Below are 144,179 nucleotides of genomic sequence, written 5' to 3' on the forward strand. Positions count from 1 at the left end.
CTCAGAAATGTCACTTGTTCCAGAGGGAGATTGAGTATCTGGGGCACACCGTCTCCAGTGCTGGAGTCTTACCCACTCCTGAAAAAGTGTCAGCTGTACAGAAGTGGCCTGTTCCAACTAATATAAGAGAGCTAAGAGTGTTCCTATGCCTGGCAGGTTACTATCAAAGATTTATTAAAGATTTTGCCAAAATAGTGACCCCGCTCCACGAGCTTCTGAGAGGATCAGCTGGGGGACCTAAACAACGGGCCATTCAGTGGGGACCCCGACAGGAAGAAGCCTTTTGTGCCCTGAAGATGGCATTAACCAACGCCCCCATATTGGCCTATGCTGACTTCTCCCAACCCTTCTTACTATACACTGATGGAAGTCTGTACGGCCTAGAAGCACTATTAGCGCAAATTCAGGAAGGCAAAGAATGTGTGATTGCATATGCTAGTTGGTCACTGAGAGAAACCGAGGGAATCCTGATAACTACAGTTCATTCAAGTTAGAGATGCTGGCGCCAGTGTGGGCCATGACTGAAAAGTTTGCTGAGTATCTGTCGGGGTCGGAGGTTCAGGTGCGAACCGATAACAATCTTCTTGCTCATCTCGAAAATGCAAAGTTCGGCGCGCTGGAACAAAGGTGAGTTGCCAGAATGTCCAAGTACCGGTACAGAATTGCATATCAGTCAAAAGCTCAGAACTCCCATGCCAATGCACTGTCTCGAGTCACTCCAATAAGTCCAAAGGGAGACATGACGCTCCCCCTGGGCCGTGGGGTACTCTATGCCGGGCCGGTCGGTGCTGGGGATGTCACAGTGGCAGTGACCCGGTCCGTGACCCAGGGCGGTCAATAAAAGGGGAATGAAGTTTTTAGATAATGTTCGTGACGCCACCTGTGGTATACGGCTATATGGGGCCGCCGCTGCGGTGCAGATCCTCTGGAGCTGATGATGACGCAGCAGAGTTGGTTCAGCTCTCCACAGGCAGAGCTTAGCTCCAGGGCAGTGAGTGATGGTTAATGAGGTAGATGTTGCTGTGCAGGTGATGGCGCAGATAATAATTCTAGGACACAGTGGGGTGCAGTCTCCAAGGTTTACTCAATTGTTGCACACCAGGACCAGGGTAACCTCCTACGCCGTCCTGTGTTTACCAAGGCAGGGGTTCAGCAAACTCCCAGGTGTTTCAAGAGTACATAACGGGACCCCATTCTGTGTGCCTTCCTCGGTCGTCTTCCTGCGTTGGCTCTCACCCTCCTGCCCTGCACCTCGCAACCAGTGTCCCAAGCCTGTAACCTCGGATTTTGGCGGGCAACCTGCAGTCCCCTGAATCCTATGTGGCTACCTTTTTAGCGATGTAGTTGCGGTTGTGAGCAGCTGCACCCTGAAAGTACAGAAGCCTCCGGTTTCTAGCTGAACCTTGTAGTTCTCCACTAGTTAGGGGCTGGTACCCTTTGCGACCTGATCCCTCCACGTTCCTGTAGATTCGGGCGCACGGGTGGCTTCCGCACTCGCCGTGCCCCTGGGATCCCCTCCCTCCTGGAGCCTTCCTCTGCTCCCTTCCTCTTCAGCCAGTCCTCCTGGGCCTCTCTGTCTAGGCCCTCTTCTCTGAGCAGAGCTCCTACAGAGCTCCTGCTCCCACACTCTCTCCTCAGACTGAACTCTCTGACTGGACTCTCTCTCCCAAGATGGCTCCCCTTTTTATACTCCTACTGAAGTGCTCCCCTGTCCTGCTTCCTCCACCCACACCCACTACATGGTTCCTCCTCACTCGGTTCCCCCCCACTTCCAACCAGGGACATGGCTCAGCATAAGGCAGTGCATCTTGTCCCGCCTGCTGGTCTGGAAGGGTGTAGTGTTGGATGCAGGTGGGTGGGTCCCGGGCAGTACTCCATCCTTATCTGAGAGTGAGATACCACACCTCTGGGTGAGATGCAGTACCTCTTTGGCAACTGAACCCGCAGGGGAGCCACAGACATAGACGAAGATCTAGAAGGCGACTAGATGCTGGATTTCACCCATTTCGCAGCAGCCGTGGTAGCTGCCCAAGATAAAGAGGGAGAGCATAAATCCGCAGAGGTCCTGGGATGCCCAAGGGATGAGTGCATTTATCTCCAACAGTCCAATCCTGAACTTGCTGGAGCTAAGTAAGTGGGCTACCTTGGGACAGAAACCTGATCAGTAATTAAGAGCGTCTCTATGAGCTCGTGCGGTGCAGATCTTGGGCCAATGGGAACGACTTATCATGAAGAATGGTCTGCTGTGCCAAAGGATTCAGCTGCCTCGGGAAATGGACATTACCTGGCAAGTGGTGATCTTTGGAGAAATGGCGGTGAGTCTGGCAAAGGAAGCTCATGAACAGGAGGCCAATTTTCAGCACTGAAAAGACTTTCTGATGACTGCAACGATTAATGTACTGGCCTTAGCTGCGCCAGACGGTGGAAGAAGCCTGTCGAAGGAGCCATTAGTGTGAGTTAACCAAGCCTCCAGAACAAAGGACACCAGTCCAAACTATACAGACGTCTGCCCCGTTGGAAATATTGATGGTGGATTACTTGATGATCGCAACATTCTACAACGGTTATGAACATTGTTTGGTAATGACCGACCACTTCACAAAGTTCGCTGTGGTCACTCCGACTAGAGATCAGACGGCAGAAATGGTGGCCAAAGCAATTTACCGAGATTTCATCCGTGTGTATGGGTGGCTGAAGAGAATTCATACAAATCAAGGCGCCTGCTTCCAAGGGAAGATAATGGAGGAAGTGCACCATCTCTACAGTATAGACAAATCCCGGACCACGCCATAACACCCACAGGGAAATGGCGCTTGCGAATGCTTCAATAGGATTCCCTTACAAATGCTACATACACTGGAAGAAGATCAGAAAATGAGGTGGCCTGAGTTCATCTCCGAGCTGGTGTGGGTGTATAACAATCAGGTTCATGCGACCACTGGATACACACCCTACACATTGCTGTTTGGGTGAGGTGGTCGAGAAATTACCGAATTAGAACTAGAGTTAGAGAATGAACATCTGGGAAGTCACCTAACTACCTGGGTTCAGGGCCATGGTCATCAACTTCAAATGATGAGATGCTTGGTGGAACAGAAACTTAAGGAGATAAAATACCCCGTCAAAAGTCTGACACTGGAAGAATCCATTCGGGCAGAAGAGCGGGTATTAATATGAGCCAAGCAATTTAGGAATAAGTTAGATTACCAGTGGGAAGAAGTGCCCTATGGAATTGTGAGGAGAGTCCACCCAAATCGCCCGGTTTATGAAGTTTGACCTTGCCCTGACACGAGTGTTGCACAGAAATATGGTTCACCCATGCCTTTCTGAGGCGGAAAAACGGAAGATGGTGCTCCCCCTGAAGACTTCACTAAAAACAGTTACTGAACCGGTGGCCGATCATGATTAAGGATGGATCAATGTGCCGACGGAACTACTGGAGCTGACGCCCAATGAACTGACTGGAACCTCAAATCTCTTGGAAGAACCTCTATCGGGAGAATCACGCAGGACTAAACAAGCCAATGCAGATATTCCTCCTAGGCGGTACACACAAGATGAGTTGATCTGGACGCAATTCCAACAACAGAAGACTCAGGAATGTGTGCGGCTCTTGGCAGAAGTAGGACTACCTTTAAAAAAGCAACACACTTGTAAACTTCCCTCGCCCAGGGACTTGCGAGATAAAAGAAGGGAGGAATGTAAGGAGACAAGACACTGGAAGCAGAACAATGAGGAGGTGTGTCAGAGGGGAGGAGTTTGCTCAGGACTCCGGGTACAGTGTTGACAGGGAATCCAGCTCAGGAGAAAAACAGCCCGTGTGCATGTTCTGAGGTGATTCTGGCGCCAAGGAGAGAGATGGGAGGAGCAACAGCAGCATCCGGAGCTCCTGTCAGCAAGAAAAGTGCCGGGCATCAGCCCAGACGTCGACGGTCAGGGCCCCGAAGACCCGAGCGACACCAGTCAAGGTTCCTCACCCAGGTGATGTCTGTCGACATGATGGGAGCAGGTTGCGGCATGGTTCTCAGACATGTGCGCCAGCGACAGGACGTCGCTGAAGCTACAGAGGTGTCAGATCGGAGATTCACGGTTGGGTCAGCGACCCAAGAAGGACACGTGAGACAGGCCGTTACCTCTAACAGGGACATATGGTACCGGGCACGGATAGAGGGAAAGACAGTAGTGAGACGGGGACCAGCAGACGACAGAGCGGCACCATGAAAGTAGATAGAGAGTGATGGGGGAAATGGGCAGCGAGTTGTGATAGGAACAGAGTATTGCCAAGGCTTTAAAAGCCTGCCCCTTGCCCGGTATAGTTAATGACAATCTAGTTCCCCTTCCCTCCAGTAGATCATTTTAAACTGCCAGCCCCTGAATTCTAGTATATTCTGATAATTTATTCTGTTATGTGATTTCCTGCTTATTTTACTGTCAAACGTTGTAAAGAAATTATCATATAATGCATCTTTTATAATTAATATTAGTTGTTAAATAAAAGAAATCTACTGTTGTTCCGTCTGTGTCTCCGCTGTTGCATTCTGGTACCTGCTTATATGTGAAAATTCCCCAGGGTCTCATTTAGACATGTGATTTATTTTACTTACGGAGTGATTTCTATCAGGTACGTATTTTTGTTGAAATGCCAATGTAGAAAACAGACCACACACGGCCAGCACATGGACCAATGTTTCTACAGTTTGTATATAATAAATCTCAGCATGAGCTCAAACACACAGAGGGCCAAAATGAAAAACGTTGCGGGCCAACCAGTACACAGTATAATGGGCCCCATACAGAATAATGGGTCCCACATAGACCTCGATACAGAATAATGGCCCCACATAGTCCTCCATACAGTATAATGGGCCCCACACAGTCCTCCATACAGTATAATGGGCCCCATACAGTCCTCCATACAGTATAATGGGCCCCACACAGTCCTCCATACAGTATAATGGGCCCCACATACTCCTCCATACAGAATAATGGCCCCACATACTCCTCCATACAGAATAATGGCCCCACATACTCCATACAGAATAATGGCCCTACATACTCCTCCATACAGAATAATGGCCCTACATACTCCTCCATACAGAATAATGGCCCCACATCCTCCTCCATACAGAATAATGGCCCCACATAGTCCTCCATACAGAATAATGGCCCCACATAGGGGTGGTGGTTTTGGTGTCGAGGGCCAAATAAAACCACACTGCAGACCAGATTTGGCCCATGGGCCGGAGTTTGACACGTGTGCCATAGAGGGACAGAGCCAACCCAAACTTCTTAGCTCCTGGGATATGTATGAGATTCTTTGCCTTTCCTGTGTCCCTCTTATACAATGTATGTTTAGGGATCTGCAGGAGTGGGATTCCTCAAAACCTTGTATCTCAGTCCCTTCCTTTTCTAAATCCTTCTCTTTGTAGACCCAGGTGGCAGTTTGCAATCTGGCTAAGGTGCATATGCCTGGTCTGCCAACAGGTCTGTATGCATTCGATCCACACACTATGAATACACCTTTAGGCAGAATACTGCCTGGGTACCTAAGCAATTGGCTTATTAAAGTAACAAGATTTGTAACATTTATACGAGCACAGAAGGCCCGTGGGCGCGTGCACAGAAGGCCCGTGGGCGCGTCCAAATAGAGCGGCACGTTCTGTTGTCTGAAATTAAGTCAACAAAGTTACTACAATTGGAACCATGTCACCACCTTGAGGCAGACAACCGTCTTGTTCCACCCTTTATCAGATTGCATAGTATAATTTACCAGGTCACTAGCACAAGTTTGGGTGAGCAATTCCTCAGTAGTCAAAGGCACCGCGCTATATGGCATTGTTTTAGATGATAGTGGGGCATGAGTGTAAAGCCAACAGCTAGTCAGTCCAGCACTTTTGGCAGTAGACTCATGCATTTTTATAAATGTATTGTCTAGAGGGGCTTTAGATTCTTGTTCATCCCCATGGTCCTGTGGTTGCTTTTTCCTGCTCACAAAACAAAAAATATTCAATGAGAACACAGAGAAGTCCTCCCCTAATCATTCTTGGTCAGGTCCAGGATGACTTTTTTTGAATGATTGGTGTGTATCCAAATCGATCTTCCTTAGAGCTTGACTGCCGTAGGTGTGGTCAACTGGACTTGAAAGGGCCTGTAAAACCTTGGTTCGAATGATCTCCTTACGTGTCTCTTTACGACTACCCAGTCTCCAGTTTCCCATACTAGTGTAGGAGAAAAAACACGTGAATGCACTTTTGACAAATGATCATGCAATTCTGTAACATATTCAGTCAATGAAGAATAGTCTGCTTGGAGTTATGGGAAGTGCAAGTCTGTTTTGGAAGCTGCAAGAGAACAAGTCAACCGCGACAAGGACATACTCATATGTGCATACCTTGGGGAGCTGTATGTAATCCACCTGCAGTCTCTGAAACGGGTACAAAGATTTGGGTTTGTGTCTACTTGGGGTCTTAACAACATTACCTGGATTGTATTTGGCACAAGTGAGACATCTCTGGAAATATTTGGCAAAGAGTATCTGAATCCCTGGAGCAAACCAATGGCTCAGGACTAGGGAGGACATAGCTCCCTTTGACAAGTGTGTGTGGCCATGTGCTAATTTGGCCATCATGGGGTACAAGTTTCTGGGTAAACATACCCTGGTTCCCATCATCCAGAGCCAATCCCCTTCCATGTCACCCACCTCCAACCATACCTTTTTGTCTTGAGGTGTTATCTATACCTGCAATTACTTTAAGAGCGATAAGTCTGGAGCTACAGGTGGAACCGGAGAAGATCGGACCATTAAAGGTAAAGCAGCAGCTACTTGGTCAGCTAGGGTGTCAGCTCGTGTGTGCAGGCACCTTGACTATGGCTACTTCTATTGGCAGCTCCAAGGCTTCCAACAATTTCTGAACAGCGTCCGAGTTCTTAACTGGTTTGCCCAAAGAGGTCAGAAAAAGCCTAGTTTTCCATATTACCTCAAAATCATGTGCTACTCTGAATGCATAGATACTGTCTGTAACAGGTAATTATCATCCCTTTACCCAATGTACATGCATCAGTGAGTGCTTTCAGCTCCACCTCCTGTGCAGATTCACTGGGGGTGAAGTGGTTTTTGTATGAGTACATTACTGTCTTAGATTACTGCATATCCAGTGACAAAGTGTCCTTGTTTCACCACTTGGAGCCATGTACATAATACTCAACATCAGGGTTAGTTAAAGGACCATCAGTAACAGTTGACAGACCTTGCGTTTCAGCAAGCATTAATTCCTTACCGTCATGTAAAGCAGCATGGTGAATAGGACAAACTTTGTGGCACATGCTACAAGTTTTGCAATCCTCACAACCTTGTATCTCAGTCCCTTCCTTTTCTAAATCCACAGGTAAGAGCGTTGCTGGATTTAGAACCGTACAACGTTGGATTGTGATGTGGAAGCTGAGGAGTGTAATCTCGTACTTGGTGATGCGAGATTGGAAGAGATGTTCAAGTTTTATGGAATGAAGCAATTCTGAAACTGAGTGCTGGACCTGGAGTGTAAGAGGATGATGGAGAATGAGGTCCTCAGTTTTCTGTATGAGTTCAGATGCTGCAGCCACATATCTATAGCACATAGGCAGGGCCCTGGCTACGCTGTCAAGCCTGGTAGAGAGGTATGCGACTGGATGCTGCTTACCACAATGAAGTTGTGTAAGCACCAGGGCTGTGGAGTCGGTAAGCCAAACCTCCGACTCCTCAATTCTATGACACCGACTCTGACTCCCTTATACATGGCTCATGTTTAAGTGATAAATTTACTGTAGCACAGATTCATCTCAGCTAAAAGTCTAGACCCTTAGATCAGGAATAGGACAGACATTTATAGGACATTTCATAACTTTTCCAAATTCTTATGAAAAAAATATTCCCCACAAACTGCATTGAACTACTGTACCCAATTTATTATATATTTTAGGAGTTGTAGTCGGTCCATTTTCATAGAATCATAGAATGGTAGAGTTGGAGGGGACCTCCTGGGTCATCTGGTCCAACCCCCTGCTGAAAGCAGGATTCACTAAATCATCTCAGACAGATATCTGTCCAGCCTCTGTTTGAAGACGTCCATTAAAGGGGAACTCACCACCCCTCGTGGCAGCCTGTTCCACTCATTGATCGCCCTCATTGTCAAAAAGTTTTTTATAATATCTAATCTGTGTCTCCTCCCATTCAGTTTCATCCCATTGCTTCTAGTCTTTCCTTGTGCAAATGAGAATAAAGATGATCCTTCTACAATGTGACAGCCCTTGACATATTTGTAGACAGCTATTAAGTCTCCTCTCAGTCTTCTTTTTTGCAAGCTAAACATTCCCAAATCCTGCAACCGTTCCTCATAGGACATGGTTTGCAGACCAGTCACCATTCTGGTCGCTCATCTCTAAACTTGCTCCAGTTTGTCGATGTCTTTTTTAAAATGTGGTGCCCAAAACTGTACACAGTATTCCAGATGAGGTCTGACCAAGGAGGAGTAAAGTCTGATAATGACTTCACGTGATCTAGACTGTATGCTTCTGTTAATACATCCCAGAATTGTATTTGCCTTTTTTGCTGCTGCATCACACTGTTGACTCATGTTCAGTCTATGATCTATTAGTATACCTAAGTCTTTTTCACATGTACTGTTGCTTAGCTCTATTCCTCCCATTTTGTAAATGCTTTTTTCATTTTTATTGCCCAGATGTAGTACTTTGCATTTTTCCCTGTTAAAAACCATTCTGTTAGTTACTGCCCACTGCTCCAGTTTATTTAGGTCTGTTTGAATCCTCTCTCTCTCTTCTCTAGTATTAGCTATCCCTCCTAGCTTTGTGTCATCAGCAAATTTAATCAGTTTACCCTCAATTCCTTCATCTAAATCATTGATAAAGATGTTGAACAATACAGGTCCCAGGACAGAGCCCTGTGGTACCCCACTTGAGACATTCATCCAACTGGATGTGAAGCCATTTACAACCACTCTTTGAGTCCGATCACTAAGCCAGTTATGAATCCACTTAACAGTTGCCTTGTCCATTCCATACTTGGTCATTTTTTCAATAAGGATGGTGTGAGATACTTTGTCAAATGCTTTGCTGAAGTCAAGATATACTATATCTACAGCATTTCCCTGATCCACCCAGTCAGTGATTCTGTCATAGAAGGAAATTAAGTTAGTCTGACATGACTTGTTAGTTACAAACCCATGCACACTCTGGTTAATCACTTCATTCTTATCCAGGTACTTACATACATGTTGTTTAATAATTTGTTCAAAGATCTTTCCTGGTATAGAAGTCAGACTCACCGACCTATAGTTTCCTGGGTCCACCTTCTTCCCCTTTTTGAAGATAGGAACAACATTTGTTCTTCTCCAGTCTTCTGGGACTTCTCCTGTTCTCCAAGAATTTTCAAAGATTATGGAGAGTGGCTCTAAAATTTCTTCTACGATCTCCTTCAGTACTCTGGGGTGTAATTCATCTGGACCTGGAAACTTGAACTCCTTTATGTTAGCTAAATATTCCCTAACAATCTCTCTGTTTACAGATAACTTAGATTCTTCTATTCCTTTAATAGGACAGTGAAGATCAGTTGATGTTACATTTTCTTTCTGAGAGAAAACAGATGCAAAATAGGAATTAAAAAGTTCAGCCTTCTCAACATCCTTTCTTACCATTTCACCATTTTCATCCTGTAAAAATCCTATAGCATCTTTGACTTTTCTTTTACTTTTGACATACCCCCAAAATCCTTTTTTATTGCTTTTGACATCTCTTGCAAGCCTTAATTCATTGTCAGCTTTAGCTAACCTGATACGTGCCCTGCAGGATCTGCAGACTGCATTATAATCTTCTTTAGATATGCCTCCCTCTTTTCATTTGATAAACATTTCTTTCTTTCTTTTTAGCATGTGTTTAAGTTCTGTGTTCATCCATCTTGGTTTCCTTAAATGCTTCCCATTCTTCCTACTTTTCGGGATTGTTAACGATTTTATACCGACTCCGATTCCAACTCCACCAAAATGGACACCGACTCCAATTCCACAGCCCTGGTAAGCACCCCAGTAGCAAAGCCATCACACTCGTGACAAAACAAGGTGAATAGTTTGTTATAATCCTGGATTCCTAATGTGGGTGACTTAGTCAGGATTGCCTTGACGTCATGTAATGATGCCAAGGCTTCGGAAGTAAGACAAACGGGGTCAATGGTCAAGCAATCATACAATGGTTGCATGAGTTTGGGAACAATTGATGATACATGGGCAGCAATAACTGACAAGCCCAATGAATGCCCTCAGGGTTCAGCAGAGTGTGAGGATTGGGCACCTGTGGGGTATTAATAACAGTGATAGCATTCACCGCTCTTAGGTCATGGACCATACGATAAGTAGGGGGTTAGCCCTTTTGCACTTTCTTCTTAACAGGAAACAGAGGTGTATTGTAGGGGATTTTGACGAGCATCACCAAATGCTTATCCAAAAGCTCCCGCAATTGCTTACATATAGCCTGCTCTTGAGCAGAGTTCAAAGAGTACTAGGGTACACAAACTGGTTTGGCATCAGGTTTTAATTAGATTTGGACAGGCTGAACTGGTAATCTGCCAACATCAATTTTTGACTGTACCCACAGGTGGGAGGGGACCCGAGACAACCACTTAGGCTCCTCTCTCCCTTTGGCCTCCAGGAGCTGAACAAGATCACTCCAAGTGGCTTTGTAAACTGTCTGGACTCCTCACACCTTTCTTAGGAACAGTTTTCTTGGGGTTCGGTAAGGTATTACACATGGCCAGAAGTTCACTTTGTGTCCATGGTTTGTAGACACTGTAAGAGGTGAAGTTCAAAGGGGCTGCAGCGGCCTGTGAGGCATCCGCTACGGCTTCTGGAACTTGCAGCGGGGTAGGGGTAGACACATGCACCCTAGGGACCATGGGGTACAGCCCCACCGTGGTATGGGCTTGTGGCTTTGGACCTTCACATGCACTACAACAATTCCTCCAATTAGGGTTCTGCTGTCTGCACCTTGGGCAGGTCCACCCACCTGGCCCAGCATAAAGTGTAGGGGCTGTGGGATCACTAGGTCCCGTGTGTGGGATATGCCTTTTTGTCTGTTCTACCAATTCTGGGACGCCCTTGTATAATATATACAGGGGTTCATCTAGTGTCTCTATGTCTCTAATTCCTCTGTCATATCGCGTGCACAAGTGTGCCATGTCAGTAGTCAGTTTTCTTCCAACCATCCTTTTTGGTTGGCTAGAAATATTTTCTAGATCCCAACATTTAACGTACCATGTCTTCCTCTCCCACTCTCTTAAGCAATAACTTGCTAACTTTAGTAGCAAAACGTCCCTTCATGCTTCAGTCTAGGGCAGTGACCCATGCCATGGTTCATGGTCACTCCCGGAGGTCCACTTGCTTTGTTTAGCCCCTATCCAATAGGCGGCTAGGCACCCATCCAACTATATAAACACCGTTCTTTATATGTTATGGAGGGTCAGGGTCCCTACACTGGAGACCCAGGATCCCTACGCTGGAGATCCAAGGGTAGACACCTCTAACTGTATTGCACGGCAAGGCAGTGTCAAAGCTACTTGGTCCTCCTCAGGAGATTTCTTCGCTGGAAACCCCTAAACCCGTCTACATTCTTTCTATTACAAAGGAAGCAACAGAAAATTGCCACTACCACACAGATGGTTATGACCAGGTCTATGTCAAAACCTGAAGTTAAAGGAGCACTTCACACTAGACCTTCAGTACTTGCTAGAAATCTTTGCACAGGACTACAACTACTCACGCACAACCTTCCGTATCAATTTACATAACAGATTGAACTTAGAGGACAGACCCTACGACTTCAAGTACGTCTGAAGAACTGCAGGGGTCCTATTATTCATTCGGGGCGACTTATATACCGCCACTTCATTCAGAGTTCTCGGAGTCTGATAAACCCCTCACCGCACCGCTCCCAGGGGCGCCCTCAGGAGTTGTAACAGCGGGATGATAGAATGAACCAAGTACCTCCGAGTTCCCTTATTTCAGCCACTCACACGACTACTCCCAGAATCATATACCTGGGTAGACAGTAATGCACATATAATAGCAGCAAAAAGAAAAACAATTTTGTATTCATTGTGACATGGTGCAGGCACCATGTCACGTTACCAGACTACAGAGTTATGGACAGAGCTACAGGAGGCAGGCACTAACGCAATGGGTTACTTACCGCGGTCGTTCCTGAATCAGGGTCTGCAGTTCGCTGACGCTATTGTAGTGCCCGCATTCTCCACCAAAGAAATGTTAAAGCAACTATGGGGGCCAGCCGTGTGGGGATCAGCCTCATATCACAGATGAATGCTGTCGACGGAGAGAATAACGTAACAGACCAGTTTTCTGAATGCCAAAATTCCACATTTATTAGAGCTGTTAATACATATTTATACAGTATGTTTTTGGGCGTAACAAAGAAATAAAATACAAAAATGTAAGCATCTCATTGGTTTATATTAACATCTTACTACTGATTGGATATTATTGAATCCTCTATGTAGTTGAATATTAATTTCTAATTAAAGGGAACCTGTCAGCAGGATTTTGCTAAGTAAACTACAGGCATTGTCATGTTGGCGCTGTTACGCTGATTAAAATGATACCTGCAGTGAAGAAATCCATCTTGTGGTTCTTGTGTAATCTGTGTTTGAAGTTTTCATTTAATCATATGCCTGTGCTCCAGGGCGAGACTTTGGGCAGGGTCTGATTGAAGTGCCGTAGGCCAGAGAAAGCAAGATAACACCTGCCCACAGGCTGCCCCGATCCACAAGTATCTTCATCAGCATAGAGAAAGAGAGAGAGAGGGAGAGACAGAGAGAGAGGGAGACAAACAGAGAGAGAGACAGACAAACAGACAGAGAAAGAGAGACGGACAGAGAGACAGATAGAGGTCTCTGTCATTCTTTCTCTCTCACTAGCTCTCTCTCAGTCTGCATCCCTCTGCTTGTCTGCATCTCTCTGTCTCTGTATTTCTCTCTCTGTTTTACTCTATGTTGAGGGACATACTCGTGCTTCGGTGCGGTCCTGTGGGCAGGTGTTTTCTTGGTTTCTCTGGCCTAGAGCACTAAGATACCCTACTCACAGTCCCACCATGGAGCACCGGCATATAATTAACTCAAAACTGCAAACACTGATTACACAAGAACCACAAAACGGATTTCTTCACCTCAGGTATAATTTTAATCAGTGCAGAAGCCCCAACATGACAACGCCTGTAGTTTACTTAGCAAAATCCTGCTAACAGGTTGTCTTTAACTTCTTATAGTCTTACATTTCAAGCATCCAATTAACCTTATCTGCATGCTGACTCGGTGGGTGTGTGCCTCAAACCTTGTTTATGTGAGCTGGACAATGGATACAAGCTTCAAGGCTACAAAAATAGAAACTTTCAGACTAAAACATAATCTTCAGAAATAATCTGAAGGCTAGTGCATGCAGAAAATGTATCGTTTTCAGAAATTCAAACCTAAAACTATTGTGTTAGAACATTATAGAGAAAATGGATGTAATATTCATTCCTAAGCTGGATGCCATCGTTACACTATAAATCCCATCCGCTTTGCCAGAACTGTAAGACGCTGCGTTCTTGATGCAGTGAAACTACTCAGTGTCAAAAACTCACCAAAAACAGATTGTGGGCACATGGCCTTATACATCAACAATTTAAAATATAATGATATTCCAAATACAGTCTCCTATGTTTATAAAGTCAAATAATCCATAATGAGTGGATAGTGTTGTATGATGTTCATATTTTTAATACATTCATTCACTTTAATTGGGCGAGTCTGATCCCCCCAAAAAACAGATCACACTAGTGCATGGATATGTGTTCTGTCCATGGAAAACACGGATAGAACAAGTATGTGAAAAACGAATGTGTGAATGAGACCTTACATCTGACATTATACTTATCTGATTTTTCTAATAAAAGGAGATATGTGAGCCGACCTGGCAGCGCCGTTAATCCTCCCTAAAGCCTCATTCAGATGGCCGGTTTTTGTATATCGTACTTGTTCTGACTGTTTTTATGGATAGAACTGTCCATTATAGTCTGTGGGGCTGTTTGTATGTCCTTGTGTTTTGCGGATCGAGCGTCCACAATAAAAAGTGAAGACATGTCTGTTTTTGATCCGAGTCATGAATCTGTGAATTTATGGGTCTGTGGAAATCATGGGCAGCACATGTTTGCATCCTAGTGATGTCCATTTTTCATTGACCGCCAGCAGAAGCTGGAGAAACCTCCATCAGTTTTCTTTGCATAACTGATGATAAAAACGGACACACTGACCAAAGAGTGAAGAATGAAGATCTGTTTGTCCATTTTTTTTTTTATATATTTCTTAATGTGCAAGAAAAGAATGGACGTGTGAATGATCCCTTGCTATCATCGCAGCGTATTGTATTTGAAAAATGCAAATACATGAGTGCCCTCTAGTGGCTTCAACTTGCATTTCAGTAACTGTACAGTATAGGAACTGGGATCAGATAAGTATACATTTCATAACAGAATTTAAGCAAATGCCATCTACGATCACTTTGCATATATTTTGGTAGTGCTGCATCTATCTAAATCCTTTTTTTTTTCATTAGAAAGCTCAATAGACTGCTTTTACAGACTCAGTAAATCAGTAAATATCTCCACACACTCGCGCTACACTAAATCCGGATAGTGTCCAGCTGCTGGTAGTAAGGCAACCCCCTGCCAAAAGTAGAAGAAATGATGAAATAGGATATACTACCGTGCTTGCATGCCGGGGATACACTCAGTGTTGATAGGAAACCCTATGATCAATTGTGCATAAAACTGGTAGGCCATACTTCAGTTCATTCATAAAAACTGCTGCTGCAAGTCTCTATATATACACACACTGAGGCTCCTGCCAGAGAGCCTCTACTAGCACCGAATAGAGTATGTCTAGAAAACAGATAAAGCTTGCTCCTTCGGTGGTACTTAAATGCTGATAGGAAAGTCATAGGTGCAAGTATACTCTGAGGAAGAGGAACAGCGCCTCCTTCGAAACGCATCGGTGTTTGGCCTACCCAGGCTTCTGTAGCCCCTTCAGCGAAGACGTCACATTAGCCACACACTTCTCCGTGCGCGGCAAGAGCAAGCGGCGCAGCTTCCGGCCGGAGCACGCCACAAGCCGACTGCCACCTGAAGACGCAGTCTTCCTTTTGCATCAATTACTGCATCAATGCAGCGTGGCATGGAGGCGATCAGCCTGTGGCACTGCTGAGGTGTTATGGAAGCCCAGGTTGCTTTGATAGCAGCCTTCAGCTCGTCTGCATTGTTGGCTCTGGTGTCGCTCATCTTCCTCTTGACAATACCCCATAGACTCTCTATGGGGTTAAGGTCAGGCGAGTGTTCTGGCCAATTAAGCACAGTGATACTGTTGTGTGTAAACCAGGTATTGGTACTTTTGGCAGTGTGGACAGGTGCCGAGTCCTGCTGGACAATGACATTTCCATCTCCAAAAAGCTTGTCGGCAGAGGGAAGCATGAAGTGCTCTAACATTTCCTGGTAGACGGCTGCACTGACTTTGGTCTTGATAAAAAACAGTGGACCTACACCAGCAGATGACATGGCTCCCCAAACCATCACCGATTGTGGAAACTTCACACTAGACCTCCAGCAGCTTGGATTGTGGTCTCTCCACTCTTCCTCCAGACTCTGGGACCTTCATTTCCAAATGAAATACAAAATTTACTTTGCATTTACTTAGTGTCAATGACTGCCTTCTGGACATCTGTCAGCAGTCTTCCCCATGATTGTGGAGCCTACTGAAACAGACTAAGGGACCTTTATAACCGCTTATGAAGCCTTTGCAGGTGTTTTTTTGATAATTACTCTAATTTACTGAGTTAATGACTTTTGTATTTTCATTGGCTGTAATCCATAATCATTAACAGAAATAAACACTTGAAATAGATCACTCTGTTTGTAATGACTCTATATAATATATGAGTTTCACTTTTTATATTGAAGAACTGAAATAAATTAAGTTTTTGATGATATTCTAATTTAGTGAGATGCACCTGTGTATATGCGCACCTATGACTTTCCTATCAGCATTTAAGTACCACCAAAGGATCAAGCTTTATCTGTTTTCTGTGCCTCAAATACTGGGTGATGCCTCATATGCTTCCCGCAGAAAACTGTGCTTTACTGTATAGCAAAAAAAAGTGATAAATCTTCCTGGCAAATACAATAATTTGGCATCATTTGGGCTCATAGAGGTCTATGGACACAACTTGACACCCTAAGAAACCCTTCCTTGGTCTATTTGTATTGGGTTCTTCATTCAGGTACATGATGGTGTCAGGTAATGATATGTGTCTGTATCTTCTGTTACCACATTAAAATATATGGTAATAAACAGGGCAGAAAAAAAATTGCAAATCAGTACTTTTTGAAAAACCACGACCACTTTGGACCACAATGTGGCGACATTTCGCTCACATTCTTTCTTCTTGACACCACATAGAGGAACATTGAGATCAGGCAAAGAAAGTTCAATAACTCCACCAATTGATTATATATATACAGTATATATACACTGCTCAAAAAAATAAAGGGAACACTCAAATAACACATCCTAGATCTGAATGAATGAAATATTCTCATTGAATACTTTGTTCTGTACAAAGTTGAATGTGCTGACAACAAAATCACACAAAAATCATCAATGGAAATCAAATTTATTAACCAATGGAGGCCTGGATTTGGAGTCACCCCCAAAATTAAAGTGGAAAAACACACTACAGGCTGATCCAACTTTGACGTAATGTCCTTAAAACAAGTCAAAATGAGACTGAGTATTGTGTGTGGGCTCCACGTGCCTGTATGGCCTCCCTACAATGCCTGGGCATGCTCCTGATGAGGCTGCGGATGGTCTCCTGTGGGATCTCCTCCCAGACCTGGACTAAAGCATCCGCCAACTCCTGGACAGTCTGTGGTGCAACGTGACGTTGGTGGATGGAGCGAGACATGATGTCCCAGATGTGCTCAATCAGATTCAGGTCTGGGGAACGGGCGGGCCAGTCCATAGCTTCAATGCCTTCATCTTGCAGGAACTGCTGACACACTCCAGCCACATGAGGTCTGGCATTGTCCTGCATTAGGAGGAACCCAGGGCCAACCGCACCAGCATATGGTATCACAAGGGGTCTGAGGATCTCATCTCGGTACCTAATGGCAGTCAGGCTACCTCTGGCAAGCACATGGAGGGCTGTGCAGCCCTCCAAAGAAATGCCACCCCACACCATTACTGACCCACTGCCAAACCGCTCATGCTGAAGGATGTTGCAGGCAGCAGATCGCTCTCCACGGCATCTCCAGACTTTGTCACGTCTGTCACATGTGCTCAGTGTGAACCTGCTTTCATCTGTGAAGAGCACAGGGCGCCAGTGGCAACTTTGCCAATCCTGGTGTTCTGTGACAAAAGCCAAGCGTCCTGCACAGTGTTGGGCTGTGAGCACAACCCCCATCTGTGGACGTCGGACCCTCATACCACCCTCATGGAGTCGGTTTCTAACTGTTTGTGCAGACACATGCACATTTGTGGCCTGCTGGAGGTCATTTTGCAGGGCTCTGGCAGTGCTCCTCCTGTTCCTCCTTGCACAAAGGCGGAGGTAGCGGCCCTGCTGCTGGGTTGTTGCCCTCCTACAGCCCCCTCCACGTCTCCTGGGGTACTGGCCTGTCTCCTGGTAGCGCCTCCAGCCTCTGGACACTTCGCTGACAGACACAGCAAACCTTCTTGCCACAGCTCGCATTGATGTGCCATCCTGGATGAGCTGCACTACCTGAGCAACTTCTGTGGGTTGTAGAGTCCGACTCATGCTACCACGAGTGTGAAAGCACAACCAACATTCAAAAGTGACCAAAACATCAGCCAGAATGCATTGGTACTGAGATGTGGTCTGTGGTCCCCACCTGCAGAACCACTCCTTTATTGAGGGTGTCTTGATAATTGCCAATAATTTCCATCTATTGTCTATTCCATTTGCACAACAGCATGTGAAATTGATTGTCAATCAGTGTTGCTTCCTAAGTGGACAGTTTGATTTCACAGAAGTTTGATTTACTTGGAGTTATATTCTGTTGTTTAGGTGTTCCCTTTATTTTTTTGAGCAGTGTATATATATATATAAGTTTAAAAGAGAACGGAACAGCACCAAAAAATTATTAAATTGGATGCAAGACCTTCCAGACATAAATCCCATGAGTCTGACAAGTATATATTCCAAAAGAGAAAAAGGCAGCACTCCAGTTTCAATAAAGAAAAAAGGACTTTATTAGCCCATCAGATGTGACTGGCAACGTTTCGGCTGTGAACAGCCTTTGTCAAGCAATGTGCAGTAACAAGTGTCAAGTATATAAAGGCATACATATGTAAATATGCAATTACATATCAATCAATTAATTGGTATAAAATACAAATATTATACAGAAAAAATCATTAAAATCGGTGATCTTCTTACACCAATGGGAAAAAACATTATCATTTAGATAAGTCATTTCATATAGAATACAATGTGACCATAAATAAAGTGCTTTGTGCTGTAATAAGTGTAATCAACACATCTGTGCATAAAGTTGAGATGAAAGCAAGACTCACCCATATATAGATTTTAGTATAGAAAACATTAGCATATAGTTGAACGCAGTCCGGCGTCCAGAACTGCATATCTGCGCATGACAACACGAGTCTCAGTGATCGTATCGTTCCAAATCACGCGAGATCACACGGTCTCGCGCATGCGCGCTAGCGATACATGGCTGCCATGCATCGCTAGTGCAAATGCGCGACCGTGTGCGATCTCGCGTGCTTTGGAACTATACGATCACTGAAGAGAATAATGAATTTTTGTACTTACTTTAAAATCATTTTCTCGATGAATTCATTAAGGGTCACAGATTGCGCCCTATTCTCTTTCACTACCTTTCTTTTTCTTGCGGTCAGATTTTTTAGCTGATTTTTTACGTGGTTTCCTTGTGTTCGGAACATGTTGGTTCTTGTTTATTTTTATACTGGTGAGGTGGATGCTTTAAGCCAGGGGTGGACAACATTTTTTTTGGTCCAAGTGGTAATTACATGAACATCAGCAGAACCACTGTCAGTACATTAATCCATCATCAGAACCAAGTTTTGAGTATACGCGAAGGATTTTGAGAGTTTCTGCTCAGTTTCTGCTGAAAATAAATCAGTGTGTACACATCTAAACTTACACTGAGTTTTTGCAGCAGAAACTAAACCAAATCCTCCTCATAATTTCACAACTAAGTTCTGAGGATATTTCAGTTTTAACAAGAAGCAAGTTATGGATTGCTACATAATCAAAACCATTGTTATTACATAAATGGTGCCAGAACCACCATCAGTGCAGGAATACATCACCAAGCTTAGTACAGTGATCAACTGCAGTTTCAGGTCAGGCCATATACACTTGTTTCACGTGAACCTGCAACTCCCAGTATGTCCTTAACAATGGTAAGGAGATACTGGGAGTTATTGTTACCAATCATTGTCAGACTTCAGACCTTACAGGAGCCACAATACTGATGAGACGCAGGCAGTATCACAAATAAACATTTACATCCAGGTACCTTATAGGTGACATCTTCTGTGATTGGAGTCATTCCAATCTCTTTTTTCTCCAATCTTTTTGCCATAGTACAGACACCATGATGATATTTCACGCTCTCCAGACTTCCCTTTTCTACGTCTTCAGAAGCACTTCCCAACATAGTGTGTGGCACCCCAGGGGTCTGGTTGCCACAGTGGTAGAAATACCATGTCTGAGAGCGAGCATGGGTTTTCCTGGTCAGGAGCATTATTGCATGCCACACCTCCTGCCCCAGTCCAGGGAGGGGAGGAACCTGCCCTTTATAAACTGGATCTGGGGCGGGTTTAGCAGAGAAGTCTAGTTCCAGAGGAAGGGACAGAGCAGCAGCAAGGAGCTCTGTAGGAGCCAGGAGCTGAAGACCAGGGACTCGAGCAGCAGAGCTCGTCCTGGCAGAAAGACGCAGAGAACCGGACACAGGAGTCCGAGGCTGTGGGACCCTTCAAGCCCAGCAGCAGAAACCACCTGGCAGGGGATTTCAGGTCCTCTGGCCATAGAAAGCCCGGAGGCTCAGTCACACACAAGGGACCGGCACCGCCATCGAGGAGCGGAAGGCACCAAAGGCCCCAAGTCACCAGCCATACGGGTGAGCACCACACGGTACACTCAGGGACGTGGGCTACTACACGACTACAGCAGGGTAGCCAGGAAGAGTGCAGTCAAACGGGAAGGCCTATATCTCCACCTGGCCAGGGGAACTCTTGTTCGCTCACAGACTGACCAGGCCTCTAACGTTAGCCAGTACTCCCGGCAGGGCCTTCTTCATTACCAACAGTAAAGACCCTGAACTGCACTGCACGGACTCTGAGTCATTTCTGCTGCGCCCACGCACCATAACCCTCACCATCTATAGGCGCTGCCCTGAGGCTATACTCCTCCCGTGGGGAGTTATACTACCCTCTGCTGCGCACACAACATCAGCCTCAGCGGTCTGCCCCGCAGCGGCGGTTCTCAGTGACCGCAATCCACGGGTGGCGTAGTCGGACATTTAAACATTAAAAACCAAATAAACAGATCCGCCACTGGTTTGACCACCCTGAGCCACGGGACCGGGTCGCCGCCACGGAGACTACAAACCCCCAGCATTACACAGAGACACGGCTCCGGGTATTCCCTCACACACGGCCCAGGGGGCGCGTTAAGTGCAATTAAAAATAAAACTATCATTATGCTGCCTCATAAATAAAAATATCTCCCATGCTGTGCCCCTGAATGAATAATAGCCCGTCACTTCACTACCTGCACAAAATTACCCTCCATGCTGCCCCTATCCATAATGTTTACCACACAATGCCCTTTTCCATAATATTCCATCACACTGCCCCACACCATAATATCCCCCCACACAGCCCCTCTCTGTAATGTCACCCCACACTGCCCCTCTCCATAATGTCCTGCCCCCACACAACCCCTCTCCGTAAGGTTCCCCTCACACTGCCCCTCTCCGAAATTTCCCCCGAACACAGCCCCTCTCCGTACAGTACCACCTACACTGCCCCTCTCTGTAATGTCTCCCATACACTGCTCCTCTCCAAAATATCTCCATCATTGCCCCTGTGCATACTTTGCCCCCTTCACAATGCCCCCCGTTGCCCCATAAGGTGCCCTCAAAGTAACACCAACCCTCATACTCCCTCCTATAATAGTATATTTAATCTTCGGCTCCTCCTGGAGTGCTTACTGTCTTCGGCCGCATGCTTGCCCCCTCTGCACTGCAGCGCTGGTCACATCAGCATGATGTCTGCCCCGTCCCGGCGCCAAAGTGTTCAACTGTATTCACATCTGAAAGATATCATCAATGTAAACAATAACACAAATACCCAAAGGATCACGGAAAATATAATTTACAAGTGTCTGAAAGACAGCTGCAGCGTTGCATAGCCCAAAGGGCATGACACAATGCTCATAATGACCCTCGGGGGTATTGAAGGCCATTTTCCACTCATCCCCCTCCTTGATGCAGACAAGATTGTAAGCCCCCCGGAGATCCATCTTAGTAAACCAACTTGTCCCCACCAGTTGGTTAAAGAGGTCAGGGATGAGTGGGAGAGGATACTGATTATGTACAGTTATGCGATTGAGCTCACGATAGTCAATACATGGTCTCAAACCGCCATCCTTTTTAGCCACAAAAAAGAACCCTGCTCCAACTGGGGATTTGGAAGGGCGGATAAACCCATTCTTCAAATTGTGATAACAATAGATAAAAGTAATTTCTGTGCTAGGGGCACCTGAGCTCCTAACTCAGGATCCCCGAACCCAGTTAGGCATGGTCGTTTCCCGCCAGCTCCAGACGTGGACATTCCCGAACCAGATGGCGCTAGGAACCATATAAAAGACACTGTCGCCAATGCCATCTTGGCTGCCTTGACTCCCAAGAGGTACCAACTCCACAAAGCTGCATAGGTTCTCCCTCAGCCTCAGGACCGGCAGAGGGTATGGATGAACTCCGCCTGAGGATTAATCTTTCCCGACATCTCTTCCGTCTTCTCCGATCGAGTCTCACAACTAAAGTAATGGCAGCCTCCAATGACCAGGGAGGAGAGTGGTGCACTAGCATATCTTTTGTAACGGGTCTGGGAGGCGGAACCTCTGAGCTACTATACAAGGGGGCAGTCCTTGTAAGGGAGCGGGTGGCGACCAGGGAAGACGGGCAGGAGGTCACAGCAGGTGACCGGGACAGTCTCTGAGTGAACGGGCTGGAGGTCACGGCAAGTGACCGGGGCAGTCTCTGGATGAACGGGCTGATGGTCACGGCAAGTGACCGGGGCAGTCTCTGAATGAACGGGCAGATGGTCACGGCAAGTGACCAGGGCAGTCTCTGGAAGAACGGGCAGATGGTCACGGCAAGTGACCGGGGCAGTCTCTAGGTAAAGGGTTGGTACGACCTGTGGCGGCTGATGATAGACGTGAGCTCCCAGGTGAGCAGGCGAGAGTCTCTGGATGAACGGGTGGTCACAGCACGTGACGGCGGAGCCTCCAGGAAGACCAACAGACAGGCGGCAGATGAGCGCTCCCAGGTGAGCGGGCAGAAGTCTCTGGACAGGCGGGTGGTCACAGCACGTGACGGCAGAGCCTCCAGGTAGGCTAGCAGACAGGCAGCAGATGAGCGCTCCCAGGTGAGCGAGCAGGAGTCACTGGACAGGCAGGTGGTCACAGCACGTGACGGCGGAGCCTCCAGGTAGACTAGCAGGCAGGTAGCAGGTGTGTGCTCCCAGGTGAGCGGGCAAGCTGGTCCATAGACAGACTGACAGGAGTTGGAAGGCAGACCGTCGGACCTCGGGCAAGCAGGCAGGTGGCTGATGTGCGCTCCCAGGTGAGCGGGCAGACTGGTCCTTAGACAGACTGACAGGAGTAGTAAGGCAGACCGTCGGACCTCAGACTAGCAGTCAGGTAGCGGATAATCAGGCAGGAATCTGGCAGGTAACTGGCAACGGGACCTGAGGGCTGAAGCAGAGTAGTAAACAGTGCAACAACATTGCTCGGGCACCTCCATTTTGGAGGAGGTGCCTTATATATGGTGAAGTCCTCCGGCCATTGGCCGGGGACTCCTTAGGACAGCGCGCGCGGCCCCTTTAAGAGGGAGGGAGAGCGCGCGCGCGCGCCCTAAGCACAGTGGACGGGAAGGAGCGCGCGCTGCCAGCAGAGCGGGAGGAGGACGCCGGGCACGGAGCAGGGAGGTGAGGGGAACAGCGTCCCTGCCTAGCAGAGGGCAGGGACGCCGGCGCTACAGTACCCCCCCCTTTAGGCCCCCCCTTTTTTAGGCCAGACAGAAATTTAGCTAGGATAAGAGGGGCATGGATGTTCTCCCGGGGCTCCCACGTTCTCTCCTCAGGACCAAACCCCCTCCAATCTACTAGAAAAAAGGTCTTTCCTTTTACCCTTTTGGTGGCAAGAATGTTCTCTACCTCAAACTCGTCCTCAGCAGAAACCGGAGCAGGAGGCGTACCTGTAGACTTGGAAAAAGAGTTAAGTACCACAGGTTTGAGGAGAGATACATGGAAGGAGTTAGGGATCCGTAAGTTGGCCGGGAGTTTTAATTTATAGGCCACCGGGTTGATCTGACTGATGACCTCCAGAGGACCGATGAACCGAGGCCCTAACTTGTAAGAAGGTATCTTGAGTCGGACATATTTAGACGAGAGCCAGACTTTATCTCCAGGACGAAATTGTGGAGGATCCAGGCGTTTTTTGTCAGCGTGTCTTTTCATCCGTTCGGACGACTGGAGGAGTGCGGATCGGGTACTCTCCCAAATGGAGGAAAATTTGCTAACGAGAGATTCCGCAGCCGGGTTGTCCACAGAGGTGGATACAGGAAAAGGAATCCGAGGATGCTGACCGAAGACTACAAAAAACGGGGATTTGGAGGAGGATTCGCTCTCGTGATTGTTATAGGAGAACTCGGCCCATGGTAGGAGATCCACCCAGTCTGAATGATGGGCATTAACGAAGTGCCGGAGGTAACTGGTCAGGTTCTGATTGATCCGCTCCACTTGACCATTGGACTGTGGGTGGTAAGCGGAAGAGAAGTCCAGGGTGACGTCTAGCAGTTTACAAGTGGCTCTCCAGAAACGTGAGGTGAACTGTACCCCACGATCCGACACGATGTGGAGGGGCAGGCCATGAAGACGGAAGATGTGGCGGATAAAGTCTTTAGCCAGCTCGGGTGCAGACGGAAGGCCAGGCAGGGGAATAAAGTGAGCCATCTTGGAAAAGCGGTCAGCGACCACCCAAATGACCATACAACCGGCAGAGACGGGGAGATCAGTTATGAAGTCCATAGCAATATGCTGCCAGGGGGCAGCAGGCACAGGAAGCGGAAGAAGGCGTCCGGCTGGCAGGTGTCTCGGGACTTTGTTGCGGGCGCAGGACACACAGGCAGAAACAAAGTCTATTACGTCCTTGTGCAGGGTAGGCCACCAGTAGTGCCGGGCAATAAGCTGGAGGGTCTTTTTCTGACCGGCGTGGCCAGCTAGTTTAGACGAGTGACCCCAGTGTAAGATCTTCTCCCGATCAGGTACTGATACGAACGTCTTACCGGGAGGGAGACGATTTAGGCTCACGGGAGCCACCTGCATTACTCTGGCGGGATCGATGATATGTTTAGGTTCTTCCTCGAGATCGGACACCAGAAAGGATCGGGACAAGGCATCTGCTTTGACGTTTTTGTCAGCCGGGCGAAAATGAAGAACAAAATCAAAGCGAGCAAAAAACAAGGACCACCGGGCTTGGCGCGGGTTAAGTCTCTGGGCATGCTGGAGGTAAGCCAAGTTCTTGTGGTCAGTGTAAATTATTACCGGGTGAAGAGCCCCCTCGAGTAGGTAACGCCACTCCTCCAATGCCAGTTTGATGGCCAATAACTCTCGGTCTCCTATGGAATAGTTGCGCTCAGAAGAGGAGAAGAGTTTGGAGAAGAAGCCACAAGTTACCATTCTCCCGGAAGATGATTTTTGAGTAAGTACCGCTCCGGCTCCAGAGGAGGAGGCGTCAACTTCCAGGAAGAACTGCTTGTTGCCGTCCGGGCGATGCAGCACCGGGGCGGAAGAGAAGGCCTGTTTTAGGGAAAGAAAGGCCTCCTCTGCTTCGGGCGACCACTCTTTGGGATTAGTACCCTTACGGGTGAGCGCGGAAATTGGGGCAGTCCGGGAAGAGAAGTGTGGTATGAAGAGGCGGTAGTATTTGGCGAAGCCCAGGAATCGCTAAATGGCCTTCAACCCCTCCGGTCGAGGCCATTTCTCGATGGCAGACAGTTTCTCTGGATCCATTCGTAGGCCGGTCTGAGAAATAATGTAGCCAAAAAACGGAAGCGAGGTCTGCTCAAAGAGGCACTTCTCGTATTTAGCGAAGAGGTGATTCTGCCTGAGCCTGAGCAGGACCTGACGAACGTCCCTCCGGTGAGTCTGGAGATCCGGAGAGAAGACCAAGATGTCGTCCAGGTACACCACTACGCAGGAGTAGAGAAGGTCCCGGAAGATGTCATTGACCAACTCTTGAAAGACGGCAGGAGCGTTACAGAGACCAAAGGGCATTACCACATATTCATAGTGGCCGTCCCGGGTGTTGAATGCCGTCTTCCATTCATCCCCCTGACGGATACGAACCAGGTTGTACGCCCCACGGAGGTCCAGTTTGGTGAAGATTCTAGCCCCCCTCAGACGATCAAATAACTCCGGAATGAGCGGAAGGGGGTACTTATTCTTCACCGTGATCTGGTTAAGGCCTCTATAGTCTATACAGGGACGGAGAGAGCCGTCCTTCTTTTTGACGAAAAAGAAGCCTGCTCCCGCCGGGGAGGTAGATTTCCAGATGAATCCCCTGGCCAGATTCTCCTCAATATATTCGGACATCGACCGGGTCTCAGCAGCGGATAAAGGATAAATACGCCCACGGGGAGGAGTAGTACCAGGTAACAGGTCGATAGGGCAGTCGTATGGTCTATGAGGAGGTAGTGTCTCTGCTTCCTTTTTATTAAAGACATCAGCATAAGACCAATAAGGAATCGGAAGTCCAGGTAGATTAGCTGGGGTAGGAGAAGGACGGACGGGATGGACGGGAACCAGACAGGTCTTATGGCAGTCCTGTCCCCAGCGAAGGACTTCTCCGGTCTGCCAGTCAAGCACGGGTGCATGTCTCTGGAGCCAAGGTAGGCCTAGCAAGAGGGCGTGAGAGAGTCCAGGCAGAACATGAAAGGAGATACTCTCAGAATGCAGCATTCCCACCTGCAGAGTAATGGATTCGGTGATGAGTTGGATGGGGCATGGTAAGAGGCCCCCATCCACGGCAGCAACAGACAAGGGTACAGCCAGAGGTTTGGTGGGGATGCGGTATTTCTCTACCAGGGACTGTGAAATAAGATTCCCGGCTGCTCCAGAGTCAAGTTGGGCTAGTTCGAAATAACGGTTCTCCCCGCAGACGATTGAGACTGACAGCAGCAGAGATGGAGAGGATTTATTCTTGTCTAGGTTGACCTCTCTGAGCGAACCTAGACACAGGCGTTTCCCGACCTCTCCGGGCAGGCACGGATCCGGTGCTCCTTACTGCCACAGTAGAAGCAGCTCCCCTCGGCACGGCGTAAGTCCTGACGGGTTTTGACCATCTTGGTCTGGTCGACCTGCATAGACTCAGGAGAGTGTACCTGGGTAGAGACGGAGGGAGTGACGGGTTTCTGAAAAGTAGGAGCTAGACATGGTAACCTCCTCTCACGGGTGACCTCTTTGGCACGCTCCTGGAACCGTAGGTCAATCCGGGTGGCAAGAGTTATTAGGTCATCGAGAGTGGTAGGAATGTCCCGACCGGCAAGTTCATCTTTAATACGGCCGGACAGACCCTCCCAGAAGACGGATACCAGAGCGTCGTTATCCCAGGCCAGCTCCGAGGCAAGGGTACGGAACCGTATGGCATATTGGCCCACGGTGAGACTTCCCTGACGGAGGCGTAGCAGTGATGATGCGGATGAGGTCTTCCGTCCGGGTTCGTCGAAGACTTTCCGGAAAGCCGTGAGAAAAGCAGGCAAGTTGGACACCAGGGGGTCTCCTCTCTCCCATAGAGGATTTAGCCAGGCCAGGGCCTCCCCGGTGAGATGGGACATGATGAATGCAATTTTGGCCCGGTCGGAGTTAAACTGGTGGGACAATAGTTCAAAGTGCAGGGTGCACTGATTTATGAAGCCCCGAGCCTGGGCGGAGTCGCCTCCGAAGCGAGGAGGTGCAGAAAGCCGGGGTCCGGGGTAGGATACCATGGTATTAGTGGGCAGCGGAGCTGCCGGATTGCGAGACATGGCACTGGCGGAGGTTGCTGGTGGAGCAGTCAGAGTGTCCAGGCGAGTATTGACATTCCGCAGGTGACCCAGGATGGACTCCTGTTGGGACCTTTGACGGGACAGTTCATGACACAGGTCCGAGAGCGAGGGAGCTTGGGTGCCACCGGGTTCCATGGCCCGAGCAAACTGTAACGGGTCTGGGAGGCGGAACCTCTGAGCTACTATACAAGGGGGCAGTCCTTGTAAGGGAGCGGGTGGCGACCAGGGAAGACGGGCAGGAGGTCACAGCAGGTGACCGGGACAGTCTCTGAGTGAACGGGCTGGAGGTCACGGCAAGTGACCGGGGCAGTCTCTGGATGAACGGGCTGATGGTCACGGCAAGTGACCGGGGCAGTCTCTGAATGAACGGGCAGATGGTCACGGCAAGTGACCGGGGCAGTCTCTGGAAGAACGGGCAGATGGTCACGGCAAGTGACCGGGGCAGTCTCTAGGTAAAGGGTTGGTACGACCTGTGGCGGCTGATGATAGACGTGAGCTCCCAGGTGAGCAGGCGAGAGTCTCTGGATGAACGGGTGGTCACAGCACGTGACGGCGGAGCCTCCAGGAAGACCAACAGACAGGCGGCAGATGAGCGCTCCCAGGTGAGCGGGCAGAAGTCTCTGGACAGGCGGGTGGTCACAGCACGTGACGGCAGAGCCTCCAGGTAGGCTAGCAGACAGGCAGCAGATGAGCGCTCCCAGGTGAGCGAGCAGGAGTCACTGGACAGGCAGGTGGTCACAGCACGTGACGGCGGAGCCTCCAGGTAGACTAGCAGGCAGGTAGCAGGTGTGTGCTCCCAGGTGAGCGGGCAAGCTGGTCCATAGACAGACTGACAGGAGTTGGAAGGCAGACCGTCGGACCTCGGGCAAGCAGGCAGGTGGCTGATGTGCGCTCCCAGGTGAGCGGGCAGACTGGTCCTTAGACAGACTGACAGGAGTAGTAAGGCAGACCGTCGGACCTCAGACTAGCAGTCAGGTAGCGGATAATCAGGCAGGAATCTGGCAGGTAACTGGCAGGTAACTGGCAGGTAACTGGCAACGGGACCTGAGGGCTGAAGCAGAGTAGTAAACAGTGCAACAACATTGCTCGGGCACCTCCATTTTGGAGGAGGTGCCTTATATATGGTGAAGTCCTCCGGCCATTGGCCGGGGACTCCTTAGGACGGCGCGCGCGGCCCCTTTAAGAGGGAGGGAGAGCGCGCGCGCCCTAAGCACAGTGGACGGGAAGGAGCGCGCGCTGCCAGCAGAGCGGGAGGAGGACGCCGGGCACGGAGCAGGGAGGTGAGGGGAACAGCGTCCCTGCCTAGCAGAGGGCAGGGACGCCGGCGCTACATCTTTAATGTGTTCATAAAGCCCAGACAGGAAAGTAATACAAAGAGCGGTATTGTTCCATCCAATCTCTATGGCCCACCTACAAAACTGGGAGCAGTAGTTCTCCACTGCGAGATCCTGCTGACACAATGCCTTAAGATGGGATTCAGCTAAGGCCACCCGGTCCAATTCATCATAAATCTGCCCCATAGCCTTAAAAAATTCATCCACTGACGAGAATATGGGTGAACCTGAGGGTAATGAAAATGCCCAAAACTGGGGATCTCCTCTAAGAAGGGAAATAACAAGACCCAACCGAGTACCTTAATTCTCGGAGGAAACAGGGCGAAGTTGGAAATATAATTTGCACCCCTCCTTAAAATTCTTAAATAGTTTCCGATCTCCCTGAAAAAAATCAGGAAAGGGCACCTTAAGTTCTATGGGAATTACCCCTGCTGCAAAACTGGGGTTAGAACTTGCCTGTGTCAGGGGGACCCCCTGAGTCAGGGTCTGGCTGTGCTGGTTCACGGTGCCCGCCAAATCCTGGAACATTCCCAGAAGACTCTGCATCTGATCATTAAACTGCTTGACCAGATCCATTTATATATATATATATATATATATATATATATATATCTATCGCTGTTTATTCTGTTATGTGCTTTGCAGAGGGATCCAGCAAGACTGGCACCAAACCAGCAAAGGTGCAGCCACAGACGCACTTGGTACAAGCTGCCCAGCTAGGCGAGCCCTTGAGGGTCGGGAATACTCTTCACTCAGCTCCCAGTAAATGGAAGGGGGACTTTGGTAGAGCACTTCCCAGGCCCACTGTCGCCGGACAGCTGGCGTCTGGTGACACAGCTGGTGCCCAGTCAAGAACCAGGTGAGTACTTCGGCAAGAACCCCAGAAAGAGTAACCAGAAGAGAAAACCCCTGAAAAGATAGCAACACTACTGCTAGCACCACTAACCACCAAGCACGTAGGAACTGCAATAAAGAGCAAAGCACTGAGTAGGGAGGAGGATTAAATAGCCTGCCTAATGATCAGGTGTTGAATACCTCCCAATCATCCCCAGACAGCCACACTCTGCTAGATTGCACAGCAGAATGAACATAATTCCACCACTGCTTAGTGCCAGACACAGCAGCGTCCTGTGTTGCCTGGCAACTAATGAAATCAGTGGGAGGAACGGTGTCCCACGTCCTCACACATCCTACAACACCAGAAGCTCCAGGCGCTGCCTCCAGGGTCAGGACAATGGCGGCACCTGCGACCTGAGTAGCATATCACCGGACCTGCTCCATTTCATGGAGGGTGCATGGACTCATGATTCTTAACAATAGGGAATACAATACCTCCAGCTTTCTGTAACCCTCAGCAGCACTTACAGCCACATGTGTACATGGCTGGCCTTACCTATGTGAGACCAGTGCGGTCACACAAAGCGCCGGCTGCCAAACACCCTGAGAGAAGAAAAAGGCATACCCATAGGTCATGATTGGATAAGGGTTGCCGACCTTTGACATATGGGAACGCCATGGCGATCATACGGGGCACGGAAGCTTTGCCCGCACAATCGCACCCGGGCGCTTGGCTTAAATTAAAGGCGAGATCCAGCTGTCACTGCCAGGAGCGGTGAACCGCCCTGGGGCATTCCAACCCCAAAAATGCCGTGATCAGCACCCCAGCGACGTCATCGCGTGTGCCTGATCGTTGCCATGGTAACTTGCGGTTGTCATGACGACCTCCTGGTCAGACCGCTGCGGCAAGTCTGTTAGACCATGCAAGGAGCATGATCTAAGAGGCTTCTGTCATTGCACAACTGTATGATGCATTGAAGTGCTCGTGCATTGCAATGCATTATACCAGCGATCGGAGTAAAAGAAAGTTTAGAGGGACTAAGTGAAAAAGTAAAAACAAAATTGTAAAAGTATTTACAAAAAAATCACAAAATAAAGAACAAAAAAATGAAAAAAATATTATACCAATAAATACACATATTTATGAAAAAAAAAAAAATTTTGATATCGCTGCTTACGGAACGACCCAACCTATAAAACTGTCACACTAGTTAACCCCTTCAGTGAACACCGTAAAAACAAACAAAAAAAAACATGACAAAAAACTATGCTTTTTCATCATGCCACCGAACAAAAAGTAGAATAAAACTGATATAGCTGAAAATGTCATTGTATCCTGAAAAAAAACAAGCCAACAAACAGCTCTGTCAGCTGAGAAATAAAAAAGTTATAGCTCTCAGAATAAAGCGATGAAAAAACAATTATTTTTTCTATAAAGTTATTTTTATTGTGTAAATCAGCAAAACATAAAAAAATTATATAAATGTGATATTGCTGTAATCGTACTGATATAAATGTGATATCGCTGTAGTCGTACTGACCCGAAGAATAAAACTGCCTTATCAATTTTACTATATGGTGGATGGCAAAAAGAAAAGAAGAAAAAACAATTCCTGAATTGCTGGAAATTGTTCATTCGGTGATGGGCTCTGATGGTGATCTAGCTTCATATTTTATTTGTCCTAGTGACCAGAAGATGAATATTTTATATCATTTACATTTATACTAACATTTTAGATCAACAAAAATGAAGACTCACTTACTTACAAAAAAATGGGTTTAGAGAGGTTGAAATCAGTACACTTTCTGCAATGATATGGTGCAGGTACAGAATGGTTGCTCAAGTGATTGGGAAATCAAGTGTTGGGTCACGGACAGCGGAAGACCCTGGTGAGAAGAAATGCTGGTCACTGCTTCTGTGTTCTCTATTCTCTGATGCATAGTGCGACTGGCCACATAATTGCTGGGATATCGGTAGTAATAGTACGTTTAGGCCACGTTCACACGTTCAGTATTTTACATCAGTATTTATAAGCCAAAAATTAAGAGAGGAACAATCAGAGGAAAAGTATAATAGAAACAAGTCACCACTTCTGTATTTATCACCCACTCCTGGTTTTGGCTTACAAATACTGATGTAAAATACTGACCAAATACTCAGCATGTGAACATGGCCTAACTGTGAATACAGTCAATGCAAGCAGACAGACACATGACCAAAAAATGGATGAAAATAGCATCCAGTATGACGCGCCCCCTGGGCCATGTGTGGGGGAGTACCCAGAGCCGGGTCTCTGTGTAATGCTGGGGGTTTGTAGTCTCCGTGGCGGCGACCCGGTCCCGTGGCTCAGGGTGGTCAAACCAGTGGCGGATCTGTTTATTTGGTTTTTAATGTTTAAATGGCCGACTATGCCACCCGTGGATTGCTGTCACTGAGAACCGCCACTGCAGGGCAGACCGCTGAGGCTGATGTTGTGTGCGCAACAGAGGGTAGTATAGCTTCAGGGCAGTGAGTGCAGATGGTGGGGGTGATGGTGCACAGGAGCAACAGTAATGACTCAGAGTCCAGTGATGCAGTCCAGGGTCTTTACTCACAGTTTTACACTCCAAGCCACTTCTGCAGGTAATGGCTGCCCACGTTGTACTGTGCTCACCAGGTGAGGGGCTTGGCCAACTCCCAGGTACCTTTGGAATGCTTTTCAGGACCCCCATCGTGCGTCCTTTCTCTGGCCCGTCGTACCCCACAATTGACCATGTTTCTCTCCAGCTTCTTCGGGCCTTGGCGGGCAAACGTATGTTCCGTTTCCCTGGGCCCTATATGGTGCCTTCCAAACGGGTGTAGTGAGGGGCCGTAACACGTGCAATGCCACGGCCTCCGGTTACTAGCTGAGGGTAGTTGCTCTCCTCCACTAGATGAGGGATCCGGTTCCCTTTCTTGGCCTGACCCCCCTACTCTGGTAGCGGCGGGTGTGCGGTGGCGACTGGCCGGTCCGCACCCCTGGGGTCCCTTCACTCCACTCCCGAAGCCTCGTCCGTTCCTCTCCTCTCCTTTCTTCTCCTCCAGGCCCAGGCCTTGTGACTTGGCCTGCCCGCGGAGCAGAGCTCGTACAGAGCCCCTGCTCACTGTCTTCTTCTCTCTCTGCTCTCTCACCTCTCTCTCTAAACTCCAAGATGGTGCCCACCTTATATACTCCTCTTTTCCAGTGCACCCTGGATCTACTCTCCCCACCCACACACTAACGGGTCCCCCCTTTCTAGGTGTTCCCTCCCCCCACTCCAGCCAGGGACAGGGGCAGTTATGCTCACTCTTGGGAGCATTGTCGCCCTGCCCCCCCCCCCGGAAATGTGGTGTAGTGCATGTGGGTGTTAGAGTCCTGAGCCTTACCTGGAAGTGAGATATCACACCTCTGAGTGAGATGCAATACCTCTGTAGCGACCGAACCCTCTGGGCGCCACATTCCCCCCTGGTAAATCACAGCATGTCCGCAGGCTGGAACAGAGCAAAAGACATTGGATTTCAAGACATGCAGAATTAAAGGTTTTTGTTTTTTTTTACGTTACTTGTCATAAAACTTTTCTCTTTTTATCAACATACAGTTATATGAAAAAGTTTGGGCAACCCTATTAATCTTAAGCTTAATGTTTTATAAAAAATTGTGTTTTTGCAACAGCTATTTCAGTTTGATATATGTAATAACTGTTGGACACAGTAATGTTTCTGCCTTGAAATGAGGTTTATTGTACTAACAGAAAATGTGCAATCTGCATTCAAACAAAATTTGACAGGTGCATAAGTATGGACACCCTTATCATTTTCTTGTTTTAAATACTCCTACCTACTTTTTAATGACTTACTAAAGCACTTTTTTTGGTTTTGTAACCTCATTGAGCTTTGAACTTCATAGCCAGGTGTATGCAATCATGAGAAAAGCTACTTAAAGTGGCCACTTGCAAGTTGTTCTCCTGTTTGAATCTCCTCTGAAGAGTGGCATCATGGGCTCCTCAAAACAACTGTCAGATGATCTGAAAACAAAGATTATTCAACATAGTTGTTCAGGGGAAGGATACAAAAAGCTGTCTCAGAGATTTAACCTGTCAGTTTCCACTGTGAGGAACATAGTAAGGAAATGGAAGAACACAGGGACAGTTCTTGTTAAGGCCAGAAGTGGCAGGCCAAGAAAAACATCAGAAAGGCAGAGAGGAAGAATGGTGAGATCAGTCAAGGACAATCCTCAGACCTCCTCCAGAGAGCTGCAGTATCAACTTGCTGCAGATGGTGTCACTGTGCATCGGTCAACTATACAACGCACTTTGCACAAGGAGAAGCTGTATGGGAGAGTGATGCGAAAGAAGCCATTTCTGCAAGCACACCACAAACAGAGTTGGTTGAGGTATGCAAAAGCACATTTGGAGAAGCCAATTTCTTTTTGGAAGAAGGTCCTGTGGACTGATGAAACCAAGATTGAGTTGCTTGGTCATACAAGAAGGCGTTATGCATGGCGGCAAAAAAACACAGCATTCCAAGAAAAACACTTGCTACCCACAGTAAAATTTGGTGGAGGTTCCATCATGCTTTGGGGCTGTGTGGCCAATGCCGGCACCGGGAATCTTGTTAAAGTTGAGGGACGCATGGATTCCACTCAGTATCAGCAGATTCTTGACAATAATGTTCAAGAATCAGTGACAAAGTTGAAGTTACGCAGGGGATGGATCTTTCAGCAAGACAATGATCCAAAACACCGCTCCAAATCTACTCAGGCATTCATGCAGAGGAACAATTAGAATGTTCTGGAATGGCCATCCCAGTCCCCAGACCTGAATATCATTGAACATCTGTGGGATCATTTGAAGAGGGCTGTCCATGCTCGGCGACCATCAAACTTAACTGAACTGGAATTGTTTTGTAAAGAGGAATGGTCAAAAATACCTTCGTCCAGGATCCAGGAAATCATTAAAAGCTACAGGAAGCGACTAGAGGCTGTTATTTTTGCAAAAGGAGGATCTACTAAATATTAATGTCACTTTTCTGGTGAGGTGCCCATACTTATGCACCTGTCAAATTTTGTTTGAATGCAGATTGCACATTTTCTGTTAGTACAATAAACCTCATTTCAAGGCAGAAACATTACTGTGTCCAACAGTTATTACATATATCAAACTGAAATAGCTGTTGCAAAAACACCAATTTTTATAAAACATTAAGCTTAAGATTAATAGGGGTGCCCAAACTTTTTCATATAACTGTATATAACATTCCTTTCATTTACGGTTACTCTTTCCTTGATATAACTTTCAATATACACATATAAAACATTCATTTAAGTAGAAAATATGAAACATTATCGACAACATTTCAATGGCGAAGTCTCTTTAACAGGCCACAGTCCTTGCCGCGACCAAGTGTCCATGTCACCCAACAAGGTGCAATTTTACTAAGTGCAAACTTTCAAACACCTTCAGGTATCTATTGAGGTAGGAGTTTATAAAACCAATAGGGGGCACTTTAAGAAGTGCAACTATTTACAAGGGTTGGCTGCTCCCAGTCCTCAGCCGGATTTGTAAGGGTTGGCTGCTCCCAGTCCTCAGCCAGATAGAAAGGGTTGGCTGCTCCCAGTCCTCAGCCGGTTAGTTCACGGACCCTTTTCGGGTAACTTTAACAAATAAACGGACAACAATCCCGAACCGGGTGAACTTTTTATAATCCCCAAACGGGCATAACTCTTTTTCTTCCACCCTGACGGGTAACTATATACAGTTCGTGCTGCTGCTCTCTAGTAGCGGTGTCCCCCTTGTGGACGTTCCTGCTCCTCATATTCTTCAGACCCGTCCGGGTCCTTCGTGTAGCAGGGTTCAGGACAGTGCGGTTCTTCTACCTGCTGAACGTTGAGGGCGTACCACCCCCGCAGGCCTCGGTGTCGGGTGTATGACACCTGATTCCCCGGGAACAGATCCTGTTTCGGGTGACCCGCGGGCAGGCGACTCTCCACATCCCTCCGGTTGACGAAGAGGTCTGTGTTCATCGTCGGGTCCCGAATGAACCCCCACCCCTTCTCCTGGTGGAACCTGACCACAATCCCGGTGACTTTGGGACCACGTGCAGCCTGGGAGTCTCGGTGGGTCCGGGTCTTTTCCTCCGCACCTGTAGCTGCTCCTGCTTTTGGCGCCGCGCCTGCTTCTCCTTTTCCTGTTGCGCCATCTCCCGGCGGCAGAATTCTCGCCTGCGGGCTGCGTCCGCCCGCGTCTCTTGCGAGAACCCCATAAGGTCCTCCCCGGTCTGATTCCACTCAATTTGGACCTCTTCATGCGGGAGCTGGGGAATGGTGATTGGCTGCAGAGCGGGCAGGAGCGGAGGAAGCGGGGCTTTGGCCTCCGTGGACGGGCCCCTCCGGTGGCAAGGGTGAACCCATCCGCGTAGTAGGGGGACCGGCTCTCCATCAGGACCAGTAATTTGGCTGTACAAGTCCGTGCCCAGGGGTGGTAATGTTGGGACCGGGGGCGCTAGTTGGTGGAAGGTGCCTGGGGGCATCCGGCCTTGCGACCAGGCTTGGAGCGGGCCGCTTCCAGCCGCACCCGGGATCAAGAGGCACGGCGTGGTTTTGGCCCTGAAGCTGCGCTCGGGGCTTGGGGCCTAGGTGTAGGTGGCGGGAGCGGAGGAGGTGCAGCGACTCCCGGGGCGATTGACTCCGCGGCGGGGTCCAGGGGCAGGCTAGTGGCGTCAGGGCTTGTAGCAGAGGCGTCCCCCTTACCTGCTCCCGTTGCAGCGCTGCTCTCGGCCGCCGGTGGTCTCTCTCTGCCTCAGTGGCAGGCACGCTGTCGGGTGCTGGCAGCGCCACTTGCTGCCGGGTCGCGATCCGCCGGTCCATTTCCTCTTTCTACCCCGCGATGGCCTCCCGCTGCGCCTGGACCATCCTCCAGTCCAAATCCTTCAGCCCAGCCCGGAGGAATTCAGGGTCCTCTCCGGGGAGCTGGGCCATCAGCTCCGCGAGGCTGCACGGAGCCGCTTCGGCCTGCAGCAGGCCACTGGTAAGGATACTGGGGCTGGCGCTCCCCGCCATCTCCGGGTGTGGTCTGCCAAGACTGATCCAAACCACACCCTGCCCTTGGGTTTTCTTTCCCTTCCGCCCCTGTTGGGGGTGGTCCCGGGGCAACCTGCTGACAATCACTCTCAGGGGCAGCCCCCCCACGTTGATGGACATCTCCACAGCCGCACTCATGGCCGTTGGGGGTGGGCTCCGTCTTTGGCGCCATTCTGGGACCTGGCCCACGATGGGAGGTGGCTTCTCGTCGTCTTTTGGCGCGCAGATAATGGCGTCCGTTCTTCTGGGGCGGGCGCCACATTCAATACAGTGAAACAGTCTCTAGGTACACAATACCCGATGATAACGGGTTGGTTTCGAATCCTGCCGACTACGCCAAAGTTCATGCGCCCCCTGGGCCGTGTGTGGGGGAGTACCCGGAGCCGGGTCTCTGTGTAATGCTGGGGGTTTGTAGTCTCCGTGGCGGCGACCCGGTCCCGTGGCTCAGGGTGGTCAAACCAGTGGCGGATCTGTTTATTTGGTTTTTAATGTTTAAATGTCCGAATACGCCACCCGTGGATTACGGTCACTGAGAACCGCCGCTGCAGGGCAGACCGCTGAGGCTGATGTTGTGTGCGCAGCAGAGGGAAGTATAACTCCCCACGGGAGGAGTATAGCCTCAGGGCAGTTAGTGCACATGGTGGGGGTGATGGTGCGCGGGAGCAACAGTAATGACTCAGAGTCCAGTGATGCAGTCCAGGGTCTTTACTCACAGTTTTACACTCCAAGCCACTTCTGCAGGTAATGGTTGCCCACGTTGTACTGTGCTCACCAGGTGAGGGGCTCGGCCAACTCCCAGGTACCTTTGGAATGCTTTTCAGGACCCCCATCGTGTGTCCTTTCTCTGGCCCGTCGTACCCCACAATTGACCACGTTTCTGTCCAGCTGCCTCGGGCCTTGGCGGGCAAACGTATGTTCCGTTTCCCTGGGCCTATATGGTGCCTTCCTAACGGGTGTAGTGAGGGGCCGTAACACATGCAATGCCACGGCCTCCGGTTACTAGCTGAGGGTAGTTGCTCTCCTCCACTAGATGAGGGATCCGGTTCCCTTTCTTGGCCTGACCCCCCTACTCTGGTAGCGGCGGGCGTGCGGTGGCGACTGGCCGGTCCGCACCCCTGGGGTCCCTTCACTCCACTCCCGAAGCCTCCTCCGTTCCTCTCCTCTCCTTTCTTCTCCTCCAGGCCCAGGCCTTGTGACTTGGCCTGCCCGCGGAGCAGAGCTCGTACAGAGCCCCTGCTCCCTGTCTTCTTCTCTCTCTGCTCTCTCACCTCTCTCTCTAAACTCCAAGATGGTGCCCACCTTATATACTCCTCTTTTCCAGTGCACCCTGGATCTACTCTCCCCACCCCACACTACTGGGTTCCCCCTTTCTAGGTGTTCCCTCCCCCCACTCCAGCCAGGGACAGGGGCAGTTATGCTCACTCTTGGGAGCATTGTCGCCCTGCCCCCACCCCCCGGAAATGTGGCGTAGTTCATGTGGGTGTTAGGGTCCTGAGCCACACTCCATCCTTACCTGGAAGTGAGATATCACACCTCTGGGTGAGATGCAATACCTCTGTGGCGACCGAACCCTCAGGGCGCCACACAGTACACTGAAGAAAAAAGGCCAAAAACTCTTAATGAGGTGTAACTAGTTTATTTTTTTCATTTTTTCCTAACCAAAAAGAACTCAAACCTGCGCTATAACTACGGACAAAACCCAAGAAAAAAAGCACAAAAACCAATAATCACCATATACCCTACAGCAAGTAAATAAGAAAATAGAAATAGTACATGTAAATAACATAGGGTGCTTAGTTTACGCTATTTTGATTTAAAAAAAAAGCATAAAAGCCATCCCACCACGACAAGGTGTACCCATTGGGACGGTCCTAATCATAGCTCCGAACCATCCCGGATTCGGCAGGACTGTCCCGTATCAGCTGTTCTCCTGGCTTCTTTTTCTACTCACCTCTCCGACATTTTTATCACTCCCGTAGCTCCTCCTTCTCGGGGGCTGGGCCGCTTCTCCTTGCGAAGTGCATAAATTAGATTATATATTCACTTCCTGTCCCCCCTGTTATCATGTCTCAAGCTCCCATCTCTTTGTTTGCAGGCTGGTGCTCTACCAATGAGCCATAGCCTACAATGCTGGAGATAGGAGAATTTAGTTGTCTTGACCTTGCAGGCAATGAATACAGAAACATTATTAGTAATAAATTGTATATATTTTTATGGTGCCTGTATACTGAGGTGAAGAAAAATATTTTTTTTGTTTCTATAAAAGTATTAAAAATAATAAGCAATTACATAAAATAAATTTCAGTGAGACTCCTGGTCTTGAACCCACAATTTTTTCATTACACACAAGGCAGTTAAGCTGCTGAGCCACAAGCTCAGGTGATGTGATAAGGAGCATTTTGTGTTATTGATCTGTATACTACTAGAAATACACTGCTGTCTACAATATATATATTTTTATTCTAGAGGGAGAATAAGAGATTTTTTCATTCTATAAAATTACCCAAAAATAATAATGATGAAAAAATATTTTAATTTTTAATGCTTTTTAAAAACAAATAATAAACACCACAAATTAGCAAATCACATGGACATATTTGGTGTCCCTGTAATCGTAACGACCTGCACAACACAGCGATCAGATTATTGACGAGGTTCGGTAAATGACGTAAAAAAACATGACGTGAATGATATTTTTTCTCTATTAAGCCCATAAAAAAAGTAATAAAACACGTAGTGTAAATGCTGCGTTCTTTCTGCTGTTTTTCTGCAGGTGTTCGCACCACACGACGCAATAACCATCTTCTCTGATTATTGTGTGTTGCTGCATTTCTTTTATGTGTTTTCCCCTTATTTGATGCCTTTTGGGGCAGATATGAAGCAGCGTTTTTAATGCTTTTTAATATTACAGAAAAGCTTTGATTCTGCGCTTAAAAATGCAACGTTTTTTTTTTCTTCATGCGTTTTTGTTTCAGAAGAAGCCTATAGAGAGAAAATGCTCCAAAACTGCAGAGTTCAGCAGCGTCTTCAGACCACAGGTGGCGGAGATTTCATGGAATCACATCCACTTTGCTTCGAAATTTAGACGGTGTTCACATGTAGCGTAAATGCTGCGTATTTTCTGCTGCTTGTTTTATATAAAGATTCTGCTGTGTTTAACCAACCAAAGTGGATGTGATTTCATGAGACCTGCGCCCGCTATTAGAATTCAAAAAACAGTATTTTACAATATTTAAAAGTTAGTATTTCTCTATTTGCTTGTCTCCCCACCTGTTTTTACAGGTGTTCCTCCTTTCCCTTTTCTTTCCTTGCCTTTCCCATTCCTTTTCTTCCCCTACTATCTCTTAAATGTTTTATATATAAGGTATCGTATCTGTGTATTGTAACCCCTTTCCCTTGCCTATTCTGTACATACCAATCTTTTTCATTTACCTTCTATCCCTTTAATTTTTTATTTTTTCCCATTTTCCTTAATAAACCATATTTTTCCTTCCCCATTCTCATCCTCAACCCTTTATTTTACCTATTTCTTTCATCCCTTTCAATTTCGTTTTTTTTTGCTTTTATTTTGTTCTTGTTTGCTTCTATATTAGGCCCATTTCACATGTCCTGATTTTTCCGGTACCGGAGATATCCATGTACGTGTGTGCCAACCATGTGTTGTCCATGTGCCGCATCAGGAGCACACGTACTGGCTCCTGGGAATCAGCGGTACAGTTAGCGCTGTAACCAAGCGCCGGGTGCTGACCGTTGCCCTCATCAGTGTCTAGTTTTCGCGCTGTGATCAGCATGAGCAAGGGACAATGTTGGGAGTAATAGTAATCTGCTCCCGCAGTGTTCATGTGTAAAAATAAGAATAAAATAATAAAATCCTTACACTCACCTGTCCGGAGATGTTCCCCGCTGTAATCTTCTCATCGCTGATGCCCAGGAGCCGGGGAGAATGAGCCGCTCCAGCGAGCGGGGCCCTGCACTGAGGGACAGGATACCGCATATGAGCTCAGCGCAGCTCCGGGGTCTCTCGCTGGAGCTGTTCATTCTCCCCGGCTTCTGGGCGTCAGCGATGAGAGGATTACAGCGGGGAACATCTCCAGACAGGTGAGTGTAAGGATTTTATTATTTTATTCTTATTTTTACAAATGGACACTGCGGAAGCAAGGGACAATGATGAGGGCAGTGTTCAGCACCCGACGCTTAGGAACAGCGCTAACTGTACACTGATTCCCAGGCGCTGGTACGTGTCACACTGATGACGTGTTCAACGCGGGATGTTTTGCAGACCATGCAGCGTGTAAAAACGGACATGTCTACATGTAGAACACATGGACACACAGTCTGTGGAAACACACTGACATGTGCACAGACCCATAGATTTGGATGGGTCTATGTGTGTCAGTGTCTCCAGTACATGTGGAAACTGTCACCACGCATACCGGACACACTGATGTGTTAAAGAGGCCTTACTGTGTAATTATAATATGTCCCCCCCCTTTTTTCTTTATCCCATTTATGTAAAAAAATCCTTAATAAAAACTACTTTAACAAAAAAGGTGCCCTCTGTGCGCCCCAGGACGCTGCTGAACTGTGCGGTTTTGGTGCTTTTGTTCTCTCTTGTCTTCTATGTGGAGCCTAAAAAAAAACATGTAAAAAACTGCAGATACTTTATCAAGTGGAGAATCAAAGCTTTTCTGTACTTTAAAAAAACACATTAAAAACGCGGCTTCACATCTGCACCAAAAAGGCATCAAATAAGGGGGAGAAGATTGTTATTGTGTAGTTTGGTCCGGATCCTGCAGAAAACAGAAACCACAGTATTTCTGCAACGTGTGAACACGACCTTACAGACGCAAAAAGCCAGACGTCATGAACTGAAACTACTTCAGCGTTTGCTGAATTTCCCTCACTACCAGCGCCCCTCTGACAACTCCTCCTGCCAGGGTAGAAAGAAATGGTAAATGTGCGTGGATTGGGGTGTGGTCAGGTGCGTGACCAAAATGTGCCACGGCACTACGTGCGCCGCATGATGTGTCCCTCTATCTTTTCTTCAAAAGTTGGGAGGTATGCCTAACCTGTCTCCAGTATTAAAACCTTACCATGAGTCGAACGATGTCAATGTGAATAAGGGCAGAGAAGGACGGGGCACGACTGAGACGCCCATCCATGGGAAGCGTATGCTCACAAGAATGAACACATTCATTTCTATGTGAAAACATCTTGCTGTTCATATATTCAGTCTTTTGGGCGTCTTTTAACCACTTCAGGATTCCAAATGGTCAAAGAAGTGACCCGACCATTCATCAGGCATTTTCTGCTCTGAAGATGCATTTATATCTTAGGCCATGGCCCCACTATCAGTATGTGGTCAGTATTTGGTCAGTATTTTTTCTCAGGAGTGGGAGCTAAAACCAGGTGAGGAACAATCAGAGAAAAGGTATAATAGAAACAAGTCACCAATTCTGCATTTATCATCCACTCCTGGTTTTGGCTCCCACTCCTGAGAAAAAATACTGACCGAATACTGACCAAATACTGATAGTGGGGCCGTGGCCTTATGATACAAATCTAGGCGTCTTTTTGAGAAATTTGCTAGTCATTTTGCTTGAAGTGATTTCTTCATTTTTAGACTGAAAAATATTTGGAAAATGGCAATAAAAAAGACGCCACAAAATTGCTGGAAAAATGCTCAAAAACCTGCATGCGCTCAAAAACATTGAAAAACGGCTCAAGAAACAACAACAAAAAAACAGTTAAAAAAGACGGTTCAGGAAACAAAAAACACCGGCGTTACCTGAATCATCTTTCTATTGAAAGACTCAGCCGGTGGGCTCACTGGAAAAAAACGTCATGAGCACATACTCCAACATGTAGATCAAGATCAAAAATCTTAACTTTAACCTATAAAATGTTACAAAGGTTTCTCAACAAAAAAATTCATATGAAATATTTGACATTTCTTTCCAGTAGTTATGTATTTGCCCTCCTGCACATTTACATCAGAACAAGCAGTGAGCACATATCAAGCTGGAAACAAACTCATGTTTGTTTCCTTGTAGTCAAAAGAGAAAAAGAAAATGGGTTTCCAGCAGTGTCGGTGTGCTGCATCTGATCTTCATTTATTTTTGGTCTGTGTCCGTTTATCATTGTTATTTATCTATTTTGTTTTAAATATAAAAACTGATGGATTCCCAATCTTCTCCTATCAAACGGAAAACGGACGGCACATGGGTGGAACATGGACAGCATCTGAGCGCTGACCGTTATTATCACTGACTCAGATCAGACCAATTTAGGACGTCTTTTGTTTTTATGCAGAGACTATGTTCCCACAATGAGTTTTTGATGATGCATATTTTTGAAAAAATGAAGTCACTTATTTTACTCAATGGGTGCAGAAAATCTGCACCATCAATAACTCACCAAAAAGCTCATGGTGGGAACGAAGCCTAGACCAACAAAATATAATGTGTTTGTGTCTTGTGCTTTTCACTAACCGCACACTAACACTGACATGTGAATGAGTCCTAACCAAACAATAGTATTCCCATACATTCATGGCATATCCACACAATTTTCCAAAAAGTATGTGATAGACGTGGGTTCCAAAAACTGGAACCCGCATGTTCCTCAAGAATTGAACCCTGTAGTTTGCTATTGTCAGGGTACAGGTGTCTGTTCATGCGCAGCTTTCTCCATTAATTTTATGGGAACTCCAAAAGTTGCATCAGAACTAGACACAGTTTTAGGGCGCCTGCAGACATGCATATGAAAAATCATCCGAGTTTCATCCAGAAAACTCAGACGATTTTTTTTTTTTTAATTACCATCAGATTTTCATCCATGTGTCTATTTTTTACGCCCGTGCGACATCTGTGTGCGATCTGTTTTCATAGAACTACATTAAAACATGTACATGATCAAATACAGTTTCCAATACTTTTCCTCTAATTGTTCCCCTCCTGGTTTTGGCTCGCAAATACTGATGTAAAATACTGACCAAATACTGAACGTGCGAATGTGGTCTGATGCACAGCAATCCACAAGTGACATTGCTGTGCACATGTTCAGTCTTTTGTTACTTTTTTTAATCACTTCAGAGTTCAGAAAACCTTGAAGTGTTTAAAAGAAGTAACATGTTCATTCTTAATTATACTTTAAGGCCATATTCACACGGTCAGTATTCGGTCAGTATTTTACATCAGCATTTGTAAGTCAAAACCAGGAGTGGAACAATCAGAGGAAAAGTATAATAGAAACACGTCACCGCTCCTGTATTTATCACCCACTCCTGGTTTTGGCTTACAGATACTGATGTCAAATACTGACCAAATACTGGATGTGTGAACGTGGGCAAAAAAAGACGCGTCCACAGCCGTTGCAAAACCATTGGCAAAGCTGCCAGCTTTTTCCTGAAGCGACTTTGTCCAAGAAAGTCTTAAAGACGCCATGTGCACATATCCTTACCATAATTTTGCGATGTGGTTTTTACAGGTGAAACATATCCAATAAATGTGTTTCACCTGTAAAAACCACGACGCTAAACCCCAACAATTTACAGTACTGAGTGGGGTTTTTAAACGCATTTTTGAACATATGATCAAAAAGTCTGATGCTTATGTATCACGGTGTGGAAGAGGCCAGACCTGCCCACCTGCACAGGTGTATGTGTGATCAGCAATGTGTGCTATGTGAGGTCACAGGTGTACCGCCTCTATACAGACAGGTGACGCCCGCGCAGGGAGCTCCAGCAGTAGCAACACTGCACTACAGCAGTGAGCTTAGCTCTGCTACACCGATTATTCCTCTTTCTGATTAACCATGCATGTCTGCATCCCGGTCACAGAAAACCTTGTGGACGGCCTAGGTGGCAATTATGTGGTTAAGTATCAGTATTTCTGCTTTTTAACTTGTTTACTCTGAAAGTATTTTCATGTTTATAAATCTCTATATTACTGAGTTTTTCTTTTGGGCATCTACACCCCCATATACCTCCAATAAATTCACACAAGCAGTTTTTGATGCAGCTTTTATTTTCTGCATTAATCTGCTTTTGTGACCCTTCTTTTGAGTATGTTAACATAGTAGAGAGATGCAAGTTTACTGAACCACAAAAAGTTTTCTGTGCGTTTTTGTGGTCTTATTGTACTTGCCGGTCGCTGATTTTAACTTTCCAATGCTGCAAAAAAAAAAAAATTTGTTTTTCTTAAAGTTTTTTTTTTAATGTACTTGTGTCCATAATATACAAATATACATGACCAAAATTTTAAACTATTACGGATAATCTTTAAGTATATACAAAATACACGATGATAAAGGGGGAAAATAGTTCAAAAGAATGAAGAGTCAGCTCACCGTAAGGAAGATTCCCCCGCACGGAAACCTGTAGTGCAGCAGAGGAGATCAGAATTCAATGAAAAAAATCCAGCGTCCAGATCTTCCATAAAATATCAAAATTTATTATAAAGATTTAAAATAATTAGTGGAAAAAAGTCGCAACCTTATGCAGAGGGTTAGATACACCAATGTGCCTGTGTATCTAACCCTCTGCATAGGGTTGCAACTTTTTTTCCTCTAATTATTCTAAATCTTTATAATAAATTTTGATATTTTATGGAAGATCTGGACGCTGGATTTTTTTCATTGAATGGGGGGGAATACCACAAATTTAAAATTAAATAATGGTACTTATGTCCATGTTAAAATCTGGGAGCACAGGGACTGAGGGTCAGTGTGTAATAAATTGCAGCTTGCGCTAGTCTCTACAATTGAATGGATAAGACTCTCCTAATTCCATGGGTGCAACGCCCTGCCCCCACCACCACCACCACCACCCCAAAAAAAAGAAAAAAAAAACCCTGATCCACATTGCATCTGTTTGTTTGCAGGGTGGTGGTGGGGATCGAAGGGTTTATTTACTTTTCCTTTTTTTTTTTTTTTTTTTTTTATTGCTGTGATCCTCGGCACCATTGCTTCTGCATGGGATTGCATGATCCCGAACAGGAGTGATTTATCTAAGGCTAGATTCACACTAGTATGATTTGAGAGGGTCCTGCCAAATATTAGCCTGATGGATGAGACTGTCCTTATAGTTTTACATATATCTGTTACTGACTGCTAATGGAACCAACAATGTTCTATACTTTTTATGAACACAACTATATTGCGACTCTTTCCAGTAGTTAGGACTCTTCTGGATCCCAATTGTTCTGATTAATTGTGTAACATTTATTGGTTGGATTTATCTATTGAGATTATAACTGACTGATTTGGATCACTGCAGTAATAGAAATAGTTAAGTAGTCATAATAATGCAATCTGATTGAAGCGAATGGATCACTTTCTTATAACTGTAATCCTAGGTATCAGGACGCAGGCTCTGAGCAGCTGATAAGAAACCTAAGACTATCTGCAGGGTTGCTCACCTCTTCCAAGTGGTTGGACAGGATCCTCCTGAACCTCAGTGTTTGTTCTCTGCTGTCACATTTTTTGATAGAGACCTGGAATGAGGAAACGACCCAACAATAAGGCTGTGTGCCCACGTAGCGTTTTTCAAGCGTTTTTGATGCGGAATTTCCGCAGCGTAAACGCTTGAAAAACGCATGTATATCCGCACCCCATGGTCCCCAATGGGATTCCGCATGTTCTATGCACATGCTGCGGATTTTTCCGCAGCGTTTATGCTGCGTTCAAAAATCCGCAGCATGTCATTTAATTTTGCGTTTCCGCAAGCAGAATTGCCTTTGTCCAATGCATAAAAAACGCAAGGCAATTCCGCATGTGGAAAACGCGTGATAAACGCGCGAAAAATGCGCGATAAACGCGTGCGGAATTCCGCATGCGTTTTTCCGGGAGAGGACTTGCAGAAATGAAGCAGAAATTTTCTGCTTCATAAATGCAACGTGGGCACATAGCCTAAGATCTGGTGGTACTTTCTCTCCCGTGACCATGTTCCTCAGATCAGTAGTTGATGGGGTTTTCCAGTATGAGGTCAATGAAGCCCATTTGTTTTTTTTTCTTTTGGGGGGAGGGGGGGTGGTACAGTTAAACTCAACAGTCTGGTCACAGTTTAGCATGTTGCATTCTTAATCAGCCGCCTAATGGAGAATGTGGTGCATGTGATTTCAGAGATGCCATAAATGTTTGATAGAGTCCTCCCCCCATTGTGTTTTTAAAGGAGTATTCCCATCTCCAAGATCCTATCCGAATATGTAGTAGGTGAAATAACATTAGTAAATACTTCCAATTAGAAATGTAGTATAGTTCTTCTGATTCATTGTGTCGCTTACCCCATGTGCAGGGCATTGCAGTAGCTTAGGTATCCATGGTTATGACCACTATGAATGGTTGTAACCATTGATGCCTAAGCTACTGCAATGCCCTGCACATGGGGTAAGTGACATAGAAATATAGTATAGTGCTGTTCTCGCTTATTCAGATAGGATCTTTGTGAACGAGCATTTAAAAAGTGATATTCCCATCTCATTCTAGATGACCTGTAGTTGTAAACAATAGCCGATTGAATACAGGTTTGCCAGTTAGTGGTCGCTACGTTTTACACAGGCAGTCTGCACTTAAAATGAACACTGAGCAATCGGTAATAGATCATTCTATGCTACCAGGCTCTCATTATTCTCAGCGGCACATGCCCTGTTTTGTTTTATTTTATTTTTTTCAAGCAACCAAAATATCATTTCATCCAACAAGTGAGCTTTTCGGTCGTTCATTGGGTGATCGGCGGCCTGTTTACACTGCACGATTATAAGGAAGTGAGCGTTTTTGGGCTCTTTTTCAGTAATCATGCAGTGTAAATGCAGGCACGACTGGCCAACAAGAGAGCAGGAGAATCCCCCGGTGGGCCCCTTTTGAGCAGTACTTGGCCCAATTTGTTGAATGACTGATGAGACGTTGATTTTGTCTGTAACTAATGACAAACTACCCAGAATATTATATAGAAGCAGAGGTAAATCTGTGAATGAGGGTCAGGTAGTATTTGCATGTAGCTGAACAGTGAGCCCCCAGAGTCAATGTTTCTGGGGGGTCCCTTATCACAACAGTCTGACACTGTGTGTATCCTCCATTTACAAGGGTCTGTAACGTGAGTAATGGTAAACACTGATTCTGATCTAGGAATGTAAAATGAACCACACTGGCTTTTGGTATTATGGGGGAGAGTAGGCGGCAAGAAATTGGGCCTTGTGACTGTTACTGGCTGTCTTCTCCTGTACTGGGTATTATTACTAATGCACCTAATATTGTAACACTTTTATTTCAGCTATATTCTGTGTACCTGGAGGGTTTTATGTTTTTCAAAGTGCGATACAGAGATCTCCATTTCTGGGATGAAGAGGTAGGTCCTGATTTTGTCAGCACCATTCACACCACTGTTTCATGTATGTGTTCTATCCATCTTTTATTTTTTATGGTCAGAACAAGTACCCATTAAAGTTTATGGGCATGTTGACAAAAACATTAAAATATATGGTTAAAAAAAACTAAATTGAGTGCTAGGGGCCTATGAGGAGTGTTTTATAACCAAAAATATTGGAACATAAGATGTATCAAAACTGGTGGAAAGGAAAAGCATAGTAATTGCCATCAATGACCTTTTTTCAGAGGCCATTCAGAAAATGTAATAAGCCACCTGATGCATCAGCTAATGCACCAGTTTTAGTAGACAAGGAATTTATCTGTTCACTGTGAAGTGTCGCAATTGATGCGGCTCACGGACGGACCATTTGCCTCATGCCCAGACTGTATTAGTTGAGATCTCACTGCAGAGCTATGTGGGATTGTGAGAGCAGACTGTCAGTCATTACATGTCTCACACTAGTAACACCCCTTTCATTTATAATAATCTCTGGAGGCAGATTCTCGGGGAGATCTATGTCCGGCCCATAGATCTTAACAGTGAATTTACATGTAAGAAAAACATAAATTTTTGTAAAAATAAAACATCCGTTCACAGATATCAAGGTGTCATTTTATTCGACTTTCTATGACCTACATGTCCATTTAGATGGCTTAGCAGGGTGATCCTATTGACAGATTCCCTTTTAAAAGTCTAAACCTCCTTACTGTAGTTAACCATTATCAAGACCCTTTTGAAAAAAAAAAAGTTGTCCATCCTTTAATAACATCCAGCTTGGTAAAAAAATAATAATTATACATACATTTTAGTATGCATATACATCATGTCTGGGTGATTATTCATTCCTCCATAAATATACTGGCCTGGCTGGAGTGAGCCGGCATATCTGAGAGCCCCCTTTTGATATCTGCTTATTTCCAGGGGTCTTAATGGAGAGATGGTCATAAGGGGAATCTTACTTTTGTTCTTGTGGAAAATATAGGGAATGCTGAAATCCAACATGTTCGATTCTCAATACAGTAGGAGACATCCTCGTCAATTGGCAGTCTACTGATTTCCCCATAGAGTAGACTGGTTTGGCTAACTGGCTTCTATTGTGTCTGCGTGCCTTAAGGAGGACATGTTGTTTGCTTCAAATAATTGTATTAAATATCTTGTAAAATCCCCAAAAAAACCCTTAATTTTCCCCTTCTCCCATGACAGCACCACCTGAGAGAGGGTATCCGCCCACCAAGGACAGGAACCTACTGAATAAAAAGGCGGTACCTCTCCTCCGCATCAGTTTTTGGTTCCTGTCCCTGATGGGAGCCTCACCAGGTGGTACCGCACGTACCTGGATTATGGACTGTGCGGCCTGGAGGCCGTGGAAGCAGCAGATGGTCCCTGTTCCCAGCCCATCTGGCTGCTGCCCGTGTCTGCGTGTGGGGAGGAGGTGCTGGTTTTTTTGTTTTTTTTTGGATTCCTCCCCGCGTGCGCCGGGGCCTGCGGCCGGGTCTGCGCCTCGCAAGATGAGCCGAGCGCGCCGGCGGGCAGGTCTTCCGGGTCTGCGCTTGTGGGGGCGCGTCGCACCCTGTGACGGAGTGCGCCGGAAGTCCGGGCTGAGCACGCGCGGGGTGCTGGAGCGCCCTATCACAGAGTGCGCCGGAAGCCGGGTCTGCGCATGCGCGGGTGGAAAGTTGTTATCCCGCTGCAAGCGCGCCGGGTGCCGCTGGGCTGCGCACGCGCAGAAGGGCATACCTGCGGTGTAGCGCGCCAGCTGGCTGAATTGAAATAAAAAAAAACAAAAAAAAATTTTGGGGGGGGGAATGAGCATGCTGCCGGAAGGGGAGGAGCCTAAAGGAGGTGGAGCCCTACTGCTTTTAAGGATGGGGAGCAATCAAGATGGCGGTGTCTGCATCCCCGCCATGATGAATGAGGAGCCGCAGTCACCTGGGCAGCAGCTGTCACCGCCACAGGAGGTACAGCAGCAGCCGCAGCCATCAAAGCAGCTCAAGCAGCTTAAGCAAATGGAACATCGAGAATTTTCCTATCGACAAAGTCACAGCAGTGGAGGGCATGCGAGTTCCGGCAAGACTGGTCAGAAAAGACTTCGTCAGTCCACCTCCGCCAGATGGGAGCCCTCATGTGAACGGCAACCACCGCCTCCGGTACCCTAGTCTGAACGGCAGTGTGGTGAGTGATCTTCGTGAAAGTCTCACCCTGAATAATGTGCTCTTCTCTCTCTCTTTTCCTCCTTCTCCTTTCATTTCTTGGGCAGGAGGCGAAGAAGTGTAGTGCTAAAAGTAAAAACAGGGAGTGTGCTTTATGCAAAATCGGTCTTCCCACCTCCTATGCCAAAAACCTTTGCTCGGACTGTATTCAGAAAACCATTGCAGAGGAGTCTCCCAGGTTTTCTTTAGAATTAAAGGATCTAATCCAAACAGAGGTCAGAGAGTCTTTAAGAGGCTTAACCTCATGCAAAAAGAATAAACGAAAACTAGTTTCTTCAGAATCAGAGGAATCAGTGGAGTCCCGTTTTACAAGAGAACTGCCTTCCTCCTCTAATCTCTCCTCATCATCATCGGAGTCTTCGGATGATGATGATGAGGGGGGGGGGGGGGGGCAGACCTTGTTTTTCGGTTGATAATACTGAGAGACTAGTTAAAGCCGTCAGAGGGACTATGGGTATTACCGATACCAAGGTGCCCAGAACAGTCCAGGATGTTATGTTCGGGGGCTTAGGCCAAAGGAGGAGACGCTCATTCCCGGTCAATGACAGGATTAAATCTCTGATAGAAAGGGAATGGAAGAAACCGGAGAGGAAGGGTCAGCTGCCGTCATCCTCCAAGCGGAGGTACCCCTTTGAGGATGAGGATGCGGCTAAATGGGACAAAACCCCTAAGATTGACGTGGCCATTTCAAAATCTTCAAAAAAATCCACTCTGCCCTTTGAGGATTTAGGAGCCTTAAAAGACCCGCTGGATAAAAAAGCAGAGTCCTTCCTTAAACAAGCCTGGGAGTTGTCAGCAGGGGCCCTTAAACCGGCAGTAGCAGCGACCTGCACAGCTAGATCTATGATGATCTGGCTTCAACAATTGGAAGACCAGATCAGGGGGAATGTGTCCAGGGAGAAAATTCTATCGGACCTTCCTCTTGTGCAGGGAGCGGCTGCATTCCTGGCAGATGCATCGGCAGATTCAGTTAGGCTGGCTGCCCGGTCTGCAAACCTCTCTAATGCAGCCCGTAGGGCGCTATGGCTCAAAAGCTGGCCAGGGGATGTGCAGTCAAAGTCTAAACTGTGCTCAATCCCTTGTGAGGGGGACTTCTTGTTTGGCAAAGGTCTAGATGACATCCTAGATAAAGCCGCAGACAAAAAACATGATTTCCCACGGTGTCTGGTTCCCAGTTTAACAGCTCCTTTCGGAAGAGAAAATACAGCCGCAGTAAAGCTCCCAGAGACCAAGGAAGCTGGAAAGACAGAAAGCCGTATAACAGAGGCTTCATGTTCGGGGGTACCTCCTCCGAGAATAAGAAAGCCCCTAAGTGACAGCCCCCCCCCCCCCCAGGTGGGAGGAAGATTGTCCCACTTCCTGCCTGCCTGGAAGGAAATTTCATCCAATCCTTGGATCTTAGGGATAATCAGGAGGGGGCTCACATTAGAGTTCAAAAGCAGGCCCAAGAACACTGTCAAAATATCAGCCCCCAGGAGTTTAGCGGAACAGAGAGCCTTACAGCAGGAAGTTCTCTCTCTTCTCAGGAAAGGAGTTCTGGTGGAAACACCTGCACCCGAGCAAGGAAGAGGATTCTATTCGACTCTCTTCCTAATAAAGAAGCCGGACGGCTCCTTCAGGACCATTGCGAACTTAAAGAGGCTGAACGACCATTTAATCTACAGGCCGTTCAAGATGGAAACCATAAAATCAGCCATAAAGATGTTATTTCCGGACTGTTTTATGTGCGTCCTCGATCTGAAGGACGCCTACTACCACGTCCCAATTTTGCCACATCAACAGTTTCTAAGAGTAGCTGTACAATTCGGCAGGCACGTAAGGCATTTTCAGTTCGCAGCTCTTCCCTTTGGCATTTCCATGGTGCCAAGAGTCTTCACAAAAACTATTCTGGAGGTCACAGCGCACTTGAGGGAAAGAGATATTCTGGTCATCCCTTATCTCGACGACTTCTTAGTAGTGGGCAGATCAAGTCAACTCTGCTCTAGCCCTGGCGGACGTCATGGCCTGTCTAAGACGCCTAGGTTGGCTGTTAAATCTGGAGAAGTCAAGGCTGGAACCAAAGAGGGTTCAGTCTTTCCTGGGTCTCATTCTGGACTCAGAAAACCAAACCTGTCTTCTGCCAGAGGAAAAGAAGCTGAAGATCAGATCCCTAATCTCAGGTTATCAGCAATCAGACCATGACCCTGAGGAGTGCTATGTCTCTGTTGGGTACAATGACGTCTTGCATCCCGGCAGTTCAGTGGGCCCAGTACCATTCCAGATGTCTTCAACAGGAGATTCTGGCAGTGGACAGGCGGCTCAAAGGTCGCCTGAATGGGAAGATGTTTCTTCCAGATGTCGTGATCAACTCCCTGGACTGGTGAACATCTCCGGTCAACCTATCTTTGGGGGTTCCTTGGACCTTCCAGGTGTCTGATGCGTCTGTTGTAATTGTAAGTGCAGAAGGTTGGGGAGCTCACCTAAGGGATCGTTCTGTACAAGGCCTCTGGTCGGACAGCGAGACAAGTCTCTCTTCCAACACGAAAGAGCTGTTGGCAGCGAGAAACGCTCTAAAAGAATTCAGTTCTGCTCTTCAGGGTCCTCGCGTCAGGATAATGTCAGACAACACATCAACAGTCGCCTACATCAATCAGGGGGGTACCAGGTCTCTCCCTCTGATGTTAGTAGCGGATCAGATCTTCAGGTTTGCCGAGAGTCGGCTGGTCACGCTCTCGGCGCTGCATATAAAAGGGGAAGAGAACATAAAGGCCGATTTCTTGAGGAGTCACACCTTGAAACAAGGAGAGTGGGAGTTGAATCCAGCCGTTTTTCAGCAGATTGTGGGTCGGTGGGGACAGCCCCAGATAGACCTATTTGCAAACAGACACAATCGGAAAACCGAAACCTTTTGCTCCCTGAATCCAAAGGAGGGGGCGTTTGCGGTGGACGTGCTGCAGATTCCATGGGATTTTACTCTAGCTTATGCCTTTCCCCCTTTAGTACTGATCCCTACTATCCTGAGGAAGATCCGAGAGGAACGGGCAAGGGTTATAGTGATCGCCCCGTTCTGGCCCAAGAGACCATGGTTCACTTGGATGAAGAGAATGTCCCAAGCAGATCCATGGGTTCTTCCGGACATCCCGGATCTCCTCAGGCAGGGCCCAGTCTGTCATCCCCAAAGAGCAGGCCTGCATTTGACGGCCTGGATTTTGAGAGGTCGCTATTGACGCAAAGGGGGTTTTCTCCGGATCTTGTTACTACCCTTCTGGCAAGTAGAAAGCCGATAACAACTAGAATCTATGGTAGAACCTGGGCTAAGTTCTTGTCTACCTCGGGTCAGTCTGCCAAAGGGAGGATTCCTATTGAGGCCATACTAGAATTCCTCCAGAAGGGGTTAAATATGGGACTAGCCACCAGTACTCTTAAGGTGCAGGTATCAGCTCTGGGGGCACTGTATAATTTTGACTTGGCAGCAAATAGATGGATCATTAGATTTATTAAAGCTGGTCATAGATCCAGACCTATTCCTATTCCAAGAATGCCTCCTTGGGACCTTAATTTAGTTCTGGAAGCGTTAACCAAACCTCCCTTCGAGCCCTTAGAGAAGGTTTCAGAAAAAATCTTAACTTTAAAGACTGCTCTACTGGTAGCCCTGACATCAGCTCGTAGAGTCAGTGACTTACACGCACTATCTGTTAACCATCCATTCACTCAAGTATGTATGGATAGGCCGGGTCTGGTCTTAAGATTACTCTATCTTCCAAAGGTAGCCTCCAAGTTCCATAGGACGCAAGTAATCACTCTCCCTTCCTTCTATCCTAATCCTAGGGATTCTGAGGAACATAAGCTTCACACCTTAGATGTTAGGAGGGTGTTAGTCCAGTATTTGGAAGTGACAAAAGCCTGGAGAAAGAGTGACGCTTTATTTATATCCTTTCAGGGGGCTAGGAAAGGACTTAAGGTTACAAGGGGGACCATAGCTAGATGGGTCAGGGATACTATTATCTTAGCCTACTCTTCTAGCAATCTGCCGGTTCCAGAGAGCCTGAAGGCCCATTCCACCAGAGCGGTAGCTGCTTCCTGGGCTGAGAAGGCGGATGTGCCCATCGACATCATATGTAAGGCGGCAACTTGGTCATCCCCCGCTACATTTTACAAACATTACCGTCTTGACCTTTCCTCTTCTACTGATCTGTCCTTTGGTAGGAAGGTGTTGCAAACGGTGATCCCTCCCTCTGGTATTTGATCTCTATAAATCTCTCAGGTGGTGCTGTCATGGGAGAAGGGGAAAAGATCCTAGTTACTTACCGGTAACGGGATTTTACAGAGCCCATGACAGCACCCTATTAATTCCCTCCCCTTTATCACTGTGGTGTGCACTTTTTAAGGTGTTTAGTACAAATATTGAGGTGGTGGTTATGTATTAACCTGTCTTCGGAGGCCCTCTCATGCTCTGAAACAAAACTGATGCGGAGGAGAGGTACCGCCTTTTTATTCAGTAGGTTCCTGTCCTTGGTGGGCGGATACCCTCTCTCAGGTGGTGCTGTCATGGGCTCTGTAAAATCCCGTTACCGGTAAGTAACTAGGATCTTTCTTTGTCTTGATGCTTTTTGTTTACTGGTTTGTGCTGCTTCACTCCATTGCATTGGTTTTAGAGCACAGTTTGAGTAAGGCCACGTTCACATGTTCAGTATTTTAAATCTGCATTTGTAAGCCAAAATCAGGAGTGGATGAAAAGTGAAGAAGTGGTGATGTGTTTCTATTAAGCTGTGTGTGTCTCTTAAGCATGTCCGCAGCAGCAATTCTGCTGCAGAAACGCTTGGTAGAAGGCCTGCTATGGTACCCAATGATCCGCATGTGCTGTGCACATGCTGCGGAAATTTCCGCTGCAGATTATCATTGCGGAAAAATCCGCAGCACTACCAATTATTTTTCGGAATCGTGGCGTTTTCGCCGCCATTGACTTGCATTGGAACGCATGGAATCCACATCACTGAATCTGTACATGCGGATATCATGCGGTTCAATGTGCGGATGGTACCCGGGTTTGGAGAAGAGGAGACTCTCCTCCGGACCCGGGTACCATAGAACCTGTGTGTGTAGTGTAAAAAAAAAAAAAAAAAAATGACGTCACCACAGGTCCTTTTTAGACCATCGCGAGCTGCCGGCAATCCAGGACGAATCGCTAAGGACACCGGGGGCCATCAGAAGGTAAGTATATTTATTTTTTACCATTATTTCGGTCACACTATATAAAATCCATGCCGGTTGCATGGATTTATATAGTGTGCACAACTTGTCAAGCACTTTCCAAGTGATGCTAAAATCGCTCGGAAAGCACTTGACAACCCGCATGTGAAGAATGCTTCACTTACCCTTGTCCCTGGCAGGAAAACGCATGTACAATCCGCATGCGTTTTTTCCTGCCAGGGGAGATGCAGAAACGCTCAGAAAAAATCCGGAGCATTTCTGCATCGTGGGCACATAGCCTTACACTTTTCCTCTGATTTATTATTTTTTTTAAACTCCTTTTGGCTTACAAATACTGAACATGTGAACGTGGCCAAAGGGCCCAGTTAATCTGCAAGCAGAAGTTTCAATTTTCTTTTGGGGGTGTCTGCCAATAACAGCTCGGCAGCTGATCTGGCAGACTCTGACACCACTGAGCTGTGATTGACAGCATCTTGGAAGGTGGGATGAAAGAGCACATCCCCAGAGGGAGGCCCTTATAAAACGCCCAGTTGAACTGCAAGCAGAGATTTCACATACTGCGCTACAAAAGCAATAAATGTGATTTTCTCTGCAAAGGAGTGACGCAGTGTAAAATGGGGAAAAAACAACAAAATCGGGGGAGCTCGGGGATTTTTCCAAGATGTTTTAACTGAAATTTTTAGTAAGTGAAAGGGTCCTTTAAGTAAAAAGTCTGCTTCATGTGCAGTTGAAGTCTTGTTTTTAAGAGCTGCTTCTTGCAGCTTGATATGATCTGTCACTTGCACAGGTTTCTGTACACTATGATGAACTGATAATACAGGTTTTTGTTTATCTTACAAGCATTTTGAGACACATTTTGGAATGTAGGGCAGTATACACAAGTGTGGTGGGGGAGAGACTGATAAAGTACCCCAGGGAAAATCCCCAGACAAGCTGGTTACTATTGTTAGTAATGTTCTACCAATTGATCCAAAGCCACTAAAATGAAACCCAAATTCACTAATTTCATATTTTATTTTGACTCTGGTCAGAGCGTTATTTTTGTCATTGTGTAAAAAAAAAAAGGTACGTACCCCAAACCAGCCTTCCTATATAAAGCTAATGTGGTGTTAGGCTATGTGCCCACGATGCAGAAATGAAGCAGAAAATTTCCGCTTCATTTCTGCATGTCCTTGCCCGGAAAAATCGCGTGTGGAATTTGACACGTGGTTTTCGCACGTTTTTGAAGCATTTTGCAAATGCGGAATTGCCTTGCGTTTTTTAATGCATTGAGAAGGCAATTCCGGATGCGTAAACGCACAAATGGACATGCTGCAGAATTTTCCGCACATCAAAAACACTGCGGAAAACTCCGCAGCATGGGTATTGAATGTGTGGATTGACATTGGGACCATGGGGGACGGATTACCAAGCTTTTTACGCTGCGAAAATTCCGCAGCAAAAATGCTTGAAAAACACATCGTGGGCACGGACCCTTAGTTGAATTTTTTTGATAGTGGGATTTTTTTTTATTTTTTTTTTTAAACAGTAAAGAGGTTGTCCAGTAGTAGACAGCCCCTTATTTTTAAAAGCTAAACTGCCTCAGATGGAAAAACAAACTCTCATACTCATCTCGGACTGGCACCATTCCAGTAATGTTGGCAATCACTCGTGTCAATTAGAGGCAACTGATTAGCTGCAGCGGTCATGTGACCGAACGTTGTGACCGGTGAGAGAGAGAACTGAATTGCTGGAACGGTGCCAGTTCGGGAGAGGAGTATGTGGTGTTGCTATTGTGATGTCCTCATTCTCGAAAAAGCCTGTGTTTACCCTGGGTGATGGGGGACTCTGTGTCGGGTCCTATGATGAAGAGATGGGGTGTAGCTGTGGCCCGGACCCGACCCGTGCTCAGGGCCGTCACATTAAAAAGAGATGGTGTGGGCTCATCCGGGTTGAGTGGCTGATTAACGACTACGCCACCTGTGGTGCCTGGTGAAGGGTCACCAGCACCGCTACAGTCCGCTGAGGCCTGGTTTTACGGCGGCCAGAGTTCTTACTACTCCCCACAGGCAGAGCAAGGCCTCAGGGCAGAGGGACAGGAGGATGGGGGTAGTAGTAGAGGGAGACGGGCGCCGCGTCGTGCGGTGTGGCGCAGAATAAACAGTCCGGAGGCCATAGGGGTGAACTTCCAAGGCTTTACTCACTTTAGAGATAGCAGAAGGAAGGCGACTCCCTGCTCCTCGTGGAGTCCTGCGGTCACCAGGGACGGGGGTCCGACAACTTCCGAGTAAGTCCAGCATTCAATCGGGACCCTACACCAGAGTGTTCCTGAACTACAGACCGAATCCTTTCATGTCCGTGTGTGTGCAAATAGGCCGGGACTCCCTCTGAGCTCCTCTCAGAACAAGGGTACGGGTGGCAGCTCTGCTCCGTCCGATACCCGGTGGGATCCTCTGGGCCTACCGGGCTTTCCCAACCAGGACATAGAGTAGCAAGGTCGGGTGTCGGGGGCTGGTACCCCTCTTGCAGCCGGAGTCCCTTTGAATATATCAGCATGGCGAGGACAGGTGGCGTACACCGCTCCGTCTGCATCCTGCCTGGGATCCATTTGCTGTGGAGCCACACTCTTAAGCTCCGGGCCTTCTTGGTCCTGGTCCTTGGCCGGGTTGACATTCCTGGTCTACAACCTGCCCCTCGACCCAAGGCCAGGGTACGAGGGTTGTGTCCCTTACCGGTGCAGGCCCACACAGGATCTGCGCTCCGGGAGGGAGGTCCCATAACACACAGTATCTGACAGCACAGTACGACCACAGGAACTAACAAGGACCAAGATCAAAGATGGCTTTTTATTAAATATGAAATTTAAAGTGTAACTAACTTGTAGGTCCTCCACCCTCACCCACTAACTGGTTCCCCTAACTCTTGGTTCCCCAGTCTCCCTGTAACCAGGGGAGCAGCACCTGGTGCATAACGGCTCCCTCTGGTGGAGAAGTGTGGTGTTGGATGCAAAAGGTTAGGTCCCAATATCACACGGGCCTTAGATCAGAAGAGGAACACCACACTCCATTAGAGAAGTGCAGCATCCCTGTGGTGGTCGAACCCTCAGGGGCGCCACACTATTCCATGTAGGGCAGTTTAGCGTTTAAGTGTCTGGTTGTAGCCTCTAAATTATATGCATACCTGCCCTGAAATTGTTGGGAGCCCTCAGGTTTAGGAAACGCTGCCTTAGGCCTCCATCACACGTCCGTGTTTCCAGTACGTGTAGCATCTGGTTTTCGTTCACACAACATGTACCCATCATAGCCTATGGTGCTATGCACATGTTTTGTTTCTTCCCGACTGCACAGCTGACAAAGTCCATTACAAGTCTGAGTCTGTAGAAAAAAAAACAACTCATAAAGCATATGGATGGTAACAGTGTACAGTCTGTGCTGTCAGTGTTTAACATTACAAAGTTTAGGAGAAGATATGTAATTTACTTCTTTCTATATCCATTCCGGGAAAAATACTGATGGTAAAAAAAAAAAAAAGACACATGGATGACTCTCCTGGTCCAGGTTTTATACAGACGTGTGATGGAGACCTTGAGTTGACTTCCCACAGTGAGTTTTTGATGCTGCATATTTCTGTTGTGCAAAAACAGCATAGTATTACAGCAGGGCTGCCACCAGGAATTTCAGGACCCCATACTAGCAAAATTTTCAGGCCCCCTTGAGACTCTGCTTCCGTGCTTCGAATCTTCCACAATCCCACCGCCCACTCTTGGAAAAACTTCACTTCTGCACCATGTCCTCACAAATCATGCATTTAGGCCACGGCCCCACTATCAGTATTCGGTCAGTATTTTTTCTCGTGAGTGGGAGCCAAAGCCAGGTGAGGAACAATCAGAGAAAAGGTAGAATAGAAACAAGTCACCAATTCTGCATTCATCACCCACTCCGGGTTTTGGCTCCCACTCCTGAGAAAAAATACTGACCGAATACTGACCAAATACTGATAGTGGGGCCGTGGCCTTATGATACAATCTAGGCGTCTTTTTGTGAAATTTGCTAGTATTTGCAAATACTGATAGGCCAAGGTCCCGCTAACCGTTCCAATCAAACATCACATGCATAGCCATCAGATTTTGTTTTGGCCAAAACACTTTTTAAGTCGCCACCACGACAAGGTAGACTCTTCTAGCCGGGCCTTACTCTACAGTACTTTAACCTATTAAACATTTCTTAAAATACCCAATACACTTTTTTTTTTTTTTTTTTTTTTTAAAGTATATTTTTATTTGTTTTTCTTTAAGGGAATGAGTCGCTTACATTTTTTAAAATGACCAATAATATCACATACAAGAAACAAATACCGTCACACCATAACCAGGCTGAATAATACCACATACAGGGACAAATACCGCCACATCACATATTACCACCACATAGTGACTGAATACTACTTTACTAATCATCAATAAAAAAACACAATGCGAATATTGCCATACGTTCCATTATACACAGGAGCTCTGTACATAGTATACAATGTATAGTGCAAGTATACAGGTAACGGTGATCACCAGTGACATTATACACAGGAGCTCTGTATATAGTATATAGGTAACAGTGATCAGTGACTTTATAAACAGGAGCTCTGTACATAGTGTCAGTGTACAGCTAACATACTGACTCAACAGTGACTTCTCTAGTTGAAGTCCTTCATGTTCGCTAGAGCACCACTTCCAAAGCACATTCCCCAACTTATACATTACGCAGCTGAATACAGACGTGCACCCACCATTAATATATAATTAGTTATTATGCAACCCACCATTCCAAATATAAATTGTAATCCGCCACTTTCCCCACCTAATGTATAAATTAAACCTGTACTTTCCCCCAGTTCATTACCAGTCACACGCTGTCATACTCAATGCCCCCCCACTCTGTACCTCCCGCTCCCCCAATGCATTATATTTGCATGTCCCCTCCTCCCCAATTCTTCATTTGCTCTACCTCCCCGTCCCCCACACCCACACTCATAATTCATCTGTTGCCCCCCCCCCCCCCCCCTTCCCCAAGACCATTTAATGAATCCTATTAAAAAAAAAAAAAAAAAAATAGTTTTCATACTTACGCCAGTGGCGGCGCTCCAGCACAAGATGCTGGGCCTGCACTTGGTCCGGGCCCTTCTTTACTTCTGTTCACCGGGCCCCATACAGCCATAACGGGCAGTAATGCCCTGATAACAGCCCTGTTTTACAGTTTCAGCAAAGTAAATGGGTTTTCTATAAATCCCAATGCCCACTTCGAGTTTTCACCTCCCCTGCATAAACTGACCCGCGGTAAGTTTTGAAATCTACAACTTGGTGTTATCACAAGGTAAATTTAGGTTTTGGATGTAGACTTTTTCCGTAGAATTGCATTATATGCAGGTAAAAAAAAAAATGCATATGCGTTTCTGCTGTGTAATCAACACATAACTGTATCCCTAAAGCTTTGTCAAAGTCCAATACCAGGCAGTATCCAGAACCTAGCGGCTTTATTAAAACATGACGACAAGAGACAAAATCTTCATATGAAAATAAATGCACTTAACTGCAAGTAACTTAACTAATTGATGTTGTAGATTTTCTACACCTAATACTTATTTTGGGAAATTGGCCTTAAATGTGCACAGAGCCACTGAGAAATTAAAAACAAAAAAACAAAACACCCAGTGGAGAGGGAATATATGACACTTATTTGATGCTGCGTTTGATGGAAACCACTCCAAAGTAGTCAATGTACAATAAAAAGGCTTTAATAAAATTTAAGGGGTCGGTGGGGGACAAAACGTGCCCACAAAGTTTTCCTAAGCAAATCCTCTGCAAGAAAATGCTTAGTTGTCATTTCCTCTGTACTTTCAAGTATGGGAGCTGGTGAAGAATGAACAGGTCACTTTTAACCGCTTAAGATGTGACCTATCACTGAATTGTTGTACAACAATGTAATTTTCAAACAGTATCCTTAAAGAATTGGTCCGGCACCTAAAAAAGAATAGTCATCAGAGTGGCGATGGAAGCAGTGAGTGACACCAGTGCTGCCCCCCCCCCCCCCCCTGGTGATTACTCATTTTAGGGCGGTGCTTCAAGCTGTGGGGAAGCGCTGGTGTCACTCACTACTTCGATCTCTTCCCTCTCAGGGCTTCTTTAAGTTAGAAGCAGAGAGCCTGCGCTGCACTCTCATTTCCCACAGTATCATCCAGTATCCAGGAGCTCTTTAGGGGTGGGTGGCAATGCAAAAAAGTTTAGTAACAGCAGGTTGCCCCCTGCTGATGTCCTGTTGCAGGAGTGGGGTGATAGACACTGAAGGGAAGTGAGTGCAGCCCCAGCTTCCTGTAACATCCTGTTTGAGACTTCTCTTAAACAAAATGTCACAGGAAGTGCAGTGTGGGTGGGGGGGGGGAACCTTTCTAAGTACCCCTAATATTTTGTAAGAGAAATTGCTGTAGTTACAATCACAATAGCAAATTTAGAAAGTCCTTTGTAAGTAATTTGGTCAGACAAATGTCCAATGTGACAGTTCCTTGCAAACGTGTGTGAATTTTCATGGTATTCACTTATGTTGAAAATTTAACAGACGTGGTTGGCTTTAAATTTCAGATGCGTGGTATATTTAGAAACAGGATACCGACATTTCCCCCAAAATATTTTCTGGCAATGACTAGGAAAATGGCTGAAGAAAGGAGAGTATTGCTGAAACAGTACCTGCAAGAAGGTGAAGTCACTTGGTTCTGATTCTATGTATTTGTAGTAAAAAATACTTTATAGATGGTGCTTTGGTCACTTCTTTCTTTCTAGAATATGTATGATTTTATGAATTCATATTTAATGAAATTTGTATATTAATGTAAATGTGCCTGCTTGGTTCTCACGTATGTTTTCCCATTCTATTGGCAATCAATAGCTGACTAAAACTGTTATAGTTAAATACAATCCTCCCGACTTTTCCCTTTCAAAAAATTGAGTGACAAGGTTCTCCTTAATTGCCCCTCATTGTAATCCCCCCCCCCCTCCCGCTAACTGAGAATAAACATTATCTCACCATTTACCCCACTTTCCCTCCCCGATCTTCCCTATTGTATGTTAAACGTTCAATAAAATATATTGGAAAAACAAAAAAATTAAAGTAACAAGTATGTTAACATAATGTAAAATTATGTGATAACACAAACGTAAGGAGGGTGTATGTGACCTTCTATATGAAAAAAAATTTTTTGAATAAACGATTATTGTGGGTGTCCAAAAGAATGCTCATACCTTTTCCATTAATCAAAAATCCATCTATCTTGGATTTTACTTTCCACACCCCCAATTTTGCTCAGTGGTAAATGTGACACCCCAGGGGTCTGGTTGCCACAGTGATAGAGATATTACGTCTGAGAGCAGGTGGGAGGTCTCTTGGTCAGGAATCCTATGCATGCCACACCTCCTGCCCAGTCCTGGGAGGGGAAGAACTTCCCCTAGATAAGCCAAGGGCTGAGGCAGGGTTAGTGAGTAGAGAAGTAGTAGAGACAGAGAAAAGAAGCAAATATAGGAACAGAACATCAGGAGCTCTGTGGGAGCAGTGTTACAAGGAGTCAGGGGCTGGCAGCTGCAGAGCTCGCCCTGACTGAGAAGATTTCTTACCGGACCCGGAGTCCGAGGCTGTGGGGACTAACTCCTACCCAGCAGCAGAATCCGTCAGGCAGGGGATTCCAGGTCCTCTGGCCAAGAAACTCGAAGGCCCCGAGTCACCGGCCATACGGGTGAGCACCACACGGTACACTCAGGGACGTGGGCTACTTATACCCGCCTCTAGCAAGGTAGCCAGAAGAGTACAGTTAGTTTGGGAGGCCTACAACTCCGCCTGGCCAGGGGAGATCCCATCTGCTCAAGGACTGACCAGGCCCCAATCGCTAGCCAGTACTCCGGGAGGGTCTATCTTTGTCACCAGTAAAGACCCTGAACTACACCGTACCGTCTCCGAGTGGTTCCTGCTACCCCCATCATCCACGTCGGCTGCCCTGAGGCCATACCCCTCCCGTTGGGGGTTATACTACCACGCTGCACAATCCTACCACCGGCCTCAGCGGTCTGCCCTGCAGCAGCAGCTCCTTAGCTGTACTCAATGGGTGGCGTAGTCGTCCAACATCTACCGCTGATACATCGCCGCTCAGTTTGACTCCCTGGGCACGGACCGGGTCACCGCCACGAGACTACAACCCTCAACAGATCCGGCTCCGGGTAAGCTCCCGCGTGCGCAACGCAGCGCGACACAGGCCCAGGGGCGCGTCAACTTTTGGCGTAGTTGGCAGGATCTCGTGCCCGCAACCACCGGGTACTGCGTGCCTGAAAAAGACTGTTCAAACTTACCTGTGGTGAAGATTCCCGCCATCTTCAGCCTTCTTCCCGCCATCGGTGAAGATTCCCGCCATCCGGCGCCATTTCCAGCCTTCTTCCCGCCTTCCGTGGAGTTTTCCCGCCGTTGGACGCCATCTTGAAGACGTCGCGCGGGAAGAAGAGGGGCGTGGACTCCGAAAGCGCGCGAGAACTGAAGCCCCGCCTCACGTCCGGACGTCGCGTAAGGTCCTGGAAGGAGCCCAGCAGACGCCGACGTCACAGGAGCGCGATGGAAGGTCCTCAACCCTGACGATCTACTGCGGAGCCGCGGCCTACGGAAGAGGATCATCGCAAGGTAGGCCACGGTCCACTAGGGGGGAGGAGGATGTCGGATACGGAGGAGAGCTTCACTGCCTCAACCCCCGCCAGCGCCACCGCTGCTGCAGTCATGCCTTTCACCATGCCCTATATCCCGGGAGCGGCCTGGCTACCCCAGTACTCAGGGGAGTCACATACCCTGCATGACTTTAGAGAAAAGCTGGATAGCCTCTTCCAGGTGTACCCCCTCACAGAAGAGCAAAAAGTGAGCATCCTGGTGGCCCAATTAACTGGGGCAGCCCGAAGGGAGGTAAAGTCCTGGCCACCTGGGGGGAGGACTGTCGCAGGGATACTAACCCGGCTGAGGGACACCTTTGATACCTGCACCTCAGCCGAGATCAAGCTTAGATTCTACGGGTGCAAACAGCGGGCACATGAGAGTATAAGGGACTATGCCCTGAACCTACAAGAGGCCCTGAGAGCCATTAAGCAGACCGACCCTGACTGCGTGGGAGACGAGGACAGGCTGTTGACTGAACAATTTATAGAGGGTTTATATTGCAATGCCCACCGAACCCAGTTGCGGGCAATGGCCTTACAGGACCCTCATCTGGGATTTGCACAGTTCAAGGACAGAGCCATCCGGGTGCTTCGAGAACCGGCACCAAGTGGCGTTGTGACCCCCAGACGCCCTACTACTGCTTACCACCAGGAGGCGGCGCCCTTGTCGGCAGGGCCTGTGGGGGCTGATGCGCAGGCTTTGAACAATGACCCGGCTCCGGACCTGCACCATCAGGTCCAAGAGCTAGCTAAAAGCGTTGCTGCACTAACCCGAACTGTGCAGTCTTTACAGGTTTCCACTCCAGGGAAGATCCAGCTGGCATCCGGACCGGAGGACATCCCGTGGCGTCGACCAAGGAGGACCCCACCGGCCAGAGGAAGACCCAGCGACCGATACAACGAGGACGGACGACCCATCTGCCGCCGCTGCAATCAACCCGGACATATGGCAAGGTACTGTCCTTTAAACTGGCACAACCTGGGGTAGAGGGCCAGGCCCATCGAACTGGCGCGACAAATATGTGGGAGGACGTCCAGTCTTACCCGTGGTACTGGATGGCATTCCTATGAGTGCCCTACTGGACACTGGGTCACAGGTCACCACCATCCCGTACGTGCTCTTCAAGCAGTACTGGAATGACTCGGATATCACCCGCTACCCTGACGACGACTTGAGTATCATCGCCAGCAATGGTCAGCCCGTGCCACAGATTGGATTTAAAGAGGTGACCATTAAAATCGGTAGAGTTGAACTGGCAGCACAGGGACTGATCATTGTAGACATTGACAAACACGAGAGTCACCCAAAGATAACTCTAGGAACTAATGTAATTGAAAATTGTCTTGCAGAGGTGATTTTCCTTTTACAGCAGGTTGCCAAGAACGCCAGCTCCGGCGAGCAGCGAGTGCTCCAAAAAGAGATCCGGGCACTGATGCGACGGCAACAGGTGGAACTCTCCGGCGGTGAGATTGGTAGCGTGAGAATGTGTGACCCTTTCCCTATTGCCATGCCCCCAAAAAGTGAAATGATGATTTGGTGCCGGGCAGCTATTGGTCTGAGAGGTAGAGATTACCAGGCAATGGTAGAACCAGTTTACTCAGACAGTAGGCCCACCATCTTGACAGCACGGGGGGTGGTTAATGTACGCCATGGGAGGGTGCCCGTTCGCATAATCAATATCGGGAAGAGGGAATTGTACCTGCCCCGGTATGCCACGCTAGCCAAATTATATACCATTAACCAAAATGCTATACAATCTGTGGAACCCTTGCCTCCATCTCACCCGGAGGAAGGTAACGGCTCTAAGAAAACAATGGAGGACTGGTGTCAGCAACTACATTTGGGTACTGACTCCACTCCCTCACACCAGAAACAGGGAGTCTATCGGGTGGTTCAAGAGTACGAGAGAGTGTTTAGTAAACACCCGTTAGACTTCGGGCGAGTCAAGGGGGTAGAACACCACATCCCCACGGGAGACCATCCTCCCATAAAAGAGAGGTATCGACCCGTACCCCCTGCACACTACCAACACGCCAAGGGGATGCTTAGAGACATGAAGGAGGCTGGGGTGATCAGGGATAGCTGTAGCCCCTGGGCAGCTCCACTAGTCTTAGTCAAAAAGAAAGACAACACCATGAGGATGTGTGTAGATTACCGGAAAATCAACCGTATCACACACAAGGATGCGTACCCCTTACCAAGGATAGAGGAGTCTTTGGCTGCTTTAAGATCTGCTAACTTCTTCTCTACCTTGGATCTCACTAGTGGGTACTGGCAGGTTCCTGTAGCAGAGGCGGACCGGGAGAAGACCGCATTCACCACCCCGATGGGACTTAGCGAGTTTACCTGTATGCCGTTCGGACTCTGCAACGCACCAGGAACCTTCCAACGATTAATGGAGTGCTGTCTGGGCCACAGAAACTTCGAGACGGTCCTGTTGTACCTGGACGATGTCATCGTATATTCTAAGACTTATGAGGACCACCTGAAACACCTGGCGGAAGTGTTCGAAGCTCTGGCAAGCTACGGCCTAAAGGTGAAACCCTCCAAGTGTCACCTCCTGAAACCAAAGGTGCAGTACCTGGGACATGTGGTGAGCGCTGACGGAGTGGCTCCCGACCCTGATAAGATCACCGCAATTAAGGAATGGCCAAGTCCCTCCAGTGTAAAGGAAGTGCGGCAGTTCCTCGGGTTGGTAGGCTACTACCGCAGGTTCATCCCCGGTTTCACCAAAAAGGCAGCTCCTATGCAGGACCTCCTGATAGGCCAGTCCCGGAAGGCCAAGAACCAGAAGCCGCCCTTCAGATGGGAGAAGTTGGAAGAAGAGTCCTTCCGCCAGCTGAAGATGGCCCTCACGGGGGATGAAATCCTGGCGTACCCGGATTACAGCCAGCCCTTTATCCTCTACACCGACGCAAGTAACATCGGGCTAGGAGCCGTGCTGTCCCAGATCCAGCAGGGGAAAGAGCGAGTAATCGCTTACGCCAGCCGAAAACTGCGACCCACCGAAAGAAGCCCTGAGAATTACAGCTCATTTAAGCTAGAGTTCCTGGCAGTGGTGTGGGCAGTCACCGAACGCTTTAAGCACTACCTCGCTTCTTCCCGGTTCGTCGTGTACACGGATAACAACCCGTTGACACACCTGGACACGGCAAGACTCGGTGCCCTAGAGCAGAGATGGATGGCCCGTCTGTCCAACTACGAGTTCACCATCAAATACCGGGCAGGACGCTCCAATACCAACGCGGACGCCCTGTCCAGGATGCCAAACCTACCGGACGTAGGAGAAGATCCAGAGGGACTGGAAGAAGTCGAACTCCCCGCGTTTCACCGTCATGGGACTATCCAGTATTCCCATCGGGTAAGGAGTAAGCAAGGCGCTACGCTTAACCCCTTACCTCACTACAACTGGGCGGAAACGCAAGACAGTGACCCTGCCGTCCGGCTGGTGAAGGAGATGCTGACTCTGCCAGAGGCTCGCCTTGACCCAGACGCTCCGGAGGAAGCCAAGCAACTGTGGGCAGAAAAGAGTAGACTGTTCCTTTACAAGGGGAAGTTGTGCCGCAGGATGGTTAACTCCCGGACGCATGAACTAATCTGGCAAGTAGTGGTGCCACGACGAGACGCAGCCATGGTGATGGAGGCATACCACGATGGAGCTGGGCATTTCGGATGGAAGAAGCTGGAGTTCCTGCTGCGCGGGCGGTTCCATTGGGTAGGCATGAGGGGAACCATCGAGAGGTGGTGCAGAGACTGTGGCCCGTGCAACCTGAGGAGGAAGGACCGTGCCAGCCAGAAGACTCCCCTGCAGTCCATCGTCACCCGGCAGCCGTTGGAACTGGTAGCCTTGGATCATGTAAAACTGACCCCAAGCAGAAGTGGCTACGTCTACGCGTTAACCATCGTGGATCATTACTCCCGGTTCTTGGTTGTCGTCCCCGTCAAGGACTTAACGGCTCAAACAGCAGCTAGAGCCTTCCAGCAGCACTTCTGCCGTCCACACGGGTACCCGGACCAAGTGCTGACGGACCAGGGACCTGCCTTTGAAGCGGAGGTCTTCCACGAATTCTGCACTCTGTATGGCTGCCGGAAGATAAGGACGACACCCTATCATCCGCAAACTAATGGACTTTGTGAGAAAATGAACCAGGTGGTAATGGATCTTCTGAAAACGTTGCCCCTGGAAGAACGCAGTCTGTGGCCTGAGAAGCTGCCCAGTCTGGTGGACCTATACAACCACATCCCGGTAGGTTCCACCAACTGTACCCCGGCTTACCTAATGAGGGCGAGACCTGGTAAGTTACCTGTTGACCTGGAAATGGGAGTCCTGACACCCGAGGACACTTCACCAGAAGCAGACTGGGACACAGAGAGGCAGCAGCAGTACCGGAAAGTACAGGAGAGCGTGGAGCGAAGTCTCTGTCAGGCTAGGGAGAGACAAGAGAAAACTTACAACCAGTATGCTCCCGCTGTTCCCCTGGTGCCCGGAGAGCAGGTCTTGAAGAGGAAAAGACGGCTCCACAAGTTGGACGACCAGTGGGAGAAGGACCCGTACACCGTACTGCCCTCAAGCCACGAGAACCCGAAGGTCTGTACCATCAGTAAAGACGGAGGGGAGACCACAGCCATTGTATCCCGGGATCACCTGAAGAAGTGTCCTGAACAGCTACGGAACCCTGAAGAGGAACAAGAAGACCATCGACCCGTAGAGGAAAGGGAAGATATGGTTAGTACTGTGCTCGGAGACTTCCCTCGGTCTTGGACTCAAGTCAATGGTGCAGTTGTGGTACCCGTACTCGCCTTCCTCCAACCAGCATCCCAAGCACCTACGGAGCAACAGGTAGAGCTGGAAGAACAGCCGGTCCAGGAGGCAGAAGACCCCACACCAGCAGATCAGGAGGATCAACCCTCTGCTTGCAGTGAGCCTGCCATATCCCTAGTGAGCCAAAGGGCCCGTAGACAGCTGCCCAATTTACCCTTGACAGCTCCTACACCCTGTAGTTCAGGGCCAGACAGTCAGCTCCGTAGGTCCACTAGGGCCACTAGAGGCCAGTTACCCGCACTTTGGAGGATTTGAAGTGTATAAATTGTTTTATTTGTGGTTACCTGTTTTTCTTGTTGCTTGTGTATAATTGTGTTTCTAGTTGTTTATAGGAGTCTTTGGTGGATTTACCGGGAATCCTGTGTACATAGTTGGAGCGTGACCACCTTTATGTGTTTCTTTATTGTATTGTTATTGTTATATCTTGTTATGTTTTTCTAAAATATGTTTAGTCCCGGAGTACTAAATTTCACAAGGGGGGAATGTGACACCCCAGGGGTCTGGTTGCCACAGTGATAGAGATATTACGTCTGAGAGCAGGTGGGAGGTCTCTTGGTCAGGAATCCTATGCATGCCACACCTCCTGCCCAGTCCTGGGAGGGGAAGAACTTCCCCTAGATAAGCCAAGGGCTGAGGCAGGGTTAGTGAGTAGAGAAGAAGTAGAGACAGAGAAAAGAAGCAAATATAGGAACAGAACATCAGGAGCTCTGTGGGAGCAGTGTTACAAGGAGTCAGGGGCTGGCAGCTGCAGAGCTCGCCCTGACTGAGAAGATTTCTTACCGGACCCGGAGTCCGAGGCTGTGGGGACTAACTCCTACCCAGCAGCAGAATCCGTCAGGCAGGGGATTCCAGGTCCTCGGGGCCTTCGAGTTTCTTGGCCAGAGTCACCGGCCATACGGGTGAGCACCACACGGTACACTCAGGGACGTGGGCTACTTATACCCGCCTCTAGCAAGGTAGCCAGAAGAGTACAGTTAGTTTGGGAGGCCTACAACTCCGCCTGGCCAGGGGAGATCCCATCTGCTCAAGGACTGACCAGGCCCCAATCGCTAGCCAGTACTCCGGGAGAGTCTATCTTTGTCACCAGTAAAGACCCTTAACTACACCGTACCGTCTCCGAGTGGTTCCTGCTACCCCCATCATCCACGTCGGCTGCCCTGAGGCCATACCCCTCCCGTTGGGGGTTATGCTATCACGCTGCACAATCCTACCACCGGCCTCAGCGGTCTGCCCTGCAGCAGCAGCTCCTTAGCTGTACTCAACGGGTGGCGTTGTCGTCCAACATCTACCGCTGATACATCGCCGCTCAGTTTGACTCCCTGGGCACGGACCGGGTCACCGCCACGAGACTACAACCCTCAACAGATCCGGCTCCGGGTAAGCACCCGCGTGCGCAACGCAGCGCGACACAGGCCCAGGGGCGCGTCATAAACAACTTACAAATTTTTCCATTTTCCCCTATCATTTGCTTAGAATTCTGTACTATGATGGTCTCTGGTCTCACGGCACTGTCAGTTTTAGATTGGTTTTCAGATTTCTATGGACAGTAAAAAAATGCAGAACGGACCACCCACAATCTGCATGGATTGAATATTAAATACACTAATTGACCATGTTCTGTAATGTTTTTCAGTTTTCTCCGATCCCGTTGTTTCCAGCAGTGACGTTTTCATCACAGGTGTCCAGAAATTACAGATGGTGAGAAATGAAGGATTGTTCTTGGTCCCCATAGGTGGCCATGCACTTGTGTGTGTGTGTGTGTGTGTGTGTGGCTAAATACTCATGCAACCATCAGGTAATCCTCCTGAGGGAAAGCGGAATAGGCTGCTGCCAAATGCCCACGCTGGCGGCTTATCTAGTGTGACAACAGAGGATCATGCAAGTGAGGTCCAACCTATCCAATCCCTTGTATACTCTATCTGCCTCATGTGGGTTGGGAATTATACTAGATGCATTTTTTTTTCTCCCCCCTTACCAATGATTGTTCAAACCAAATGCAGGAAGTTGCTGCACCCTTGGCTTTGCCAACACTTCAGTGCACCTTCCACCTACTTGTTTTGCATCTATATCCACCCTCCTGTTCCTTGATTGACAGCTCTGGGTTTACAGGAGTCTGAGAAGCTCAGAAGTAGGTGGAAAGTGCAGTGAACTGTTTGGCCAAGGATGCACCAAACGCCTGTGTTTAATTAGAACAGTTATTTTGTTCTGACTTTAATTAAAAAAAAAAAAAAAAAAAAAAAAAGGTCCAAACCCAAAAATGAAGCCGAGTATCCTGGAAGTAACACTAGAGATTTATTAATACTGTCTAATTCTTAGAATAAAATCTTTCAAAGCACCAGATTTCATAGTGGTTCATTCTGTTTAATAAATCTATCTAATTTTGAGACTGTCTAGCCTAAGTTTGCACCAATTTTTAGTTCTCATTTGCACTGAAAGATAATCGTGACAAAGAATTGTTAAAATTGCTTGTTTCACGATAATCTTGCGGTGTAAACAGGCTGCTGATGAACCAGCTTGTTCATCAGGTGTAAAAGTCTTTTATGCAGCATAATATATCCTCGTTTTCGGTGGTATATCATCCTTTGTAACCAGGACTCAAACTGGTGAGGACTGGGTGATCATCGGAGTGCGCATAGTTTTCTTTTATCTGCTTGTGTAAACAGGCGTTCACACAACCACAGATTGGTAAATTTTTACCCGTTGGCAGTCGTATCGTGCTGTTTGTAAACCAAAATCAGGAGTGGAACAGTCAGAGGAAAAGTATAATAGAAACACGTCACCACTTCTGTATTTGGTCTAAGGGGTAATGTTTCTCCTTGTGGAGAGTCATATACCGGCTTTGCACTTCTGTATTTATCACCCACTCCTGGTTTCGACTTACAAATACTGATATAAAATACTGACCAAATACTGAATGTTGCCTAAGTATCAGTATGTATGGACTCTTTCAGTGATCTGAACTTGATCCTTCCCCCCCCCCCCCCCCCTCCCAAGGAAACCTTTCAGATGCCATCTACAGATGTGATCCTCAAAGTTTACCTGCCAAGTGAAAGGCTAATTAATGTGGAGTCCAAGACTTCTGACATTGCAGAGCGAGTGCTAGAGGTAATTTAATCCTTTTTTTTTTTTTTTTTTTTTTTTTTTTTTTTTTTTTTTGTATTCCGTACACCTCACTTTTGTCTCCAATTTGACTATGCCTTGTATGTTGTACCATCTTTCACATTAAGGGCATATCCACATCCATACAATGAGTGCAGCCAACTCTCCGCTAACAGTGGTGCACTCCAAGGCCCCCAAGCTGTACAATGGGTGAGCTTCAGGTTGGGAATACGCCTTTAAAGGGGTTGTCCACTACTAGGACAAAATAAATGTTTGGCCCCGATTAAAATAAAAGCCTATACTCAACTTCTGTTCCAGCGGTGTCTGCACATGTGGTCCCAGAGCTGTGATGCAGTGGAATGACATGTGGTGCTTGGCGCTCAATCAGTGCTGGCGGTACTGTCTGCGTTCGGACAAACTGAACATGAAGAGGAAGTCTGGGATCAGCTGCAGCCCTGGCTTCCACTTAATGTTCAGTTTGTCCGAAGGCAGAGACAGTGCCGCCAGCACTGATTGGGCATGGGGCACCACGTGTCATTCAGCCGCATCACAGCCCTGGGACCATGCATGCCGACACTGCTGGAATAGAAGGGGAGTATAGACTTTATTTTACTGGGGCCAAACATTTACTTTAAGAAGGGGATGTTCTAGAAGTGGACAACCCCTTTTGACTTATTTCTATAACCTATAGGTGTCATCTGACCTGTCAGTGAATAAGTGTGCCAATCCCTAGGGCACGGAGGGTGGACATTGCCCCATCCAGGTTTCTCAAGGGCTTGGCATATAAGCAGTCCACTGTAATAGTTAACCACTTTTGTGGTGTGATTTGTAGATGCAGTGGGTGACATTTATCATTACATTTGCACCCAAAACTGCGCAATTTGTGACGTTTACTCTGATTGCCAAATTTATCAGTGGCTCTTACCATTTACTACAACACTTGAAATTGATAAAAAGGAGCATGGTAAAAAAAAATTTTTGATACATGTATATTCAAAGTTTGCATTTACTTGCACCATTAGACATTTATTCTTATCTAAAATTGGTACATTTAATACTTTGCTATCTTTAACACAAATTATGTCTCTCAACTTTATCATTAAGGTGCAAAACTATTTAAATATGGAGTGGTGTAATTTGCACCAAATCTTTGTTCTGCCCCCACTCTCCCCTCTAAAATCTGTCATTCTTGATAAATATGGGCCAGTATATAAATGAGATGTGTAATTTGTGCCGTGTACTTTCTCACAGGCTGCGTTGTATAAGATAAGTTTATCTAGAGAACTTGTGGAGTACTTTGGCTTGTTCATTACACATAAAGACCCTAATGGCATTTACTCGGGTAGGTTCTTCGGTTTGTGTTTTGAAATCATGTGTTGCTAAAATGGACGATTCCTATTAAAAATTATTATAGTGAGATTTATTATTATATACAGTGCATTACAATGTAAATCATTCCAAAATGTGTCTAAGGTCACGTTCACACTATCAGTATTTGGTCAGTTTTCTACATCAGTATTTCGAAGCCAAAACCAGGAGTGGGTGATAAATACAGAAGTGGTGACTAGTGTTGAGCATTCCGATACTGAAATATCGGGTATCGGCCGATATTCGCGGTATCGGAATTCCGATACTTAATTCCGATACTATTGCAATATCGTATACCGGAATCGGAAGTTCCCATAATGCAATGAGACATTTTCATTTTATTCAGCCAATGAGGATCCTAAGAAGTGTGGGCACATCCTGTTAGGCATGTAGGCATCTTAACTAATGGCATGGCTGTGATTGGCTGCTGAAATGATGTCATGATGCACTATAAAAGCCACCGCCGCCATTTTGAGCTCACTCTGCTGTGAATTCAGTTAGGGATAGGACGCTGTTGTTCTGAGGGACAGTTTTAGCTACCTATTTGCTCTATACTGCTTTACCCAAGCTACTTTCTAAATCACTGTGCCTTGCAGTGCTAGTGCACAGTTCCCTGTGCTGTTCACCGCTGTCTGCAAGGTCTGTGTGTGTGAGTGCAGCTCACCCTGTAGTGTGTGCTTCAGCCAAGTCTGGTTGTAGTGCACTCAGTGTGTGTCACTGCCTCATACATTGTCCTTTATTGCCAATTCATAATTTTTCCTGATATCTCCTATTAGTGTGGTGGTTCCATCTGTATTCAGCTAAATTGGTTCCAAACACACTATATAGGAGTAGATAGAGAAATTTTTTTCCGTCTTGCAGCGCTAGTGCACAGTGCTCTGCATCTGTACTGTTCACCGCTGTCTGCAAGGTCTGGTGTGTGAGTGCAGCTCACCCTGTAGTGTGTGCTTCAACCCCGTCTGGTTGTAGTGCACTCAGTGTGTGTCACTGCCTCATACATTGTCCTTTATTGCCAATTCATAATTTTTCCTGATATCTCCTATTAGTGTGGTGGTTCCATCTGTATTCAGCTAAATTGGTTCCAAACACACTATATAGGAGTAGATAGAGAAATTTTTTTCCGTCTTGCAGCACTAGTGCACAGTGCTCTGCATCTGTACTGTTCACCGCTGTCTGCAAGGTCTGGTGTGTGAGTGCAGCTCACCCTGTAGTGTGTGCTTCAACCCCGTCTGGTTGTAGTGCACTCAGTGTGTGTCACTGCCTCATACATTGTCCTTTATTGCCAATTCATAATTTTTCCTGATATCTCCTATTAGTGTGGTGGTTCCATCTGTATTCAGCTAAATTGGTTCCAAACACACTATATAGGAGTAGATAGAGAATTTTTTTTCCGTCTTGCAGCACTAGTGCACAGTGCTCTGCATCTGTACTGTTCACCGCTGTCTGCAAGGTCTGGTGTGTGAGTGCAGCTCACCCTGTAGTGTGTGCTTCAACCCCGTCTGGTTGTAGTGCACTCAGTGTGTGTCACTGCCTCATACATTGTCCTTTATTGCCAATTCATAATTTTTCCTGATATCTCCTATTAGTGTGGTGGTTCCATCCATATTCAGCTAAATTGATTCCAAACACACTATATAGGAGTAGATAGAGGAGCCTTTCTGCAGCATTGGGCCCTGCAGCCCCAGCCAGATTAGTATTAGCCTATTTTTTGCAGCCTCATCTATTGCATTGTAGGTTACCTTCCTACATTGTAATAGCTACAAAAAGTTTGTGATACTATCGTTATTACATCTTTAGGCACATCCAGTGTCTTTTTGTGACAAAAAAAACCTAAATAAAGTTCACCAAACACTCCACTTTACAGTTGTGTAGGCCACATTAGCTCATATTAAAGTCTAGTCCACACTTTATAAAATTAGTGTTTCTTATACCTGTTAGCAGCTGTTCAGGAATAAGCACACTAAGCCCTTAGTACTTTTCTGCCTATCTTTATCAGTCTACCAAGATGAAGAAGGCAGGGAGTAAGGCATGTGGTCGTGGTCGTGGTCGTGGGCGTGGAGTTTCTGCAGGGAGAGGACGTGAGGATTCTGTGCCTGCAGGGAGAGGACGTGGGGATTCTGTGCCTGCTGCGGGCACCAGTGACTCAGCATCCCCCAGTTTTACCAGGGAACAGTCCTTTATGCGCAGCTTTGTAGGAGCTAGCCGTACCCCACTGCTGCGCGAGGACCAAATTGAAGCCGTTGTCGGATGGATGGCAGCTAACGCATCGACTTCAATTAGTTCCAGATCCTCTCAGGTCCTGAGCACTGAAGAGCACCCATCTGTCTCTTCACCACCTGCCAAATTGCCCAGGCAGTCAGAGAGCCCTGGACAGGAGCCATCTCTACTTCTGTTCTCTGAATCTCTTGGCTTGGAAAGAGGGGGCCAGCCAAGCAGAATTCGAGAATTTGAAGAAGAGGTAGTATGCAGTGATGCGCAACCGTTTTGTCTCTCTGAATCTGAAGAGGCGGGTGGGCCAGTGCCTATGGTCAGCAGCACACCTCAGTACGCATCTGATGATGAGACTCAGGTGCCACTTTCTGGTGCGTACTGTGCTGTCGAGACTACCCAGGAGAAGCAGTTGTTTGAAGAGGGTGGTGTAGATGATGAGGTCCTTGACCCATCATGGCGTGAGGGACAGGAAGGTGGTGGGAGCAGCTCTGAGGAAGAGATTCCCCGAACGGCCCAAAAAGGAGGGAGAGGGAGGGGGCAGACTTGGTTGCCTGTAGCCTCCACTTCGGCACCCATTAGGAGCATGGCTCTTCCAAAATCCAAAGCGGGCGCTCCCAAGACTTGCAGTGCCTGGTCCTTTTTTGACACAGTTGCAGATGACATTTGCTTTGTCAAATGCAAGCTGTGTAATCAGAAGGTGAAAAGAGGGAAAAGTGTCAGCAACCTCAATACCACAAATATGTGGAAACATGTGCGGACCAAGCACGTGGTGGAGTTACACAAACACACTGAAGACCTAGGCCAACCTACAGCGCCACCTACCACCTCTTCAGCTCGTGTTGTAGCCTCTTCCTCCAGCTCACACACAGCTGGTTCGGCTTCCTCACAGGATCGCCATGGAAGAATCTCTGGCACTGTTGTACAGAGACACAGTGTAATTCCACCCACAGCACCACTTTCCCAGTCATCCTCACACTCCCAGGCCAGTCTACAGCCATCGTTGGCACAGGCATGGGAGAAAAGGCGCCCATACTCGGCAAACCACCCCCGAGCACAGGCTCTGAATGCTGGCATTGCTAAACTACTGGCCCTTGAAATGCTATCATTCAGGCTGGTGGAGACTGACACATTCCGTAACTTTATGGCATTGGCAGTCCCACAATACAACGTGCCCAGCCGCTTTTATTTCAGCAGGCAAGCCGTCCCTGCCCTGCAACATCATGTGGAGGGAAAAATTAAACATGCGCTACAAAACGCCGTCAGTAGCAAGGTCCACCTGACCACTGATGCGTGGACCAGTAAGCATGGACAGGGACGATACCTTTCCCTCACTGCCCATTGGGTAAATGTTGTGGAGCCGGGTACAGATCTTGAGAGTGGCGCTGTACGTGTTCTGCCAACTCCAAGGATTGCAGGAATCCAGTCTGTACACATTGACTCCTCCTCATACTCCAGTTCCTCTGAATCAGCGCTGCAGGAGCCGTCACGGTCTACCTCCACATCGACCCGTGAACGGTTACCTGTTATGATGACCGATATGAGCACAGCCGTGGCCAAACGTCAACAGGCCGTATTAAAATTAATTTCTTTGGGGAATCGAAGCCACACAGCGCAGGAGCTCTGGAATGCCATCAAGCAGCAGAGTGACGTGTGGTTTGTGCCAGCGAATCTCCAGCCAGGCATGGTAGTGTGTGACAATGGCCGAAATCTGGTGACAGCTCTGGGCCTAGGCAACCTCACTCACATCCCATGTCTGGCACATGTGCTCAACTTGGTCGTGCAGAGTTTTTTGAGGGACTATCCGGATCTTGATGCACTGCTTCACAAGGTCCGCATAGAGTGCGCTCACTTGCGGCGTTCCAGCAATGCAAGATCACGCATTGCAGCTCTGCAGCGCCGATTATGTCTTCCGGAACATCGCATCATATGTGACCTACCCACCAGGTGGAATTCAACGTTACATATGTTGGAGAGGTTGTGTGAGCAGCAGGCAGCAGTAATGGAGTACCAGCTGCAGCAGGCGCAAACAAGTCGCAGTGCGCGCCGTTCACACTTCACCACCACTGAGTGGGCCTCTATGAAGGACATTTGCCACGTTTTGCGTGCCTTCGATTATTCCACGCGGATGGCGAGTGCAGATGATGCACTAGTCAGCATGACTATCCCCCTTATCTGCCTGCTTGAAAAAACACTGCAAGCACTAAGGGACGAGGTTTTGGAAGAGGTGGAGGATGAGGAGTCACAAATGCCATCTGCTTCTCTACAGTCTGCGCAACGTGGTTCCTCACAAAGGCCTAGGCAGGGGACACTTTGTGAGGAGGATGAGGAGGAGTCAATGGATGAGGAAGACATCTGTCCAGAGGAGGGAGGTACACAATGCTCTAGTAGTCAGTATCTAGAGCGAGGGTGGGGTGATGCAGAGCAGGCAGAGATCACGCCTCAAGCAGGGGACAGCGTTTCTTGGCCAGTTGGCAGTCTGCAGCACATGGTTGATTTCATGCTGCAGTGCCTCAGAAACGACCGCCGCATCGCCCACATTCTCAACACGGCTGATTATTGGGTGTCCACCCTCCTAGATCCTCGCTACCGGGACAACTTACAAAGCCTCATAACACCATTGAACCGGGAGCGTAAAATGCGGGAGTACCAAGACGCACTGGTGCATTCCATCATGTTCTCCATTCCAACCGAGAGCAGTGCTGCTAGTGCTTTACAAAGCAGCTCAGTGCGTCGAGGCAGTGGAGGAAGCTCTGCACAAAGAGGGAGCAGAAGCAGCGCCTCAGCACAAGGCAAGACCAGTATGGCCGAAATGTGGCAAAGTTTTGTGTCCCCGCCGCCACAAATGTCTACACCATCACAGACAGCTCCAGTCAGCAGGAGGCAACGTTTCCGTCAGATGGTGACAGACTACATGTCTTGCCCTCTTAGTGTACTCCCAGACGGCTCTTCTCCCTTCAAGTTTTGGGTCTGTAAGCTGGATACATGGCCAGAGCTTAGTCAGTATGCACTGGAGGTGCTAGCTTGCCCTGCTGCTAGTGTATTATCGGAACGCGTCTTTAGTGCCGCAGGTGGTGTACTAACAGACCGTCGCATGCGACTATCCTCCGATAACGTTGACCGGCTTACTTTTCTCAAAATGAACAAGGCCTGGATCTCTCATGAATTTGCCAGTCCTCTTCCAGAATAAATAATTGGTTGGCAACAGTATCCAGGTCTCCTGTTCTGTTCATGTTTCTACCACCTGAACTGTAATCCCTGAGCTCCAACACCGCCAGTTGGCGCTCGGAAGTGCCGTCTGCACAGTCAACACTTGCTGCCGTGTTATTGGGGTTCAGTAACGTCAGCTGTTCTCCTGCTGTGCGGACGGCAATTTCTCCTGATTTGTCCACATCCACTGTACTACACATTTTAAAGTTGCTCCAATTACTCCTCTGGCTCCTCTGTTTTCATTCTTATCCCTGGGCTCCAGCACCGCCAGTTGGCGCTCGGAAGTGCTGTCTGCACAGTCAACACTTGCTACCATGTTATTGGGGTTCAGTAACGTCAGCTGTTCCCCTGCTGTGCGGACGGCAATTTCTCCTGCTCTGTCCACATTCTCACTACTACAGATTTTAAAGTTGCTCCAATTACACCTCTTGCTCCTCTGTTTTCAGTATTATCCCTGAGCTCCAACACCGCCAGTTGGCGCACGGAAGTGCCGTCTGCACAGTCAACACTTGCTGCCGTGTTATTGGGGTTCAGTAACGTCAGCTGTTCTCCTGCTGTGCGGACGGCAATTTCTCCTGCTTTGTCCAAATCCACTGTACTACACATTTTAAAGTTGCTCGAATTACACCTCTGGCTCCTCTGTTTTCATTCTTATCCCTGGGCTCCAGCACCGCCAGTTGGCGCTCGGAAGTGCCGTCTGCACAGTCAACACTTGCTACCATGTTATTGGGGTTCAGTAACGTCAGCTGTTCCCCTGCTGTGTTCACGGCAATTTCTCCTGCTCTGTCCATATTCACTGTGCTACTTATTTAAAACTTGCTCCAATTACACCTCTGGCTCCTCCGTTTTTAGTATTTACCCTGGGCTCCAACACCGCCAGTTGGCGCTCGGAAGTGCTGTCTGCACAGTCAACACTTGCTGCCGTGTTATTGGGGTTCAGTAACGTCAGCTGTTCCCCTGCTGTGCGGACGGCAATTTCTCCTGCTCTGTCCACATTCTCACTACTACAGATTTTAAAGTTGCTCGAATTACACCTCTGGCTCCTCTGTTTTCATTCTTATCCCTGGGCTCCAGCACCGCCAGTTGGCGCTCGGAAGTGCTGTCTGCACAGTCAACACTTGCTACCATGTTATTGGGGTTCAGTAACGTCAGCTGTTCCCCTGCTGTGCGGACGGCAATTTCTCCTGCTCTGTCCACATTCTCACTACTACAGATTTTAAAGTTGCTCCAATTACACCTCTGGCTCCTCTGTTTTCATTCTTATCCCTGGGCTCCAGCACCGCCAGTTGGCGCTCGGAAGTGCCGTCTGCACAGTCAACACTTGCTGCGGTGTTATTGGGGTTCGGTAACGTCAGCTGTTCCCCTGCTGTGTTCACGGCAATTTCTCCTGCTCTGTCCATATTCACTGTGCTACTTATTTAAAACTTGCTCCAATTACACCTCTGGCTCCTCCGTTTTTAGTATTTACCCTGGGCTCCAATACCGCTAGTTGCTGCTCAGAAGTGCCGTCTGCACAGTCAACGCTTGCTCCAGTGTTATTGGGATTCAGTAACGTCAGCTGATCCCCAGCTGTGTGTCCGGCAAATTCTCCTGCTTTGTCCACATCCACTGTAGTACGGATTTAAAACCTCCTCCAAATACACCTCTGGCTCTTCTGTTTTTAGTATTTACCCTGGGCTCCAGCACCGCCAGCTGGTTCTCGGCAGTTCCATTGGCTCTTGTACCTTCTGCTACCCATCCGGGTTCCAGTACAGTCAGCTGGTTCTCGGCAGTGTCTTTGGCACGGGTACTCCCTCCTGCCCAGCCTGGTTCCAGCACGCCAGCTGTTTCCGGGTAGTGTCAACGTCACTTTGCCTCCAATGCGTTGTCCTGTCGTGTTGCGGTCGGGTTAGCCGACTCTATGGTGCCTGCAGTTTAGGTGACTCCTATGTGGGCTGCGGGATCTGGCAATGAAGGCTGGTTCCATAGTGCCAATAGGACAAGCACCCTCTGTAGGACTGTGGGTTTTGGTAACTGCGGCCGGCTCGCGGCCTTGAACTTTTTTTTTACATGGGTACCTTCTGCTACCCATCCGGGTTCCAGTACCGTCAGCTGGTTCTCGGCAGTGCCTTTGGATTAGGTGCCTCCTTTTCGGTATCCAAGTTCCACCAACGTCTGCTGGTCCTTGGTAGTGCTTTCTGGCACAGGTACCTCCTGCTTAGTAACCGAGTTCCAGTAACATCAGCTGGTCCTCGGTAGTTCCATTGGCTCTTGTACCTTCTGCTACCCATCCGGGTTCCAGTACCGTCAGCTGGTCCTCGGTAGTTCCATTTGCTCTTGTATCTTCTGCTACCCATCCGGGTTCCAGTACCGTCAGCTGGTTCTCGGCAGTGTCTTTGGCACGGGTACTCCCTCCTGCCCAGCCTGGTTCCAGCACGCCAGCTGTTTCCGGGTAGTGTCAACGTCACTTTGCCTCCAATGCGTTGTCCTGTCGTGTTGCGGTCGGGTTAGCCGACTCTATGGTGCCTGCAGTTTAGGTGACTCCTATGTGGGCTGCGGGATCTGGCAATGAAGGCTGGTTCCATAGTGCCAATAGGACAAGCACCCTCTGTAGGACTGTGGGTTTTGGTAACTGCGGCCGGCTCGCGGCCTTGAACTTTTTTTTTACATGGGTACCTTCTGCTACCCATCCGGGTTCCAGTACCGTCAGCTGGTTCTCGGCAGTGCCTTTGGATTAGGTGCCTCCTTCTCGGTATCCAAGTTCCACCAACGTCTGCTGGTCCTTGGTAGTGCTTTCTGGCACAGGTACCTCCTGCTTAGTAACCGAGTTCCAGTAACATCAGCTGGTCCTCGGTAGTTCCATTGGCTCTTGTACCTTCTGCTACCCATCCGGGTTCCAGTACCGTCAGCTGGTCCTCGGTAGTTCCATTTGCTCTTGTATCTTCTGCTACCCATCCGGGTTCCAGTAACATCAGCTGGTCCTCGGTAGTTCCATTGGCTCTTGTACCTTCTGCTACCCATCCGGGTTCCAGTACCGTCAGCTGGTTCTCGGCAGTGCCTTTGGATTAGGTGCCTCCTTCTCGGTATCCAAGTTCCACCAACGTCTGCTGGTCCTTGGTAGTGCTTTCTGGCACAGGTACCTCCTGCTTAGTAACCGAGTTCCAGTAACATCAGCTGGTCCTCGGTAGTTCCATTGGCTCTTGTACCTTCTGCTATCCATCCGGGTTCCAGTACCGTCAGCTGGTCCTCGGTAGTTCCTCAGCTTTCTTGTACCTTCTGCTACATTTCCAAGTTCAAGCTTTTTGAAATGGTTCTTGGTAATCACTCTGGATCTCCCTGACGAGGACCCTGAAGACGAGGACCCTGAAGACGAGGACCCTGAAGACGAGGACCCTGAAGACGAGGACCCTGAAGACGAGGACCCTGAAGACGAGGACCCTGAAGACGAGGACCCTGAAGACGAGGACCCTGAAGACGAGGACCCTGAAGACGAGGACCCTGAAGACGAGGACCCTGAAGACGAGGACCCTGAAGACGAGGACCCTGAAGACGAGGACCCTGAAGACGAGGACCCTGAAGACGAGGACCCTGAAGACGAGGACCCTGAAGACGAGGACCCTGAAGACGAGGACCCTGAAGACGAGGACCCTGAAGACGAGGACCCCCGAAGACGACCCCGAAGAAGACGAGGACCCCCGAAGAAGACGAGGACCCCCGAAGACCACCCCGAAGAAGACGAGGACCCCCGAAGACCACCACCCTGAAGACCACCCCGAAGAAGACCAAGAAGATGACCCTGAAGAAGTTGACCAAGAAGACAAAGAAGAGAAGACAAGCACCAAGATACAGAAAAACAAGAGACAGAAAACCAAGAAGCAGAAATACAAGAAGCTGCAGAACAAAAAGCGGAAGAACATTAAGCATAAGACTAAAAATCAGAGCAAAAGATAATATCTAAATTATAAGCAGAAGATGACTAAGCAGTGTATGGGGGTGAGTCCGTTCCTCCTCGTGGTGCCCCTGGAAAAGACCTGCTGCTGCAGGCCAAACTGAACGCGGACAAATCCTGTTGTAAATCTTTTGTGACGGGCAGAACGAAAGGTGTAATGTCCAACCTTTTATAGATAACAACTACAGGAATGCCTGTCACAAATAAGAATATGATGAAGAAGAAGAAGAAGAATATGAAGAAGATGAAGAAGTAGAATATGAAGAATGTAAAAAAAAGAATAATACGAAGAAGGTGAAGAAGAAGAAGAAGGTGAAGAAGTGGATGAAAAAGATGCTGAGGATGATGAAGGAGAAAGTGTGGGAGAAGTAAAAAAGAAGGTGAAGAGCATGGAAGTAGTGAAACATAAATATCTGACAAAATATAAAAATACTTAACATAGTTAATATTTCCGTAACTCAGAACATAATAAAAAAATATTAATTCCTGCTATTCCATTTGACTGGGCTAAACCTCTATGCCTTTATTGTCTCCCCCACCTCCCCCAATACATTCTACATTATTCTTAGTTGTTTTCCTTCATGTAGAAATAACCTACAAGGAAAGAAAGGGTTTATTTTAATTCCGATATTTATGTCCCATTGACTTGCATTGGTTTCCGGTATCTGAATCGGCGATATCCGATACTTTTTCGGTATCGGTCCGATCCAATCCGATCCGATATTTCCCGATATCGGAAGGTATCGCTCAACACTAGTGGTGACGTGTTTCTATTATACTTTTCCTGATTGGTCCACTCTTGGTTTTGGCTTATAAATACTGATATAAAATACTAAACGTAGCCTAAGCCTTAGTCTCTAAGTTTTGTAGAGGGTCAGGCTGGGGTGCCATGCTCATGCCCACACCATTGCGGTGCTTTATATTAAAGGGGTGGTTCATTGAAAACCAGTTGATCACTGATCTACGGCATAGGTGATGGCTTATTGATCGGTGGGGGCAACAGAATTGATCAGCAGAATGGGATTTTTTTTTTTTTTGTTTTGTTTTTTAATTCCCCATCCAATGGCAGGTCGGATGTCTGACCACTGCTACGATCATCCCCTATGGAGCTGCCATAAAAAAAAACACGCTCAGCACTCCACATAAATAGTGAATAAGGCAGCAGTAGAATGCAGCGTCACGTTCGAACAGGGATAATAGTTCCCCATTCTGTTGATTGGTGCGGGTCCCAGCAGTCGGACCGCCAGCAATAAATAAGTTTTGTCCTGTGGATAGGTAGTAACTTGTTTTTTAGAGGAGAAACCCCCTTTAAGATCATCTCTACCACTGTGTAATATGTAACTGCAGGGAGGGGTTAAACTTTCAACTATATAGTCTATAATGGAAATGCTCTTCTCCATCCAATATACCATTAATACTGTCAGACTAACCATTTCACATAGTGACCAAATAATACTGCCATACTGGTCACCGATTAAAACCACAGTACTAACGCTACCTAGGATCGCTCGTTTCACAACAATGGTGCTGCCTACACAGGCAGCTGATCACCCGATGCAGTGACATGATCTTTTGGTTTGCCCAAAAAAATTGTTTTTGGCAAGATCATCCTGTGTAAACAAAGGCTGCCACCGTTCTTGACAGCGCAGGTTATGTGCATGGAGTGGTTGAATACTGATCGGTCAGTGCGCACCTGAAGTGCGGTCTGCCTGTGTAAACTGGGTATTAAATGTCAGCAAACAAGTACAAAATTGTTAATACCTTCTGGTAAAGTGAAGAGAAAAAAAACCACAATGGTTACTATAATAAAATTCTTTGTTAATTTCAAGTTATCGTGCGATTTTTAAAATCGCTGTATAGTTCGCATTGGCTGATTATACTGGATCACCACTGTGCATCACTTGGCGCAATAAATTATCGTACAATGGTAATCAATCACAAATAGAAGTTAGTAAGATTTAATTATACTTATTAGGTCTATAGCCTAAGGAATGATAGTTAATATACTTATTGGCATAACACTTATGCTAATCTATTATTGGAGTACACTTGGGTGAATATTTCCTAATAGAGTAACATAAGTGTACTCCACTAGCTATGGAATTTTGGTACTCTCAATTTGTTTCTTGGGGAACAATAGGATTAGTAGCCTGATATCTGTCATGCTGGATCCTTATTAATGAGAGGGTTGGGGTGGGCACTCATATACATTAGACTATATTGGCCGAACCACTTGATATCGGTGGGTTCAGTCGACATTAGTCTGTGAAAAGTTCATTGTTAATGCCCCCTACTTGGTCTAGCCGGTTATCGTAAATGAGCATCATGTCGCAATAATGTTGCCGCGTAAACAGGCTGCCGGTAACTTGTGTAAGTGACAGCTATCTGTATACACTCACTGATCAGGACAGCTCCTTGGATGGAAAGATCCAGAATAATCGGAGTAATATATCAATAATTAAAGTCTTTAAAAAATTTTTTTTTTTTTTTTTAAAAAGTGTGAATTAACCCTAGGTCAATGCTAAGTTGTCACCTTGCTGTACAGCAGTGTTTATAATTTTATTTTTGTGCTTTATTTTACCAAATTGTTTCATTGTCAGGGCTGTTCAGTTACATGTTGTACAAATGTCCATTATACATTATGACTGATCCTATTTACCTGCAGTGGTGAAGAAGGTTGTACCTTTTGAAATTCCATTTTTAACCATTTGGAACGTAAATAACGAGGCATTTCAGATTGACATCCGGAAGTGGTAAGTTTCCAAAAATTTCCTGCGGTGTTCTCCACCTGCGATGCTGCTATATAGAACCTAGTCATAAGTCTTTGAGAATTATAAAACTAGGCAAAGAGTAACACCTGCCTGAATGTAAATTGCTCATGAGCTCCGATTATCATTGGAATGATTTATAAATACTGTCCCTCTTTATACACTTATCTATTAAAAAATAAATAAAATCGAGTAAATTGCACCAAATTTATTAAAAGGTGCAGCTTATAAAAACTGCTCCAATTTATTTATGTCTGAATTTAGGACACTGTAAATCTACACCTATTATCAGGTGCAGATTTGCAATAGTGTAATATTTTCTGGATTTTGCATGTTTTTTAATTTTATTCCGGGTTTATTTTTTGAACGGAATGAGTATGCAGAACTTAAATTTTTGAACAGAACTAAACACATCTGATCAGGTTCTAATATTGCATCTGTTTCCTATGAACATATTTCGGCTAAACAAATGGTAAATTATGATTAGTTGAAATTTTATAGTCCTATTTAGTTTATAAAATTATATTTTATGTACACTAAACAGTGAATGCTTTCAGATATTATGCATGTCCAATCACAAAAAAATTGACAATGTCCTTGTGTCTGCAGGTATATGACGCCCTCTACTGATGCCATGCTAATGGGCTGCCCAGCAGCTGTTGATATACTTTATGCCCAGGTATGGTGTGAAGAGTCATATCAAATTATCCCATAGTGACAGTGTGGCGCCCCTGAGGGTTCAGTGGCCACAGAGATACTGCACCTCACCCTGAGGTGTGGTGTCTCCCTTCTCTCATGTAAGGAGGGAGTGCTGCACAGAACCCCAACCACCTACATCCAACACAACACTGCTCCAGGCTGGCAGGAGGGGCAAGACGCAATGTAGTTTTTTGCTGAGCCCTGGCCCTGGCTGGAGTAGGGGGGAACCCAAAGGTAGGGGGAACCAATAGTGAGTGTGGGTGGAGGAAACAGATACATGGAGCACATATACAGTAAGTATATAATAGGAAGCCATATTAGGTCTGGAAGTGCAGTGAGTCCAGTACAGGGGATAGTTTTAGTGAGGGCTGTTCAGAGGAACAGTCCGGGAGCAGAGGCTCAGTCAGAGCTCTGCTCCACAAGTTAGGGTCCAAGATGGAGGCCCGGAGGGGAGCAGGGAGCAGGCTCCATTCTACTTAAAGGATCCCAGGGGGTACACCCCGCTCCTGCCAGGTGATCAGGAGGGATCGGTTGCTACACTCAAAACCTTAGAGGGTCATGTTGGTCCCGGATCCGACGTACAGGAAGGACTTCAGCATACCCGAGCGAAATGAGAGTGAGCAGTGTAGAACAACGGTGAGAAGGACAGAGTGTGAAAAAGGTCGAGATGGGTACATATGAAAGTGGGGTTCCGCCAGGCATTCCTAAATTTGCTGAGAAAGGACTGAACCCCTGCCCGGTGAACGCAGCTCGACAAGGGAGGCCTTCACCTGCAAAGTGCATTTGTGAATTGCCTAAGAACTGTAAGTAAAACCTTGGATGACTGCATCGAACAGCCTCTGTCTGTTTTTTCACCGGCATCACTGCTCCTCACCGCACTACAACACCCAGCACACCATTCCACCATCTATCTACACTGCCCTGAGGCCCGCTCCACCTGTGGGGAGCTGTACCATCTTTAGCTGCCTTGTCACCTGCCTCAGAGGACTGCTGCAGCGCTGGTGACCTTCACCAGACACCACAGGTGGCGTCACGAATTTCTCTTAACTTTATTAGTAATCGCTACCCCTTTTGTGCACTGTCCGCCGTGGGCCAGCCACCATGATATATTTACTGTCCCCAAACAGTAAAGCCCCTGGGGGCACGACAACAGAAATATGGCAGATTGATAACCAGACTAAGTCACTAGGGACTGTGCACCTATCCAATCGCTCAAACTAGGGGCGCCCTAGTCTAATCTCTGTCCCCCAGATTACTCCTGGAGGTGGAGACGCCGGGGTCACGTGCCTTGCTATGCTCCTATATAAACCCTTATCTGTTCCCTCCCCCACCCAGGGAGGTGTGTGGCCGAAGTGTATAGGAGAACACTAACCAGATAAACAAGGAAAGACTGACGAGGATAAATGAAAACTATAATCATACAAAATACACTCACCAAACAGAGTGAAACACAGGGAAAGTATAGGAAGGTGAAACCAAATAAAGAATGAGGATGAACACACAAACTCCAAGCAACAATCTCCTGAACAACACTCCAAACTCCTACTCCAAACACGAACTTCACCTCCAACTCCTTAACCAGGCAGTTAGAACTAACACTGGCAAGTGCCAGAGGTGAGCATATATAGCAGAAGGGAGTGGCCAACACTGAACAGCTGAGACAATCCAGGTTGGAGAGCACCAGGAGATCAATGGAACTGATTAACTCTTGCACTGCCAGCAAGGAAAAAACCTGCACTGTTTAATAAGATGATGAGGCAGTTCTAATCAGTGCAGGAGCTCGTGAAACCAGACGCCACGATCTTTTGGCCCCTCTGTCGCCGTATTCATGTGACAATTCCCTTCTTTATTCACAATACAACTGCCGCAAAACCACCAGTGAAGACGCTTCAAGGAAGAATAGTTGTCTTGTTATCCTGAAGCGTTATCACCTAGGAATACCTTTCAGGCCAGCCAACGTCTTAATGACCTTGTATGCACATACCCTAAGCCCTTATCCAGTAACTGTTGCAGGTTTGCTACCACACAGATCTTTCCTTGCTTACAGCTACGTCTTGTTTTTCACTGCTCAGTCCAAACTACCAAATCCCTCTAATTAAAAAGTAACTGTCTTCTTTCCCCAAATACTCCTCCCAACATCTGGGTTGGCCACCTGTAGTTGTCCCATTTCCAGCCTACTATTCTTCCACAGCCCTTAGAGAGAAATTACCATAAACCTGCATAAAATGTCTTCAGGGGATGTCTGCCATTTTCTCACTCCTTCAGTCTTTAATTTTGGGGGTACCATTATTTCTTCATTTTTTTGTGCCATGTGACTTAATTTACTTTTGGCTACAACTAAATGGCGTGTGGTTAAAAAAAAAAATATGTATATATGTATGCGCCATTTTAACATCCTGTGGGAACCAGAGTTTGCATGAAACATGGCCATCGTGGAACCGTAGCACGTTGTTACACCTTGGCCCTCCATAGTTGTGGCCCAGTTGCCACACTGGCTTTAAAATACAGACTTGTATAGCTTTATAGTCCTTATGTCCTTGATTTTAACTTTTTTCTATATATTTTTTTATTTTTCAATTTACAGGCTGTTCAAGAATTCGGAATGAACTGGTGCAGACCGACAGAACAGCAGAAAACAACACTCAAACAGTTACTAAAAACAAATGACAAATTCAAGGTAACGTAAAAAAAGGCAAAAATAATTATCTACCTGCCATAGTTTTGGAAAGTGGTGTACACCAACATTTTTTTTTTTTTTTAAATTGCAGCACAACTTCACTTGTTTTAATGGGGCTGAGCTGATACAGTTTATTTATCGATTTAAAGGGTGGACCTGGGGTGTTTTCCATGCTTCGCCAGAATTGATTTCCCATCACTAGAAAGTGGAGGGAGAACCTAACACACCATGTGAACGATGGTCATTTGATGAGAGAACTCAAACTATTTTTTTTTGTTTTTTGGCTTAAAAAACAAAATCCTGTGATATATTGACACAATTGTCATTTTATTTTCCAGATCTTGGGCTTTATGCAGCAGATAGAGCATTACAGTTACCAGAGGATGGATCCGAGTGTTTCAGATTATCAAGACGCCAACACCATGGTCACCATGTCTGTAGGAAATAATGAACTCTTCTGCAGCTTTAAGTTATCTGACAAGACCGAAATAATGAATCTTCATATTAGTAAAATTTCTTGCTGGGATGTCCTGCTCCATGTAAGGTTCATTGACTAAAACCAATAGAGATTTCATCTAGAGCCATGTACCGATCTGTGACTTCATCAGAAATCATTGCTTATTGGGGAGGGTGAGGGGTTTCATGGAGTTGCCATATTGTGGCACATGGAGGGCGTATGGGTTCGTAATATGGGGCCAGAGGGACTCTATGTGCATTCATTTGGTTTTACCATAGTCTTGGACTCTTTAGGACACCGGTTCTCAACTCCAGTCCTCCAGAGCCACCAACAGATCAGAATTTCCTTAGTATTGCACAAGTGATGGAATTATCACCTGTGCAATATTAAGGAAATCCTGAAAACATGATCTGTTGGTGGGTCTTGAGGACCGGAGTTGAGAGCCACTGGTTTAGGGTAAGAGATTGTTCTCAAAGCTCCTGTCCAGCAGCCACAGATTACTGCTGTGTCCGATGGACCAGGACCTGCAAGTCAATACGCAGCAGCTCCAGTATGCTGCATGTTCGGCTAGGGCTATGTTCACACTTTACAGTTTTGCTCTTTTTTTTCTTTATCAGCGTTTTAATGTTAATGCGATTTTAAGAGCTGCTTTGTACAAAGCTGAGATTTTGAAAAATCTTATGCACACGCTTGTTTTGTTTTTATTTTTGTTAATTTTTGTCTTCTTGATTGAATTTGAGAACTGCAGTGTTTTTTTTTTTTTTTTTTTTTTTTTTTTTTTTTTTTTTACTACGAGATTTTGTTCTTCCTACGAGGAGCAAAACCATCTGCATCCTGTCACTTCTTTCAGTGCCTTTGCAGTGTTTTTTCACCCATAAAAAGCAGTGAGGGAAAAAAAAATAAAAAAAATGTACCAAGTGTTTCTGGTGAATAAAACCTCTTTATTAATAGATATAGCACACATGTAATCTCCACCACCCCAAAAAAAATAAAAATTTGTATGCAGGGATTTTACTGCCGAGAAAAGGTTTTTGGCTGCAGAAAAAAACGCAACATAGCCTCATAGTTATCGAAGCCCATTATCCAGTCTTCACTTGTTGCTGGTAACCATAAGGTTTTTTTTGCAATTTGTGACTATGAAGGTGAACTTGTCAAGTCAAACCCTATTACCCTGCAGCTATGGTGTTAATGGCGTTCCAAAGCTGTGCGGCCGTCGCACTAAGAGCCCCACTGCCAGAAGGAAATTAACTCTGTTCCTCCCAGCAGACTGAGTTTCAATCAGTGGCGCCGCTGGTGTGCCTTGAGTCACAGCTCAGTACACTGTGCCGGGTCGTGGTTACAGCCGCCGCTCACCATGTACTGAGCGATGACTGAATCCGCACCTCTGACACAGAGCCTGGGGCTTACCGGGAGGAATAAAGTTAGTTTCTTCCTGGCAGCGGGGCTTTCAGTGCAGCGCCTGCACGGTTTTAGAATGCTATTAACCCTATATCTGCAGGTTAATGGCATATTTATTTTTTATTTTTTGCATGACTGGTTCCTTTTAAGTCCAGTTACTACAAACTGAACCCCACACCCCCTCCCCCATAAAAAAAATTGGTTACAATTGAGTTTAGGTTGATATGAATGTGGTGAAAAGTGTATATGCAAATTGCATTTACATAATTCTTTCACCTACTTCACAAAAAGTATGTACACCGTATAATAGTTTTTCCCTTCAGTATGTACAGGTCATTGTGCTGATAAAGCAGATGGTTAACTTGCTTTTAAAAGGTCCAGTGTGCACAGACTAAGTGACGAGGCTGGATTGGGGTCTGCGTCAAACATCCATGTTTCACCATCTGAGTATGACGCTTGATGTGCACACCAGCCATGTGTTGAAATCCACCGCATCGTACTGTAAGGTGTACAGGGCGGTAGTCATGAGCAAAGGGCTGCTGTGTTCCCACACCCTGTCACCCTACAAGTAAAGTGTCCAGTTTCCTTTGTGCTGTGAACGTACAGAATAACACTCACGTTTTGGCCGGAGGCCTCCACGATCCAGAAACAGCCGCACATTTAAAAGGACACTTGGTTCTTTTCCAACAGTTACTTTACTGACCAGTCCAAGTTAAATTGTTTCAGCACAGTACGATGTTACCCTCATTGTTCAGCCTGAGCTACCCCTTTTTTCTCTGGCGCCCCTGGAATACTCTATCCGGTTCCGCAGCCCTCATGAGTCCTGACCTGACTTCCTGAAATGATTCCCCATCCGGCTGGAATGAGATTAAGGTACACTCCTCTGTATCTAATTCGGGCTGTAGGCGGCGGATGTCCCTGGAAGGCCAGCTGAAGTTAGCGGCGGCCGTCTCCATGCTGCCCAAACAGTTGGTATTCAATCATGCACTCCAGCCCTTTGGCCTTCAACATCTTATCACATTTCCTATCTAATCTCCTGCTAATCAATAAGTAACTCCCTTTTTATCTAACCACCCCACCCATGTTGGGGCTGTTCCCAAACACTTAACTGTTCCTATACTGTACATTTCTACTTCCTGTATCTATTGTTCCCACAATTGCACTTTCCCATCCCTTATCTATATCTAATGCTTTTTCCTACATCTATATATCGAACTTCTTATATCCTAAATCTTAACCCTATACTCAATACATTAACACATTGAGATCCACACCATTAAGTACTCGTGTGCAATTTTATAGAATTTGATATCATAACTTGCATTACCATACATTAATTGTTCACATTAGTGCCTGTAAAATTCTATGCACATAAACCACATTTCTAATAAATCACAACCATTTCATTAAGGAGGGAGAGGCGCATGACTGTCCCTGACACACTACGTCTCTTAGGTGTTGTTGGGGTCAGGAGACCCGTTGCCCCTTTCCATACATTCCGGTCCTGTCCGTAAGTTTGGAGACCATCAAGCCAGTGACTTTAGTTGTCCATAAAAAGATATTGGTTTAAAGAGATTTTCCGTTGTGATAAAAATTGGATCGAAACTAGATAATGTTTAAAAATAACAATCACCATTATTAACCTGCTGCTCCACCACAGCCTCTCCACTGCTTTGTTTACTGGATTGCAGGAGTGACGTCTGATCTACAACAGACAAGCGCTGCAGCTAATCGCTGAGGCCAGAGTCTAGTGATTCACTGTTGTAGAACTGGCATCAATACTGCAGCCCTGTAAGCACAGAACAACGGAGACGTGACGGTGCTGCAGAAAGGGCCTTAACTATAATGCTTACTTGTGTTGCTTTAAAGCACTGCCTACCTTTTGCCCAAATGTTATCCAAGAATGGACATCCACCCCCCGCCCCTCTTCTGATTATGAGATGGCACCGGTTATTTGGGGGGGCTGCACTATACAGGAACAAGCAGAGCTACAAAATGGTCTGAATATCTGGATGAAGCGAGGTGCAGAGCGCTAATTATATATTTAGGATACAGAATAAAATGCATTTCTTCTTTCAGCAACCAGAAAAAGACAGCGACCAGCAAGAGTTGAAATTGGGATACATGGATGACAATGTCCTGAAATGGATTACAATCTGGTCAAACCAGGTATGTCGGGGATAGAGGGGGTTAACAACGTGATGTGAGATTGTGCGGGGTCACACAAGCGTATATTCTGTCCTACGAGAGAATTGCCTCGCTTATGTTAAGGACACCCTGATCCGAGTTTGGTTGATCAGTTTCGGCTTAGTGTGATCAGAGTCTCTCGGATGACAGAATGGTAACGCAGGTGAGGAGAAGATGGAGAACAACATTTCTCCATTGTGAGAGTCTACGAAAATCTGACTGCGCTCGGCTGTCATCCAAGTGCAGTCTGAATGTTTTCCACGCATCCATAGACTTCAATGGGTGAGTGCCATCCGATTTGAGCAGCAGCACTCATCCGATTTTATACGCTCATGTGAGCGAGGCCAGATGGGGCAGAACTGACTAGGCTGGGATGCATCATGCAGCCATCACAGTTTTTAAATTGTTAAATGGGCGCATGGTTTTGAACATCTTGTTCACCTGCAAAACCACAGTTTTTCAGACGGAACGGATGTTATCAGCCAAATAATGCGCCCATTTAACAGCAAATATTGAACTCCAGAGGCTGCTGCAGCGCTGCCTTGTTAATAGCATTCTCCCTGACCTCACCATAAAGTCCTTAGGCCAGACAACCCCTTTAAATGGTTCAGGTTTCCAAAACACAAAGTGGCTAAAAGTGACTGGGTCATTCAGGTGTTTTCTGCTATGAAGTTGTTCCATACTTTATTATGGAAGTCAGTGTTAAGAAAAGCTTTTAAGACTCCTTGGCTTATTTTTGAGGGGTTTTTCTTTTTCACCTTTTTTTTTTATTTTTTTTTTTTTAATTCATTGCTTACTTGAGATTAATAAATAAAAAAACTTTTTCCTTTGTCCGTGAAAGGTTAACGAATACGCTTCAGGATTTGATAAAAAAAAAAAAAGCCAGTGTTTCCTGAAGCAGTGTTCACTTTAAAACTCGTGATTTTTGACTGAATGAAAACTGTTGTGAACATACCCTTGGGCTGTGTTTACATGTTCCAGCCAAGTGGTGTGTGTCTGTTCCCCACCCCCACCTTCTCTGTCCAAATCTGCGTGTGGGGAAAAAAACTATGCACTAGTTTCTTCCATAAATTCTGATTTTTTTTATTTTATTTTTTACGAATACATTGCAATTCTGTAGAATAAAAAAAATCAAATGTTCCTGTAAATAGCTGGCGGTGTAAAAATGGATTGTACATGGATGTCAAGTGAGAAAAATCGCCCCACTTTTCAAGATAAAACTTATGATTTAATGAAAGTATATGTACAGTTGTGCTCAAAAGTTTACATACCCCGGCAGAATTTTTCCTTTCTTGGCCTTGCTTCAGAGAATATGAATGATAACAAACTTTTTCTCCACTCATGGTTATTGGTTGGGTGAAGCCATTTATTGTCAAACTACTGTGTTTTCTTTTTTTAAATCTTAATGACAACCAAAAACATCCAAATGACGCTGATCAAAAGTTCACATACCCTGGTGATTTTGGCCTGATAACATGCACAGAATTTGATACAAATGGGTTTGAATGGCTACTAAAGGTAACATCCTCACCTGTGACCTGTTTGCTTGTATTTAGAGTGTGTGCATAAAAGCTGAGTGAGTTTCTGGGATCCAGAAAGACTCTTGCATCCCCACAAAAGAGGCAGTGCCTAGCTAGATGATATTTACTTATCTTTACTCGCTTTATACAGCGCCATTAATTCCACAACGCTTTAGACATTATTGACATTGTCCCCATTGGGGCTCATAATCTAGATTCCCTATCAGTAGGTCTTTGGAGTGTGGGAGGAAACCGGAGGAATCCCATTTTAACATACAAACCCCACCAAGGACGACATCTACAAGGAGTTTGTATGTTCTCCCAGTGTTTGCATTAACGCTGCAGTGCTAAACACTGAGCCACCGTGCTGCCCATATCCCCATTATGTATCATAAGGGTATGTCCACACTGTTTGGAGCTGCCTGCGGCCCCGACACAGCGGCATAGCCGGCGGTGGCTTCTGTTAATTTTATGCAAATGAGCAGCGGCATTTATTTATTTTTTCAACCTTGAGCTTTCTTCAGAGGTTAGGTCTATGGGGAAAGCCCGCATGTGGACCCACCGGAGAAATTGACATGCTGTGGTCTGGAAAGAAGCACCGCATGTCAGTTTCCGTGGATGTGCCGCAGACGCATAGTGGATGTGGGATTTCTAGAATTCCCATCCACTATGCTGTAGCAGATGGACGCTGCGGGTTTGACGCTGCATAATGTGCAACTTTAAACCTGCAGCGACTCCTGACCGCTTTCACATACGACAACTCTTCTACCAGCGGAGCCAGAAGTAGAAATAAAGTGCCTATGTGCAAAGAAGATCATAATGGAATCTAAAGAGAAGTATATGATGAAAGTATTCTCTAACAGATACACACAATGGAGAAAAGATATATGTGTGTATCTGTTGGATAATTTCATGTGTACTTGCCTTTTGAGATGCCATTATGATCTTCTTTGCACATGGGCACCTCTATTTTGGCTCCGCTGGTAGATGAGTTAGGGTACATAATGGGGATATTACTATCTAGCTAGGCACTGGCACTTCTGTGGGTTTATTTCCCAGTTTTCTCTCTTCCCACCCATATTTAGTGGGTAAGCATGTCCCTATATACCTGAGTCTTGCGATTTTACTTTCTTTAGGCATACACAAATAAAGGAAGATAAAGAGAATTTGTTGCCCTTTTTCCATTGTCGCACAAAGTTTTGTTTGGAATATTAACTTTCAGATTTTTCTTGATGTCAACTGACCGATCACACAATGGATCATTATTGCGATTGTTACATAAACCATAACCATGCACAAAACTGTCCCTAAAACACAATTGTACTGGAGTAAGTGTCCAGACCTGTATAGCTTGACATACTAACCCCGTAATATATCTTGTCACTTGAAGGGTTTCCTTATAAGTACTTGGTTAAAAAAGATAATGAGTGAACAGCCAGTCGTTTCCACGAAGGAGAACCTTGAGATTGTAAGTAACCTACTCTAATCAACCTTTCCACAGAAAATAATATGCTGTATATTCTATAAACCTTTTTTTTTTCGTAGGAGGACAATGGAACCTCAGCAAATATTACCAGAAGGCAAAAAAAGGTCAGTCCAGTAAAAGTAAATGTTTTGGGTTCTCTTTTCCAATGGTGCTCAACATCTCAAGGTCTATTTTATATGGATCACTGAGGTGCCATCTTGGAGGTGCAGTATGTTTGCATGTAGTGAATATGCTGCAGATTTCCTTTACATAGAGTTGCGTGCAGAGTAACTTGACCTGCGGTGTCAATGCTGCAGATTTTCATTGTGGTTTTGAATTTCTTTCAGATTTACTGCATTGTAAATGAAAACTATTTTGGTGTGGATTTTTTTTTTCCCCTCTACAGAAAAATTCAGTGGTTCAGTCCCACATGGAGATGCCCGAAAAGTCTCTAATTGTACAGAGTCTCTAGTGATTAAAACTGCTGGGCTTCTGGGTTTAAGTCAAAGGACAACGTGAAGCTGGTATCTTCTACCAGTGTTTGTGTACCACACAAGTACTCCAGTTTCTTCTCACATTCCAAGGAGCTACTAATGAGGAAATTAGGTTGTGTAAAGTCCCCATAACAGTGTGAAGTTGGACGATTCCCCCCCCACACCCACACCCAATATCCATAGTATCAACCCAGTATACGGGATTCCCACCCGGTGATTACAGGACACAGGAACGCTTGACCAAGTGTTCCCGTGTATGGGTGCGCCAGAGGAGATGGTGGTCAGTCAACCAATTGGCTGTCGATATAATGTGTATGGAGGAGGGGGGGGTGGCCTTAAACCTTTGTGGAATGTGTTGTTGCTATAGAATCAAGAGAAATAATAGATAACCGTAGCTCCTTTGTTTGCACCCCCATCTCCTTTCTACGATCATTGGGTTAGTTCCTCACTCCCTTGATTGTAGGATCAGTGGTGAGGGATTCCTTGCACAGGTTAACACCAAAGTTGAGACCAACCATTTCAGTTGCCCCATAGCAGTTGCATGGTCTATCTATAGTCCTTAAGCCCTTGTGCAGTTGGATCAGAACCAGCCTCGTGCTGAACTGACTTGTATAGCAGCTTCTGATGGCGCCAATCTATGGTGTACTGTCATACAGTGTACAAATAACCTCACCATGCATTGTATATTTAACAGTGTTAAGCAGTTGAGATTCCAAATATTAATGCCATACATTGGCCAAGTATCAAATATTGCCATAACTGCAATATAATGTATATTGCTTCTACAATCATACACTGCAAAAATAACCACCTATACTGTTCCCAAGTAGCAATGCCTAAGAATATGCTACTGACTCGCCCAGGGGGATGGGGACGACTCAGTATCTGGGCCTTTGCCTGGCCTTGAGGATGTCGCGGTGGTCAGCTCCTGGGCCCGTACCCTGGGGTGAGCTTTTAAAAGGGGATTGTTTGTTAATTTTATGGAAGTTCGTGACGCCACCTGTGGTTTCTGGTGAGAATCACCAGCGCTGCGGCAGTCCACTGAGGCCGGTGATAAGGCAGCTCGATGGTATAGCTCCCCACAGGTGGAGCTAGGCCTCAGGGCAGCGTACAGAGAGGGGGGATGCGGGACAGACGAGACCCAGCCGGGTCAGAGAAAGAACGGGGACGGACACGGTAGTCACTTCAGTACCTTTTACTGGTGGTAATTCAGGCGCATCTCGGAGCACTGTAGGGTGAAGGGTGCATATCAGGATCCTCCCCAATGAGCAGGTGTAGGGCCTCCTGTTTCTTGCCTTTGCGTAGTAAGTTTCTGACCTGCCTGGAGCTAGGCCTAACTTTATCGCTGTCCTGCACTGGCTGACGTTGTGGTAGGGCCTTCTCTTGGAGTGCACGCTCCCAGTTTACAGGGCCTATGTGTCTCCTGGCTCTGTTGCGTATCAGCTCTCTGGTGAACCTGGGACCTGTAGTTCTCCAGGGATTCCGGTTATGCCTTACTGGGTCATAGAGATCCTAGTAAGCTCGGACCCGGTGTCCGGTATATGTTTCGGGGTGAGCTAGGTAAGCTCCTCTGCCCCCCCCTCTGCTACTCACTTTCCACACGCCTTTGGCCACGCTCGGGCCCTTACTAGACTACTCGCACTAACGGCAGCTTGCCGCTCTTCACCCCTCTTACAGGCGTCGGCACACCTTGGGCTCACTTACTTGAGCTACAACTGCGTCTGGACTGGGCTACACTGCAGGCTGACCTCTCTCAGACTTGACTCTGTAGACTCCAGACTAGACTGAGCTCAACTCTGTATTCAGGTCTGTACTTGCTGAACTCTCCAGAGGAACTGCCTACTGCCTAGCTCCACCTTCCCTATTTATATCCCTAACGGGCTCCCTCTGCTGGTCTAAGGTGGAGATGTGTGAATCTTTATGGGGGCCTCTTGTGGAGGATTCCATTAATACACCCTTCTAGGATCTGTGGTACCAAGCGCAGCTGGGCGCCACACTACCATACAGTGCCAAAATGAGACCAATGTAAACTGCCTCTGGGGCAGAACATTAGCAAAGCCCCTTTCAGCTGGGATGGGCGATGCCCCCTCTATAAATGCAGTTTGTGCACCCATTTTCCTGGCCTGCATTTGGTTATCTGTCATCTGATGGAAGGAGAGATTTTATTTATGCCCATTTTGTCTTTACAGGGTGATGTCCAAACGAAACAAGGTTCTGCCTCTTCATAATTAAGAGAATGTGATTCCCCAGATCCCTCCGACGGCAATGTGTTCTACATCCTCAGTGTGAACATTGTACATTTTCCACCGGGATGTTACTGCCTTCACTTACACATGTACATTTTATGCAGATATTATTTTGCTTGAAAGCAGCACGGACCTGCGTGTGATCTTCGGAAGTAATCGGACAATGGCCATTTCTACAGTGCATTGTGTATGTGTGTCCTATTGCTGGGAGTTGTAGTTATGCAACAGGTGGAAAGCCATAGTTCGGACACCATCTTATGTGTGGTTTATCTTTGTTATTTTTCTTCACCTTTTCCTACACAGTAGATAAGTTGACCAACCCATCGACCATAATATTTATGGGGTCTTACAAGTCTCCTCCTGACAGATATTGGAGGAAATGAGGATCGGGCAGCTTGAATTCAATCGCCTGTTTGTTTTTTTTTCCTCTTCTGCTAGGTAAGCCATTGCCATTGGAGTTTAACGGCAGCTTATTCTGCCCTCTCCATAGAGAACACATGGATGTTTGGCCAAGTCAACTGTTCATGTGTCTGATGGAGTCGGGGCGTTCAGCGAACAGGCGTTTGGTTAACTGTTATCTTGAAGATGGCAGAGAGATCTGTTTGAGTTCTGTGTTTATTACAGAAGGTGTAATCTGATTTGTATAGCATTTTTATTGGTGAAAGATGGGATAAAATTCTATATTTAAAAAAAAAAAAAAAAAAATTTCAGTCACATTTTGTATGCATTTGTATATTTTAATGTAATAAAGCATGTATAATCAGCATTTTTTGGTAGTTTTTAACACTTCATGGACTAAAACCTTTTGTGCTAGGGCCTCTGTGCACAAATATAGTCTAGTACTGTCCAGTGGTGTAACTAAAGTCCAATGGGCCCTTGTGCAAAATTTGGACCGGAGACCTCATGTTGGTCAGATGGGTGGGCCCCAGTAGCATTCTAGATCCTATAAAAACATGTTTGACCCCCTTCCCTTTTCCCCCAATGTAATTCTTTCCCCCATCCCAAGGTCCTTTCCAGTAATGTCCGACATCGTGACATCCTAGGCCCCTTCTGTTTTTCTCCAGCACATTTTAAAAAGAAACAGACTATTTTACATCTCTTCCTCCGCACCCACGCAATGTGGTGCCCTCTTCTGAAGCTGGCAGCTGACTTCGTTGTGCCGGCACAGGCAGTGCATCATGTCGCTACCATGCGCAGCGTGTCACTGGCAAGCAGACGTCGATTGGCGGCCTCTGATCGCAATAAGCGTGGTGCAGTGCGGGGAGACGGCGGGTCTGTGCGCCTGCAATACATTATACCTGAACGCACATCCAGGTGAAATTGGTGTTGGGGGGGGGGGGCCCTCCCTCACGGGCACGGTCGCACCCTCTGCGATCATTACACCCCTGATACTGTCATAATATGGGTCCAAGTAAGATGATACCATTCTAAAATCAAAATGTAATAATGCTGTGGAGTGTCAAAATCAGAGGTGGACATACCTCTTGGGCCCCTTTGCAGGCTGCATCAATTGTAATGGGGTCCATTTCTACCTCCAAACAGGTGGAATTGTGCATTATGAGATATTGGACTGCAAGTGGCCCATATATTATTCTTGCACAGAGGCCTCTTGTTTGTCCGCTCCTGGCCCAAATGATGCATTAGTGAACTTAAAATAATTAAGTACGTTATTATATCATTTATTACTCCCACTTAACCACTTTAACCCTTTAGTGATGGAGCCAATTTTGACCTTAATGACCAGGCCAAATTTTACACTTCTGACCAGTGTCACTTTGAGGTAATAACTCTGGAACGCTTCAACAGCTCCCAATGATTCTGAGACTTTTTTTTTGTGACATATTGTACTTTATGATGGTGGTAAAATTTGTTGGAAGAATGGGGAAGTTTTATCCCTGACAGGACAATTATCCCCATTTTAAAATGCAGCGTCAGGTGGGATGTCTGACCGCAGCTCCATTCATTCTCTTGGGGGCTTCCAGAAATAAACAAGAACAGCACTTGCAGCCACTGAGGGAATGAATGAATGGAGCAGTGGTAGTCGCACATGCTGCTCCAGTCTAACAGGGATTAAAGCTCCACATTCTGCCAATTGGGTCCAGCAGTCAGACCCCCACTAATCAATACGTTATCACTTATCCTGTGGAGAGGTGATTACTTTTTTTCACTGGAAAACTCCTGTAAGTGCATCTCTGTTGTGGTGGTCCAGGAATTTAATGTCTAATGGAAATAAAGAATCAAATTATCAGAACAAATGACGGCCATACACAACACAATCCACTATACGGAGACCAATAATACCACATACAAGGGAGAAATACCGACACACCATGGCCAGATCACATATTAACCGCATATAGCAACCAAACAATTCCACATACAAGGAACAAATACCACCAGACTACATATTACCACCACATAGTGACCAAATACTACAATACTGATCCTGAATACAAACACTAACAGTTATTACCACCAGTGACATTATACACAAAAGCTCTGTATACAGTGTGCAGTGCAAGGCTACAGGTAATACAGTGATCACCAGTGACATTATACACAGGAGCTCTGTATATTGTGTACAGGTAATACAGTGATCACCAGTGACATTATACACAGGAGCTCTGTATATACTATATAGTTTAAGTGTACATGTAATACACTGACTCACCAGTCCTTCATCTTCGCTTTTTTTCTTCAACTGGCATAGACCGCCATCACTTCTTCCAGTCTGGACTCAACTTATTTTCTGCAGAGACATCAATAACTGATCTCTTCTAGATCACATTCCCCAGTTTTCCCCTGAGTTCTACACTAGATGAAGAAAAAAAGCGACATAGTGTGGCCCTGCACAGTAACAGGACCCCCCTTTTGTTCCCACCCCATGGAAAACTGTTTCTTAAAAAGTAAATTGTATTACAGAAGTAATAATGTCCCTAATTGGACCCTAAAGTAATTGTTTCCCACTTTCCACCATAAACTAATAATGTATGTTCCTTATTCTGGCCCCTTAACAGTAATTAAGTCCCCCAGTCTGTCCCCCGTGTCCCTTGTCCAGCCAGCCCCCCATATATCCATTCTGACCCCCATATATCCATCCTGGCCCCCATATGTGCACCCTGCCCCCCCTTCATATCTATTCTGGCCCCCATATGTCCATCCTGCCCCCCATATATCCATCCTTGCCCCCCCCCCCCCCACCACCACATACATCCATCCTGGCCCCCATGTGTCCAGCCTGCCCCCCCTATATCCATCCTGGCCCCCATGTGTCCAGCCTGCTCCCCCATATATCCATCCTGTGCCCCCCCATATGTGCATCCTGCCATCAATCCCCATATATCCATTCTGGCCCCCATATGTCCCTTATCCTGGCCCCCATATACCTCTTGACCTGGCCCACATGTGTCAAGCCTGCCCCCCCCATGTGTCCAGCCCGCCGGCCCATATATCCATCCTGACCACCATGTGTCCAGCCTGCCCCCCCCTATATATCCGCCCTGGCCCCCCCATATGTATATTCTGCCATGCCCCCCCCCCTATATCCATGCTGGCCCCTATATGTCCCTTGTCCTGGCCCTCATATATCGCTTGACCTTGCCCACATGTATCCAGCCTGCCCACATGTGTATCCTGCCACCCCCCCCTATATTCATTCTGGCCCCCAAATATCCATCTTGGCCCCCCATATGTGCATCCTGCCACCCTCCCCATATATCGATTCTGGCCCTCATATGTCCCTTGTCCAGCATTCCCCCCCCCCCCCCCCCGCCCATATGTGCATCTTGGCCTCCATCCCATGCCACATCCACGCACAAAAAATAAAAAGATTCCTCTTACCTTCCTGCACTCCCATCGCCGTGCGGTGCCCTCTGGTTAGATTCGGCGCGCTCGTGTTAAACTGGCCCCCAACCTAGCAGAGGCTGGCGACTGACGTCAGTGCGCCCATCGCAGCCGGCGTATGAGTTACGTCATACGCCGGCGACGTTAGAAGCACAATCGTCAGTTTCATAGACATGCGATGTGCCGAGAAAATTGTCTTTTTAATTTAAAAAAGAAAAATACCTTTTTTTTCCTTTATATATACAGGGATGGGGCTAGTAACAATTTGGATTGACAGTGCCTTAAATTTTACATTGTGCCCCCATAGGGTCATAAAATACTTTTTTTTTTTGAGGGGGGGTGGTTAAAATATTTATATTTTTTTACTTTCATCTGGTTTCTCTACTAGTTTCCATGCTTTTTCTTATCTGCAGCAGATGAAACTGTGTATGTGTGCCCCTTTGGCTTTTTACCTATTTTGTTACATTACAACCTGTGTTTAAATATTTTTGTAATGCGATCTGTGTGTGATGCATCAGCACAGAACAATCTAAGTTGGTGAAGTGAGAAAAATCTTGGCTTAAATGAAATTTATGGAATCAAATAACTAATAATTGGTATGTGCATATGTAATCACCCCTTCTGCTATGAAGCCGCTAAAAATCTCTGGGGTAAGCAATTACATAGTCACATGCTTAGTGAAAGGAGGTCCACCTGTGTATGTCACGTGGTTTGTCTGTATATACACTTTACCTTTTCTGAAAGGCAAAAGAGGCTGCAACACTATTAAGCAAGATACACCATGAAGACCAAGGAGATCTATAGACAAGTCAGGGACAAAACCAGGGATTGAAGCTTGAAGAGGACAATTTGCATATTCCAGGTGCCTTCTGGGAAAAGCGAAGAGTCTCCTTCAGCTAGAAGATCGTTGGGTACAGCCGGGACCAGCTGCTTGGAAGAATCGCCAAACCTGTTTAATTTGTTTATCCTAGGGTAACCCAAGAAAGAAGACAGACATCAAGTCAGCAGGGACAAGGAGCAGCATGGCAGATGTGACCACCTACATGGTGAGCTGCAACATGTGCTACATGTTCACAGATCGACCAGAAGATGAAACCAACTTCACCTGCCAGAAGTGTAGACTACTGGCTCTTTTAGAAGAAAAGGTGCGGGGACTAGAAGAAAGAATTGCGACATTAAAACTCCTCAAGGAAAATGAAGACTTCCTGGACAGAACAGAAGCGTCACTACTGGTCACGGAAAGTGAAGGAAGCGTCAGAGAACCTCCAGAGGCAGACAAGTGGAGGCAAGTGACCAAAAGAAGCAAGAAGACCATGGAGACACCACCAACCACACAACTGAGAAACAGATTCCAAGGACTTGTGGAGGACGAAGATGGCACACCTAAGGATGAGGAACTACCAGCAAGCAAAAAAGAAAAGAGCACCCAGAAGCGACAAGAAAAAGGACAGCCAAGAAGGGAAGAAGAGTGGTGGTGGTGGGAGACTCACTACTGAGAGGAACAGAAGCAGCTATCTGCAGACCGGACATAACTGCAAGAGAAGTATGCTGCCTCCCAGGGGCAAAGATCAAGGATGTTACCGATAGGATACCGAAGCTCATCAGTTCCAAGGATGTCCACCCATTTCTTCTGATACATGTTGGCACCAATGACACGGCAAAGAAGGACCTACCGACAATCTGCAAGGACTTTGAAGCATTGGGGAAGAAAGTAAAAGAACTGGATGCGCAGGTCGTTTTTTCTTCTATCCTTCCAGTAGACGGGCATGGCGTCAGGAGATGGAACAGGATCCTTGATGTGAACAACTGGCTGAGACGATGGTGCAGACAACAAGGATTTGGATTCCTGGACCACGGTGTGAATTACCTCTATGACTGACTCCTTGCCAGAGACGGACTACACCTCAACAAACCCGGGAAACACACATTCGCCAGGAGACTCGCAACACTCATCAGGAGGGCGTTAAACTAGAAGAAGAGGGGATGGGAAGAAAAACGCCGGACACGAACATGCAACCAGAGAACATACTAATGAAAGATATGAAGTGCGACAAAGAAGGTCCAAGACAAGATACTTGGAAAGGAGGTAAGAAAATTTCTAATACAATCCACAGGGAGAAGATTGGAACAAAATAAAATCGTGTAAACTGCATGCTAGCAAATGCCAGGAGCCTGACAAACAAGATGGATGAACTGGAAGCAGAAATATCTACAGGTAACTATGACATAGTGGGAATAACCGAGACATGGTTGGATGAAAGCTATGACTGGGCAGTTAACTTACAGGGTTACAGTCTGTTTAGAAGGGATCGAAGAAATCTGAAAGGGGGTGGAGTCTGTCTATATGTAAAGACGTGTCTAAAGCCTACAATACGGGAGGATGTATGGGAGGGAAATGAGGAGGTCGAGTCCTTATGGGTGGAGATACATGGGGCAAAAAACAATAATAAAATTATCATAGGAGTCTGTTATAAACCACCAAATATAGCAGAAGCCACGGAAAGTCTATTAATGAGACAAATAGACGAAGTAGCAAAAAAATAACCAGGTGATTATTATGGGGGACTTCAACTACCCCAATATAGACTGGGAAACCGAAAGCTGTAGATCTCAGAAAGGAAACAGGTTTCTGTCAATTATCAAAGACAATTATTTGTCACAACTTGTGCAGGAACCAACTAGAGGGACAGCCCTTTTAGACTTAATATTAACTAACAGGCCAGACAGAATAACTGAGGTGCAGGTTGGGGGGCACCTGGGAAATAGTGACCACAACATTATACAATTCCACATGTGCTTCAGTAGGGTGCCCAGCAAGGGAGTCACAAAAACACTGAACTTCAGGAGGGCAAAGTTTGATCAGCTAAGAGATGCCCTTCACCTTATAGACTGGGATAGTATCTGCAGTAATAGGAGCACGGATAGAAAATGGGAAATTTTCAAAACAGTCCTACATAGTCACTGTAGAAGGTACATACCTTATGGGAATAAAAGGGCTAGGAATAGGAGGAAGCCAATGTGGCTAAATAAGGAAGTCAAGAGGGCAATGAAAAACAAAAAAAAGGGCTTTCGGTAAACTTAAACAAGAAGGCAGTGAGGAAGCGCTAATATCTTATAGGGAAAAAAACAAAATCTGTAAGAAACAAATAAGAATAGCAAAAGAGGAGACAGAGAGACTAATTGCCAAGGAAAGTAAAACAAATCCCAAACTGTTCTTTAACTATATAAACAGTAAAAGGATTAAAACTGATGGAGTTGGCCCATTGAAAAATAACCTGGGTAAAATCATAGAGGGCGATGAGGGTAAAGCAAACCTACTCAATAGCTTCTTCTCCACTGTTTTCACAAAAGAAAACAATTTATCGGAGGAAATGCAGAGTGATAAAGTAAACCCTCCGCTAAATATCACCCACCTAACCCAGGAGGAAGTTCAGAAACGCCTAAATAATATCAAAATAGACAAGTCACCAGGCCCAGATGGCATACACCCCCGGGTACTAAAAGAATTAAGTAATGTGATAGACAGACCGCTGTATCTTATATTCAAGCACTCTTTATGGACAGGGACTGTACCACTAGACTGGCGCCAAGCAAATGTGGTACCAATATTCAAAAAGGGGTCTAAAAGTGACCCTGGGAACTATAGACCAGTCAGCTTAACGTCTGTTGTGGGTAAATTGTTTGAAGGATTTCTTAGAGATGCTATTGTAGAATATCTTAATGATAATAACTGTCTAACTCCATATCAACATGGATTCATGAGGGATCACTCCTGCCAAACAAACCTGATGGCCTTCTACGAGGAGATGAGCTCACAGCTGGACCGGGGAGAGTCAGTGGATGTTGTATACCTTGACTTCTCCAAAGCGTTTGATACCGTGCCACACAAAAGGTTGGTATATAAAATGAGAATGCTTGGTCTGGGGGATAATGTGTGCAAGTGGGTAAATAGCTGGCTGAGTGATAGAAAGCAGAGGGTGGTTATCAATGGAGTAAGCTCAGGGTGTGTCAGGGTTACTAGCGGGGTGCCTCAAGGGTCTGTCTTGGGCCCTATATTATTTAATATATTTATTAATGATCTAGTGGAAGGGTTGCATAGTAAAATAGCAATATTTGCAGATGATACTAAACTTTGTAAAGTAGTTAATACAGATGAGGATAGGGCACAGCTACAGGAGGATTTAGATAAATTGGGGAGCTGGGCCAAAAAATGGCAAATGGGGTTCAATGCCGATAAATGTAAGGTCATGCACATGGGAAAGAAAAACAGCAGTCACCCATACATATTAAATGGGAAACCGTTGGGGAAATCTGACATGGAGAAGGACCTGGGCATCTTGGTTAATAGCAAATTAAATTGGAGTGCCCAGTGTCAGGCAGCAGCTGCGAAGGCAAATAGAGTCATGGCATGCATCAGAAGAGGAATAGGGGCATATGATGAGAACATTGTTCTTCCTCTGTATAAAGCGCTGGTAAGGCCGCACTTAGAAAATTGTGCACAGTTCTGGGCTCCGGTGCTCAGGAAAGACATATTGGAGGTAGAGATGGTACAAAGGAGGGCGACTAAGGTAATAAAGGGAATGGAGGGACTAGAATACCCAGAGAGGTTGTCAAAATTAGGCCCATTTACGTTGGAAAAGAGAAGGCTTAGGGGAGACCTCATAAACATGTATAAATACATCAGGGGGCAGTACAGAGATCTCTCCCATGACCTGTTTATACCAAGGATGGTGACAAAGACGAGGGGGCACACTATGCGTCTGGAGAAAAGGAGGTTCCTGCACCAGCATAGAAGGGGATTCTTTACCGTCAGAGCTGTGAGACTCTGGAACTCTCTGGGAGAGGAAGTGGTGATGTCACTTAATGAGTTCAAAGGGAGGCCAGGACGCCTTTCTTGAGAACAATAAAATTACATCCTATGCTTAGTTAATTAATCCAGGGATTTAATCTGACTGCCAGATTGGTGTCGGGAAGTGAATTTTTCCTCAATGATGTAAATTGGCCTATACCGCATGTTTTTTTTTTGCCTTCCCCTGGATCAACGCTGCGGAATAGCTGCAGTGCACAAGAAATAGGCTGAACTGGATGGACGCTTGTCTTTTTTCTGCCTTATAAACTATGTAACTATGTAACAAAGTTATTAAAAAGTACAAGTCAGGGTTGGATTATAAAAAATAAAAAATAAAATAAAAATCTCAATCTCTGATGAACCCCCGAAGTACCATCAAATCTATTATCAAATGAAAAGAACATGGTACCACAACAAACCTGCCAAGAGAGGGCTGCCCACAAAAACTCTCAGCCTGGGCAAGGAGGGCATTAATCACAGAGGCAACACAGAGACCAAAGGTAACCCTGAAAGAGCTGCAGAGACTGGAGTATCTGTGGCCTTTATGGAAAAGTGGGCAGAAAAAAGCCTTGACTGGTACACAAAAATTGTAGGGCTCGTTTTGAGTTTGCCAAAAAACATGTGGGAGACTCTCCAAATGTATGGTGGAAGGTGTTTTGGTCAGATGAGACCAAAATTGAACATTTTGGCCACCAATATAAATGCTATTGTAGCACCCTGAGGATTCGGCTGCTACAGGGGTATTGCACCTCAACCCAGAGGTGTGATATTCCACTCCCGGGTAAGGATGGAGTGTGGAACTGAGCTCAGTTAGCTGCATGCACTACACACATCCCATTTCCGAGGAACAGACCGACGGTACTCCCACTAGAGAAATGTGCAGGTACGACAGTGTCTGTTCCTGGCTGGAGTGGGAGGGGGGTGGAACATCCCAGTAGTGTAGGGGCAGATAGGGGGAGCAGTCTGGGTAGTGCTAGGAGCTCATTGGGTGCTGGTCACCTGAGCTCACACATAGAGGGAGTATATAAGGTGGGCACCATCTTAGATCAGGGTCAGTCAGTCAGTCTGTCAGAGTTGAGTCAGAGAAGCAGAGCAGAGGAGAAGAGCAGCTCCAAGGCCCAGAGAGAGAGAGGAGAAAGAAAGACCCAGAGGGGGAGAACGAAGGAACTCCAAGAGCCCAAATTAGACCAGAGGGTGAAGAGTTGGCAACAGGGTACCGGATCCCAAGCTGGCAGAGGCTACAGCACACCTTAGCCAGGAACCGGAGGTCGTGGGCAGGATCTGCCACGATCACCCACTAAATCCACCCGGAAGGCATACCATATAGGGTCAGGGAACCCAGAGACAAGGGTTTACCACCAAGAGGCCCGAGGGAGCCGGACATAGGTGGATCCCTGGTGGGGAAGGCCAGAGAAGAGGACAGGACAGAAAGGGAGCTCAGGACCACGCTCCAGAATCACCTGGGGGTTGGCCGAGTCCAGGACCTGGTGGACGCAGCACGGCTCGGGTGGTCACTCAAGGCCGGAGTGACCAGAACAACTGCAGTAAGTAAAAACCCTGAACTGCACAGCCCGACTCTGAGTCTCATTTCCATCCTCGCTGCACCACCACAACCCCCATCCTCTGCAACTGACCCCCTGAGGCTATACCCCTCCCGTTGGGGGTTATACTACCTAAGCTGCACACACATCACCAGCCTCAGTGGACCCTGCTGCAGCGGCGGCCGTATTGACCGCAAATCAATGGGTGGCGTAGTCGACACAAAAGAACATCTAGTAACATCATAAGCACTGCCACACACTGAGCTTGACACCCTGGGCACGGACCGGGTCACAGCCACTCGGAGACTACTACCCCCATCTGATCCGGCTCCGGGTATCCCCAACAACACTGGCCCAGGGGGCGCGTCACTATGTCTGGCGCCAAACCAACACAGCTCATCACCCCAAGAACACCATCCAGTCAGTGAAACATGGTGACAGCATCATGCTGTGGGGATGTTTTTCGACACTAGGGACATGGGAAGATGATAGTGCGAAATACAGGGATGTTCCTGAGCAAAACCTTCTTCCGTTTGTCAGTGATTTGAGACTGGGATGGAGGTTTACCTTACAACAAGACAATGACCCACAGCATGCTGCTAAAGCAACACTCGAGTGGTTTTTAGGGGAAATGTGTAAATGTTTTGGAGTGGCCTAGTCAAAGCCCAGAACTTAATCTACAGGTGCAGCTCACTAAATTAGAATATCATCAAAAAGTTAATTCATTTCAGTTCTTCAATACAGAGAGTGAAACTCATATATTATATAGAGTCATAACAGAGTGATCTATTTCAAGTGTTTATTTCTGTTAATGTGGATGATTATGGATTATAGCCAATGAAACCACAAAAGACATTATCTCAATAAATTAGAATACTTTATAACAACAGCTTGAAAAATGTTTTTAAAGTCAGAAATGTTGGCCTACTGAAATGTATGTTCAGTAAATGCACTCAATATTTGGTCGGGGCTCCTGTTGCATCAATTACTGCATCAATGCGGCGTGGCATGGAGGCGATCAGCCTGTGGCACTGCTGAGGTGTTATGGAAGCCCAGGTTGCTTTGATAGCAGCCTTCAGCTCGTCTGCATTGTTGGGTCTGGTGTCTCTCATCTTACTCTTGACAATACCCCATAGACTCTCTATGGGGTTAAGGTCAGGCGAGTTTGCTGGCCAATCAAGCACAGTGATACTGTTTGTAAACCAGGTATTGGTACTTTTTGGCAGTGTGGACAGGTGTCGGTTCCTGCTGGAGAATGAAATTTCCATCTCCAAAAAGCTTGTCGGCAGAGGGAAGCATGAAGTGCTCTAAAATTTCCTGGTAGACGGCTGCACTGACTTTGGTCTTGATAAAACACAGTGGACCTACACCAGCAGATGACATGGCTCCCCAAGCCAGCACTGATTGTGGAAAATTATGACTCTATATAATGAGTTTCACTTTTTGGATTGAAGAACTGAAATAAATTAACTTTTTGATGATATTCTAATTTTGCGAGATGCACCTGTAATTGAGAATCTGTGGTCAGACTTGAAGATTGCTGTTCACCAAACCATCTAACTTGATGGAGCTGGAGCAGTTTTACCTTGAGGAGTGGGCAAAAATCTCAGTGGCAAGATATGGAAAGCTCATAGTGACTTCTACAAAGCGACTTGCAGCTATAAGTGCTGTAAAAGGAGGCTCTACAAAGTACTGACTTTAGGTTGTGAATAGTTAGGACAAAATAACTGAAAACTTCAGTGTGCATATTTGTTGTTTACTTCACAATAAAAAGAAGACCAAATGTTCACAACTGTAGGGATGTTCTTTACATGAACTGATGCAAACCCTCAAAAAAACAGTGAAATTCCAGGTTGTGAGGTAGCAAAACACGAAAAAAGCCAGGGGGTGAATACTTTTGCAAGTCACTGTGTTATATATAAAATATATTTACGTGCTTGGAATTCTGCAAGTTGACCACGACATGCCATATCCTAAGTGTGTAATATGCGCTCTGTTAGGATTTCACTCTTCTTGCCAGATCGTGTTGTTGCAACATGATCACTCGCATGAGATTTACAGACTTGTGGTCATGTGATGACTGACGTCTCCTCCTCCTGCTTCTCTCATTGTTCTCATTTTCAGGTGAGAGAAGCAGGAGGAAACATCAGTTGTCACATGACAACAAGTCTGCAAATTGCATGTGAGCGATCACGTGACAACCGCTCGAATCGGCCAGCAGTGTGAAAGCGTATTTTACACACCTACTTTAGGGTTCACCATGTCAATAACTTTCAGACGTACAAACGTATTATGAGGTTTTGCAGTATGTGATGTGTGGGTTATGAGGTTCTGCAGCAGCTGAGGTGTGCACTAAGAGGTTCTGCAGCAGCTGAGGTGTGCACTAAGAGGTTCTGCAGCAGCTGAGGTGTGCACTAAGAGGTTCTGCAGCAGCTGAGGTGTGCATTATGAGGTTCTGCCAGGGTTGCAAACTAGATTACATCAAAATAATCACTATTTCAAGGGTATTGGCACATTTTCCAAAAAAGAACCTTTCTCTAAAATTAACTCTTAATCGATATTGATTTAAAAACTTAGACACATATAACACTGTAGGTGCTAGACACGAAAAAAAACAAAGTGCAGTGCTTTTAAAGTGACACAGTGAAAAAAACATTAGACATGTAACGATTATATATTATTCTGCCATATCCATATATTGTTCAGGGGGATATTTAAATTCAGTAAACTATTCCCACCAAATGAGTTGTCCTGGTTAAGTACTCCCAATCAATACTTTAATTAATATTAACGTACACAATACTTGGTCACATAGCGTCACGCACAGTGTAGGAAAGACAAAGTGCGACACGAAGGGATGAGGGGAAGGGAGCCCTGACACTAGGGAAAGGGGGAAGTGGAGACCTCTAGGCTGATCTGCAATCACCCTGTCTCCCCTTCCATCCCTATATTGGTTCCTCACCAATCGCTGCACAGGAACCTATCTGTATTTTCTAGCGCTTGGCCCTGAATAGGGAGGGGGGATGAGCGCTAGTCGATCCCCACTGACAATTAAAGACAGCAAGGGGAGACATACATGGAGGAAGTAGCTTAGCTTGAGTAGATTTCAGAGAGATGGCACACACGTCCTCTTAGCACCAGAGAGGAAGTAAGAACTGTACTTGCTCCAAGCCTTCACAAAAGGTCATGTGAATATCACCGGCACCTCCCTCTAGCAACAGCCAGTATTTAAACATCCAGCCTGGGTGTCAATCAGCCGGAAGGAGGTAGCCGCTGGGTCCTAGAGTGAGACAGCTAAGAAGGTGTCTGTAATGCCAAACTAAGAGATCTTCTGCAACCAACTGCAGGGCGACTGTCTGTCACTTCTGACAGTGACAGTGTGGCACCCCAGGGGTCTGGTTTCCACAGTAACAGCAATGTTATGTCTGAGAGCAGGTGGGAGGTCTCTTGGTCAGGAATCCTATGCATGCCACACCTCCTGCCCAGTCCTGGGAGGGGAAGAACTTCCCCTATATAAACTTAGGGCTGAGGCAGGGTTAGTGAGTAGAGAAGAAGTAGAGACAGAGAAAAGAAGCAAATATAGGAACAGAACATCAGGAGCTCTGTGGGAGCAGTGTTACAAGGAGTCAGAGGCTGGCAGCTGCAGAGCTCGCCCTGACTGAGAAGATTTCTTACCGGACCCGGAGTCCGAGGCTGTAGGGACTAACTCCTACCCAGCAGCAGAAACCGACCGGCAGGGGATTGCAGGTCCCCTGGCCCAGAAACCCGAAGGCACGGTCACACGCGTGGGACCAGCACCGCCGTCGTGGAGCGGAAGCTACTAGAAGGCCCCGAGTCACCGGCCATACGGGTGAGCACCACACGGCACACTCAGGGACGTGGGCTACTTTTACCCGCCTCTAGCAAGGTAGCCAGAAGAGTACAGTTAGTTTGGGAGGCCTACAACTCCGCCTGGCCAGGGGAGATCCCATCTGCTCAAGGACTGACCAGGCCCCAATCGCTAGCCAGTACTCCAGGAGGGTCTATCTTTGTGACCAGTAAAGACCCTGAACTACACCGTACCGTCTCCGAGTGGTTTCTGCTACCCCCATCATCCACGTCGGCTGCCCTGAGGCCATACCCCTCCCGTTGGGGGTTATACTACCACGCTGCACAATCCTACCACCGGCCTCAGCGGTCTGCCCTGCAGCAGCAGCCCTAAAGCTGCATTCAACGGGTGGCGTAGTCATCTAACATCACTGCTATTGCAGCGCCACTTAGTCTGACTCCCTGGGCACGGACCGGGTCACCGCCACGAGACTACAACCCTCAACAGATCCGGCTCCGGGTAAGCCCCCGCGTGCGCAACGCAGCGCGATACAGGCCCAGGGGCGCGTCAACTTTTGGCGTAGTCGGCAGGATTTCGTGCCCGCAACCACCGGGTACTGCGTGCCTGAACAAGAGACTTTCAAACTCACCTGTGGTGAAGATTCCCGCCATCCGGCGCCATTTTCAGCCTTCTTCCCGCCATCCGGCGCCATTTTCAGCCTTCTTCCCGCCATCTGTGGAGTTTTCCCGCCGTTGGACGCCATCTTGAGGACGCCGCGCGGGAAAAAGAGGGGCGTGGACTCCGAAAAGCCCGCGAGAACTGAAGCCCCGCCTCACGTCCGGACGTTGCGTCAGGTCCTGGAAGGAGCCCAGCAGACGCCGACGTCACAGGAGCGCGACGGAAGGTCCTCAACCCCGACGATCCACTGCGGAGCCGCGGCCTACGGAAGAGGATCATCGCAAGGTAGGCCACGGTCCACTAGGGGGGAGAAGGATGTCTGATACGGAGGAGAGCTTCACCGCTCCAACCCCCGCCAGCGCCACCGCTGTTGCGGTCATGCCTTTCACCATGCCCTATATCCCGGGGGCAGCCTGGCTACCCCAGTACTCAGGGGAGTCACATACCCTGAATGACTTTAGAGAAAAGCTGGATAGCCTCTTCCAGGTGTACCCCCTCACAGAAGAGCAAAAAGTGAGCATCCTGGTGGCCCAATTAACCGGGGCAGCCCGAAGGGAGGTAAAGTCCTGGCCACCTGGGGGGAGGACTGTCGCAGGGATACTAACCCGGCTGAGGGACACCTTTGATACCCGCACCTCAGCCGAGATCAAGCTTAGATTCTACGGGTGCAAACAGCGGGCACATGAGAGTATAAGGGACTATGCCCTGAACCTACAAGAGGCCCTGAGAGCCGTTAAGCAGACCGACCCTGACGGCGTGGGAGACGAGGACAGGCTGTTGACTGAACAATTTATAGAGGGTTTATATTGCAATGCCCACCGAACCCAGTTGCGGGCAATGGCCTTACAGGACCCTCATCTGGGATTTGCACAGTTCAAGGACAGAGCCATCCGGGTGCTCCGAGAACCGGCACCGGGTGGCGTTGTGACCCACAGGCGCCCAGCTATCACTTACCACCAGGAGGCGGCGCCCTTGTCGGCAGGGCCTGTGGGGGCTGATGCGCAGGCTTTGAACAATGACCCGGCCCTAGACCTGCACCATCAGGTCCAAGAGCTAGCTAAAAGCGTTGCTGCGCTAACCCGAACTGTGCAGTCTTTACAGGTTTCTACTCCAGGGAAGATCCAGCTGGCATCCGGACCGGAGGACATCCCGTGGCGTCGACCAAGGAGGACCCCACCGGCCAGAGGAAGACCCAGTGACCGATACGACGAGGACGGACGACCCATCTGCCGCCGCTGCAATCAACCCGGACATATGGCAAGGTACTGTCCTTTAAACTGGCACAACCTGGGGGTAGAGGGCCAACCCCCAGGAAAAAGATCACCAGGCCCATCGAACTGGCGCGACAAATATGTGGGAGGACGTCCAGTCTTGCCTGTGGTACTGGATGGCATCCCTATGAGTGCCCTACTGGACACCGGGTCACAGGTCACCACCATCCCGTACGTGCTCTTCAAGCAGTACTGGAATGACTCGAATATAACCCGCTACCCTGACGACGACTTGAGTATTATCGCCAGCAATGGTCAACCCGTGCCGCAGATCGGATTTAAAGAGGTGACCATTAAAATCGGTAGAGTCGAACTGGCAGCACAGGGACTGATCATTGTAGACATTGACAAACACGAGAGTCACCCAAAGATAACTCTAGGAACTAATGTAATTGAAAATTGTCTTGCAGAGGTGATTTTCCTTTTACAGCAGGTTGCCAAGAACGCCAGCTCCGGCCAGCAGCGAGTGCTCCAGAAAGAGATCCGGGCACTGATGCGACGGCAACAGCTAGAACTCTCCGGTGGTGAGATTGGTAGCGTAAGAATGTGTGACCCTTTCCCTATTGCCATGCCCCCAAAAAGTGAAATGATGATTTGGTGCCGGGCAGCTATTGGTCCGAGAGGTAGAGATTACCAGGCAATGGTAGAACCAGTTTACTCAGACAGCAGGCCCACCATTTTGACAGCACGGGGGGTGGTTAATGTACGCCATGGGAGGGTGCCCGTTCGCCTAATAAATATCGGGAAGAGGGAAGTATACCTACCCCGGTATGCCACGCTAGCCAAATTATATACCATCAACCAAAACTCTATACAGTCTGTGGAACCCTTGCCTCCATCTCACCCGGAGGAAGGTAACGGCTCTAAGAAAGTAATGGAGGATTGGTGTCAGCAACTACACTTGGGAACGGACTCCACTCCCTCCAACCAGAAACAGGGAGTCTACCGGGTGGTTCAAGAGTATGAGAGAGTGTTTAGTAAACACCCGTTAGACTTCGGGCGAGTCAAGGGGGTAGAACACCACATCCCCACGGGAGATCATCCTCCCATAAAAGAGAGGTATCGACCCGTACCCCCTGCACATTACCAACATGCCAAGGGGATGCTTAGAGACATGAAGGAGGCTGGGGTAATCCGGGATAGCTGTAGCCCCTGGGCAGCCCCACTAGTTTTAGTCAAAAAGAAAGACAACACTATGAGGATGTGTGTAGATTACCGGAAAATCAACCGTATCACACACAAGGATGCGTACCCTTTACCAAGGATAGAGGAGTCTTTGGCTGCTTTAAGATCTGCTAACTTCTTCTCTACCTTGGATCTCAGTAGCGGGTACTGGCAGGTTCCTGTAGCAGAGGCGGACCGGGAGAAGACCGCATTCACCACCCCGATGGGACTTAGCGAGTTTACCTGTATGCCGTTTGGACTTTGTAACGCACCAGGAACCTTCCAACGATTAATGGAGTGCTGTCTGGGACACAAAAACTTCGAGACGGTCTTGTTGTACCTGGACGATGTCATCGTATATTCCAAGACTTATGAGGACCACCTGAAACATCTGGCGGAAGTGTTCGAAGCCCTGGCAAGTTACGGCCTGAAGGTGAAACCCTCTAAGTGTCACCTCCTGAAGCCAAAGGTGCAGTACCTGGGACACGTGGTGAGCGCTGATGGAGTGGCTCCCGACCCTGATAAGATCACCGCAATTAAGGAATGGCCAAGTCCCTCCAGTGTAAAGGAAGTGCGGCAGTTCCTTGGGTTGGTAGGCTATTACCGCAGATTCATCCCCGGCTTCACCAAAAAGGCAGCTCCTATGCAGGACCTCCTGATAGGCCAGTCCCGGAAGGCCAAGAACCAGAAGCCGCCCTTCAGATGGGAGAAGTTGGAAGAAGAGTCCTTCCGCCAGCTGAAGATGGCCCTCACGGGGGATGAAATCCTGGCGTACCCGGATTACAGCCAGCCCTTTATCCTCTACACCGACGCAAGTAACATCGGGCTAGGAGCTGTGCTGTCCCAGATTCAGCAGGGGAAAGAACGAGTCATCGCTTATGCCAGCCGAAAACTGCGACCCACCGAGAGAAACCCTGAGAATTACAGCTCATTTAAGCTAGAGTTCCTGGCAGTGGTGTGGGCAGTCACCGAACGCTTTAAGCACTACCTCGCTTCTTCCCGGTTCATCGTGTACACGGATAACAACCCGTTGACACACCTGGACACAGCCAGACTCGGTGCCCTAGAGCAGAGATGGATGGCCCGTCTGTCCAACTACGAGTTCACAATCAAATACCGGGCAGGACGCTCCAATACCAACGCGGACGCCCTGTCCAGGATGCCAAATCTACCGGACGGAGGAGAAGATCCAGAGGGACTGGAAGAAGTCGAACTCCCCGCGTTTCACCGTCATGGGACTATCCAGTGTTCCCACCGGGTAAGGAGTAAGCAAGCCGCTACGTTTAACCCCTTGCCTCACTATAACTGGGCGGAAACGCAAGACAGTGACCCTGCCATCCGGCTGGTAAAAGAGATGCTGACTCGGCCAGAGGCTCGCCTTGACCCAGACGCTCCGGAGGAAGCCAAGCAACTGTGGGCTGAGAAGAGTCGACTGTTCCTTTATAAGGGGAAGTTGTGCCGCCGAATGGTTAACTCCCGGACACATGAACTAATCTGGCAAGTAGTGGTGCCACGAAGAGACGCAGCCATGGTGATGGAGGCATACCACGACGGGGCTGGACACTTCGGATGGAAGAAGCTGGAGTTCCTGCTGCGCGGGCGGTTCCACTGGGTAGGCATGAGGGGAACCATCGAGAGGTGGTGTAGAGACTGTGGCCCGTGTAACCTAAGAAGGAAGGACCGTGCCAGCCAGAAGACTCCCCTGCAGTCCATCGTCACCCGGCAGCCGTTGGAACTGGTAGCCTTGGATCATGTAAAACTGACCCCAAGCAGAAGTGGCTACGTCTACGCGTTAACCATCGTGGATCATTACTCCCGGTTCTTGGTTGTCGTCCCCGTCAAGGACTTAACGGCTCAAACAGCAGCTAGAGCCTTCCAGCAGCACTTCTGCCGTCCGCACGGATACCCGGACCAAGTGCTGACAGACCAGGGACCTGCCTTTGAAGCGGAGGTCTTCCAGGAATTCTGCAATCTGTATGGCTGCCGGAAGATAAGGACGACACCCTATCATCCGCAAACTAATGGACTTTGTGAGAAAATGAACCAGGTGGTAATGGATCTTCTGAAAACGTTGCCCCTGGAAGAACGCAGTCTGTGGCCTGAGAAGCTGCCCGATCTGGTGGACCTATACAACCACATCCCGGTAGGTTCCACCAACTGTACCCCGGCTTACCTAATGAGGGCGAGACCTGGTAAGTTACCTGTTGACCTGGAAATGGGAGTCCTGACACCCGAGGACACTTCACCAGAAGCAGACTGGGACACAGAGAGGCAGCAGCAGTACCGGAAAGTACAGGAGAGTGTGGAGCGAAGTCTCTGTCAAGCTAGGGAAAGACAAGAGAAAACTTACAACCAGTATGCTCCCGCTGTTCCCCTGGTACCCGGAGAGCAGGTCTTGAAGAGGAAAAGACGGCTCCACAAGTTGGACGACCAGTGGGAGAAGGACCCGTACACCGTACTGCCCTCAAGCCACGACAACCCGAAGGTCTGTACCATTAGTAAAGACGGAGGGGAGACCACAGCCATTGTATCCCGGGATCACCTGAAGAAGTGTCCTGAACAGCTACGGAACCCTGAAGAGGAACAAGAAGACCATCGACCCGTAGAGAAAAGGGAAGATATGGTTAGTACTGTGCTCGGGGACTTCCCTCGGTCTTGGACTCAAGTCAATGGTGCAGTTGTGGTACCCGTACTCACCTTCCTCCAACCAGCATCCCAAGCACCTACGGAGCAACAGGTAGAGCTGGAAGAACAGCCGGTCCAGGAGGCAGAAGACTCCACACAAGCAGAACAGGAGGATCAACCCTCTGCTTATAGTGAGCCTGCCGTACCCCTAGTGAGACAAAGAGCCGGTAGACAGCTGCCCAGTTTACCCTTGACAGCTCCTACACCCTGTAGTTCAGGGCCAGACAGTCAGCTCCGTAGGTCCACTAGGGCCACTAGAGGCCAGTTACCCGCACGTTGGAGGATCTAAATGTTTAAGCTATTTTATAATGTTTACCTGTTTATAGTTGCTTGTGTGTAATTTTGTGTTTCTAGTTATTTATAGGAGTCTTTGGTGGATTTACCGGGAATCCTTTGTGTATAGTTGGAGCGTAACCCAGGACGGACTAAAGACTGTTAAGGACTCGGGGCAGGACAGACCCCTACCTGGTTACGTCTCCCTGTCTTGGTGAAATGGACACCTTGCTTTTCTTCAAAGACTGCACCCGGTTGCGGACACGCCGTGACCATCTTTATGTGTTTTTCTTGTTGTATTATTAATGTTGTACCTTGTTATGTTTTTCTAAAAAAAAAAAAAAAAAAAAAAAAATGTTTATTCCCGGAGTACTAAATTTCACTAGGGGGGAATGTGGCACCCCAGGGGTCTGGTTTCCACAGTAACAGCAATGTTATGTCTGAGAGCAGGTGGGAGGTCTCTTGGTCAGGAATCCTATGCATGCCACACCTCCTGCCCAGTCCTGGGAGGGGAAGAACTTCCCCTATATAAACTTAGGGCTGAGGCAGGGTTAGTGAGTAGAGAAGAAGTAGAGACAGAGAAAAGAAGCAAATATAGGAACAGAACATCAGGAGCTCTGTGGGAGCAGTGTTACAAGGAGTCAGGGGCTGGCAGCTGCAGAGCTCGCCCTGACTGAGAAGATTTCTTACCGGACCCGGAGTCCGAGGTTGTGGGGACTAACTCCTACCCAGCAGCAGAAACCGACCGGCAGGGGATTGCAGGTCCCCTGGCCCAGAAACCCGAAGGCACGGTCACACGCGTGGTACCAGCACCGCCGTCGTGGAGCGGAAGCTACTAGAAGGCCCCGAGTCACCGGCCATACGGGTGAGCACCACACGCCACACTCAGGGACGTGGGCTACTTTTACCCGCCTCTAGCAAGGTAGCCAGAAGAGTACAGTTAGTTTGGGAGGCCTACAACTCCGCCTGGCCAGGGGAGATCCCATCTGCTCAAGGACTGACCAGGCCCCAATCGCTAGCCAGTACTCCGGGAGGGTCTATCTTTGTGACCAGTAAAGACCCTGAACTACACCGTACCGTCTCCGAGTGGTTTCTGCTACCCCCATCATCCACGTCGGCTGCCCTGAGGCCATACCCCTCCCGTTGGGGGTTATACTACCACGCTGCACAATCCTACCACCGGCCTCAGCGGTCTGCCCTGCAGCAGCAGCCCTAAAGCTGCATTCAACGGGTGGCGTAGTCATCTAACATCACTGCTATTGCAGCGCCACTTAGTCTGACTCCCTGGGCACGGACCGGGTCACCGCCACGAGACTACAACCCTCAACAGATCCGGCTCCGGGTAAGCCCCCGCGTGCGCAACGCAGCGCAATACAGGCCCAGGGGCGCGTCAACAGTACCCCCCTACGAGTGGCCTCTGGACACTCAGGACCAGGTTTCTCAGGATAAGAGGTGTGGAATGCGCGAACCAACCTGGGAGCGTTCACCTCTGATGCTGAAACCCACATCCTCTCTTCTGGATCATAACCCTTCCAGTGCACCAAGTATTGTAGGGAACAGCGTTGGAGACGAGAAACTACAATCCTCGAAATCTGAAACTCCAGATTACCATAAACCATTATTGGGGGCAGCAGTAGGGGTGAGGGTTCAAGAGGTTCCACATATTTCTTGAGTAAAGACCTGTGGAAAACATTGTGGACCTTAAGGGCCTGCTCAAGATGAAACGCTGCTGGGTTAATGACAGCGGTTATTTTATAGGGACCAATAAACTTAGGTCCCAGCTTCCAAGAAGGAACTTTCAACTTAATATTCCTGGTAGACAACCACACAAAGTCATTCACATTCAGGTCTGGACCTGGAAAGCGTTTTGTCAGCCATACGTTTATACCTGTCTCCCATGATCTTTAACCCCTTTACCCCCGAGGGTGGTTTGCACGTTAATGACCAGGCCAATTTTTACAATTCTGACCACTGTCACTTTATGAGGTAATTACTCTGGAACGCTTCAATGGATCCCCCTGATTCCGAGACTGTTTGTTTTTTTGTGACATATTGTACTTCATGATTGTGGTAAAATTTCTTCGATATCACTTGCGTTTATTTGTGAAAAAAATGGAAATTTGGCAAAAACTTTGAAAATTTAGCAATTTTCAAAATTTGAATTTTTATGCCCTTAAATCAGAGAGATATGTCACACAAAATACTTAATAAATAACATTTCCCACATGTCTACTTTACATCAGCACAATTTTGGAACCAAAATTTTTTTTTGTTAGGGAGCTATAAGGGTTAAAAGTTGACCAGCGATTTCTCATTTTTCCAACAAAATTTACAAAACCATTTTTTTAGGGACCACATCACATTTGAAGTCACTTTGAGGTGTCTTTATGAAAGAAAATACCCAAAAGTGACACCATTCTAAAAACAGCACCCCTCAAGGTACTCAAAACCACATTCAAGAACTTTATTAACCCTTCAGGTACTTCACAGGAACTTTTGGAATGTGGAAGAATAAAATGAAAATGTAACTTTTTTCACAAAAATGTTACTTTAGACCCAATTTTTTTTATTTTCACAGGGGTAACAAGAAAAAATGGACCCCAAAATTTGTTGTGCAATTTCCCCTGGGCACGCATATACCCCATATGTGGGGAGAAAATACTGTTTGGGTGCACGGCAGGGCTCGGAAGGGAAGGAGCGCCATTTGACTTTTTGATTGTAAAATTTGCTTGAATAATTAGCAGACGCCATGTTGCATTTGGAGAGTTCCTGTGTGCCTAAACATTGGAGCTCCCCCACAAGTGACCCCATTTTGGAAACTAGACCACCCAAGGCACCTATCTAGATGCATAGTGAGCACTTGGAACCCCTAGGTGCTTCACAAATTGATTCGTAAAAATGAAAAAGTGTTGTTTTTTCCACTTTTTCATTTTTACGAATCAATTTGTGAAGCACCTGGGGGTTCCAAGTGCTCACTATGCATCTAGATAGGTGCCTTGGGGGTTCTAGTTTCCGAAATGGGGTCACTTGTGGGGGAGCTCCAATGTTTAGGCACACAGGGGCTCTCCAAACGCGACATGGTTCCAATTTGTTAGCGGACACCATGTTGCGTTTGGAGAGCTCCTGTGTGCCTAAACAGAATCATATGGGGTTTTTATGATTGACAGCTGTCACACACTAAGACGCATTTTTTGTAAAATCTAGTTTTTGCATCGCCATATTTTGAGAGCTATAATTTTTCCAGATTTTGGCAGACCGTGTCATGTGATGGCTTGTTTTTTGCGGGATGAGTTGACGTTGTTATTAGTGCCATTTTCAGGCACGTGACATTTTTTGATCGCTTTCTATTCCGATTTTTGGGAGACAGAATAAACAAAAACCAACAATTCAGGAATTGTTTTTTTTGTGTTTTTTTTTATGCCGTTCCGCGTGTGGTAAAATTGATAAGGCAGCTTTATTTTTTGGGTCAGTACTTTTACAGTGGTACCACATTTATATTGTTTTTCTATGTTTTGCACTTTTACATAATAAAAGCAATTTTATAGAAAAAAATTATTTTTTAGCATCGCTTTATTCTGAGAGCTATAACTTTTTGATTTTTCAGCTGATGGAGCTGTATGGCGGCTTGTTTTTTGCAGGACGAGATGACGTTTTCAGTGGTATTTTTATTTATATTTGTCTTTTTGATCACTTGTTATTCCATTTTTTGTTTGGCGGTATGGTGATAAAGCATTGTTTTTTGCTTCGTTTTTTTTTTTTTTTTTACCGTGTTCACTGAAGGGGTTAACTAGTGGGACAGTTTTATAGGTCAGGTCGTTCCGGATGCGGCGATACCAAATATGAGTACTTTTATTGTTTTTTTTTTGCTAATAATATTTATTGATGGGTACATTATATTTTTATTTTTGGTGGATTATTTTTTTTTTTTTTTTTTAATATTTTTACAATTTTTTTTTTTTTCACTTTATGACACTTTTTACACTTTTTTACTTTGTCCCACTATGGGACTTTCACTTTTTTTTCTCTGATCGCCTGCATGGCACAGGAATGCAGCACCATCCCTGTGGCATGCAGGCTGTCAGCGCTGGACAGGGAGAAGATAGTTTGGAGATGCACTGCGCATGTCCAAAAAATCTTCCTGCTGTCTGGTGACCCGGATGTGACATCGGGTCGTCATGGCAACATCCTGGAAGCCATGGCAACATCCTGGAAGCCGCGGCAGACAGCGCTGGAGGCCAGAAGAGGAGGTGAGTATCGGCGATCACCTCCCCTTGCCACCGTAATGCTGCGATCGACTGCGATTGACTTCTATCGCAGCATTGCGGGGGTTAATGTGCCGGGAGCGGTGCGGGACCGCTCCCTGCACATAGCACCGGGTGTCAGCTGTGACAATCAGCTGACACCCGGCGGCGATCGTGCCCGCACAGCCTATGTGCGGGCGAAATCGCCAGGGCGTATAAATACGTATCTGGTCCATAAGTCCCAGGGCACAGATACGTACTAATACGCCCTATGTCGTAAAGGGGTTAAATTACTCAGAACCCCCCGCCACACTGAAAAGAGCGACAAAGCAAAACGTTCCTCCTCAGGAACTCCCAAAACTCCTCCCCCACTAAAGGTACCAAATTGTGGGTGGTAACCGTATGCACCAAAGAACGGTGTCCTGCCAGTGGATTCTTGATGAAGATTATTAATGGCAAATTCTGCCAGCAGTAAGTAGGATGCCCAATCCTCCTGATTTTTGGAGACGAAACACCTGAGGTAGGTCTCCAAATTCTGATTGACGCGCTCGGTCTATCCATTCGACTGAGGGTGGAAGGCAGAGGAAAAGGACAGCTGCACCCCCAGTGAAGAACAAAATGCCTTACAGGACTTGGAAACAAACTGGGTCTGACACCACATCGGAGGGAATCCTGTGAAGCTTCACAATCTCATTTATGAACACCTGAGCAAGTGTCTCGGCATTTGGAAGTGCAGGTAATGTGATAAAGTGAACCATTTTACTGAACCTATCTACAACCACCAAAACCACCGTTTTGCCTGCAGAAACCGGTAGGTCAGTAATAAAATCCATGGATAAGTGTGTCCATGGCCTACTAGGGATAGGTAGCGGAAGAAGAGTACCAGACGGACTGGTATGCGAAACCTTAGAACGCGCGCAAATACTACAAGCAGATACGTGTTCAATCACATCCAGATGCAACCCTGGCCACCAAAAACAATAAGAGAGGAGGTTCAAGGTTACCTTACCATCTGGATGACCAGCAAGCACAGAGTTATGATGTTCCTTAATTACTTTGCAGCGCAGATTAGATGGTTCAAATAACCTTCCTGAAGGAGCAGGAGGCAGGGGCGTTCACCTGAGCCTCCAACACCTCACCCTCCAGTTCAGGATACAGTGCCGAAATGAGTACCCCTTTCTGTAATATCGGGGCAGGGTTCTCAAGGTCACCACCACCTGGGAAGCTCCGGGACAAAGCTTCAGCCTTGACATTTTTGACCCCTGGACGGAAAGTGACAACAAAATTGAACCTAGTAAAAAACAGGGACCATCTAGCTTGTCTAGGGTTGAGACGTTTAGCTGATTAGAGATATTACTGACCATAAGAACATGTCATACCAGTAATAGGATGGACAGCCCCCTCCATCCAATGTCGCCATTCTTCGAACGCCAATTTGATTGCCAAAAGTTCCCTATTATCCACGTCATAATTTCTCTCAGCCAAAGACATTTTTTTAGAAAAGAAGGCGCATGGACGCCATTTACCAGGGAAGGGACCCTGAGACAACACAGCCCCAACCTCCACATCCGACACATCAACTTCCACAATAAAGGGTTGAGAAACATCGGGTTGACTGAGTATAGGTGCAGTGGCAAAATAATTGTTTAAGGAAGAAAAAGCCTGGAGGGAGGCATCTGACCATTTGGAAAAATCAGACCCCTTCTTAGTCATGTCAGTAAGGGGTTTCACAATTACGGAGTAATTTTGGATGAATTTCCGGTAAAAATTAGTAAAACCCAGAAGACGTTGTAGAGCCTTCAGGTACTCTGCACGGTCCCAATCAAGGACTGCACTGATCTTCCCCGGATCCATCCGAAAACCCGAAGATGACAGCAAGTACCCCAAAAACTGCACCTCCTGAACAGCGAAAACAAATTTTTCCAATTTGGCATAAAGTTTATCCCTTAATATCTGGAGCACCTGTTTAACATGCCACTGATGTGTCTCAAAATCAGGTGAGTAAACCAAAATATCGTCCAAATAGACTACTACAAACCTCCCCACCAAATGATGGAAAATATAATTTATGAAATGCTAGAATACCGCAGGTGCACTAGTCAAACCGAAAGGCATAACCAGACTCTCGAAATGCCCTTCAGGGGTATTGAACACTGTTTTCCATTTGTCCCCTTCTCTGATTGTAACCAGATTGTAGGCTCCCCTTAAGTCTAACTTGGAGAATACCTTAGCTCCTACAACCTGGCTGAACAAATCAGGAATCAGACGAAGAGAGTAAGGATCTTGGATGGTAATTTGATTTAATTCCTGGAAATCTAAACAGGGACGTAGACCGTTATCTTTTTTCTTCACAAAGAAGAACCCTGCCACCACAGGTGAAGATGAGGGTCTAATGTGTTCCTTCTCCAGACTCTCCACAATGAAAATCATTCAGGCTTGTCTCTCAGGGACAGAAAAATTATACAGTCAGGACTACGGTAGTTTAGCTCCGGGGGTCAAGTTAATTGGACAGTCATATGCACGATGAGGAGGCAAATCCTGACACCCCCTCTCAGAAAAAACATCCTCAAAACCAGACAGAAAAGCAGGTAATATTTCAGTAGCAACAGTAGCAAGGGAAATATCTAAACAGTTCTCATGGCAGTAATCTCCCCATTCAATAATCTCCCCGGTTTGCCAATATACCAACAGATTACGTTTCACCAGCCAGGGAAGACCCAAAACAATTGGGGTGGGAAGACTGTCCAGGACATAGCAAGGGATTATTTCACAATGAACCGACCCCACCCTCAGTTTTACATTATGTACAATGTGAGTAAATGCTTTCTGTGCAAGTGGCACCAAGTCGATGGCGAAGATGGAAATAGGTTTAGCTAAAGTACAACAAGCAAGACCATGAGTTTTCACAAACCCAGCATCAACCATGCTGACTCCAGCTCCACTGTCAACAAACACAGAAATTTTCTCAATTTTGCTCTCTAGTACCACCTCTGCTGACAGGACAAACCGGGAACTGCAGGTTGCCAACAAATGCACCCCTTGCTTATCCAACTCCAGACTACCAAAAGTTAATTGAGTCTATTTTTGTTTAGGAATTGAAGGACAGGTCCTAATAAAATGTCCCTTTTTCCCAAAAAAAAGCATATGCCTTTTTTCTTATGAATCTGCGGGGAAACATACGATGTAAAGGCACCCTCTAACTGCATGGGCTCCTCTACCTCCCCCAGTACTGGTTCACCGCCAGACCGCTTTCCCGGCAAGAGGAACACAACCCCGATAAGAAGGCCCCGGAGAAGGTGGTCTCACCCGTCTATCCCGAAGGCGTCTATCAAGACGTATGGCCAACGACATGGCAGCCTCCAAGGACTGAGGGGTTTCATATTCAGTAAGACCCTCACAAAATTGACTTCTAAGGGCTGAGTCATTCCATTTAGAATCCGTTGCCCAGCTATGGAATTCCGAACTGTATGTCTCCACTGACCGATTCCCCTGCTGAAGGCGACATAGCCTAGACTCAGCTAAGGCAACTCAGTCAGGGTCATCATAGATGAGGGCCAGAGCTCCGAAAAACCCCTCTACAGACTGGAGACAAACCGAACCCTGCTGTAAAGAAAACGCCCATGATTGAGGATCTCCCTGCAGTAGAGAGATCACAATTCCAACCTGTTGCTCCTCATTTCTGGAGGAGTAAGGACGAAGTTTAAAATACAGTTTGCAGGCCTCCTTGAATACAAAAAACTTGTCCCTACCTCCTAAAAACCTGTCCGGGAGGGCAACCTTGGTTTCAGGCTGGACAGGCCTACCTGCAGAGACCCCCACATTAGCGACCTGTAGCGGCTGATGCTGTTGCTGAACCTCACAGCGGAGTTCATTCACTTCCAGAGACAGCCTGCGCAGCTGCTCTGTGAGATCTGCAACTGAACATATACCAAGGGAGAAAGAAAAAAAAAAAACACATCCGAAAAAAACCCCACACAATTAAACCCAAGTGTCAGGTTTTTTTTATGTAAATGTGCACTGCCGGTGATAATGTCATGCACAGTGTAGGAAAGACAAAGTGCAACACGAAGGGATGAGGGGAAGGGTGCCCAGACACTAGGGAAAAGGGGAAGTGGAGACCTCCTAGGCTGATCTGCAATCACCCTGTCTCCCCTACCATCCCTATATTGGTTTCTCACCAATTGCTGCACAGGAATCTATCCTTGTATTTCCGTAGCGCTTGGCCCTGGATAGGGAAGGAGGGATGAGCGCTAGTCGATTCCCACTGACAACTAAAGACAGCAAAGGGTGACAGAACCCGGGAAGTGTCTTAGCTTGAGTCGACTTCAGAGAGATGGCACACATGTCCTCTTAGCACCAGAGAGGAAGTAAGAACTGCACTTGCTCCAAGCCTTCAGAAGGGGTCATGTGAATATCACCGGCACCTCTGTGGCACCCCAGGTCTGGTCGCCACAGTGGCAGCAATGTCATGTCTGAGAGCAGGTGGGAGGTTCCCTGGTTGGGGACAAATTAGCATGCAGCACCTCCTACCTCAGTCCAGGGAGGGGAGAAACCTGCCCTTTATAAACTGGATCTGGGGTGGGGTTAGAGAGACGAGTTAGGGAGAAGTTAGAGACAAGGTTCCAGTGAAGTTGCAGATAGGGACAGGTCAGCAGCAGGCTGAGGAATCCCTGTAGGCAGAGGAGGAACACGAGGCCAGGAGGGGAGCTAGCAGAGCTCGTCCTGGCTAGAGACTTACAAAGCCGGACACTGGAGTCCGAGGCTGTGAGGGTTATAAGCCCAGCAGCAGAAAACCACCACGCAGGGGACTTCAAGTCCTCTGGCCCAAGGAAGCCCAGAGGCTCAGCCACACGAGAGGGACCACTACTGCCCCGGAGGGGTGAGAAGTACGGAAGGCCCGAGTCGCCAGTCACACGGGCGAGAACAACACGGTACACTCAGAGACGTGGGCTACCACCACACTACAGCGGGATAGCCAAGAAAGAGTGAAGTCAGCACGGTAGGCCTACAAACTCCCCCTGACCAGCGGGATTTCCCAGTTGCTCTCAGACTGACCAGGCCTCCATTGTTAACCTGTATTCCGGACGGGTCCCTTAATACCACCAACAGTAAAGACCCTGAATTGCATGACAGACTCCGTGTGGTTACTGCTGCTCCCGCGCACCATCACCACCAACATCCCTATTTACTACCCTGAGGCTATACTCCTCTCGTGGGGAGTTATACTACCCTCTGCTGCACCCACAACACCAGCCTCAGCGGTCTGCCCTGCAGCGGCGGTTCACTCTTACTGCAATCCACGGGTGGCGTAGTCGGACATTTAATCACAAAACCCTATAAACAGACTGCCATTTGGGTTGTGCACCCTGAGCCACGGGACCGGGTCCCCGCCACGCAAGGACTACAACCCCCAGCATCCACAAAAGGTCCGGTTCCGGATATCCCCACACACACGGCCCAGCAGGCGCGTCACCTCCCTCTAGCAACAGCCAGTATTTAAACACCCAGCCTGGGTGTCAATCAGCCGGAGGGAGGTAGCTGCTGAGTCCTAGAGTGAGACAGCCAAGAAGGTGTCTGTAATGCCTAACAAAGAGATCTTCTGCAACCAACTGCAGAGCGACTGCCTGTCACTTGTGACACACCCGTGACACATAGTCACTGCGATATATAAAGTTGAACAGGATATATACCAGGAGTATACAACTTAAGTCTAATCAGGTCCTTACACCAGACTGCACATATAAAGGGATGGGGGTAGATATATCAATATATCCAGAGGGTAATCACCCCCTAGTTTATAAAAACCCTCTGTCCAGATATTATGAGCCAGAAACAACAGAAGGTAAACAAATAAGCCTGAACCCTCAGGCTGCATGGATAAAGACAAAAGAGTACTCCATTATAGTTAATCATAAACAATTGAAGATAAATTTCTGTCTGGGGTGCGAGCAAGTAAACATAAAACTGTGACCATCAGTCAATCTAATACAACAGTGGTCATGATAAACCAAGTTACTTATCTCTTGATGGAGACATCTCGCCCCTCCCCCCCCCCCAGCGTATCTCGATGTGTTTCCCCGTGTAATTTCGGTTCATCATCAGGAGAAGATGGGATCTGTGTAGTCTGGATATCCTGCAGATGGGCTTGCAAGACTACAGTGGGTGGACATTGACCATATATTGGCCCCTACTCTGGTCCCTACCTATTTGCGGAGGTTGGCACCCTCTTGAAACGCCTGTGGCAACCCCGCTCCTCGGCGGCTCTTCCCAACTCGCCCTATTAAGCCCTAGTCATATTAAGGCAATAGAGGATATAGAATACCAGGTGACCAACTCACAATACCTGGATACAACAGACAAAAGTACTACACCTAACACACCACTGCAACTCTGTGTAAGCAAGAAGTCAAAATCTAGTACTTAGTTGTGCAAAAACGTATGCAAGTCGCTCTCTTAGTAAACAGATTATGATCTAAATAGATTATCATACAGATTCAACTCAATACAGCCATATATGTATAGGCAATCAAATATTGTGGGTTGGTCACCGGGTATCCTATGTTCCTTATTGCCTTGATATGACTAGGGTTTAATACTGCGAGTTGGGGACAGCCGCCGAGGAGCGGGGCGCCACAGGCGTTTCAAGCTGGTGAAAACCTCTGCAAATAGGTAGGGACCAGAGTAGGGGCCAATGTAGGGTCAGTGCCCCCCCCCCCCCTCACCTTCCCCCACTCTGTTTCATTACCCCAATTTGGGGGTGCACACTATATTGGCTATTTTGGGAGTTTTTTTTCTATTAGTTTTAATATAATATTAATAAAGTAGTTTTATGTGTATTTTCTGTGAGTTTCATATTTTTCCTATACCCTTCATTTATCTGCTGATCTGTGAATTTACTTTTGAGCCACAGTGCAAAGCTGAGAACGGAAGAAGCGCCATGTTAGAGTTCATATTTTGCTGGGCTGGTTTATCACATTGTCAGAGCACCTAAGGTGCCAGAACAGCAGAACCCCCCATAAGAGACTCCATTTTACAAACTACACCTCTCAATAAATTCATATTGGGGTGCAGTGAGCATGTTGACACCACATGTGCCTCACAGAATTTGACACCTTATTGTTGTGAAGAAAGAATAATTACATTTTTACCACCAAAGTTTTGTTTTAGCCCCAGATTTTACAATTTCACACTGGGAAATGGGTAAAAATGGCACAAAAATTTGTCACACCATTTCTGGTGAATGTAGAAATACCCCATAAGTGGCTGTACAGTACTGCTTAGCCACACGGCGAGACTCAGGAGGGACGGAGCGCTATTTGACTCCTGGAGCGCAGATTTTCCTAGAACAGTATGCAGACTCCATATACAGAGACCATAAGGGCTAGAATAGCAGAATCCCCCCTCAAATGACCACATTTTGGAAATGATACCCCTTCAGGAATTTATCTACTGGTGTGGTGAGGATTTTAACTACAAGGGTGTTGCTGATTGAAAATTGCAAACTGCCGTTGTAGTGACCAGTACTTTGTAGTGACCAGTACATGTCCAGCTCGTGTTTCTGGAGACATGCACCTATAAATTAGTCGGGCTCTCATCACTACAGAAATGGCAAACATGTTGACGCTAACTGCAGTTTAGGCACACTGTGGGGCTCAGGGAGGGGGGAATTTGTATTTGGGGGCACAGAATTAGCGGAATTTCTTTTGGGGAGCGAGGGCCATTTTGCTTTTCCAGAGCCTTTGTGCTACTAGTAACATGGAAGCCCCCTATATTTCCATTAACAGATGACGGACCTGAGTGAGGACTTGCTTTTTTTGTGGATTGAGTCGAAGCTTTTATTGTGATCCAAAATGTTATGTAAAATGTTCCCATTTATCCTGTGCTCTATGCTGAGCACTGATATCAGGGTTTCCATTTAAATCTCTGAGTGACGTAATTCAGATGAAATAGGCAGCAGCGTTACTCTGGACTCTGTCTGGCATCTGTTCAACGGTGTCCTTTTCTTCAGAGTTTCACAAAACTGTGGCCGCCTGCACTTTTGTGCACGCCTAATAAAAAGACGGACACCGTGGGATCACAGGCCAGACGGCGTCCAGGGTGCCTCCATCTGCCTTATTACAGGCAATCTTCCTCCAGGGGGTTCCGTCTAAAGCAAGTATTTCAGAGATTTACACGGAAACCCCGGTGTAAGCACTCAGAGCAGAGTGCAGGATAAATGTGAGCAGAGAAATACTGCAATCTTTGGGGGGCAGAATGAACAAATCAGCAGCAGGAGAAGAATTGGTTTTATTTATTTTTTAAGCTGTTCCTCATGCGATATAAGTGATTAGATGACTTTATTCTTCGGGTCTGTGCGATTACAGCGATGCCAGATTTATATTGGGTTTTTATGTTTGGCTGCCGTCACACACTAAAAAACGCTTTTTGTTTTGTTGCAAAAACTACTTTTTGCATCGCTATATTTTGAGAGCTATAATTTCTCGGCCGACAGAGTCATGTAAGGGCGGGAAAGTTGACGTTTTTATTGGTACCATTTTCGGGCATGTGATATTTTTTGAATGCTTTCTATTCCGATTTTTGGGAGGCAGAATAAACAAAAAACAACAATCCAGGATTTTTTTTTTATGCCGTTCTGCATGTGGTAAAATTGATAAGGCAGCTTTATCTTTCGGGTCAGTACATTTGCAACGATACCACATTTATATAGTTTTTTTATATTTTGGCGCTTTTACACAATAAAAAGAGAAAAAAAAAATTTTCTGCATCGCTTTATTCTGACAGCTATAACTTTTTTATTTTTGGACTGATGGAGCTGTATGGCAGCTTGTTTTTTGTGGGACAAGACAATGTTTTTAGTACCATTTTTTTTTTACATTCGTCTTTTTGATCGCGTTTTATTACACTTTTTGTTCGGAGGTATGATGATAAAGCACCGTTTTTGCTTAGTTTTTTGTTTATTTTTTTCACAGTGTTCACTAAAGGGGTTAACTAGTGGGACAGTTTTATAGGTCAGGTCCTTCCCGACGCGGTGTTACCAAATGTGTAATTTTATTGTTTTTTTTCATAATAATATTTATTTATGGGTTCAATACACACACATATATATATATATATATATATATATATATATATATATATATATATATATATATATATATATATATAATATATATATATATATATTTTTTTTATTATTATTATTTTCTTATTATTTTGTGATTTTTTTTTTTTTAAATGTTTGTACAACTTTTTTTTTCCACTTAGTCCAACTATGGGACTTTCTGCAGTCTGATCGCTACTATAAGGCATAGCAGTGCAGGATCACTGCTATACCTTATAGCTGTCAGCCCTGCAGACACAAGTTAGTTAGATCATGCACTGCGCATGATCTAACCAACTTGCTGGTGCCTGGTGACCCGGATGTCATGATGACGACATCGGGTCACCATGACAATGATCGGGACCCCACGATGATGTCGCGGGTTCTCCAAACCAAGAGCAGAGGGGCTTTTGTCCCTCTGCTCGCTTGCTAAATGCTGCAATCGCAGCATTTAGGGGATTAAAGTGCCGGGAGTACCGTCACTGAGTGCCAGGTGTCAGCTGTCAGAATCAGCTGACACCCGGCGGCGATCGTGCGCGCGCAATCCGTGAGACGTACTTATACGTACCTGGTCATTAAAGCACAGGGACGTATAGATACGTCACACGTCAGAAAGGGGTTAATATTCTGATGGATCTCTTCATTATTCTGGTTAATATTTGCAACTAGAATAGGTGTTGAAATAGTTATCTGAAGTGCCATTTACTTGATTTGTTGGACATTATGATAATTTAAAGAGGTTGTCCACAACTATTAACAATGCCCCCATCGATTTAAATTGTGGAAAATAGTCTTTTTGTAAATACCTTGTGTGGTCTTTATTGCCTGTGAGCGGCGCTATTGCTGACTGCTCACCAGGCATCACATGACCCGGCTGCAGCCGGCCCCGACATCCGCTGATGTCACGTCAAGTTCCGGCTTCAGGTGGGGGTGACCCAGTGACGCGCTCCCCCCTGAGGCAATAAAGACCACATAAGGTATTTATAAAAATAGTTGTTTCCACAATTTAAATTGATGGGGGCATTGTTAATAGTAGTGGACAACCTCTTTAACGTCATACTGTGTATGTAGCAGCCACAAGTATAAATCCGGCAGCGCAGACGAGAGTTCATATGCTGCTGATAACATGATACTGTACGGGGACAGATTGATCTATTAGTGATTGTTCTGTCCCCATCATTGTTCCTCAGCCGGTGTAAAGAGGTCGGGAAACAAGTGACGAATGACTTCAATATTGTAGAAAGCGCTCAATTAACGGACTTAACTCAGTGCATGTAAATGCAACCGAGATCTTTGAGTCGGATGGTGCATTTAGAGTCCCACTTTAAATTTTTGCCCAGGGCCCCACTTTGTTTAAAACCGGCCTTGAATTTATGGACCAGCTGTGGGTCTCCTGACCTGGGACTGACAGCCTCCATATGCTGTGTGCCAGGCTTGGACTGACCCAAAGGAGAATCCCCCGGTGGGCCCCTGTGCAAGAGTGGCCACCACCCTCTTATATGAGCAGTACTTGGCACTATATACTGGAATCACTATGTACAGGCAAAGGCAGCATCTTATTCATTGAACAATCTACTCAGTTCATTGATATATAAATTTGTGATTGAGGATAACTTCACTTGTAGCTGAAAAATGGGGTCCTTAGCACCCCAGTCCGACACTGCCTATGAAACAGTGAAGTTTAGGTTGGGAGACCTGTGGCCGGTCCGTACGTTGCGGTCTGTACTCGGACCATGATTATATCCGCTAGATATGATAGTATCACATGTTTATGGAACTGGTATTAAGTGTCGGACTCTGGCACAAGAGGCACTAGTGTTCTGCAGTCAATTGGCAGTTCTTCTCGGAGTCCTCCCTTCCCCCTGTGCACACAAACATCTGAATAATCTGGTTTCTCTAGAACAGACCTAGTTTGTTCAGGCCTGTAAAACAGAACAAACAGGAAAGGAAGCAGTGTGTAATCCGCATCTCCTCACACAGTGTAGTAGAAGACTTCCCTGTAGCCTTCCCTCCCACCAGCCTGTGATATTTCAGCTACGCCTGTGAATTTCATGCAGGAAGGTAACAGGTGAGCAACGCTTGGGAAATGTGAAGGCCTATGTGCACTCGGCTGACTATGGAGACAAATATTCTAATTATAGACTTCTACATTTTATTGCCATGGATGAGATATCCGAACACACCGGCCGAAGGCTGATTGTAAAATGCACAAAAAACGGTTGCAAACACATTTAACCAAAACTGGATAATTTTTAGACCATCTTAAAGTACCAGATTTATCACAGTGACTCGTGTTGTTTGATAAATGTGGCATATTTTAAGACTGTAATCTAAATTTACAACATTTTTTGTGGCAGAACTTTGTGCCCAAATTTTGGGGCATATTAGGCCACACTCCTGTTCTGACAAACCAGGTGTCACGCACAGTGTGGGAAAGACTAAGTGCAACATGAAGGGATGAGGGGAGGGTAGCCCAAATGCTAGGGAAAGGGGAAGTGGAGACCCCTAGGCAGATCTAATATCACCCTATCTGTCCTACCATCCCTATATAGGTTCCGCACCTATCGCTGAACAGGAAACCTAATCCCTGTATATCCCTAGAACTAGGCCCTAGATAGGGGGGATGAGCACTGGTCAGTCTCCACTATAAACTAAAGACAACAAGGGAGACAAACAAAGAGGGAGAAACTTAGCTTGAGAAGACACCAGAGAGATAACACCAAACATCCTCCAAGGGCACCAGAGAGGCAGCTAGCCAACTGCTATTGCTCCAATCCTTCACAAGGGAAAATGAGAATATCACCGGTGACTCCCTGAAGCAGACTGAGAGTTTATAAACACCCAGACCAGATGTGTCTATCAGAGCAGGAGGTTGAGTGACGCTGGGTCCAAAAGTAAGAAGAAATAAGAAGGCATCTGCAATGCCAAACACAGTGACCTTCTGCAGCCAGATCCAGAGCGACTGTCTGTTACATCTGACACACCCGTGACACCAGGTGCATTTCAGAGCACCACAAATCTTACTCCAGCCTCTGGTGGAAGATGATTTGTGGCTTAGCGAATGTTGATGTTCATCATGAATTTGACGAACGGGGGTCACCACGCCCCAGGTCTGCCCACTTTTAGAGGTGGGGCAAAAATGGCGTGAAAACAGCAGAAGTCTTTTATTTTTTTTATGCCCAACCTTGAAATTGCACAAAAAAATTACAACTTTTCAAAGCTTTTTTTTCCACCAGAAATCTGGTGCTCCCAGTGTCTAAAACATTTAATAAATATGATGCGAGTCATATAAGACTGTACTTGGGGCATGTATATCAAACTAAATGAGCCGGAATCCTAGTGTAATTTGTACTAATGTGTGCAAATAAACTTGTTGAACAATTGGCACATTTTTCTTCACATGTGATAATAACCGTAGACTAAAACTGCCACTTTTTTTTCCCCACAAGTAGCCTAAAGGGGCATTTAGTCTACATCCACAAGTCCAGTAATCATCCGTTAAAACAGATGCAGCAGCAATCCGCTGACAAAGTTGTGCAGACACAACTTTTTTTTGGATCCGTTTTAATGGATGATTACTGGACGTGTGAACGTAGCCTTAGACTGCAGGATAATCGTGAACATGTGTTAAAAGTTATCATTTCACGATTATCCTATGGTGTAAACAGGCTGCTGATCATTCAATGAACTAGCAAAATGCTGACACATTGGGGAGGCTGCCGAGAACTATGGCAGCCTATGAGAACTAAGCGATCTATTACAGATTGTTCAGAGAGCATAGTTTAATTTGGTCTCAAACCACTGCTGATCAGTAAAGCTTAACTGATCGGAGTTCGTATCGGCCGATGGTCAGTCTATGTAAACTGATCTTTAGGCCAGAAACAGTATATTATTATAGCATGTAGCATCAGGAGGCAGAGACACTGTTCCCTTCACCGCCGTTGTCCTGGCCCGGTGTCTTCCCGCAACTCCTGCTGCCGTGGCGCGCACCACGCGCAGCTTCCGAGGCACTGTGCTTAGGGCTCGTGCGCTCCCTCCCTCTTAAAGGGTCCTATTGAGTCCCCGGTCAATGGCCGGAGGACTTCCCCTATATTAGGCACCTCCTCCAATATGTAGGTGTCTGTGCAAGGTTGTTATTCCGTCTGCTAACACTTGCTCCAGCCCTCAGGTCCCGCTACCTGTCAGTCCTGCTTGCCAGTCTGTCTGTCAGTCCAGCCCGCTAGCCTGTCTAACAGTTTTGCCCGCCAGTCTGCTTACCTGGAGCACCTGTCTGAAACCTGCCGTGCCCGCCAGTCTGCCTACCTAGAGCACCTGCCTGTAAACTGCCGTGCCCGTCATTCTGCCTACCTGGAGCACATGCCTGTCATCTGTCGTGCCCACCAGCCAGCCTACCCGGAGCACCTGCCTGTTACCTGCCGTGCCCGCCAGCCAGCCTACCTACAGCACCTGCCTGTTACCTGCCGTGCCCGCCAGCCAGTCTACCCGGAGCACCTGCCAGTTACCTGCCGTGCCCGCCTGCTCACCTACCCGGAGCACCTGTCTATCTGCAGAACCAGCCTGCTTATCTACCCGGTCCACCCGTCAGCCTTCCTGCCGTGCTCTTCCACTGTACTGGTCAGTTCCTGCCATCTGACCCGTGGGAGTCACCTACTCTCACACAAGGTCGGTCCCAGAGTGGCACCTGGTCCACCTGCCCGGTTCCTCCCTGGTTCACGGAGTCGACTAAGCCGCCATGTGACCTTGCAAAAAGAAAAGGGAAAGGGCGCATGTGTAGACTCACAGGGCTATTTATATAAATTAAAAAGTGCCAGTGCACTCACCTGTGATGGTTGTGTACGTCTACACAACCAAGATTAAGCGTGTGATTAATGAGGCTCCGGGTCGCCTCTCTCGATTTGTAATACCGTCCTGTCAGTGTTTGCATCGCAACTCCGTGCTCCTCGAGTGGTCACGCGATCCTGCCTGACCGGATAACACATCACCGCAGGTCCTCAGTTGTTTATCCCGGTGGCTGGATAACCGCAGGTCCTCAAACATCCAAATATGCCAGGCTGCTCCTGCCGCTTTGGCTCCGTATGGAGATATTTCACATGTAAACAATGGTGCAGCGGTCTCAGGGAGCGCCAAAGGAATACTGGACAATTTAATAGATGATAACCGACCTTTATTCTTCCTCCAATACCACTGCCACAGCGCGTTTCGACGGTCTAAGCCGTCTTCATCAGGTGGGGTCGTGCCGAGTAGGCACTTAGTTATGCCCCTCTGGTCCCTCCTTGCACCAAAGCACAGAGGTAACACCACCCGGACTTGTAACATAGCACCATTTATTCCATGGCGCTTTACATGTGAAAAGGGGTTTACATAATAAATAATGAGTACAATAATCATGACAATACAAGTCACCGACTGGTACAGGAGGAGTGAGGACCCAGCCTGCGAGGGCTCACAGTCTACAAGGGATGGGTGAGGATACAGTAGGTGATAGTAGAGCTAGTCGTACAGTGGTATGGTGGAGCAAGGGTTGATGCAGATTGTATGCTTGTAAGGGTGTGACAGGGATGGTCATATGCCTCCCCCTGAAGATAACGGTTGTGAATTGTATTGTATGAGTAATGTGGTTTGATTGCGCATAGAACCTTATAGGCACTAAGGTGTGCAGTTAATGTCCTGCAATGTGATTGTTATGATATGCGGCTGAAGGTTTATTTGATTTGAGTGCAAAGTTTGTGTTTTCCCCCAACCAGTTCCTTTAGCTCATGTTTCGTAACCCCCTGCTGGATTGCAGGACTGTGAACCCTTAAAGGGCCAACAACCGTTGTGAAATGTGCAACTGCCCTATTGACTCTGTCCTATTGTCCCTACGAACTCTGCTTAATGTTTACCATTAACTTTTTCCCCAGGGACTGATGGGCAGCACACTTCACTTCCAAAGGGACCATGGTTCACAAAAAGGGGAAGGGGGAAAAGGGTACGGACAACCCAAGAATTGAGCCGGGTCATTCATCCTGGACTGTTGGAGCTGTTGTAAGTTGGCCAACGGGCCATTGTGTGTTAAAAACTTGGACATTTTGTGTTGGGTCCCTGGAGAAGTGGAACCGGGTCATCTGGACCTGTGGAAAAATGGATGACCTGATGTGCCTGCTGGGATGAAGAGGAAAAGGACTGTGCCCATGGATGGTTAGGTGGTTTCTTGTGTGTGAGCCAAAGGGCCAATGTTACTGAAAGAACTTGGATCTAAGTTCCAGGGTCCCAACCAAGTAGGACCGAGTTCAAGGTTGACCAGTAAAAGACTCTGACAAAGAGAGTATTAATTTTATGTGCATCGCTCCTCCTGTACCAGTCGCTGTCACATTGTGTTCAAGATTATTGTAATTGTTCTTGTATTATACCCCTTTTTCACGTGTAAAGCGCCATGGAATAAATGGCGCTATAATAATAAATAATAATAATAATGTGCATCTAATTTAAAGTGTTTGCTAAAATGTTTTGCACTGTGCATTGGTGTTTTACTGGTGTCGTTATGGTCTAGATGACCATATTTTAGGAGGGAGGAATGTAAGTGTGTGACAGGGACGGTCATACGCTTTTCCCCCCGAAGATAATGGTCGTGAATTTTATTGCATGATTAATGTGGCTTTATTGTGCATAGAACCTTATAGGCACTAAGGTGCGCAGTTAATGTACTGTAATGTGATTGTTATGATATGTGCAACTCCATAGAGTCTTATAGGTACTTAGGTATGTGAATCTCTGAATGTATTGTGGTAAATGTATAATGTGTTGATGTGTTGGGTATAGGGAAAGGATACAGGTATAGCTAGAATATCAGCTATTTTTATCGAAAGCCCGAATTCGTGTACAAAACCCGAGTGCGCTTAAAAAAGTGACAAGTGCCACAAAAAAAGTGCACTAGGATGCTGGTCTTCTTGAAACCCTCTCCAAAAGGAGAAGGGTCCCCCAAACCATTCCCCGTCCCTCCGAGCCAGAAGGCCACAGCGAGGAACAGGGACAAATAGCCTCCTCCAGCCGAAGCCAGAGGTGACCCAATCTTACCCCCAGCACCTGCCCGAGTTCTCACCCGAGCAAGGCATTGGGAGCCAAAGACTGTGCTTCCCTCCCGGAAGAGGGAAGCCAACAATGCTCTACTCCCGAAAGAGGAGAGCCAGGGGGGTTCAGGGGGGAGCGGAACCTGATGGCCACACACTCCCCCCCTAGACCTGCCAAGAGAGGAACCCGTTAGGGAACCGCATCCCGACAAAATCCTAGTAAGGACGTGGACACACGTGAATAAGTGGACACACAGTGACAAAAAAAATTAAATAAATAGTGAAGGTTTCACAGTATAATACTGCCCGAACCTTCAACCGGGAATTGAAAAATTCCCCATCCTAAGGCCAGAAGGCCCGGAATAAGGGTGTGTGTGAAGAAAGAAAATTTGAAGTGCTTGTGCAAATGTGCCAAGAACTCAAGTGGGGTTCCCAATCCCAGTGAGTTAAGGCACCCCAGGGTCACCACTCCTGGGGCACTTCACACTTCGGGCTTTCGATCCTCCCCGGCCCAATGGCGTCGATCCTGGGGGGCCATGCTTTCCACCAGATGACTATATTAGCCACCTGGCGTACTAACAAGCGCCTAAACCCCAGTGTGCATAATGTATCAATCTACTAGGGCGGCCAACATCCAAAACCGCCTTTTCGAAAGATACTACACTTGATCTTAGCCAAAAGGCCGAGCTAGAATATCAGCTATAGGAAAGGTGCAGCTGTGGGCACATTAGATACAGGAAGTAAGTTGTGCAGGTTAGGAACAGTTAAACGATCAGGAACAGTTCCAACTTGGGAGGGGCAGGGTTAAATAAAAAGGGGAGCACTTCCTGATTAGAGTTAGATGAGGAGATTAGATATAAGTAGTTAACTAACAAATAAAGTAGCACTCTGCAACACTAAGTATGCGAACATGAAATATATGAAATTTGAATAGCATGTGTATAGAAGAGCAAGATCCTGCTGCAATTAAAACCGCTTGTTGCCTAGAGGCGGAGTGCTCACAGAAAAAAATGACCAGCACATCCAAAACAAGAAAGGTGTGTACAGGTGCTTACCAGGAGCTGCTACGTCCATATACAACTAAACAAATAAAGTAACACTCTTCAACACTAAGTATGCGAACATGAAATATATGACATTTGAATAGCACTACTGCTATAGAAAAATAGAAATAACTGAGAAATCTTATTGCAAATCATTGGCCAATTCATGTGTACTTGGTGGCCACGGTAAGGCATTTCTCGGTCAGTTTTTTCTGTTTATATGTATAGGCTCTCTGAATGAGCACTCCGCCTCTAGGCCACAGGCGGTTTTAATTGCAGCAGGATCTTGCTTTCCCATACACATGCAGACTTTGGTCTCTTAGAGAGGAGTTCACATTGGCAAGGTCCTGGTATCGATAAACACCTTACCGTGGCTACCAGGTACATATGAATTGGCCAATTTATGCGCTAATATTTCTCAGTTATTTCTATTTTTCTAGAGGAGTAATGCTATTCAAATTTCATATCTTTCATGTTCACATACTTAGCGTTGCAGAGTGCTACTTTATTTGTTAGTTGTATATGGAGGTAGCTGCTCCTACTAAGCACCTGTACACACCCATTTCTTGTTTTGAATGTGACGGTCAGGTTTTTTTGTTTAGATAAAAGTAGTGATAGTAAAAGTTTAAGGCCAGAGGGCTGGAGGGCAAAAACGATTACGGACTGTTGGGCAGCATGAAAATATCTGCATCAAACTTCAGTGGACCTGGAACGTCTGGGGCCTATGGCTCGAATTAGGAATGGAGAGGCCTGCCTTAATCTCTTTCCAAAAGGGAAAGCCAGACGGGATAAGGGAGTTGGGATGGGACTCATGGGAGCTGCAAGGCCAGACGGAGTATCCCAGGGGCCAGAGAAGAAAGCTCAGGCTGAAGTATTCATAACTGTGATAACGTATTGTGCTATAACAACAATTGAACTTGGACTGCTCAGTAAAGTTAAAGTTGAAAAGAACCGGGTGTCCCCTAATGTATGTGCGGCTGTTCCTGGATCTGGGATTGTGGAGTCAGTGGAAGCTTGTGGCCAAAACGAGAATGTGATACAGTACTCACACAGAACAATGGAAACGGGACACTATTTACTTGTGAAGTGTTAGGGTGTCGGAACACAGCAGCCCCTCGCCCATGAGTACTGCCCTGCGCACCTTACAGGCTTGTCGGAAGAGGTACCGTATTTTTTCAGACTATAAGACACACTTTTTTCCTCCAAAATTTTGGAAGAAAGTTTGAGGTGCGTCTTATAGTCCGGATGTACAGTCCAGCTGTGGACGGTGGCGGTTGTGGGGGGAGCGGCAGAAGCGGAGGAGAGGGTCACAGGAGGCAGGAGCTGCCTGATGCTGCTAACACTGTGCCCGCTTCTAAAGAAAATGAATATTCCGATGCATCTTATTGTCCGAAAAATACGGTAGATCTTCAGGTTCCTTTTTGAAGATTTCCACGGTAGGCGAGAGTCTGATATGTTGGGGTAGAGAGATCCAGAGTAGGGGGGATGCATGGGAGAAATCTTGTATGCAATTGTGGGAAGAGATAAGAGGGGAGTAGAGAAGGAGATCTTGTGAGGATCGGAGGTTGCGTGCAGGTAAGTACTAGGAGACTAAGTCACAGATGTATGGAGGAGACAGGTTGCATCTGCTTTGTATATCATGGTTAGGGTTTTGAACTGGAGTCTCTGGGCACCGGGGAGCCAGTGAAGGGATTGACAGAGAGGAGAGGCCGGGGATTAGAGTGGGGATAAGTGGATTAGTTGAGCAGCAGAGTTAGGATAGATTGGAGGGGTGCGAGAGTGTTAAAAGGGAGGCCACAGAGCAGGAGGTTGCAGTAGTCGAGGCGGGAGATGATGAGGGCGTGCACTAGTGTTTTTGCAGATTCTCGGTTAGGGCTCTTTCACACGTCAGTGTTTCCAGTACGTGTGGTAACAGTTTCCACATGTACTGGAGACACTGCCAAACGTAGAGCCATTCAAATCTATGGGTCTGTTTTTTTTGCGGATGCACAGTCCGCAAAAGTGTCTCACGCTAAACACACATGGATGACATCCGTGTGTCATCAGTGTGAGCCTGGGAATCATTGCTACAGTTAGCGCTGTTCTCAAGCGCCGGATGCTGAACGCTGCCCTCATCATGGTTCCTTGCCGGCGCTGTGATCAGCACCAGCAGGGACAATGGTGAGGGTAGTAGTAATCTATTCCCACAGTGTCCTAACCTGTAAAAATAAGAATAAAATAAAAAATCCTTATACCTTATGTCCCCCACTGTAATCCATGTGACTGATCAGCAGAGGAGCCGGGGAGAATGAGCCGCTACAGTGAGTGGCCCTGGAGCGGAGCTCAGGAGCCGTGTCCCTGTCACTCACTGAGCGCAGCTCCGGGCCCTGCTCGCTGCAGTGCGTCATTGTCCCCGACTCCTCTGCTGATCGGTCAGATGGATTACAGCGGGGGACACTTAGGACAGGTGAGTATAAGGATTTTTTATTGTATTCTTATTTTTACAGGGGGACACTGCGGGAGCAGACACTACTACCTTCATCATTGTCCCTGCTGGTGCTGATCGCAGCGCCGGCAAGGAACCATGATGAGGGCAGTGTTCAGCACCCGGCGCTTGGGAACTGCGCTAACTTTAGCACTGATTCCCAAACGACGGTACATGCGATCCTGATGCGGCACACGGTTGCCACACGTGTGACACACACAGACACAGATATCTCCAGTACCGGAAATATACGGACGTGTGAAACCAGCCTTAAGGAATGTACGGATCAAGGAAATACTTTTGAGTTGGAGTCGGCAGGAAGTGGAAAGGGCTTCGATCTGTGGTTTGAAAGAGAGAGTCAAGGGTTACTCTGATTATTTGTTTTTGTTTTAAGGTTGGGCTCAATCTATTTTTTTGCGGACAGATCACGGACCCATAAGACTATGTGCCCACGATGCAGAAATGCTCCGGATTTTTTCCTAAGCATTTCTGCGTCTCCTTGGCAGAAAAAACGCATGCAGATTGTACATGCGGATTGTACATGTGTTTTTCCTGCCAGGGACATGCGAATGTGAAGCGTTCTTCACATGCATTTCCGCATGCGGGTTGACAAGCGCTTTCCAAGCGATTTTAGCATCACTTGGAAAGTGCTTGACGACTTGGTCACACTATATAAATCCATGCAAACGGCATGGATTTATGTACTGTGATTAAAAGAATGGTAAAAAATAAAAAAATAAATCTATACTTGCCTTCCGATGGCCCCCGATGTCTTTATTCGATCCGTCCTGGCTTGTCGGCAGCTCGCGCTACACTGCACTGAAGGACCTGCCGTCACATGACTATGACGTCAGTGCAGGTCCTTCAGTCCATCGCGATCTGCCGGCAAGCGAAGACAAGCGCAGCGGGGGCCATCAGAAGGTAAGTACAATATTTATTTTTTATTTTATTCCTTTTTTTTACAGGTTCTATGGTACCTGGGTCGGAGGAGAGTCTCCTGTCCTCCAGACCGTACATTGAAACGCTTGGATTCCGCATGTACAGATGCAGTGATGCGGATTCCATGTGTTCCAATGCAAGTCAATGGCGGCGAAAACGCAGCACTTCCGCGAAATAATTGGTAGTGCTGCGTTTTTTTCCGCAATGATAATTCGCAGCGGAAATTTCCGCAGCATGTGCACAGCACATGCGGATTATCATTGGGGAACATGGCAGGCCTTCTACCAAGCGTTTTTAAGAGTTTCTGCAGCGCTTTTGCCGCTGCGGAAACGCTTAAAAAACGCATCGTGGGCACACAGCCTTAGAGTGATTGTACCGATGGTGTTTTTATTTAGTTTGGTTTTTAAATAGTATTGTTTTTCAAGTATGAGAAAAAAACAGACATGTGAAACTGGTACGAGGGTATGTTAACAAGAATTTTTTTGTGTGGATTTTTC

At 46.9% G+C, this 144,179-nt stretch overlaps 1 protein-coding gene across 1 annotated transcript; it reads left to right on the forward strand.

Moving 5' to 3' along the window:
• Positions 1–44,448: 44,448 nt before the first annotated feature.
• SNX31 (sorting nexin 31) lies at positions 44,449–99,404 on the forward strand. Its single transcript, XM_073676775.1, has 14 exons — positions 44,449–44,599; positions 47,994–48,068; positions 62,094–62,208; positions 70,647–70,711; positions 72,008–72,118; positions 73,364–73,454; positions 85,492–85,579; positions 86,204–86,273; positions 88,878–88,970; positions 89,309–89,509; positions 92,905–92,994; positions 95,923–96,000; positions 96,078–96,122; positions 98,681–99,404. The coding sequence occupies exons 1-14, from the start codon at positions 44,540–44,542 to the stop codon at positions 98,717–98,719; spliced, it is 1,221 nt and encodes a 406-aa protein (XP_073532876.1). The 5' UTR covers positions 44,449–44,539; the 3' UTR covers positions 98,720–99,404.
• The last annotated feature ends 44,775 nt before the right edge of the window (positions 99,405–144,179 follow it).

This window comes from Phyllobates terribilis, unplaced genomic scaffold, assembly GCF_046119375.1.
Source record: "Phyllobates terribilis strain yellow unplaced genomic scaffold, ASM4611937v1 Scaffold_4__5_contigs__length_816908805, whole genome shotgun sequence".
NCBI classification, from domain to species: domain Eukaryota; kingdom Metazoa; phylum Chordata; class Amphibia; order Anura; family Dendrobatidae; genus Phyllobates; species Phyllobates terribilis.

Excerpts from the sequence above, each read along its gene's own strand:
- SNX31 (XM_073676775.1), top strand. The coding sequence starts at position 44,540 with ATGCATGTCTGCATCCCGGTCACAGAAAACCTTGTGGACGGCCTAGGT. Across the intron at positions 89,510-92,904 it reads GCTGGGATGTCCTGCTCCAT|CAACCAGAAAAAGACAGCGA; the intron begins GTAAGGTTCATT and ends TTCTTCTTTCAG. Across the intron at positions 92,995-95,922 it reads TTACAATCTGGTCAAACCAG|GGTTTCCTTATAAGTACTTG; the intron begins GTATGTCGGGGA and ends TGTCACTTGAAG.